Raw genomic sequence first — 121,896 nt, forward strand, 5'->3', positions numbered from 1 at the left:
GGAATCCTACAGCTTGCTGCAAGTCTTTGAAGTGGAACTGAGCAGGAGCCTCCGTAGGATTCAGACACTACAGCCCGATCTGCGGAAAAGATCTGCAACGTAATGATGCGCCTCTTCCTTTTCTCAGACCCAGTAAGGTGTGCACTGATGTTATTTACAGAATAACCAGCATTTTGGGTTATCTGGTTTGAAAGTGAAATAACTATGGGAAAACAGAGACTACTTTTCAGACAGTATCTCATCTCTGCCGGGAGCGGAAACTACCTTAAATGAATGAAAATGATGGAACTGTATTGAAATCTCCCTATTGTAAAATATTTATGCAATGAACTTAAAGGGAGCTTGGTTATGTTCTTGTAGCGGGCGGGGTTGATGGATGTAAGCACTGTCTTAAGTGTTTTCTAGCTTTAGGTACCTTTCATTTGGGTGGGAACTGATCTTAGAGTCACCAGGTTAATCTCTATACCTGGAAGAATAAAATGAATCAAGTGACTGCAAGTGAACTCTATTGCCTTGCACTTTTGAGTGGGCAAAGGACTAACTGAGGCAAATTACACCTCTTACTTTGCGGAAGTTCAATATAGGCTTTTTCTTTTATTTTAAAAAGTGTCAAAATATGATTGTTGCATCCAGACTCTGTTGCTCCATTTCTAGAAACACCTGAGCCTTTTTGTCCCAGAACTTAAGGATCAAGATTAGTAGAAAAGGTGGGTAGAATAATCTCAAACTTCAAAAAGGTATTTAGGGACACTAGTAGCCATTTCTAGAGCTGAAAGTTAATAATCTGTCTGTTTTGATAGTTATAAAATTATAATCTGATTAAGAGCAGGAAGGAGGAGAGAAAAGGGAGGGCAAAGGTTAATGAGGCTTTGTGGGGGTGAACTTAGATCACTCAATTATTACTCAAAAACCAATGTTTAATACATATGAAAGCACTTGTCAAAAGGAAGAAAGCAGTAATCAAATACATTTGCAAAACAATCAAAGGGCCACATTCCAGTCTGGAAGCTAGGCAAGTTTGCAGACCATGACAAAAAAAATTCCTTTAGGGATATTGGATCCACTTCTAGAAGGAAAAAAGCGTAGCTCAGTCTGTAGCAAATGTGTGCGCTCTGTTTCTTAGAGCGGTTGTAATGAAGATGTTGCCTGCTTTCCTTACTGAAAGCACTCTAATTACGCTCTAATGAACTTCCAGCTTGCATGGGAAGCTACTTTTACTCTAAAAATTTAAATTTAAACCATATAAAAATAACTTGGTCTGAAATTGCTTTTATTTAAATTTTTATCCAATTGTATAAGAAATTTTTGTTTTAGTAGGATTCAGGATGAACTAAGTAAATTTACTCCATGTAGCTGGAAAAATCTTAAGGTATTCCTGAAAATTAAAAAAGGTCACAGTTGAATGGGGTACAGTGTAAGCAATACTTATCTCTTGTGCCTTTAATCAATAAATAGTAAAGTATCTTTACAAAGAAGTGTTTTGGTTTTGTTTACTTTTTGTAAGAAAACCTTGTTTTATTTGAGAATGTAAGCTGATCTTTTAAATATCAAGAAAGGTTCACCCCTGAATCTTGATTTATTTTATTTTATTTTATTTTTCTTCACTCCCCCCCACCCCACCGGAGAGTGATGACAATTAGGTTTATTTACTGAGTGAATGATTAACCTGCTCTTATTGCAAGTACATCTTTATATAGTTTTAGTCTTTGTTCTAACATTGAAGACCCTCCTAAAGTGTGGCAGTATCACTTCACATACAGTGCATATCCTCTTCTGAAATGCTCGAGTCCTCTACTTTGTTGAGCAGAAAAAGCTTAGAGAGGTTTTGAATTCTGTGAGCCTGCTGTGCAGTGTTAGCTTTGCACCCATTTGCAATACAAAAGGCCATTTTACAAAAATCATACAGGGCTTACAAACTATAGACTAAACAGCACAGGTTAAACAGGTGAAACAAAGAGATCCTAGGTGTTTAAAATGAGCCATCTGTTGTGCTGAAGACTGCCTGCAATCCACCCACAATGTTTTAGTCCTGAAGGGAAAGACTTCCAGAACAACAAACAACACAGGCATGCAGAAGCTTTCTCTTGGGGGGGAAAAAAGGTGCAAGTTCAAGATAGTGCAGAAGCAATCTCTGGCAGTCCAATTAGTGCCTCCCTGTTGCTTATTATGCCTTTTGCTTCAAGTCCTTCTGGAAGGCAGGTAGCTAAATTAGCTGCTACTTCTATTGTTAAGATTTCTATGTAGCTGGTGGAACATGATTGGATATGATTCCTTATTTCCATAATTTGCATCTCAGCAAGATCCTGGCAAGCTGATATTTCCAAATTGTGAATGGAGGAGGAAAGGACGGTCTTGTGGATGAGCAAACACATTGGAAATCAAGATCTAGCTTCTATTCCCAGCTCTAATGGAATTTTTTTTGGTGAGCAGGTAGGTTAAATCCTACCATATCCTGGGTAGGATTGATGGTAAGTAGCTTTATTTTTTAAAAGGTGTGGTTAAAAGCTATTGGAAGATACGGAATCCCTGCTTTGCTGAAAATGGTTACTCTGCCACTGACGTGGTGTGAAGTTAACAAGTGCCTCAAGATTCCTGCAAGGAACCTGTTGAAAGTGAGAATTGTTTTAAGCAATAGCTGTAGCCTTTGAGGTATATTCAAAGGCCTTACATTAGTCTTGTGGGTATAATTGAGAATAATTTTTTCCCTACCCCACCCTTAGTAAAGTTTGTATTACCTGTCAGCTGTAGTAGCAGGAGCTACTAGATTTGATGAGTAAGACCCAAGCATGCTTTCCACTGTAGGGGTTATGAATTACAGTGTCATGGTTGTTTGGTTAGTTTATTCCATCTTAACGTAACCAAATTATTTGCCTTAAGGATTCATGTCCTTTTCATATCCTCTTGTATCCTAGTCTGAAATAACAAAATCATTTTAAATCTTCCAACTGCTAATTGTCGTAACAACTAGCTGCTATTAAAGAAATTTCAGAATGTAACATGATATAAGCCAACTTCAACAGGAATCCAAGAAAATGAAGTACATTCTACGTTCTTTGCGTTGTGCCCTGATGTCCCCAAACTTTGCTTTGGACAGATGAATGACAGGAAAGTATTCCAAAGAGCTCTTATTCCGTGCAATTTGGTTTTCAACTAGAGGCAGAAGAGCAGAAGCTGCTCTCTTCATTGGTTTGCAGTAAATGGTTTCAGAGTGAGAGGTCCATCTCAGGCAAGTGTGATTTTATTCGCGTCGCTTCACATTATCACTAGTTGTTTGAGTTGTGGTTCAAATTATATTCTACCCTCTCCTCAGCAAGGATTACTTGGGGCTTCAGAAGATGCGAAACATAGCAGTCTTTTTTTTTTTTTTTTTTTTTAATGGGAGCTTTAAGCAGAGTGAACTATACTACAGGTGACAACAGCAGGTGTAGATTCCTTTTGGAGAAGAGAGGGGATATTGGGCTATGTTAGTCATTCCATTAGCACTGGCTGGGTCAGGATGACTCTTGAATCATGGGGGCGAGGCTGTAGCTATGCAGACTTTATCTCTGCTATTTAGATCAGGGACACATCTGCTCTTGAAGACTCATTGCCTGGAGATGTTCGCTGAGGGGAGTGGTTCCAGCAGCTACGTTTTGTTGTGGGATAACAAAGATTGTCAGTGATATATTTACAGGATAGAGCCAGGTCTATTGTGATAGGTATCAAATGGCTTATTTAAAACAAGAGAGAAAATGGGCATTTCAGATTCAGTTCTGAGCAAAAAGAGCAACAGTTACAACTTAGAAAAAGAAAGTTCTCATGTGCTTCAGGGGTTCACTGTGCAAGCAGAACAGCACTATTCACCCTCTCTGAAACCCACGTTTTTGGAACATCCAAGGTTACTGCTGTGAGTAAGACAGTTTTAGAAATGTTTCGGAGAACTTTTTGATAGAGCTATTCTGTAGAAAAAGATTTTTTAACAAAACTTTTCTAATGCAGCTGCTTAGATGAGTGGTTCAGCTCTACAGGCAAAACCTTCAGAAGTTTGAGCTTGTAGTGACTGGAAGTAGCCTTTAAAGGAAATTGAAATATGCTGGGTCCCCAAACTGAAGTACTAGATGTGGATCTGGAACACTGTAATTCATTACAGACCTATAACTTTCTGATTCACTAACTTCAGAGAAAAGGGCAGAATGAAAAGATTCCAAGGACAGTACTTCAAATATGTCACGTCCTAAATTACATGTCTAGTGCAAGAGGCTCTCCCAGACTTATCTTTAAAAATGCTTGGAAAATAGTTGAAGAAAATAAATATTTTTAATGATAGGCTACCTTTCTTTCTTTTTTTTGGGGGGGAGTGGAGGGGACGCTAATGTTTGGTATGTTTACTTTTATACCAGAGATGTGCTTCCCCAAAGCAAACTGCTTCCCCGAAGCAAACTAACAGATTGCTTCTGTTGACCAACCATTTCTTGTCTGACAGGAAACCTTGATTAGGTGGAAGGAGTTCTCTCCCTTACTGCCTATATTTTCTCCATATTTGTTCTTCTCCTTGCTTTTAATCCCATTCCATTGTTTAAACTGCGCTGTAGTACTTTAAAAGCTGAAGCATTTCATCAGGAATCTACTATATATTTGTGGTGAGTAAAGTAATATCTGCATATTGGAAGCGTTTGTTTACAATGCAAGTGTGGCTGTTGATTAGTGTGTCATCTATATAAAAATCACTGAATCAAGAACAGGAAAAGACCTCTTAAAATCTAGATTTGATGTACTTGCACTCCCATCCCAGCAGACTTCCAGAAAGACTGGCAAGTGCAAGTGGGCCCCTGGTGACTGTAGGGCAGACGTAGCATTTGTCAACACGTAAAATTGCAAAGCCAAGTCCCAAGGTACTGAGTGTTTTGGGATCCATAAAGAAGAAAGAATCATTTAAATACAAATTGTTACCACAGTAAAATGCCCTCATTCAGAGATGAGTTATAATGTGTTTGTGTTATTCTTTACATCTCAAAAGTAATATTTAGAAATTGGATTGACACTTTCTGCTGGTATACAGCCACGCATACAGCAGAGAGGAAAGGAAAAACAGTCCCCCGCTCTGTACCACAAAGTACGGCATTGCTCAGTCCATTGCACTGAGCATTTTTAAGAGGCTCATTATAGTTTAACTTTCTGGAACAGGGTAGTTAAGCTGTTTGCTATTAATGCTAAGCCATTTAGTATCAGCATGTTTAATTCTAACTCCTGTTGCCAGAAGGAGCTGGAGAACCTTTCTAGGTCAGTGAGGTCACCTCTGGAATGCCAGCAAGTGGCGTTTCATGAATGAGAATTTTTTTTGGTCAAACATACTGATGTACTGTTGCCTCTGTTGGCCGCTCAGTGTGTCCCAGGACTAACCAGAGGTAATAGGCTGTATGCTTCATAGAGAAAACACTAAACCTAAGCAAAACAATTGTATGCATGTTTTGAGACCCAACAGCATTCCTGTACTCAGTTTCACAATCTGTAGTTGGCCTATTTCTGTTCAAAGTAGAGAAAGCTTAACTCCTTAGTGCATAAAGATGAGATTTCACCTAAACTAGAAGACATCAGACATTTGAGCATTCACCTCTTATGTTCTTATCCTTCGAAATGTGCTGAATTTTCCATGGACATATGGAAAGAAGTATGACTATAGAAAGAAGACATTTCGCATATTTTAAAAAGTTTCTTGAAAAGGTACTGTGGCTTTCTAGCTTCTCCAGTTTCAGCCACGAAGGGGTGACAGAATCTTACGTGGGAGTGAAAAATATTCAGTTTCTGAAACAAAGTGGTCACTTTTCGATTGTAAGGAAACAGAAATGTAGGTCTGTTATCTAAAGCAGTGAACATTAGCAATGAATGGTTTCCTCCAAGATGAGGCAGGTTGGTTAGTCTGTAGTTCTAGCATAGCTTGAACTTTAGCCCCGATCTGCCAAGGCATGAGGCTTTTTTTACTTACTGCTGTCCATCAGTAGTATTAAAGAAAACTAAGCTTTGCATAAAGAATTTTGCATGCTATCCATTTCTTACCAAGCTATTTTGTCAGGCTTGAAATTAATTGTGTGCTAAATCCCAGACAAAACGAAGGGTTGAACCACTAAGGCCATAAAAACAGCTTACATTTAATAGAGAAGATAAGACATAGCATTATGTATTCTGGAAGATAACTTTTTTTCTTTTTTTAATAAAAAATGCAAGCATATACTTTGAGGTGAGCAAAGAAAGGCCTGATAACAAGACAAAACGAAAGTTGGGAACTAAGGAACTAAGCAGACATGCTAAGCGAGATAGGGAAGTGAGGCCACAAGAATCAGACCTCCAAGCACACAGTAGATTACACCACCCAACTTCCAAGCCAGCTATCCAAGCATTTCAGTAAAGATAATTACAATAGGTCATTCAGTGAGACCTTTCCATTTTGTAGGACTGAAAAGTGTTTCACAAACTATTCACTCATGGACTTGTTAAATGAGAATTTTTATACAGAACGTGACCTAGAAATGGTCTGGGCTTCTGCAAAATGGGATCATTTTCATTAAATATGAGCTTCAGAGAGAAGCAGGGTCAGACTTGTATCTTTTTTTGCCTTTTTTTAACTTAAAAATGTTTATGTTAAACATATGTCAGGCCTAGGTTACCTACGAAACTCAGATTTGATTAAAAATTGGTTTCAGTTCTACTGTTTTCCCCATTAGAACATTCAGGTCCTAATTATAGTCATAGGGGAACTTGTGAAATGATAACATCACCAGAGAGAAGACACTGAATGCTGCACAGATAAAGGTTTTAAAGGGAGTGCTTAATTGGTTTTGATTTTTCTTGAATAAAAAAAAAAACCTGCCCATGCCTTACGAGCACTGGGGCATATCTTTAAAAGCTCAACAGTCTTTCCTTTTCCGTTATTGCAGACTTCAAAATGATTATGCTGAGAGGTTGGTCGGCAAAGGGAATTTTTGCTTCAATGATTATTGTGGTGGTGTAATATGCACAGTTCTTTCCTGCTGTTGAATCTGTAATATAAACAAGGCCAAGATTTTGAATATGCTTGGAAAGTAAAATCAAAATCAACCAGACTTGACATCCTGAACTGATGTACCTGATTTTCAAGCTGTGCTGATTTCCTGTCTCTGTAATCATGTTGACTGGAGAATATACATGTTTAGCGACTGTTGCTGAACAGAGCAGTGCTTGAAGAGATGCATTCCTATCTGTGATTAGCTTCTCTGAAACACTGAACAAAGTAATGTCAGGGGACAAATCATGGAGATTTGTCTCTTCTCTGCAGTATGATGCAATGGAAGTCGACGTCTCTTTTGCCAGCTAGTCAGTTAACACATTATGGTCATTAAGACTTTGTAACACAAAAATCCTGTCAGAGGCTGCAAACATGAATGACAAATGAACCAGTGATATGAATAGCCACTTCTGAGCCTTTGGGAGCTCATGTCTTCATTGTTATCATCACTGTTGCAATATTCCAAAATAATTCCCAGGAAATTCAATTCATTTGAACCTAGGAAGATGATGTGGCCAGCATCCTTATCTCCCTGTCACCTCCTTCATTTGAGAACACAGTGTGACCAATAAACCTGCAAGGAAGCAGAGGAATTTGCTGCAGACGTCCAGTGCAGGCCGGTGATGACAAAATGCATCCAACAAAAGCTGAAGGAACAGTCTGGCTCTCTCTGTTGCACTCACATTGTCTGTCATAGGTGGTCTCTAGGTTTTGTGGTGCAGCAATAGGATATTCCGTTTTCTTGGAATGATAATGATGAAGCCTAAACTCTTCTCTCCCTAAAAGCTGTCCCTAAAGATCAAGGCTGAAACAGATTAGTGGAGGAATTCAAAGCAGCTGGCTACCTTTCTCCTGTTCCTATTTTCTGGCTAAAGGATGGACTTCAGACTTCAGGGCTGCCAGGTTGGACTTAAATTCATATAAGAGATGGTTTAATTGAACTGTTTGATTAAAATATTGATTATTCAAACAAGTAACTTCAAGATGAAATTTAAACCTTATGAAAATCACAAATATTTTTGAGAAAATGAGAGCTGAATTTGGAGCAGACTTCATGCCACATGCAATATATAAAACCTACATCTCACTTTCCTAGCAAGGTTCTTGAGGCAAATTAAAGAATCAATTAGATGCCTTACAAAAGGAAATGAATGTCCAAGAAGAATGAACCATCTGACCTTTTCTTAATTTGAGAAACGTCTGTTATACTCTGAGGCATTTTTCTTTTAGCTGTTAACCCTACAGAAGGAACTGCAATATTATTTTTTTATTATATTTTCTTTGTTATGTCTTGTCTTTCATGTGACATGTAGTAAAATTTTCCGTTGTGTCATAAATTTACACTCCTTATGCTAAAACTACTTGCAGCTGAAGGTAAAGCTCACAATTAGAAAAATCACATTGAAAAGTTATCAGATACTATAAGGCAGTTTTAGTGGCATATTACAGCAAAAAATAGAATCTACCTTTCAAAAAATGAAAATTGTTTTTATGTTGTTGATGGAAAGACAAAAATATTTTTGTAACTACTTAAGAGCTGGTTGCTGAAAGTATCCGACATCCGTCTTTATCTAGCTACATCCCTGATGGAGAGCCCGAGAAGGCTGCATAGAAGACCAGCTATTCTGTAGCTGAGGAAGGAGCCCTGAGCGAAGGATTTGTTGCTTTGCAGAACTGCCAGAAGAAGCAGAATTATCTGAGAAAAGAGGGAGATCTCTTAGGAGACATTTGTTCTGTTAACAGCAGCTGCAAATGGGCGCCATAGAGGCATATCAAATATATGCCCTGGAGGGGTTTGTATTCTCAGTGAATCTGTAGAATTCTCCCAGAGACTGGATTTGGTTCTGGAGTTCCCAGCTCCGGCCGTAATTGCCTGGCACCTCTATCTGGCAAAGACAGCCTCAGTGGACAACTGGCCAGAGACCTATGTACTTAAAACCTTGGCATCTGCAACTAAGTGCCGTTGGCAATTCACACTGACACTCCATTTTCCTTAGTAAATAATGAGCTCAACATCTCTAAGCAGAGAGAGGCAATGTGCGCTCTCCGTCCAGACCCGTACTCTTCATTTTTGCTGAAGTGTAAGGCAGCATCAATAGCTGTCTCATGAAGGCAAACATCCAGCGTCCTGGGCCACATAGGGGGGAAAAAGATGCCAGACTCTCCCAATTCAAACACTGCATTCAGCCTGAAGGTGCATTTTTGAGCACGAAGCCCCCAGACGGTATTCCTTAGCATCAAGCCACAGAAAGAAGAGGCCAAAATGCCAAGATGTATGTCCTGGACTTGATAACGTAGAGGGAGATGGCGAAGAGCAAGCAGTGCTCCCTCCATCAGCTGTTCGTCTACCACCAGGGACAGGCCTCCGGGCGGCCAAGACTCGCTGTCTGAAAGTCCGATGCCTAGTGTAGGGTCATAATCCCCTAAAATCAACACAAAAGAAAGGACCCCCTCTACAAGGTGATTGATACTCTCTGAGATGGACACAGGGTGGGGTGGATCTCCTGGAGATGCTGCTCTCTCTCTGTGGAAGGGACAACGAGCTTCTGCTTGCGCTGGCTGAAGTCCGAGTGGCTGCCCCTCTGCGCCCTGACTTGGGCCCACTTTTCAGCCCTGTTCTTTCCTCCCACGTAAGAGCCTGGCTGGGTATATTTGAAGGTCAAGGCCCTGGGAGCAAAGCCAGCTCCAGCAGCACCCCAGAGCCCCCAGAAAGGACATCCTGTGCATGGCTAGGGAGCCTGAGGGAACAGGGAGACTCCTAATCCCAACATATCTGTAACTGGCTCCCTTGCTGCCGGGAAGGCAACTCCTGTCAAAGCCACCCTCTAAGTTTCTCTCATGTCTGCACTTATGTGGTCAGGGCAGGAGGCAGGTGGAGTAGGTCACCTTGAGGCATCCTTCATCCATGCCTGCAGTGACCCCTGTGCGCGCTGGCACTTGGGCCTGACAAAACTCCCTGGGTCAGGACCTGTCTCTGGATAAGAGTCCTGCCATGGGAAGAGACGCGCATCATTTTTCTGGGGGAATCCAAGTGAGGGAACCATATGCCTCCTGTCTCCTCTGGCACATACATAGACTTCCCCACCCTTCACTAGCAGGAAAGAGCCAGAAAACACAGTTGGGGGCGAGGGGACTTCTCAGACATAAACACCTCCCTCAGCCCTTGGGGCAGGTGCAGTTGTATCCTTTTTACAAGCTCTCCTCTCAAAGAACAAGCAAAAGCTATTTCTTGCCAAAATGATAATCTCTGAATAAGTAGAGGAGCTGTGCTGATAATAAACCCTTGATGCTGCAACCTGTCACACACGTGAAGCAGAGCACTAAAGTGAAATGGCATGCAGAAATAAGCACTGGAGCAGAATGAGTATTCAAGAACACTGCAAATGGGAACTGGGCATGTTTTTCTTATCATTAATTCAGAGCTGTCTGTAGCATGTTGATGCTCTCTGCATGCGGCGGGGCACACCAGGACACAGACCTCATCTTCACTGCAAAGTGAAGGAAAAGAGCCGTATCCCCCAAATGCACCTACCGGTCAGAGCAGGTCTCTCTCTTTTTGGAAAGCTCATCCTTCCTTGCTGCTCCAAGGTATCATGATCCAGATCCAGTGAAGAGCACACTATGCCCCCAAGTGGCAGGGCTCTTTCTGTTGCCTTTCAGAGAAAATGGATTGGAGGCTCAACAAGGCAGAAAGCATGTTGCAATTATAAAGCAAAAGCTCATATATTATGGTAAAATTTGTGGTTTACACTGGAAGGAAACATTTATAGTTCTGCTGCATTTCTTTCCAGAGAGTACTGGGCCATCCTAAGAGCCTCTTCATGTGGTTTCACAATCAGAAAACTGACACAGCTGAAGACTAATCTTTATTTTCAGCTGGATCGGGTCCCTGATCACAAGGCCACAGAAACACCAGTGTCAGCACTGGGGAAGCGCTGGTAAAGAGCAGGGCCGCCCTTTGCCGTGGCAGCCTGCTGGGAAACCACAGCCTTCGCTAGAGCTCGAGCCTGCAAACTTGCAGCGGCTGCTGCAGTACTTGGCTTCTCCATCCTGCGGAGCAAAGGTGTGCTGGTTTTGGCTTTTCTGACCTGAACCGGGATGATTCACCACTGAGCCGCTCCTGCATAAAGCTGAAGTAATGCAGCGTCGAATCCCGCCCTGTGTGCCCTCTATTTCTTTGTAACGTATAAATAATTGTAGAACCTAAAAATGTTTATAATTTTTCTATGCTTACAAAGAAACTAGGTTAGACAGTAAAAAGCACATTGCTTAGACTTTTTTCCCCTAAGGGGATGGGGAGGGTGAACTTTCTGTTTACAGACAATATGTAAAAAGCACTTTCATCCGAGAATTTATCTCATCCTTGTGCCGCATTGTTATTCAACACTAAATAACGTCCTGATGAGATCTCTTAACCTGCACCACAAGATTATGGTTTCAGTAGCATGCTGCTGTAGCCATCAGGTGCTAAAGATATAACCCAAGAAACGTTTGTAGGGAAATACCAATACATTGTATCAGAGCGAGTTTACCCCATTAATGTTAGGCACAGCGTTTCTCAGCATACTTTCGCTTGATACTCTTTCCATCGACCATGGTCAATAATCAGAGTGAATACAACAGCTTCTAGCTGTTACTGACTCCTGCCAACTCACTTAGAGGGGAGGGTGCGTGGGCAAAGGGTGAGAGTGGAGTTAATTTGGTTTTCATTACCAAATGAATTCTTTTTGCGTGAATTCTTTTTGTTTTTCCTTAAAAACACTCGCCCACCACCCACCCAGCGTGGAGCTGGACCAAGTGATCCTTCCAGAAACGGTGCAGGATCGGTCCCACTTGATGTAATTGCTCCTTAAAGCTCACGGCATTGTCAGTGGCTGCCTGCAAATGGAGGTATCACCTGCTTGTCAAGCTCAAGCATGGCAACTAGGCAGAAGAAAGTAGTCCCTTGGGGTTCTTAATATTTCAGAATTCCTAGAGTGCATGTACAGTAACATTAAAAAAGCCTAGTTCATTATGCTTTTGAGTAACCCTTTGGCAAAGAACTTTGCTTTCCCCAATCAGGAAGACTGGCAACGATGGCTGGACCAGTGTAATGCAACGAGGTTGGGCCAGCTGTGCGGGTCTATATTAGGCACACGGTCTAGTCTCTACGCAGGCTTCAGCTGGAGACCCAGATCCTCTGCCTCCATTTGCCACTCACTTATCCCCCAGCTTTGGCCAAATGTGTCGTCCCTTTGCGCACAATCGTGTGTAAAATTACAGCTGTGGCCTGGGAGTGCACGTCCGTGATGCACTGGAAGCCCCTGCATGAGATGTGTTCTAGACATGCTAAGTATTGCTTAGTAACACGCAGAAAATTTAGCAGTCCTACTCACCTGAGATCCAAAGTCAGTGTGAGAAATTGCCTTTAAAAGTACAGTGCTAGAGGGAAAGTACAATATAGCTAGCTTTTTCACTCTTTATAAACACAGTCATAGAGCAGCTTCAGCTGTCCTCATTGCAGCCGCTTGGAAGAATAAGGCATACTGGAAAACAAACCAAGACCACAAAACAACAAGTACTCTGACTGGCATGTTGCCTTTCACAGGAAAAGTGGCCGTTCCACAAAAGTAAACTAAACCCAGTCACCTCATTGTACAAATATCAAGCGGGTCGAGCACAGACAGTTAACTTGGGGACCCAGGGTGCAGGCCATGCTTGCAGCTGCCGTTAGCAGCACAGGAACAAGAAAAGCTGCTGAGCGTGAAAGCCCCCCTCTCGCCTGCTGCCAAAACACGGCCTCTGCACTCTGGGGCCTGGGGAGACCTGGAGAGGCAGGGGACAGGGGTATCGCAGGGCCGACAGGGCCAGGGCGCATCTGCATGGGGCTGTGGGGCAGCACAGTGCTACGCAGACTCAAGCATGCGGAGCCAGGAGCATCAGTGAACATAAAACAGCAGCACTTGTTTTCCCACTTGGGATTATACAAAACTGGTCAGTTCTGAGCCCAAAATGCTTTTCATATTGGAAATTAAATCCAAAGTGCCCTTTGGGTGTTAGTGATAACTTATATCTTTTTAAGAAGATCATGAAAACATTTGAATTTGTCTTAGGAGGAGGGCTTAAAACTACACAGTTTGGGATGTTGTGAATAATTTTCACCAGGATTCAGACGACCACCCAAGAGTTAATATGATTAAGATCATTTATTCTTTTTGTAAATCTATGAACGCTTTCAGATTCATCAAGTGCACTGCTTCTGTTCCTTTTATCCTGAAATCTGTACACCTATTAGAGCGTGCTGTATGTCATTTTGACAAAGTAAGTTTTCTGAGCCTTATCTGTATAAAAAATCCAAAATATTAGAAATGTCTTTATTCACATCAAAAGCATTTTTATTTTGCAAGTATTTTTGGTTGTCTCTCGCTTAGAACTCACTGCTAAATTATAACTGTTGAGGGGGAATCTAGTCCTGCCGTTCAGCCTCACCACAGGCAGATGCTGAGCTACCAGTATTTCCATTTCTGCACAGTGATGTCAGGCCTACAGTCTATAACTCGTGAATTCACACAAGTTCAAAATGCCTGAATCTTTCAGGCCAGGAGCTTTAGCCACCGCTTTCTCGTTAAGAAAGTCTGGGAGAGCCACAGCATCACATTTCTCCACATTGCTCTGCAACAGTTTGTCTGTGCGTCCTGCCCCACCTTAAATGCTGATGACCCAAGAGATAGCGGCCAAAGTCTCAGCAGGGATCCAGGAAGGAGCACAGAAATGCGGCAGCCCCTGACCCTTACTGAGGTACAACTTGGCCTGGGGAAATGCCGAATCTGGCGTGCGTCCTGGCTGCCAGGCACCATGGCAGAGGCACCAGGACGAGGAGCTGCGCAAGCTGCAGGGTGATGCTGGCACCAGAACAAGGGATACAAATGGACCACGAGTGAGAAGACAACATTTCACCACTAGAGCACTGCAGTTTGGGGATAGGTCCCTATTCAAAACTTGCAGAAATGGGAGAGACAAAAAATCCTGCCTATTTTTAAGCGGAAACTTGCTCAGACGATGGCAAAGATGAGCCAATGTGGCTGCTGGGACCTTGCATGAGAGAGACGGGCTGCAGCGGGCCGGGGCTCACTCGGCTGTGACACTGGCACATCTGCAGCGTGCCTGCACCCCAGTGTAACTGTGGCAGTGTTCGGCCCAGTAATTTGATTCCCACAGTTAACCAGGTGAGACAGTGGGACCTTGACAGCTGGCAAAAGCTGAGATAAAGGCGCTCGGACTGCTTTTCTTACTGCCAGAGCTTCAGTTCAGTGAACCATTTGGACTTGGGGTTTCGAGCTATCCTTGTCCTCGTGGGACTTGCAAGTGGTTGGGGCAAGAGGACAGGCTGGTTCTTGCCTGGGATCCCAAAGCCCGTGTAGATCCAAGACAGCCTGACGGCTCCGGCAGGCATGCCAGCATGTCTGCAGCATCAGTAGCGATGTAATCTTACAAGGTAATTACAGGGTTATTTTTACCCTCTAAAATAAAGTGCTACCTCATAATTAAAAATAAAGAGAATGGCAATTTTAATTATCAGGCTTTAATTAGGCTGACAGGTGTGTACACGGTGCTGTAAGGACTATTCTTACTCCCTACTCTCAGTCTCCACCCACGCCTCCCCATGAACCCTAACCACCTCGCTGCTGCTGCTGCAAGGACGGAGCGGTGTCTGCCCCAGCCTCCACTCCTCCGTTGTTCCAGCTGACGCTCCCCAGGAGCAGTGCCAGAGGGGTACCTTCCCCATTTCCCAAGTGGAGGTGCCAGGGCGCTGGGCTTGAAAGCAAAGCGTAATTAAAACCGAGAGAGCTGCTGAGTGACCCCGCCTGCCTGGTCTGACCAGGTTCACATGTCACCATCACCATTCACTCTCCTGGGGCTGTCCGCGCCACGCATCTGACATCTCTGATTCGCTTGCTCTCTCCACTTTGTTTTCCAAAGGACAGACTGTAAAGCGATTTTGCTTAGTGTCCACTACACGTGTTCATTGAAGGCCATGCCAAAGACATGTACCTGGCCCTTGGAGTGGAAAGTAATGATTTTTCAAATTCACTCTTCAGGCCTACAAGAGCTCTGCCCCAAGAAAGACCAGTCTCATGCTCGACACTGTGCTTTGAGAATCAAGTCAACCACTGAGCCTGGCACTTATTACCTGGCTCAGATTACGGAGTATCTGAATAATAAAGAGATGAAATCCTGCTCCCAATGAAGCCAAAGACAAACTCTCCCACTGAATTCAGGGGCAAGACTTTCATCTCTGAATAAACCTCACCAAATACCATGCAGGTCTGAGGAATAAGAGAGGAACCGCCCTTGAAAAGCCCTGGAAACAGCCCTCGAACTTTGATGCCTACTACAAACCAATCTGCAGGCTGGTGCCTGACACTCGATCTTCAGACACCTTAGCAGCTCATACATTGCAAATTTAACAAAAGAAGCCTAAATTATACTGTGTTTCATCTGTTCACATACTAATGGAAGATAATCATAGCCTGGTATCTCTTCATAATTAAAATATTGTAGCAAATACATTTCATTGTTCTTTCTAGTTTTCACCTAGCAGCCTTGCAACCTAGGGCTTCTAGGGAAGGACTAAATAGGGCACATATCAGGGACTGATTATGATTAGGCACCTACATACAGGTAGCTTCTGCTGCAGGTAGGAGGTCTTAAAAGTCTGAGTTCAAGAGTGCCAGTAAGTGTTGCTCACATTAAAACTTGAATAAAGTGAGCACAATATTGTGCTAAAAACTCCAGCCCTGGAACTAAAAAAAGCAAGCACCTCTGTGCTGCTAGTAAAAGAATGTTGAATAAATATCAGGTTATTCCTTTTCAGCTCTTTTTTTCTTTTTTTCACCTCTGATGCAAAGCAGCTTTGTTTGCTTTAGCATTTTGCAGTTGTTGGCCACTGCAGACCATCCTCTCCATGCAGATTCAGTCAATCTGGCCCTAACCTCAGCTTTCCCACAAAGAGGACAGGGAGTAAGCCAGCTCTCCTCTTTGACATCTCTTCTTCCCTGGGGACCAAGAGGTGTGAGAAATCTCTGCTGTCTCTTTTCAAGAGGAACAGAGAAAAGGCCTTGAGGATTGCTACTAGCACAATGATGCTTAGAGGACTCAGCACCAAGCAGAGCAGATAGATTCATGGCAATATAGAATAATTTAGGTCGGTAGGGACCTCTGGAGGTAATCTGGTCATCTGTCCTCACTCAAAGCAGGGGTAATTTTAAAGTAGACCAGGTTGCTCAGGGCCTTGTCCAGTCAAGTTCTGAATATCTCCTAGGATGGAGATGCCACCTCCCTGGGCAGCTTGTCCCAGTGCTTGACCAGCCTCACTGTGAGCAATTTTTCCCTTGTATCAAATCAGAACTTACCTTGCTGAAACATGTTCATTGCCTCTTCTCCTTTTGCCATGAATCTCTAAGAAGAGCCTGACTCCATCTTCTTGATATCCTCCCAGGAGGTAGTTGTAGGCAGCAGTAAGATATGCTCTTGGCCTTCTCTTCTCCAGGCTGAGTAACTCTGGCTCTCACAGCCTCTCCTTATATGCCTGTTCTTCAGCCCCATAATCATGTTTGTGGCCTCCCCTGGCCTCGCTCCTGTCCGTCCACCTCTCTCTTGCCCTGAAGTCCCAATACTGGGCACAGTTCTCCAGATGCAGCTTCACGAAGCCTGACGCTATCTTTCACATATAAGATCGCACCATTACTTTAAGGACTCTTTTGCAAGCTTTAGCAATTTCTTCCTCTTGCAAGGTAAGACTTTGCCCAAGCCTTGAAAGGTCCAAAAGGCTGACACACTGGGAAATAGCCTGCACAGCATGGATGCTAGTACCACCCTGAACTCAGGAAACATAGGTAGGGCTTGAGTGAAGAGCAACTGTTATCACTATCAGGAATGAACAGAATAGCCCAAAAAACTCTTGCCCTTGTGCAACCATCCAGCTATGCCTGCAGAGCTTTAACACATCCTTCAAGGGGGAGTGTGGGGGTGCCTGACTAAGCCTGGTTGTTAGCAGGACAGATTACAACGCAGCCCTGGGGAGAAGGAGAGACAAACGGCAACACGGTAATTAGTCAGTAACACAGCTCTGTATCTTCTCCATTGCACCCTGTCCACGCACGTAGACGCACGTATGCTCCTCTGTCCATATGTCCGCCTCTATAACCTACCTCCCCATTTCTTCCTTTGCAATCTGGCCCCAGAGGAGTCAGCAGCAGCACTAAAACCTGAAAGAGTCCCCCTGTCACGTTGGCAGTGTTTTTCAGCACACCTGCTGCTGTGCTCGAGGCTCGGGGTGTGAAGGACTAATGTCAGTAAGTGATCACAATACAGGAGGAAGATAACAGACTTCAGAGCACGCTGGGGAAGGCAGTAAAGAGGTGAAAATTGGGTTCTCAGAGGCATCTCAGTTTGAGCAGCCAACAGATTTGCCCATACTCCTTCATGAATCTATTGAGAAGTGTCTATCGGTCCTTATACTGACACAATCGGGTGCCATCCATCAGTAAATACAATCAATTTCAAATGAACAAAATGCACCAGAACTCCCTGTTGATTAACCCAGAGTCCCCTGTCCTTATTCTATTACAAAGCCAATCGGATGCCTTGGAACAAACAGGGCAATTCTGATTGCTGAGAACATGCTGAATATTCATGGTCTGAGGAGCAGCCCGTGGGTTTTACACTATTGCAAACCCTGAGTTCACAGAGGAGCCCAGAAAAGCAGCCCGCGCTCCGGCCAGCCCCTCTCTCGCCTTGCGAGGTCCCCACTGGGGGCTCCCACGTCTGCCTGCTCCCCGGCTGCACAAGGAGCAGCTGCCCTCGGAGGGAAGAGCCTTGCTGGCCCATCGCCTTGGGAAAGGCGAGTCTGAAGTCGCAAGAGCGCAGTGGCAGGGGAGCACGCTCGTCCCTCGCTCCGGCCCCGAGCTGGAGCTGCGACACCAGCCCCTCTGCTACAGGCGCTGGCAGGGCCCAGGCTGGTGGCACAGCCACAGCCTCTGGTGCCTGTTTGCAATAACACATTGAAAACAAACAGCCAGACCGCTGTGCAGGGAGTGAGGACTGCCAGACTGCACTCGCAGATGGCCCAAGGAAACAGCTCTCCTCACTTGGGAGCCCAGTGTCCCCTTCCAGGTGGCTCGTGTTTCCCTCACTCCTCTGATACCCTCTGGGCTTTCCTCTTCAGTCACAGGGCTTTAGAGTAGCGTGGGCTTTCGGTCTTCACCGCAAACCCTTTGCTACCAATAGCCACAGCAATCCCAGCTGTGGAAAGCTGTGCAATTTTCTGGAAAGCCTTGCCTCAGCTGTCTTCCTGATGCTTCACCCCCAGAAATAAAGGAGCCGGGCACAGGTGCTTCGGGGAGCAGGCAACCGCCCTGTCCCGGGCCAAGGGACGGAGCGGAGGGGAGGCACAGAGCCCGGCGCGGCTTCCCCTTCTCTGCGGAGGCACCTCACCGTTCGGGGACAACTGCATGGCTGCCCACACCTCATCGTGGAAGCTGAGGCAGCGGCCTTCAAACTAACCCTTTTCTATTTCAGAAGCAGGTTCCCTCCCCTGAATGTATGTTGTTTTTACATAAAGCTTTCCTGGCAAAACAAAGTATATGTAAACCATGCACATAAATAGCTATGCATGCTCACACCTCAGCATCGGGGGTCAAACAGATGCTCCAGGCTTGCCCATGTCCTGGTCCCTCAGGAGCACTGTGCCAGCGGCGGCCCGAGACGGGGAGCCGCCTGTGCGCCCGCTGCCCGGTGAGGGGCTGCGATGAGCACCGGCACCACGCTCCGTTTCTCGCTGGAGCCGGCCCTTTGCGGCTGGTCGGGAGCAGCAGCCACGGCACGGTCTGTCGGCAGGCAGAGGCGCCTGGGTCCTGCAGAGCTGCGTTTGCCACCAGGCTGCCACGGAGCCACGCTGAGATGGCCGAGAGCCAGGGAACAAAGAAATAAAGCAACGACATGCAAACTGCTGGGAACCAGGAGGCGCCGAGTTGAGGCACATCCCACGCTGCTCTTCCCTCCTCTGCTCCGCCGCCTCCCCCAGCCCACGGTGCGGGCAGGAGCACGGCGTAGCTTCTCCTCCACAGCCCGCAATGACAGGGCCCTCTCCTGTGTGCCCCGCTCAGCCTCCAGCCCCTCGTCCCTCCTTCTCCTCTCATCACCTCTGCCAGCCAGAGCCATCCGGCTCCCTGCGCTGCCTCCCAACCCCATCTCCTCCCCGCTCCCAATCCTCCCTGCCTCAGGACCCACCTCGTCCCAGCCCTCCAAACCCCATCCTCATCCAAACGTAACCCCCCTGCCCCGCTCTGATGCTCTAGCAACACGTTCACTACTTCTAAGGAGCTGGAAATGCCTTCGCCACTTGCGCCCGAGGCCGTGAATCAGGAGGACTTTGACTTGACACACTCTCCTCTCCGTTCCATGATTCAGGAAGCAGGATGGTATTATCTGAGCCAGCTTTCATCTCCCTTCTGGTTAATCAGTGCTAATTGATTGATCAGGGTTCACCCACTGCTAGGGAGGAGAGTGGCAGCGCAGCTCTGGCTACATAGAGCACATGTAATTTATCGGCTTTCAGAAAGTCATTAGCACCCTTTCTAAAATAGCAAGGCACGTTCCCCAGCATAACAAGAAATCAACATTTAACTGAGGTAGAGAGCAGCACCAAGCCTACAGGTTACTCTCAGACTTGTGCCAAGAGTGGGCCTAGTTTCACATTGCCAGAGCATCCCTCAGATTTGGTAGCCACATGCTGTCCCTTGAAATGGTCCATGTCACACAAGAGCCTCAAAGCCCCTTTCCTTGATCTTGTGCCATGCCAAGGCTCCTCGGTGCACCTGGATTTAGCATGTACCCTCTGAGATGGGCGGCAGCTTTGTCACTCGTCCTCCCCTAGGAGGGGTCGCATGCAGGGACCACAAGCACAAAAATGTGTATTTTTATCAGGGGCTGGAGGCAGACTTCAGGAAACCCCTCCTCAAAACACCTCAGTGTGAAGCACTTCCCATCATCCTAGAAAGCACAGCCCTGCGAGCCATGCGACATTTCACCACCTTGCACAGTTGTAGGGCTCAGGGGAAAACTCAGAGTTTTCCAGCTGCAAGGAGCTGTGTCCAGACGCCGCTGGCTCCACCGCACAAAGCTGTGCTAGAGGCTCACCCATCCCCTCAGAGGCCCCGGTCTTGGCAGGGGCAAGAGGTGAGAGAGACGGCAGCAATCAGCCACCAGGACCCCAGGTTAAACCTGCTCGCCCTGGGGGAGCACCCCAAACCCTCCTGATACATTTGCCTCCAGCAGCCCCCAACATTCACGGGGGCCAGAGCGCTTTTCGCTCCGGGGCAGCAGTGTGCACTGCCTTGGTGACAGGGGATCGGGGCAGCGCCTTCCACCGTCCCGTTTTGTCTGCGAGCAGAGGGGGCGAAGGGACAGAGCTGAGAGCCGGGTTGGGCCCCTGTGGCCCAGCGGCTTTGCCGCGGGTGCGTGCAGCAGCGGAGGAGCGCCGGGCGCGCAGCAGCAGGGCAGGGAGGACGGCCAGAGGCACCCACCTGCCTACCAGAGAAGGAAGTGGTGGTTTTCATTGGGGCAGAAGGGGAAATCCAGCAAGATTACTGCTTCGTCAGTGCCTGTGTGTCTGAGAGGGCCACATTTTCTTGGTAAAATGGGGCTCGTGTGTGCTGGGAAAGTTAAAAATTGAACTGGGGTTAATTAGGCATTTGCCAAGAGCTGGTAGAGGCATTATGGGCTTGAACTTGATGGTCCCCTGGCACCTTCACAGCTTGGAGATCCTGCTGCATTCGGGGGGCAGAGCTCTGCCTTTGCTCTTGCAGCTTCGGCACCTCCAGCCTGCAGCAATGCAGTAACAACCCGGCATGCAGCTGAGGGCCCCGAGAGGCAACCCCGGCTAGTGAGAAACACTATCGGGTGGCCACAGGTAGCTGTCCCACATAACCCCTGAAGGGCCCAGGCGCTCCACCGGCCGCAGAGGGAGCGCAGGGCAGCCCCGGCTCCTGCCTGAGGGGCTCCAGTGAGGCGGGATGGCCCCAGCCTCCGCGTCTCCCAGAGGCACTTGGCAGTCAGGGCGCAGCGACCAGCTGCCGTGCGGAAACAGGACCACGCTCCGCTCGCTTCTGCAGGATGGCATCTCCTGCCTCCGGCGTCAGGGCATTTTCCAGTCGCCTGCAGGAAGCGCTGGCCTGCAGCACACACCTCACCTCTGCGGCCCCTGGCCCTCCTGAACGCAAGCCTAGAGCACAGTGCGCACTGAAAATCCCTCCAACCTCCCAAAATAAAATGGTGCACGGCCCATGCCATGGCGCTCCAGGAGAGGGTGAGACGCTGAGGCAGGGGGGACTGCTCGGGTGGCCCCTGTAGCTCCACTGCCGCGCACCAAGGCACCGTGGCGGCACAAGGTGAGAACGAATCTCCTGGCTGGTAGGGGCAGGTTGATGCTTTATAATTCAATTATTCCCATCTGACTGGGAGCGATCTTAGACATCCATCCAAGGCTCCGCATGATTTTGAGGTGAGACCATCTGCAAGTGCCACCATTTTATACACTTTAACACAGGTAAAAGAGCCCTCACCCCAAACCCCCAGGCCACAAGAAGGAGCAATCCTCTTTGTTTTTTCACACAAAATAAACTATTTCTGTGGTCATCTAGATGGTACAAGATAACATACCACAAAAAAAAGTTGAGAGAGAGAGAACTTTCTTAAACGCCCTTTTAAGTCACATAGCCCAAATCCAACTTTCTACTCCACGTTGTTTTCGGGTAACAAGCTGCCCACAGGAGAGGCACAAGCACAATTATGGTGGGAAGAAAGAGGCTTGCAAGGGCAGCTCGAATTCAGTCTCTGTCAAATAAATGTAGATTAGACTCAGGCTAAAGTAGTAGTTGTACGGATGAAGTAAGAGAGGACTCTACGTTCACACAACACGAGCTCCAGCAAAAGCTGAGCTCATCCTGGAATGTTCAGTCAAGACTCAGAGAAGCAGAGACCAGCAGCAAATTTTGGACATGAATCAGATGTTCCCAAAAGCGTATGTGATTTTTGTGATCCTGGCATCTGGTTCAAGCTCACCGGTAATTTATAGTTCTGCTTTTCAAAAAAGAAGGCAGTATTTTCAGGCAGAGGGCTGAACTGGAACAGCTTCACACTCTACAGCAGGCTTTGTATGAAGCTGGGCACGTTTCCTATGACTTTGTGTTTCAGAAGGGCTGCCCTCACTCCTCATCTTCAGTGGGTGCCAACACTTTTGAATACACGTTGGTTCCCTCTTCACTTCTCTGTTCTTAAGAGTTTGAATGTGAAACTTTAGTTAGGACACATAAATTGTGCCAGAGCATATTGCTATGGCAAAGCCCATAAAACTGCAGGGAGTGTTAATTGCCCTATAAAGCTCTTGAGCCAACCTTCTGTAAACTGTGTGATAGGGGCATAATTCTCCATTCAGCTCTCTGGGAGAGTGCCCAGATTTCATTCCCTTCTATATTCTTACTGAATTCTAGAAAAATGTTTTGAATCCTTGCTTGTTTCTAGAGAAACTAAAAACTAGATAGGACTCTCTGGCTGGGATATCTGGGCTCTGTTGTACTGCGTGCCAAGCCCTCCAGCCTCAATATGATGTGCCGAGTATTAAGCATGTGAAGAATCCCACAGAAGTTAATATAATGAGTCCGCACCATCCTGCTCAGGCCACAAGTAACCCATGAAGGAGGAGCGATCAAGTAGCTAATACTGTCACCACTGGAGCTGGTTGTTGAAAGTAATGAAGTGGTGAGCCACGTACGGTCCAGGTGATCAATTCTCAGTTCATACAGCTCGTCTACAGAGGGGTTTTCACTGCAAACAGTTTACTCCAATGTGTGCCTCGTTCCTTTCTTATTTATCGGAATTTGTGAGGCATTTCAGGAACAAAAAAGGGCTTCCTATTAAAGCAAGGAAATGATGACAAAGAAAAAATACAGCTTGCCTAGCAAAACAGCTATCCTATTATCTCATCAACATGGCACAGACAGGAGAAATTATAAATAGCAGCAGCGGTAATGCCTGGGAGTTGCGACTTGGCACTGCTGCTTCTGGCCACTTCTTTCTGGCTCTAGCTCAAAGTGACGTAAACGGGTAGGATAGTAGCAGTTAGATGGAAAATACCCATTAAATTGCTGATCCCACGCATCTGCAGGGGCAGGACATGAGCTGCGCGCAGAGAACTTGATCTTAGTCAAAACAGCGGTGGAGAATAAGGCTCTTCTGTCAGCACACAGATCTTGGTGCAAATAGCTGAAAGACACAGGGGGAAGAGCTAGGAGATGTTTTTAATTGTTTATCCTGATACTTGAGATTAGAGCGTATAAAGCAACCTTGGCTACGATAATCCCTGTTCACAACAGGAAGAAAGGCTTTGTGACATTAGTACAATATTGGAATAAAGAAAGGCAGAAGGAGAGGTCCCAGCCTCTATGGGCTGGCTTGCACCCTGAAGTTGAACAGGCTGTATAATTTATTCACTTCTAACAGGAGGATTTGACTAAAAATGTAACCGTATTTTTGGAAAATAGCAAAGGAAATACCTCTGTGTTATCCTGTTGCTTGTACAGTTTTTAGGAGATGCTGCAGACATGTACCTAAGTGAGCATTTCATTGCATAAGCCTCGAGATATGGGACAGACACGGACTCCCAGATCCAACCTGGAATTTCAGAGTGGTTGCAGTGGGCTCCCATTCTCTTTTGGGCTTCCGACCAGCAGACGTCACTGAGGGCATGGGCGGTAGATCAAACCCAACCAATGGCTCAGCTGATGGACAGCGACTTGGGAGCGAAGGTAACATGATACATGGTACCTTGCTCAGGGTCAGGCCAAGCTCAGTTGATGGGTAGGAACTTGCTAACTTGATTGACCGCTTCAACTTCGCTGTCCCAACCCTAAGATCTATATTTAGCCAAGATCCCATTCCCCCCTCCACATCCAAGGAACCGCCTCCCACCCCACCTTATGTACAAGGCATGAGGACCTCATCTCTGAGGTCCCTGAGGTCCCTTGCTGATTGAGTGAGAAGCGCTGAGTGAATCTCTTCCAGCCCACTAAAGGCTTGTCCATACTCAGCTGTCATATTCCCCAGAAGGACCGTAACAGTATCCCTCAGCCTGCAGCAGGATGTGGGCATCTCAGCCCTGGCTGATCACCTGACACTCAAGAAAAGAAAGGGTAACTGGGCCAAAAATATAGGGTAGACCTTATTTCCAGTGGGTGTCCTTGCTGACCTTTTAGTTGGGACACTTGCTGGTGTTCAGTACAGAAATCATCCTTGTGTGCTAATATATGAGGCTCTCCACTAGGATGACTGGCATAATGAGCCAGTGTGTGCTCCATCCCCTCGATGGGAGATGGGATATTCTGCACCGAATATAAGACAGAGCTCGGCCTGTCTGACACCAGATCAGTCTGAGACCAATCTGCAGTTTGCCCTGACCTCTCTGCTCCAATTTTGTCTCTAGCACTAACTTCCTCAGTGACCGAGGAAAAGAAATCCTACAGAAACCTCTCCTCAATTTCACCACCTGCAAAATGTGGCTATCCACACTATCTACTGCCTAGAAATACCATGATGACAGCTAGGAAACATTTAAAAAACACGCTGTGACGCAGGAACTCTGCCCCAGAGGCTGCTTCCAGGTGCAGGGCTGGGGCACGGGGGGCCGGCCCGGGCTCTGAGAGACAGAGGTTCACATTGTGCAGCCAAGTGCCAGCCACAAACCTCAGTGCCGACAGAGCGTCGGGCAGCAGCTGAGAGGCTCTGCATAACCCCAGCGAACACTAGAGATCTGGCAGGAAGCCCAAGTAGAGACAATCCAATAATGAAAGCACATTAAAAAATAAAAAATAAATGCAACTCATAGAACAGGAAACTCTTGGGTGGGACTTTTTTCTGGCCATCTTCCAAAGGGGAAAAGGAGGGTGAAGAGAAGTGATTTGCAGATGCCTGCAGTGCACGCAGCCCAAGGAGAGGGAAGGGAGGGTTGCAGAGAGCCCCACTGCCATGAGCAGTGCTGGTGGTGAATGGAGTGAGGGGTTTTACTCACAGATGCACTTCTCCTCCCTAGCAAAACTCTCTCTGTGGCCCCCTGGCTGGTTTCAGAAGACTTTCTGCAGATTACCCAGAGGTGCTCAGAGATGGCCCAAATCTGCACCCTGCATCATGCGCCTGTAGACTGTTGTCTTAGGCAGGACTCCACTATGTATCTCTGGGACATCTCTCTTCCACGGTGGTTTGGTTTCCCCTTGGAGCACGTGGGGAACCCCATGGGGAAGGAATGCAGGGCACCTGACTGCTCTGACTTGTTCTGCTTAGGGCAGCTACAAACTATTTCCTTCAGGGAAGGGAGTTGCATAACCAGTTGCGTATTCCTACTTTCTGTGGTTTCTCACCATATAACCCTACTTTCTGATAAACTAAGTGATACATGCCAGGGCCCCATTTGCTCCCCAGCAGCTGCAATTCTCAGGTAAATGCTGGCTATGAAATTGCTGGCTTTATGGGGGCTCTGAGATAAAAACAAAGGTGCAAAGAAGATAGGCTGGAAAATCAGAGAAGGGCTGAGATGGCTGACAGGCCTGGGTGATTAGACATCTGGTACAAGTGATAAATCACTTTCCAAGATAAAGAAACATAGAAGAGAAAGCCTTTTATCAAGATGCTCCACTCCTACATAACCACTGCCTGATTACAATGACAGAAGGCTTTCTCTATCGCAGAAGTGAAGGTGGGGCAAATACGAAGAATTATATAGCGAATAAGGACAGCCAAAGCTAACTAGCACCAGCAGAACTTTTCTGTGGATTAGCCTGTGTTAGGACATTCATGCCTTACCGGGGTTGGTCCTTCTGGAGCAAAATAAAAGATTGTTTTCTCCCAGCAGATTTATATGGAAAGTGAGAATCAAGACTGTCTAGAAGACAGTTCTGCTCTTCTGCTCCACTTTCCCTTAGCCCAAGGGTAGTTGCAGGAGTAGAGGAATTCTCCTTAGTTTTTGTGGAGACTTTTGCAGAGATTTCCACCAAGATTTGGGGGGCTTTTTTTTTTTTTTGGATTCTACTCTGGCAATATCCTGGCTGTGCCTCTGTGGAGAAATTGAGCTGTCTTACGTCTGAGCTGCCCCACTAAGGATGGGAACGGGGAGTTGCTTTTATGCAAAATAGCTGAACCAGTGATAACGTGGTTTTGAAAATAAGTAATTTTGCTGCAGTGGCACTGCTTGCAAGAGACGAGGCTGTCATTATTCTCCTTTTCATCCCAGGAAGACTGTGCTGCTGTCACTCACGCTACAGAGCCATGCAGTACGGGGACTGCTACTTGTGTACTCCACAGAGTGGGTGTGTACTCCACCGGGCAACGCTGTTCGAAAAGGCAAGGAGGAGTTAGAGCCCTCCTAGTCCTCTCTGATAAGCTGTGCTAGTAACAACAACGTCTTCAGGCTTCGTACTTTGCTAGCACAATATTGAAGATGATTTTGGATAACTGCGTTCATTAGTTTTTGCAGATCGCTTGGGAATTTGTCAGCGCACTATACTGCCCACGAAGTATGCACCACAGCCAGGCAAAGATCACAAAAACAGCAGCAGCACAGCTAGAAGGGGCAGCTGAATGGAACATCTGCTTGTTCTTATAGGGAAAAACATACAGGGCACAACAGCACTAGCAGAAACCAGTCTATATGCATGCATCAGCCAGACGCACGTGGCTATCAAGGCCCCGTTCTTTGCTTTTGTAACTACAAATTCTGCCTATCCAAATGAAAGTGTTCGTTTCCAAGGACTCTTGTATTCAAGTCCTCTGAAGTACCTGAGCATTGCAGCTCTCGGCACTGAGGCATCTGACCTGGGAAAGATCTTCACACCTTCTAAGTGGCACAGACCTTGCTGAAAGCGGTGGAAGATGGCAGCAGTGAATTCCCATCGAGTAAGTAAGACCTCCGCTAGGGTAGCCATCTCCTGCGCCAGTTGGGTATTCCCTTTGCTGTTGCATTCTCAGCTCAGTATCCCATTTGGCAAAGACGCTGTGTCCCTCTGTATTTCTACACAAGAGGCTTGTGTAATCCTGAGGCCTGCCTGCCTGTTTCTCTGCCAGTATCCCCAGATAACCTCAATTAAATTTAGCAAAGGGGTAGATGCCTCAAGTGTACTGGATTTCCTACAAATCCAGTGAAAATTGGTGGCTGGGCAGAGAGGAGACAGACCAAAATCAATGGCCTCATCCAGGCAAAGAGAGGTAGAACGCATGGGATAGGAGTCTGGTTTGGTGGCAGTCCACGAGCCACTCAGCACACGTCCCAGCCAGCCCACCAGCACACAGGTAGTGCTGGGGTCTCTGGCCCAGTGATGGTATCAGTGGCAGTCAGATTTAGCAGGTTGGGCAGTTCAAGGGACTTTAGGAGCCCAGTTTTATTAGTTCTGCTGCTCAGAACAACATTTCCTAATTCTCTCAAAGAGGGGCACCTCACAGTGCCCAAAGGACAGTCCCTTTCAGTGTTCATATTTGACTTAAGTTCTTTGGATTGTTTTCATAATTACATTTTTAGTGGTTTTTCTTATTTTTTTATCTCATTTTTCTCCACTCACTCTGGGTTCAATTGCATCTGAACTGCTGCAGTTAAGAATCACTGGCTATTTAATGACTAACTTCATTTTAAGCAGCCACATTTTGCACAGCGTGTCCTTTGGATTTTGCCACATTCTAGATGGCTGCCAGCTGACTTTTGCCAGTTCAGTCACTTGTCTGTCACTCGTACAGATAAAGTAACTGTGGGTTTTGGGGGAAAGGGTGTATGAGTGCAGCAGGGTCCGTGATGGAAGAGTTTACCTCAGAGAAACTTAGGGTCTAAGGTCTTCCGTAGACCATGCACATCAAGCAAAGGGAATGCCATAGCTGTTTTTAAAGCCCTTGTTTTGAGTTAAAACTGTAGTGTTGGGCTAGATTTAATTCTCTTCTTGCTTCCTTTCTCCTGGCCCTGTTTCAGATCCATTAGAGACACAGCGATGACAGCTGCTGGTCCAGGCCTCCTGTGACAGCAAGGAACAGAGCCCACGCTGCACCCTGTCATCCCCACAAGCCCCCCAGTCCTGGCCAAGGTCGGACTGCTGCTGACTCACTTGCCTAGGTCAAATCAGTTGTGTCTGGCTATCACGCTACATTCACGCAAACAGGTAAGCAACAGGAAAGAAACCCTCACCAAGCACTCACTGCAAGGATCTCAAGCAAGTAGTGGGGACAAAATATTACCACAAAGGTTTGGCATTTCTCACTAAAATGGCCATAAGCTCAGTGGGTGCATGCAAGATAGTCTATGAGACAGGAGGCCGAGGCCCAGAGACTTCCTCATCATCCCCATTCATTAGTCACAATTCAAATTCAGAAGGAAGAAAATGAGAGAGGAGGAGGGTGAAGGGAACCACAGAGCTATTATCATGGCCTAAAGTGGCCCCTAGTGCTGAGAAAAATGGCAGCCCAGTAGGTATTCTATCAAGGATGTTGAGATGCAGATGCTGAGAGCTGGCTGAGCATTTCTACAAAGTAGAAAAGCCCTGAAACGTTCAGACGCCGCCGAGTCATGCACAAATTGCAGTCTGTCTGAGCTCCCTTCCCCGCTGTGCTCAGCAGCTCTATGGGCGACGTCTGCCAAGGACTCCAAACAGCCAGTGCTTTAGCTCAGCTCTTCTTCAGGGACAACCATGACTGAGGTGGCTCCAGTTCAACAAATACTTGAAAATAATAGTTTATTTGGGTCAGCTCCACAGTGTCCAAGGAAGACACTGAGTCTTCGTGTTTTCCTAGAAAGGATGGGGAATTTGTATAGCGTTATGTTGAGATGAATAGCTAATTTGTGATTCAACAGGTATTTTGTTATCTGCCCTTTGTGGCTGTCAGGTGACTGAACTAGTTTGACTCCTATACCAGGGGAAGCAGAGTCAGCAGGGGAAAAAAAAAAAAGCTACTGAGGAATCAAGGATACTTGACATACAGCACCCAGCAGGGTCAGAAGCCCACTGCTCTTGTGGTTATTACTATGCGTGGGAGAGGTCCTGGCTCCATTTCCAAGCCAGCTTCCTCCTTCCCCCTCTCATAGATTTTGCTTTTTGGCAGCTTTGTACAAAACCCAGGGAGAAAGGAGCTATTCTGGCAAGAGGCATGGAGGCAGTTTGGGGGGCTTCTGACAGGCTAAATCAGTGCTCTTGGAAACAAGACACAGAAATGAAGTGCGCCTTGTCTAACGCTTATAACGTGGCAGCAGTGGGAGCCTGGCCTCAAAGTGGGAGCCTCAGGCCTGCAAAGAGAGGTCTTTAGCCAGAGACCAACCATGTATTTTCCACCCCAGTTGGGCCCTGCTTTTTTGTCAGGATAAAGAGCACAGGAGCCAAAGAGGTTAGATTGTAAACCCTGCCTCAGGCACTTCTTCTGCCCTTTAGTTAAACTTCCCTTGTTTTGGAGAAGTGTCTGTTCTCCTTCCTCTAGCCACTCATCGATATTCTCCTCCTATCAGACCACTTCTCAGTCCCAGGGCCTGCAGTTTCTCTTGATGCACCATCTCTCTCTTCAGTCCTTTGGCCCATACTCGACCCTTTCACCTATCACCTTCCACTCTACCCACATTCAGGTAAAACAGTTTGACCAAACTAGTGCTAATTACTCCTCTACAACTGTGCTGCAAAGAACATAATTTCATAAGAGGCCATAAGGCTGATGATTAACATTTTATCAGCACTGCAACAGTCTCCCTTTGTCCCTGGGCCATGCACCATGCTGCTTATCTTCTGTCAGCCCTGACTCTATGAGTAGATTTAAGTCATCGAAGCATCTCAAACTAACTCATTTAAAAACAAAACAAAACACAAGAGGGAAGTAGTGAGGACTGCGTGAGAGACAAGGGGAGAGAGCAGCGAGGACAAGAAAAGAGCAGGAAAGAGGAATGGTCCTCCCCTCAGCAACAACAAGTTGCTTATCTGTTCAGCTACCAGTAGAACCAAAAATGGTCAGTCAGTGCCCTCTAAAGGTTGGCCCGGCAGGGCCTTGCTCCTCATGTATTCTCAGAGCACCCAGTATGGCCATGCGTGCTCTCAGCTGTAAACCAAAAGCACAGTGGGAGCCAAAGACACCTCAAAACGCACCTGAACTTGATAGTTCTTATGATACCTAACAATAGCTGTATCCTTCATCCCTAAAGCTCTTACAGGTAAGTCACCTGTGCAAGGAGAGGGTGGCAAACAAAACAGCCCCTTCTCATCAAGAGGCAGTGAAGTGGGAAAAGGTCCTGCTGTTCTTGCTGGCAGTTATTGATTGCCTGTAGGATCCCTCCGAAGCAACAGAAAAACTCTACTGTGATGCCAGTAACAGAGGAAGGAAAAACAGGGTCAGCTTTGGCTGGGAAGCCCATGTTGTGCTAAGGACCAAAGCGTGCTGGTTGAGTCCTTTAAAACCGGGAGCCAGGGTCTGATAATACAATAAATTTAGCTGTAATGTCCTAAAACTGGGTTAAAAGTGTGCCATGAGGCACTCACGGATGTAAACTCCTTCTTGCGGATCAAATTTGTTCAAAAAATTGTGATAGCTTAACTTCATACTGGCACTTTTTATGCTGAGTCTGTCATGTGTCTAGGCCAGGGTTTCTCAGCAGCATTCTGCCCAGTGCCATCAGCTTCCTTCAAATGCAAGGCCTTTACATCCTCTGTTTGCACTTTCTGGGTGCTTGCTGTATGCAGGTCTTCTCCAGCCTTGGGCCTCCCACCTCATGGCTGACTCCCACAGTAGGTGTTTGCCCAGGTCCTCCTGCCACCGCTATGACAGATTCAAATCACCCCCAAAAGCACAGGTGCAGCACAGAATTTGCTATGGCAGTGCAAGAAGGGAGCTTGGCGAGCAAACCTGCACAGTCCTGAGTGGGACGCAGCACCGCAGGGCAGGCACAGAGCAAGGTGAGGAGGCACCTGCAATTAGCTATGCCAGCACAAACTCAATAAGAGCTCATTCAAGTATGAGGAACCCTCATAATGAAGCCTCATAGGAAGGCCTTAGCACCACGAGCCACCTCATCAAACTGTGCGTGAGCAGCATCTCCATGCTCCCTGCACGCCTTCCTCACTAACACTGCCACCAAAGACCCACTCCTAGGGTAGCAACACCAGGCTGCAGCAGGCAGTGTGGTCATGAGCAGAGACACTAGTCCAGCACAGCCACCTTGGCAGCTACCCTGCCTTTCTCTGCCCTCTCCTAGGTTCACAGTGGCCTGCAAGTCATATGCAAGGTCAGTTTTGTCTTGCCTTTTGTCTTTCCTCTTTGGACTTTGCATTTTGTTTTCAATCAGCCCTTTCACTCTTCTTTGGCTCACCAGGTGAACTGAGATAATTAGGGGCTGCCGGGGCTTGCAGGGCCGCACTGGAGGAACTGCAGGCTGACATTTCAGGGCCAGCAGGGGGTCAGGCACTGGGTTAGAAGACGCCAGGCTAGTGATTCAAAGGCTGCAGGCCTAGGATAAAAATGGTTGAATGGCCTGGACTGAGACCTGTGAGAGAACTTCAGGGCAAAGCAGTATCCATGGAATAAGAAATACGGAAACATGTTGTGCATATGGATAGTCTCATGTTATAGTGAAAAACTATAAAGAACTTTACATAAAGAACTGAGCAAAGCATCGTTTGTGATTTGGCACTCCGTGTCCTCATGGCAAATGAGAGAACTGCAGCTGATGCAGTGAAGGTCCACGGTTTGTCGTCAGGCATCAGCCTCTCAGGCTACTACCATCAGCCCCACTGCAAAGGGAAGCTACACACAAAGACCCACAGCACAAAAGGACTGGCAGCCCATCACGCACATAGTGTGCATGTGGCAGAGCAATAGCAACACGCTCTGGAATAGCAAGTGGCAGACTCTGGCACAAAATTCACTGTCACATAAATGTGCTAATTCAGCAACGCCCATCTGAAACATGATACCTACTTGTGCCAGAACCCACTGCAGTCTGACCCACTTCCTGAGCCGGCACTGCAAGACCAGGATGCACAATTCCCAAAGCACACCAAAACCAAGTCTCTGCTAGGGGTGAAATAGCTGCCAAAAAAAAAAAAAAATCTGCACTTCCACTGTGAAGAACAAGGAACTTCAACAATTGGAACTTGAGTCAGACATTAGGAAAATCTTCTCCAGGCTAAGCAGAGTAAAGCACTGGAATAGACTGCCTCGGAGATTACCAAATTGCCATCCTTGGAGGATGTTTATGAACAGGCTTAAGAAATTTCGGTCAGAGGCAGATACAGTGATCTCGCGTGGGGAAAGGAGAATGGACTAGGACATCTATTAAGCTTCCCCGGTCCTACTTTTTTTGACTCTGTATCTTTAACAGATTACAAACTGTCATAACCTAGGGGGTTGTATAAAAACATGGTAATAAGTTTGTTCCCCCAAGGATGTAACACTTAACAGTTATTGTGAGGCACTTGGAGGACCCAGGAACAGCAGCAAAACACTCAAATGTCTTTGCTTAAGTTACTTGGTTGTTAAGGAGGAAATACTGTAGCTACTGGTGAAGGCATCACGAGTTAAGGAGTCAGGAAGAAGGCGTTAAACCTGGTTCTAGCTAAGCTAGTAAAGGATAAGTGGAGCTAGAAACACCGATCAGTTTTTCCTGATATCCTATTCCGGTGTTTTTTAAGTGAGGAAGGTGGAGTGTATCTAGTAGAGGAGGTCATGGGAACAGAACAGAGGATGTTGCTGAAAGGAGATGCCTGTTACAAGGCCAGGGATAGAGCAGCACTAAGATGGATATCAGGGAACGAAGGAGGAGTGAGAGACAAGAACCAGCAGGGATGCAGAGCAGCTGAGCCTGTCCTGCAGGTCACCCAGTGACACCTGGGCACATCCTCCTCCCGCTCATGCTGCCCCTCTCCTCCAAACAGAGCCTACTCAGCTTAGCTCCAGTCTAAGATCCAGTCCCAGATCCTGCTCTAGGACCTCTGCCTCTGTCCATCCGTCTTTCCAATCCTGAATATGTCTCCCAACACTTAACAGTTAAACAGTTCTCAGAGTGAGCAATGAGAGACAGTACATTCCTAAGGAGGTATGAGGGAGAACGTACTGCAGTATTGCTGACCAAACTCAGCAAGGTATATCCCCATTCCTTCAGCTGCGCTTTGTGTCGGTGGGGGAAAAAATCCCATTGCACAAACCTGTTACTTTGTTTGCTTCAGGTACATTATAACGTAATTAACCATTACCTGCCCCATGTCATGACTGCTCGAGAATGATGCTTCTTTCCCTGTACACTGCCAAAACGACTTATCCTTCAAAAGCTCAGTAAAGGAAACTGAAATACCGCTCCTCCTATAACTGAGAAATACACTTACTAAACAGCTCCTAAAATAGGGAAGCAAAATTGCCTTTGCCTGTAGCCCAAGAAGTTCCAAAATGTGCAGCTACGAGATCTTGAGAAGGTCTCTCCCCGCCCTGCTTTATGAACAAATTATTCAGAATGTTGGACTGGCACTGCTCAAAAAATATCTAGGACTGAAAAGTACATCTGGACTAAGTAGGCTACCAAAAGCAAAGAGCATTATCAACTAGGCACTTAGCTTAAAGAAATCGACACTCCCCTTTGAAAGGTACGGTTTTCCTTATCTTTTTGACACAGATCCTCAACCATTTAGCTTTCATAATGCAACTTTAGCATACGGCATTGCACTGCAGCTACATAGAAAAGGAAGAACCTGAAATGTGAAAGAGACCATGCAGCTTCTGATCTCAGCAACACACTATGCATATCTAAAAATTAAAACTTTCTTTTCTAAAGGAAGTATCAGCTATGCTATTAAAAAAAACTCAATAATAGCACTTTTCAGTTACAATTTAAAAATGCTTCCTGTGGCTAACTACAAGGCTGGATTGGTGTTGTTTCCAATAGTTTAGTGTAACCCATCATATCATCATCAGAAAGTCCTACTTCCTACGCAATGGAGAGGAAGTCTGTTGAAGTCTGAACACTTTTCAATAACTTCACTATTTCCACTATAGCCTAGAATTAAAAAAAAAAAATTGTAATTACAAATCAGAACACCGTGGCCACAAAGGAAAAGCTTGTATCTGCTTAGAGCCAGCAATTCTAACTCAGTTTTGCTGTAAGTTACAAAGGATCTTCATTTAAGTTTGGTAGGACTCTTTTACGAGTTTTTTGAACATATCTGTGTAGTTTAAAATAACTAATCAATTGCTGTTACTGAAAAATATTGCATAAACTTGAGTTATTTTCCCATTTAGTAGGTCTATTAATATTTAGCTGGAAGGAGGCAATGTAACCATCAGGTAAGCCTTATTATCTGGACTGTGAAATATTTCAAAGGTCTGTAATTAAGGAATTATCACCATTCATTCAATTCCTAGCTTACTTTGGCTTAGATTATTCAAACTGACAAAGCAAACACTGAATTATGTCTTCCAACTAAATCTCAAGTCTGTGGTGTAAAAAAAAAAAAAAGTTCCTGTTAAGAAGGCCAATTTCTAGGCCCAGTCGTGTAGGTTTAAACCTGAGTTTGTGCAATAAGCCCAAGTGATGACATGAGTGTACTACAGCAACTTTCATCAGCCATCACATAGAATTTGAAGGCAGTAGAGCTAATAGATGCCAGAAAGACCCAAAATCAACAGATCGGGTAACACTCAACATGAGCTCTTCTACCAGCTTTCCTTTCTCACCCTGAACCTCACTCAAGGCTCTGAACTCCCGTTCCAGATAGACAATTAGCAGAACTAAGCACATAAACATCTAAGTTCTTTATGGGATTTAATCTTAAGTGACTCACTAACAGAATTTGCCAGCAACACAATCTAGAGCTTAATTCAAATCTTGTGCCTCAACCACAAAACCATCCTTTCTTGTTGCCCTAAAACACTTAAGCCACATCTTAGCACCATCAATTAACTATACCTACCTCCTACTGTGCAGCTTTTCCCTTTCATAAATTAAACAAAATGTGAATTTCCAGATTAACATTTTGTGATAGAATTGGGGGAGAGAGGGGAGCAGCAAAACTTTTACTAACAGTCACATTCCTGCTTCAAGTCAAAGCAAGAGGAGAGTAATCTATGAGGACAAGACCAAAGGAAAGTATTACTTTACTTAAAGAAGAAATACTGGAAGTGTTTAATTAGAAAGCTGCAGTGCTTTTCAACAGCAGCTTGAGATTTGCAGTATATTCACCTAAGGTCAAAAATATTTTTTACTGCCCTAAAAACACTCAATGTTGCAAAACTTTGAAGTCATGTATTGCTTAGAGGCTAAGAGCAGGATCGCTGCATAGCCCATCTCTGCTGAACAAGACTTGTGCAATTTTTTTTTTTTGAAGGTTAGGCCAAAGTGAAATGCCCTGTTGTGCTCTGGGCATCCTCTTGCTAGTGGCCAAAGGGCTGACGACAGAAAGGGAGTGACCTGACCAACATGAAGGGGCAGGAATATGCCTAGGTGAGGAGGAACATGTAAGAACATGCATGTTGACATGCATGTCAACCACAGCAAAATGGGAAAGAAACAGCAGTATGAAAACAGGACAGCGTCGGGAAAGGATATGTGCTGAAGAACAGAACCCTTTAAGGAAGGGTGAGCAGAAACAGGACAGTATATCCTAGGGAGTATATTATAAACTAGTATTTACGAGGTTTTGATTTTTTTCATAGTAAAATCACAGTTCAAAGTTTAACAAATATAGCAAACCTTGCTAAGAGTGGAAGACGCTGTTGACTCCAGCTCTGCGTGTTACTCTTCTGACAAAAGTAACCATTGCTATAGCTGGGACAGCAGAAGAGGACATGCTCATTTGTCAGCTGCTTCAAAGCAAAGTCAGCCTCTTAGTTTAATATATTGGGGTGGAGGGAGGTTGACTGGACAGTGAGGTGGTTGAGAACTGGCTGGATGGCCGAGCTCAGAGGGTTGTGGTGAATGGCGCAGAGTCAAGTTGGAGGCCTGTAGCTGGTGGTGTCCCCCAGGGGTCACTCCTGGGTCCAGTCTTGTTCAACGTATTCATCAGTGACCTGGAGGAAGGGACAGAGTGCACCCTCAGCAAGTTTGCTGATGATACTAAACTGGGGGGAGAGGCTAACACACCAGAAGACTGTGCTGCCATTCAGAGGGACCTGGACAGGCTGGAGAGGAACCTCAGGAAGTTCAACAAAGGCAAGTGCAGGGTCCTGCACCTAGGCAGGAATAATCCCATGCACCAACCAGTACAGGCTGGGGGTTGACCTGCTGGAAAGCAGCTCTGCGGAAAAGGACCTGGGAGTGCTGGTGGACAACAAGTTAACCATGAGCCAGCAGTGTGGCCTTGTGGCCAAGAAGGCCAATGGTCTCCTGGGGTGCATTAGGCAGAGGGCTGCCAGCAGGTGGAGGGAGGTGATCCTGCCCCTCTCCTCAGCCCTGGGAAGGCCTCACCTGGAGTACTGTGTCTAATTCTGGGCTCCCCAAGTACAAGAGAGACATGGCACTCCTGCAGGAGAGTCCAGCGGAGGGCTACCAAGATGATTAGAGGGCTGGAGCACCTCTCCTATGAAGAAAGGCTGAGGAAGCTGGGCCTGTTCAGCCTGGAGAAGAGAAGACTGAGAGGCGATCTCATCAACGTGTACAAGTATCTGAAGGGGGAGTGTCAAGAGGATGAGGCCAGCCTCTTCTCCGTGGTGCCCAGTGACAGGACAAGAGGCAACGGGCACAAACTGAACCACAGGAAGTTTCACCTAAACCTGAGAAAAAACTTCTTCCCTGTGAGGGTGACAGAGCATTGGAACAGGTTGCCCAGAGAGGTAGTGGAGTCTCCTTCCCTGGAGATATTCAGAACCCGTCTGGATGTGATCCTGGGCAATATGCTCTAGAGGACCCTGCTTGAGCAGGGAGGTTGGACTAGATGATCTCCAGAGGTCCCTTCCAACCTAAACGATTCTGTGATTCTGTGAATTAAGATGTCATACTTTGCTGTGAAGCCGATGGGGAGATGCCAGTTCTTCTGTGGGTTTGCTGACCTCCAGCAAGAGGAAGTAAAATTGTAGCAGCTGCTGAATGCAAATGGCATCCTTTACATGTGACAGCAAAATTACAAAAGAACTCACTGCCACATCTCTGTTTGAGACTGAAGATGACAAATGTTGGTGAAAGAGAAATAAAACAAGATATCAAATTGTGGACCATACTTCCTCTTTCATTGAAACAATGTAAAAACAAATAGAAGAAAAACTGTATTAAACGTAAAGAGATCTCCAAGACTTCTGCAAATCTATTTGTGCTAATTTATTTAGAAAGAAAGAAAGAAGCATACTTTCTCAATTTGTTGTGAAAATCTGAAACCATATTTAATTAGTTAATGATATAGAATAGTATAGAATTCTTAGAGATTAAAAAAATACTTTATTTTTTCCAAAATGTTTTTTTAGGACTGGAGAAGCTAGCTAAGAATAAAACAGTACAACTGTCACAATTTTTCTGAAGTCTACAGTATGGCTTCTTCTCTCAAAAATTATTTCTTTATACGCCACAAGCCCTGACACTCATTTGACAAGCTTCTAACACATTATTGCTTTGTATCACCCCTCCCCACCAAATAGAGCAGCATAACGGCAGATGCCTTAGATATACATTAATATAAGAAAAAAAGGCTAAGCTTAAATATTCCCTGATACTACCCAATCTACAATCAAAATTTAAACATTTCAACACAAAATGCAGCAACCAAGTACATTTACATTACAGAACAACCAGAACAGACTCTAGATGCTGTTTGCATTAGAGCAGCTTTAACGGTCTTAACAACCCTTCTAATAGAGATGCAGCTTCAAAATGTTCTCTAGTGTTTTGTTGTTTCTTGAGAAAAAAAAATCGAAAAAGAGATATTTCTGGTTCACACAACTGCCACTGCTCCAGGCTGTGGAAGCTAATGAAAGGTATGTAAAGATTATGAATATTGAGGTAAGCATGTCAAATCTGTTATCTGAGGTTACCCCCCCCCCAAAAAAATCAAAATCAGCCAAAAAAAAAAAAAAAGAGTTCTTTAGTATGAAGCAGGGGATTCTACATCTGAAGGTAAAAGCTCTGACTTCTAAGATACGGCTACGGCCGGCTACGGCCGCTGCCAGAAAGCCGTCGGAAGGGCTGAGCCCCTTCGTTTCGGGGGATTACTTCGAAGAGCGGCGGGTTCCTCCGGCGCAGGGGCCGGGCAAGAGCCCCGGCAGGCCCCCACAGCCCTCCCAGCTACCCGCGGCTCCGGGAAGGAGCAGAGCCGCTCCCGCCCACCGAGCCGCCGCGCCGCGCCGCGCCGCGCCGTGCCCGGCCGAGGGCGGCCGCCGCTCGCCGTTACACCGCAGCCCGCGACGGCGCCAGCGCGGCCCGGCCCGGCTGGGCGGCAGCTCCCGCTCCCGGGGGCGCGGCGAGGCGCCCGCTCCGCCCCCCGCGCGCGACGCCTCAGCCGGCGGAGGGCGGGGAAAGCCAGGCCCCACGCAGCTCCCTTCCCCCACTCCGCTCACCCGCGGCGGAAGCAGCCTGAGGGCCCCCCCCCGCCCCTAGCGCATGCGCCCCCCGACGCCCGGGCCCATCCCTTTCCGGCCGGCACGCGACCTTCCCGGCCCCCGCCCTCCCGGCTCCCGCCCGCTTCCACCTTCAGGGCGGCGCGCGCCCGCTCCCCGCACGGCCTGCTCGAGACGCGCGCGGGGCGCTGCGCACGCGCACCGCCCCCCTCCCCAGCCGTTATCCGTTCCACGCGCACGCGCCCTTTGACCTGGCTGGCTCCCTGCTGCCCCACCCCCGCCTTGTACATGTGCTCTCACGTAGGCGCATGCGCCTTTGCGCGGAGCCCCCCGCCGTCGCCGGTGACGTCTGAAGGCGCATGCGTTCTAGCGTGCGGCTGTTTCCCCGGCGGCTGCGGCGCATGCGCCATTCCCTACGTCCCCCCGGCCGGGCGCCGGCGCCGCGCGTCTCTCCGCCTTCCCCTGTGGCGGCGCCTGCGCGCTGCGCGCTGTCGGTGCGTGGCGTGCAGTGCGGTGGGGGCGGGTGGGGGCGGGGCGGGTATATATAGTGCGCGGCCGGGGCGGCGGCCTCCCCCTTGTCCCCCGGCCGCCGTCGGTGCTGTGTGCGCAGTGCGTGTGCTCCGGACACCCGGACACGCCGGCCCGGCCCCGCCGCACCATTTATTACTAAAAATACTAAAAAAGCCAAAAAAAATCCAAAAATCCTAAAAAAACCTACAAAAAAAAATCCTCCCTTCTTCCCTTCCCGTCAACCTTCTGCAACCGGCCGGTTTGATATAAAATAACCCGGTGAAGCGAAGCCCCCGGACCCGGCGCAGCCGAGAGGAGACACTGAGCGAGCCTGACCCCCGCCGAGGCCAGCAACAGCCGAGACCTCCGCCAGGCCCCGGCACTGAGTGAGCCAGACCCCCCCCACCCGCCGCCGCCGCCGCGCATCCGCCTCCCGGAGCCGTTAAGTTTCGAATCCGCCTCCGAAGTGCCCCCTCCCCCCCTTGGGCGCCGCCACCGCCTCCCGCCGACCCCTTCCCTCACGGAACCCGGGGCCGCCGCGGCCTCCTCGCCTCGTCAGCGCCCCCCCCTTGCCCTCCCGCGCCGGGAGACGGCGGCAGGATGAACCCCAGCGCCCCCAGCTACCCCATGGCCTCCCTCTACGTGGGGGACCTGCACCCCGACGTCACGGAGGCCATGCTCTACGAGAAGTTCAGCCCCGCCGGGCCCATCCTCTCCATCCGCGTCTGCAGGGACATGATCACCCGCCGGTCGCTCGGCTACGCTTATGTCAACTTCCAGCAGCCCGCCGACGGTGAGTGGCCCGCCGGCCTGGGCCCGGGGCAGGGCCGCGGGCGGGCTGGGCCGCGCCGCGCCGGGCCGGGGGGGCGACGCGGGCGGGCGGGAGGGGAGGCCTTGGGCCGCTGCCTGCGGAGGAGCCGTGTCCCTCCCCCACCCCCCCGAGGGCTCCGCGCAACCACCCCGGCCCGGCGCCGTGCTGCGGCCGCGCGTCCATTTTCCCCGGCGCCCGGGCGCCTCGCCGCCCTGGCTCGGGGTGGGGCGGGCCGCCCCGCGCCCCCCGGGGCCGGCGCGGCGTTGCCGGGACACGGGCAAACTTGGTACCGTGCTCGGGGAAGTTTGCGGCGGAGCCGCCGCGGGGTGACATGCGGCCTGGGGCTGTCTTGCGCCTCGTGGCGGGGGGGCGGGGAGGCGCTTCCTCACTCCGCGGCCGGGAACCGAAAGCTCACGCGGAGCCCCAGCGACGGGCGAGGACGGGCCTGGCGGCTCGCTGCAAGCGTGGGGCCTGGCGGGCCGCTCCAGCCGGGCGGCTGCGGCGGCCACTGCCGCTCGGCAGCCCCCCGGGAGGCTCCCGGGGTCGCCGGCACCGAGGAGGGTGTGTGCGCAGGCGGCTTTTCCACAGGCTGGTACGTCCACGTGTGGCTAAATCCGGAATCTGAAATAAAGGATAGTTTGAAGAAAACATCACGGTCATTAGCACCTTTTAATAATTACGCGGAAGCCGGGTGTGTATGCATGATTAAGAGGCATGAGAAGGAAGTGGGACGTGCCGGGATCGTTTGGTAGTTTCATAGACGGTCCAGTCAAAGCACAGGCCAGAGCAGAATACGTCCAAATGCTAGGGCAGATTTGTCAAATGTGAGGAGGGGATGAAATTACTTCGGCCTCTTCTCCTTACTTTTTATGTAGTAAACTGATCCATTTGACTTTGAGGTAGAATCTCTGACGTTATGTTTGCATTTTTTTTAATAAAACTTTTATAAAACTTGCTTTGCATGTAAGGTTGCTGCTACTCTAAAGTTATATCAGCAAGGAAACTTCCTATGTAGTTCTGATCATCTCTTTGTGATAAACTTTGGCGAGTCAACTCGTTCATTTGGAGGGCATTCTTATAAAAGGACCAAACGTGAACAGTTTCAAGTTTTGTTGGAGTCTTTGATAAAAACAAAAATAATTTGTTCAGCAAGAACATATTTGATTTTAAGTATAGTTAAGTAAACAGCTTTCTACTCTAATGGTTTCATTTTTAGGAGTATGAAAGTGAGAGATTTGAATTATAAACTTTTCACGCAGTTGGGTTGACTGGCTTTCAAAATTAGCCTTAGTATATGGGTATTATCAGATAAGACTTATGGTGTACTGATGATACCTGTATGTATGTAGTAAAAGTTTCTATTTCATCTTTTTAGTAGGAAGGTAATTTCACCTGTTATCAGTTTTCTCACTTCAGAGAGCTTTTAATTTATGCAGCCATTGTTTAGTATGAGAGGATTTAAAAGCTTGTTTTAACATACTTTTGTCTACTTTCAATTGATTGAAAGCTTACGGTGCTCTCAAGAAAGGGGTTAGCACAGAACAGTTCCGTACTGTGGTGTGGTAACGTCAAGGCAGAAGTTGAAGGTGATTCAGGTGCTTCTCTCCCTTTAGTAAAGAAAGAAGTCTATAAGGGTTGGCCTTATTTTTGTGGTTGGTTAAGCTATGTGTTTAATCCTACCTTTTGTGCCTCAGTTTTGCAATTTGCCAAAATCTTAGAACAGTTGTAGCTTTTTCACCTTGTAAGCGCTCGCATTCAGAGGTTGGGAATATGCCTGCTACAGATTTGGAGCAATAGCGTTTGTATAAGCATTTTCAGACTGGGAATAGAAGATCCTATATTTTATTTTACACTTACTCCAGTTTTTCAGCTAAAAGTGTTTCTCATCCCTGTCAAACTTGCATCTGGCACCTATTTAGAAGCACTTGTTTAAAGTAGCAACAAAATAACTTAAATGACACTTTGTAATTAAATTTTTGCAATTTTTTAGAATTTGATATTATTGGAAAATACCTTAAAAGCATTTGCTTTTTTTTTTTTTTTTGAGATCATAATATCCATTTTATGAAAGCTTGAAATCAGAGCTGAGGATAAATGGTTATTCCTACAGTAACATTAGTTTTCCTTTAATTCCAAGCCACCTGCTTTTTCTTGGCTTATCCTAATTCTTAGCTACATCTCAGGCTGTGTTTATTAAACAGCTAGTAAGAACTAGCTAGGGTTTTGAAAAGGTCTTTGAAGGTGTGTTTGACATTACCAGCTGTCTGTGAGGTAGGGATCTCAAAGCCCTACCAAAATCTAATTAAACCTGATGACACACTTGTGAGGTATGCACGCACTCTATAGTTGTGACTTTTCTAGATTTGAGTCATTGTCCAGAGTAAAATCAAATCAATCTTGTTTAATCACTAAACTAGAAATACCTACGAGTAATCTAAAGCTGCAATTTTTTCTTCAGAATTTTAGAGTACTTCTGTTACCAACGATTTATTATTTCACAGCTATTCCTATGCATGTTTAGTAGAAATCTAGCATTAAGTGTTTATTCATTTTGATGTTGCTAAAGTTGACTGTCTAGCTTGTTCACGACTGAAATGGGAACTGGTGACTCATTCAATAAAAGCTTGAGCAGAATCAGCAAAAGTATAGCATGGGTAGGTGTGTCCATTTGGTAACAAGTTAACCACTGAATGGAATTGTCTCCTGCAAGCTAATACACAGCCTTTTATGAGGAAAAGTTGAACTATAATGAAACTAAGCCGATTTTACTAGTTATGAATAGTGAATAGGTACCAAGTTTCAGATGAAAAATATTCTAGTAACGTTTTAAAATACGTTATGGAGTGACAATGTGGTGTTGGTTAAGCAGAAATCTTTTGTTTCTTCTACTCCACAGAACAGATGAGGAAAGCAGTTGAGACTTCCCGTGCTCTCCTTGTCTTTATGGAGAAATTGCATCAGCCTAAGATACATGCTTACTGCTAATTCAGAGTGGCAATGTTTGTAAAGGCTAGTATGGTCCCACTTTGAATCAGACATTTGAGAAACGTGTCCCAGAACACACATTTTTCAGGAGTGTTGGGATTATTCTCGAAGCAATTAGCATGAATTAGAAAAGCCTCTTTTGTAGTAGCAGCAAGCCCTGTACTACTTCTGGAAATAATGAACTGTTTATTACTGGCACTTTTGCTGGTGTCGGCAGTAATAATTCTAATGACTTCCAGGGTAATACCAAAATTTTAGATGTTCCTACAGTAGCAAGTCAGATATCCACAGTTCATTTTGTTTGGCCATCAGCTTTTTGATAATTTAAGGTCTTCCCATACTTTCCATTTCTTATCATCAGTAACCCAGGCTCCAGCTTTGTATCAGTTGTTTGCTCCCTTCTGTCATGTAAATAGGGTAATAGTATCAATAGAATACCTTTTTCACTCGTAGGTTTCTTTTTTTTTTTTAAAGTAGGAAAATGACTGATAGATGTGTATGTGATTAACTTCTACAAATATCTTTCAAAGTATAGTATCTTCACATTCACTTGTAATCTGAAAACATGGCAAGAAAGGAGATAGTGTGATGTACCAGCTGGACGGATTCTGATAAAAAGTTTTCTTTGGCCATGATATCCGACAACATAGCTGAAAACAAAAGCAGAACTTAAAGAACAAAAACATACAATAAGCTTTTAGAGTGGGATTTGACAATTGTGGCTGGTTTTCAGCCTTCCTCCTAAGAAGGGCAATTAACTGACATGAGTACTGGTTTTAAACTAATACTAAACTGAATTTTGTTTTGCCCTTAATATGTTGCTGCTGCACCATTTAAATGATTGTAAATATTCTTTGTTGCGACCAGACAGAAAATAGTCATTTGCTTTCAGTATCAACTCTGCTCTATCCGTTAAAAAAAATCTTGTTACCTTTCTAGATGTTTGCAGCAGGAAAATGCATTGTTGAAATATATTCCAGTGTTTAAGGCTCATGGATTACAAAAAGCTATTCCATGGGAAAGATATGGCTGTTGGATGAGAACAATGTTCTGCTGTGAATTACATTTTAGAATGTTTAGTTCTTAATTTTTTTAACCGAATTCAGTCTTGTTAACATCACATTACATGCTGTATGCAGATTGCAATGAAATGGTTCAGTACCAATGGGTGAGACTTCATATCTTTTGGGGATGTTTTTCAATATTCTTCCAGTTATACGAAATATAAAAAATGAAAAGGAGCTATTATAGGAGCTCATAAGATATCTATCATAATTTCGAACCATTGCTATTTTTTGCTTAAATGGCTTGTTGACTTAAAACATCACAGGCATATCTTGTTGCTTGAAGGGACATATCATGAAAACTAAAGATGCCTTGGCACTTGCATATCTAAATATACTGAGGTCTTAAATTCAGGCTTTGAAAAGTTGATCATGGAGTTCTGCTGGAAAAACTACTCCATTGGAGTAACAAAACCTGAATTATATTACTTCATTTTACTGTTTTAGTGCTTGCTCTTTCTTGATCTTATATGTATTTCATGGTGTGCTTTTAATATATGTTTCAGTTTTTCAAAGTTAAGCAACTACTGGTTTTACTTTTTTACTTTCTTTGAACTTTTACTCACCTGGAAGTCCGTTATATATATATATTTTTTTTTTTTCCTTCCACTGAAGAATTGTAAGGACAGCTGCGTGAACCAGGCTTGTGCTGCACCTAGCAAAGCAATTTGGTCAATTTATGGGTATCTGTGGTTTAGGAGATGGTGTGTTCATGCTTGCAAAAGGCGTAGTATAGGCATAGGCATATATCTGTAAAAGCCTTTTTATTGATGTAATATGCATCTGCAGTGTGGTGGGGGGAGGGGAGGAAGGGGTCAACTGCTTTCTACAAATGTTAAAACCTTTCCTGGTGTGGAATAGGTCATAGTTGCCATCAGTTGATACATTGCTTCTCCTTTCGTCATAACAGCTTTTCACCGTGAGTAGACTTCCCTCTTTAAGGTTACTGGGATGCCTACTGCTTATCCAGCTGATTTGTACACCTTCCTTTTTGTTAAAGTGTGGATTTTGTTGAAGAATTTTTGTTTATTTTTACTTTTGCATACAGAAGAGCTTTTATATTGGAAGTTTGGTTTTGTATTTTGTTGGTGATACTGGACTTAAAATAGCTAAAAATTTTATGAAGAATTGTTGTGCTTCAGATACTATTTGTGCGCTCATTGAAATAACTTTAGCGTTTTCATTAATTTCATGAATTTTTTCCAGCTGAACGAGCTTTGGATACCATGAATTTTGATGTCATTAAAGGCAAACCAGTGCGCATCATGTGGTCTCAACGCGATCCATCTCTACGCAAAAGTGGCGTAGGAAACATCTTCATCAAAAACTTGGACAAATCAATTGATAACAAAGCTTTGTATGACACATTTTCTGCTTTTGGAAATATTCTGTCTTGTAAGGTTAGTGGAAAATTATTAGTGCATTTAATGTTTTAATATGAAAAATCTAATTAGACTGGAGCCATTTCATAGCTGTTACAACACAGTTTTTCTTGAATAGGTGGTATGTGATGAAAATGGATCCAAGGGTTATGGATTTGTACATTTTGAGACACAAGAAGCTGCAGAAAGAGCTATTGAAAAAATGAATGGTATGCTGCTTAATGACCGCAAAGTGTAAGTACATAAATACATAGTTGGGGATCAAGAGACTGAAATTCATTTTACAAACAAACACATACTTAAAGCTTATCCAGAAAAGACAAATTGTTCTGAACATTTCTAATTTTAAAGAGGATTTAGAATTTTAGTACTAGGAATACCATAAAGCTGTATTTTTATCTATTCTAAAGTCAGAAGAAATTCAAACAATGCTAATGGCCTGTGAGGAGTGGGGGGGGAATGGTGTATTAGTGATGTCCTGCAAGTCAATGTTGCAGTGAAAGTTTGGGGACTTCAGCTCAGGAGAAATGGGATCTTGGGGTCTTCCCTGGTTTTCTGATCTTACTGATCTGAGATAAAATACGATACATCAGGTGTTCTGAGCAATATTTCCTTCCTAAGAGTTACCTCGAGAGGTACGGTAGTGACCCATTTTTGGGGTGAAACTTAAAGCTGTAAAGTTACTGAATCTTGAATAGGGGTCGGATTACACTAAATGTTCTTGAATCAGTATCTTAAGCACGTATTTAGGGAGTGGGACTGTAAAAAAAACATAAATTGTGAGAAGTTTTATTTTAATGGTGTAACTCTTAATGGTGTAGCTCCAGAAAGGAAAAGGCTTCTCAACTGTGCCTGAGGGATCATTATGGTATCCTATGCAGTTGCGAAAGAACAATTCTATTAATCCTTGCAAGGGCTTGGAAAAGGGAAAACAGAAATCAGTATCAGCACTACCATCACGCATTAATTTTATATGCTCAGATGGATGGATCAAGCCATATCCAAGGAGAACATATCTTTTGAAACTTAAGTTTTCCTGCTTGATCTATGCTTGACTGGCATGACTGTGAATGTTCTCACTTGACTGTATCTTTGTACAGTCTTTTTAAAGTTGTAAAAAGGTCAGCATGTAATCATAATGTGGAAGCACAACGTTTATGTAAATTTCTGGAAAAACACTTAAGAGTTAACTTTGCTTGAGGTCCTATTCAAACCAGACATTTTGAAGTGTATTAAAGTACTTTGCTCACTATCAAAATCTGCTGCACGTATTACACTGTCATTCTTACTGTCCTTGGCTACTATAAATTGGGTTGCATCACTAAAATTTAAGAAAATGTTGAGTTTACTGCATACTTCTTTGTTAGATCTGCTAGAATTGGAGCTATAAAGTTAGACAGCCCAATAAAATTAGTGGGGAAAAGTCTACTGCAGTCAGAAATCATAGTGTTAGCCATGCAGCTTCTGTTCTGGAACGGGTCCTTGGATTGCAGTGTGTTGTGTTCAGCTGCTATTCCTTCTCTGACAGTATGAACTGACCTTCAGTGTTTCTAGCCAATTTGCGATGGTATTTGACTAAAGAGCAAGTTAAACTGTGTTGGGATGAGGGAGGGCAGAGGGAGATAAGTTAAATATCTCATGCTTACCATTGGAGAATGGTAACAGTTTTAAGGCTGCCAAGTTTTTGGTACGGCAGAGGGGCTATGCTGGGTATCTGGAATTTTCAATTTAGCTGCTCTACTTAGGACTCTTATCCATTGTATAGCTCCTGATGTCAAAGAGGCTGTGTTACGCTTTCAAGAACGAACCATCTTGCCAACGGCTTGAAAGCATATTTATGCTAGTAATTGCAATAAGCACACTGATATAAAAACGGATAGTGAAATTGTTTTTCTGATGGAGCTTTATCTTTGCTATTTTATCTGAAGAATTTCATGCCTATGATGATCAATGAGATCAAGAATGATGTCAAAGGATTAAAATAAAACTTTAAATCTTGACAGACTTGCTTTAATCTACACTGTTCTCCTGTAACTAGATTTGTTGGAAGGTTTAAATCCCGCAAGGAACGTGAGGCAGAGCTTGGAGCCAGAGCAAAAGAATTCACCAATGTTTACATCAAGAATTTTGGAGAAGACATGGATGATGAAAGACTTAAGGAACTCTTTGGCAAGTTTGGTAATGTCTTAAAGTTTAAGCTTATATAAACATCAGTAAAGTTCAGATTACTTCTCGTGTCTGTACAGTGCTTCATGTTATGAGGGATCCGGCAACTGTGTGAAGGTGATACAGAGAACGTTTACTTAAATGTTAGTACGTGGTTCCAATTTCACATTCAAAGATTTCAAAGTGTGGTAGTATTCACTGATGAATTTTAAATAGCCAGAATAGTACCTATGATCCACCCATCAGAATTGCTGCTGATAATCTGATAATAAGGCATCTGTTTAAATAATCTTTTTAATAGATTTTGCACATGTTTGAAGTTGCAGATTTTTTTTTAAGAAATGTTTTTTGTTTTTAATACAGATTGATTTAATATAGGTATTATTAATCCATTGCAAGAGATTTGACAAATAAGTTTCCTGTTGCTTTTTCACTGTTTTATAGCCTTATCTTTATTTGGAGCATCTCAGTTTTTTATCATTCAGTTGAATTTTCATTGTTGACTCCTTATGAAATTATAAGGAACTTTGTCATTGGCAAGCTACTAATTCTGTCCTGATCCTCAGTTATGCATGGGGGCAGAATTATGGTAGGTGTGTGTTCATGATGCAATAACGCATATAATATGTTACTGTTGAAATAAGAAATATCAAACTTCCTTAGTCCAGATACAGATTCTCATAAGGGCTTACAGGTCAGATCTGTTGCCTCATGGCTTTTATTTCTTGTATTTTTTCCCTCCACGCTTTTGCTGTTTTCTGCTGGGTATCATTTAGAGCAAAGATAGCCTTGTATATGATGTATTCTATAGCAGGTCTAATGCCTATGCCCTAAGTAGCATTCACAAGAAATTCCTTGTTCAGAAGCACTGGTGAAGTATCAGTGGATTGAACTGTGGTGAATTTTAACTGCTAGTATTTGTCTCAGTTGAGTTTGTGAATTGCAGTTTTTCAAAAGTTCAGAACTGCTAAGCTGGGGTGGACTTTCACGGGGATAGATGGTGGTAAAGCACAGTCATGACCTAGAGGTCTCCTGTCCGGTTTCAGTTATCCTGTTTCAAAGGATAGACGCGCTAATACTTTTTAAAAGTCAGTTTTTTTTTTTTTTTAATGGGGAAAAAAAAGTACATTAGAGTGAAATTCCTGCACCATTTTCATTGAAAATACAAAAGGAAAGAAATTTAGCATGGCACATTTCAGCCCAAATAGTTGATGTTCAGCACCACAGTGGGAAAATCAGCAATTTTGTATTAATGGGTGGTGTTTACTAGGTTCTATTACTGGTACTGGAGTATAAAGGCAATACACTCTGCATAAGCAGCATAAGTATTTACATTCTCTTTTCAGGTCCTGCCTTAAGTGTGAAAGTTATGACCGATGAGAGTGGAAAATCCAAAGGCTTTGGCTTCGTTAGTTTTGAAAGACATGAAGATGCCCAGAAAGTAAGCTTTCGGACTTCGTTTTAGGATGTTTGTAACTGTGACCTGAATAATAAGTTTCTTTTGAGTCCTTTGGAATCTTGAGAATTCATTAAGAATTTTTAATTGATCAAGGATATTGGGAAAACAAATCTGCTTAAATGACTTAGCATACTTTGTCATTTAAAAAGTTTTCTTATAAATGAGCAAATGTCATTTGGTTCAAGAAGCCTATTAAGTTAGGGTACTCTGAGACAGCTTGAATTAGTGTAGAAATGAGGAATCGTGAATAATTTAAGAACCTGTTGTGGTTGTGCCTGAAGGTCTCACAGAGATCTGGACTTCCTCATGCTGAGCGATATACAAGCATGGTAAATTATTACATCTCTACAAAACCCAGGTGAATAATTGAACGCAATTTGGTTGCACAAAGCATTTGTGCAAGTGCAAGGCAGGAAGAACTGTGTTTCCTGATTTCAACACTGCAAAGTCAGCAGGACAGCTATTAGTTTTAAGGAGTACATTTGGCAGAGCGGTAAGAAAATAATCAGAGCCCTGTGATGCTGCTTTTACTCTGAAGAGTAACTTTAGAGAAAGGGTCCTTTTAATTTGTATGTATGTCTGTAACATGCCAGTAAGCTAAACAAATTAATTCTTTGACGGTCAGTTTCTTTTATGTATCAGTTTACTGTGACAGCAGGAATGTAGTGTCAGGGAAAAAACTCAGTGCAGAAGAACGAATCAGCACAACAAATTTTGTTTTCTTTTCAAAAGGCATTTCCCTTATTTTTCAGTAGTGCAAGTATACAGGCAACAGATTGGAACAAATACTGTCTTATATCTAAAATATTCAGTCTTGCATCTATTCCTTGATGAATTGCTTCTCTTAAACACTGTGTTCCTGACTGCTCTTAAACAATATGAGAGGTTTCAATATTTCATAAAATGTCTATTTTCTAATGACTTACTGTGAAGGCATAGAATAAACTGGTGATCTCTGTTTTAAAACTAATAAATCTGTGCTAAAGTTTTCACATCTGAGCAGTTGTAATTCAAAACAGTGTAAAAGCAAAAGATCTTTTTTTTTTAACTCTAAGTGCTTTCTTAATGAAAGATGTTTTTAAAAAAAAGTCCACGTATGCAAGCTGTAACTTAACGCACAGTAAAGAAAATCTGTTAGATACTCCAACTTCAGATCTATCTTTTAAAAACAAAAGTCAGGTGTGTGAATTAGAGCTTTTCAACTTAATTTGCTTGCTTTTCTCTGCCTTTAGCAAGATAAGTAGGGCTGCACAGATGGTTCCTGATTGTGTGACTAGTTTCCCTGCTGCCCCCCAAACTTCCTACGAGAGAAGTTTTTTGTACCCCTTGTGACTTCTGTTTAGCCTGGACAGAAGCACGTTCAGAAGGCGTTGCCGTTTTATGTTAAGCAGGAAAGTTGTGGGGTCTTTGTTTCAGCAATTAGTATTTTAGATGGTGTGGTAGGCGGGTGTTCTTTTTAGAATCCTATGTAACTTTTTATATTTGAAGTGAATTTTTTTTGTTTCTGAAAAAACACTGAGAAACAAAACGCTGTTAACCTTTTGTTTCTTAATGAAGGCTGTAGATGAGATGAATGGAAAAGAGCTCAATGGGAAACAAATCTATGTTGGCCGGGCTCAGAAAAAGGTGGAAAGACAGACGGAGCTCAAGCGCAAGTTTGAACAAATGAAACAGGACAGGATCACCAGATACCAGGTTCGGTTTTAATTTGAGAGGGCAACTTTTTTTTTATGACGTTTTTAGATTCATGTGGGACATTTGCTTTCAAAATAACTAGACTCCTTTTTTAGGGTGTAAACCTTTACGTGAAAAATCTCGATGATGGGATTGATGATGAACGTCTTCGAAAAGAATTCTCTCCATTTGGCACAATCACTAGTGCAAAGGTAAAGTAAAAATTATGGGTTGCACTTGTCCTTTCTCTGAAGATGAGCAGTGAACCTTCCCCAAGGAAGAGTGATGTATTTCTTTGACTAACAATGGTAAAATGCAGAGATGTGACCCAGTCACTTACCACTGCTACTGTTGTTATATATGCATGGCCATTTACTTTCTTGATTTTTGTATGTTTTTGAAGTTCAACACATCACATAATCACCCTGTCTTAATGAATGGAGAGTACTGACATCAATATAAGAAAATCGCATCTTTTCAATGCAATGATGTGCTCACTGTTCCTTCACTGAGATTTTCATCTGTATTCACTAAACAATTAACTTTAAATTTTTATAAATTGATTCGGTAAAACAAACTTGTGATCTTGCTTGTAGTAAGCTGAAGAAAGAAGCTCATGCAAGTTAAACAGGGATAGATATAATGTTCTATTGTTTTAAAACTGAATTTTGTACTGACAGGTCATGATGGAAGGTGGCCGCAGCAAAGGATTTGGGTTTGTATGCTTTTCTTCACCAGAAGAAGCCACCAAAGCTGTCACAGAGATGAATGGTAGAATTGTGGCTACTAAACCATTATATGTAGCACTAGCCCAGCGTAAAGAGGAGCGCCAGGCTCATCTTACCAACCAGTATATGCAGAGAATGGCAAGTGTAAGAGCAGTTCCTAATCCTGTAATCAACCCCTACCAACCAGCACCTCCTTCAGGTTACTTCATGGCAGCTATCCCACAGGTATGTACAGAAGTAAATAACTGAATGCTTTGTACTGTGTATAAAATTTGTTTAGATTTAACAATAAATATAAATATTAACAAATATCCATAATGTCAGCATTCTGATTTCATAGCAGAAAGGTGATTGACTGTTTGACATGCCCTTTGCTGGTAACAGTTACATACCATTTTTACATTTGACAGACTCAAAACCGTGCTGCATACTATCCCACTAGTCAACTTGCTCAGCTCAGACCAAGTCCTCGCTGGACTGCTCAGGGTGCCAGACCTCATCGTAAGTCACTTTCCTTACCTTTTTCTAGTGCTCACTGTAAACTATAGCATTCGCCTTCAAACTTCTTAATGCATTTTCACTGAATTACAGCATCAGTATCCTGTGTCACGTTATACAGTATTCTGAACTCTTTTCAACATTCAGTGTCTCATGATGTAACTTCATACACTTTTTTTTTTTTTGTAAAAAGCGTTCCAAAACATGCCTGGTGCTATCCGCCCAGCAGCACCCAGACCACCATTTAGTACCATGAGACCAGCTTCTTCACAAGTTCCACGAGTCATGTCAACACAACGTGTTGGTGAGTTTCAGGTTTCATTTCTACAAACCTTGTAGGTATAAAACCTGCGGGGGGGGGGGGGGGGGAATGGCTAGTTCTGAATGATCTCTTAAAAACCTTTAGAAGTGTAATATCATATATGTTACTGCTTCCCTCCTTTATTGGCTCTTCCTAGATAGTAAGCTAGCACCAACTTGTAGTAGTTGCTTAAAATGTTGTCCCAATGAAGACTGAAGATCCAGACTCCTGCTGTGGTCTATCTCTAGCATGAGCCATTTCTTTTTCTTAGCATGCATTTTAATTATATTGTATGGTGGCTTCTGCCATTTCTAAACATCATTATGGCAATTGCAATAATAGGTTGTGTGTAAAACTATTGATTTGGTATTACAATTTTAGCTCTTAATATTTTGTCATAGAAAACAGTGAGCAAAGTATCATATGGACAGTGTCTGCACATCACTGAACCAGAATTCATTGTAGTGGAGTCTTAACTCTCCCAGAACATATTAGGCAATAGTATTTTTAGCTAGCTGCTTCCTGAAAATATCTTTTTTTAGGATGACTTACTGCTATAGCAGGCTTAGGAATCAAGCGTCCTTTGAGGTTAGAATGAAATTAAGTTACTGCTCAGCCAAAAGTGAGTATTTTCTTCTAGGTCTTTTTTGTATTCCATGTAAGAAAAGCAATTCATTAGTGAAGTGGCTGGAAAGTAACTCCTGGTAAACCTCTAGCTTTGATCTGATCAGTGGTGCGACAGCTGACAGTACTACTGTAAGATGACTTTATAATGCAATACCTAAATTAGTTATTCAGTTTTGGCTGCTTTAACTTCTGTACAGTGTACGCTAAATAAAAATTGAATTATTCACATACAGAATAATGTTATCTTTTTTTCAGCTAATACATCAACACAAACAATGGGTCCACGTCCTGCGGCAGCAGCTACTGCAGCTACTCCTGCTGTACGCACAGTACCACAGTACAAATATGCTGCAGGTGTTCGTAATCCTCAGCAGCATCTTAATACACAGCCACAGGTTGCTATGCAGCAGGTATGTATTTGATTTTGGGCATGCTTTTGCTGTATTTTTTTCGGGGGGGGGGGAGGAGAAGCTGGGGAGGGAATTGGGCTTACAGTTAAGAATTGTATTTATTTTTCTAGAATTCAGGCTGCACCAGAGTTGGACTTGGGCCTTAAAATATGTTTCAGGTTCACCTGGGACAGGATATGATCCTATGTTCACTTCCTATTTTCCAGTTGCTTGATACCTCAGTCTGAATTCTCCTTGTGTTCATTCCACAATGGAGTGGTTGATACTAATTTCCAGTATCACTCAGCATTTACCAGCGCTGTCTTATTAAATTCACCTAGCTGGAATTTCTTCTGTATTTCTGATGGTGTATGCATTGTTTATGCTGAGTTGTGGAATGCTGGGTATTTGAAGCAGTATCTAATTACGGACAAGAACTTAATTTTGAAATGGTGTTAAATTAATTTGCAGCCTGCTGTCCATGTGCAAGGTCAGGAACCCTTGACTGCTTCCATGTTGGCTTCTGCCCCCCCACAAGAACAAAAGCAGATGTTAGGTATGTATGTGGTATCTTGCTTTATGCCTTGTAGCAGAGGCTAAATGTTTTGGGGCCTGTGTTTTAAAAAAAAGACTTGTAAGGGACATTCAAAGCACTCTTGTATGAATCTTAAAATGTAGATTAAATGCCTTAGAATAAGCCTTAGACTAAGGAGGTATTTGCTGCCTTTTCTCCTTAAATCCCGGCTGCGTTTGCCAGATGAGATTTATCATTGTGGGTTAACTATTTTTTTTTTCTCTCCCCCTAGGTGAACGTCTATTTCCTCTTATTCAAAACATGCACCCTACTCTGGCGGGTAAGATCACTGGTATGTTGTTGGAGATTGACAACTCTGAACTCCTTCACATGCTCGAGTCTCCTGAGTCTCTTCGTTCGAAGGTGGGCGGATTTTTGCGTTATGCTAGTTTCATAAGCGGTTAAATCTCACTGGCTTAACAAGTGTTTATGCTGGCAGAGTGGAGTAGCAATGCAATGCAACAAAGCGGCCCAGGGCAAGGAGAAGTTAGAATATCCTCTTGCAGTGGGTGGCAGTGACTTACGCTAGCATAAACTGGGGCTATAACTGTTATGCTTTTCTTTTTAATGGTGCAAGTATTGTTTGTATGTGCAATTTAAACTGCTTCGTTAACTTAAGTATGCAGAAATAATTAAGTTTACCTTTGGGTTTTTTGTTTGCTTTGTTTATTTTGGTTTGTTTTTTACACTTACCAGGTTGATGAAGCTGTAGCCGTACTACAAGCCCACCAAGCTAAAGAGGCTGCTCAAAAGGCAGTTAATAATCCCACTGGGGTCCCAAGTGTTTAATAAGTAAGTTTTCTGGTTTTGTGTGGAATACAGTTTTATAGGTTGATTAGAGCAGTAGTCCTTAGTCTGTGGCCTATAAGCAACACACTTGATTGCGCTCTATCATTTGCAGCCACAAAAAGCAGCATTTATTGCCACAGTTGAGACAAGTTTTGTGCTCAGTACTGTTGTTCAGTTCTATAGCTCATAAATGCAAGTCTTCAGGAAAAATAGACGCTAAGACTGTATCTGCTGGAGGCTGTTAATAATTGAGATCCTCAGAGGAATTTAAGATTCAAATTTTGTTGAATAAAAGGCACCATACATTTAAATTAAACTTTGAAAATACTGGCAAGAATATTTCTAGAATTTGGGGTTAGCTTTTCAAGTTCTGGGCATACTTGCAAAGATGAGCAGTTCTGTCAAACGCAATCACTCAGGCTGTTGTTCAAGAGGAACATTAGCAAATTTTGGAAGAGAACTAACCTTAGAATGATCTTTACTCCAATCTTATTGTTCTGCAAATATGAAATAGCTTATTTACACTACAATTTGTTTAATTACTTTCCAAAATCTAAAATTATACAGTAATTGATTATCTTCTGAGGGTTTATATCTTGATTTTACACCTCAGGAAGAAGCGAAAGGGTGGTATCTTCAGTTTCAAAAGGGGAGAAAGTGTTGCAGAGTTTGGCATAATACGGGAGTCTGTTCCCCATTCGGTCCAGTTAGGCTTTGCCTGCATATAAACTTTTCTTATTAATGGCTATTAATTGACTAGCCCTACTTTTCATGTTTGATCACTTACAATTTTCCTTTGCCTTTTCACTTCTGCAACCCACCTTTTGGAGGCACAATTTACGTCATATTTTCTTCACTTTTTTCCCCCTCCTCCTCCTTTTTTCCCCCCACCGGTGACGTTTTCATACTGGAGATAAACAAGTACTGAATAGTTGTTTGTCTTAAACTAAACTGCTCAGACTTTGATAACGTAACTTCTTGTGTCCCATAATGCTTCCATACTTGGAATATGAAAATATTTACATTAAGTGTTAGTGTAGTAGTTGGATGGTTCTCTCAGTATGAGACTTGGTAGTCTGCCCTTAGAGTAGAGGTGACCTGCAATCAAATTAGTTACAGTAACAAATTATTGTGCTTCACCCTTGTCCAAGGCCACACTGTGCTGAGTATTGTATATAGTTCTAGACTCAGTTGTCTTTCAAAGTAAACTTAAGATACCTTCCTTCTATATCTGTAAAAAGTGAGATACACCTGTAATAGGCTGCTTGTAAAATTTTTGCATGGTGTGATTGGTACTGTGAAAGCCCGAAATGTTATGGAGCTTACAGTTAAAATAAGCATACTAGAAAACAGAACTGCTTTAATTTCAAAAACTAATAACATTATTTTTGTTTACAGAAAGATCCGGGACTACAATCTAGAACTTCGCTTCACCGAAGAAAAAAAAAAAAATCTAAACATGGAAAAACTATTAAATATTGAGAAAAACATTGCAAAATAAAAAATAAATAAAAAAAGGAAAGGAAACTTTGAAGCTTATGTACAGAGCAATGCCGGGACTAGCAAAACAAATGTTAGTCCTAGATTACTTATTGATTTAAAATTAAAAAAAAATAGTAAAATAAAAAATACAAATTAATGTTTTATAAACCCGGGGGAAAAGAATTTTCAGCACAGTACAAAAATTTAAAGCATTCCTTTCTTTAATTTTGTAATTCTTTACTGTGGAAAAGCTCAGAATATCACCACTGTTTTAGTTGACAGTGAGAATTGATAGCTGAGCAAAGAAACGTAATTTGGATTATAAAATTCTTGCTTTAATAAAAATTCCTTAAACACTGACTGACTTGTGATGGTTTTTCTTTTGTACAGTGTCCTTCAAGTAAGGTGGTTGTTCCATAATACCAAATTAAAATCCCGCCTTATAGTATGTTTTTGCAGTTTCTAGAGAAGATGAGCCTACACTGGGCCACCTGTTGCTGACAGTATAAACTTAGACATTAAAACAAATGAAAAGACAAGCTACATCCACATGTGGGTTTTAAATCCTTAATAACATACCTGATTGCCTGTCTCCATCTAATTATAAATATATTTATAATATATTATATTATAATATAATATACCTTGGGATGATCAGTAAGAAATACTCTGTTATAAAAGGCCTGTGTTGGAACTGTGTAACTTACCAGCACACAAGACCCCATCTGACTGCCAGCATAAGGAGAACTTGCTTGTTCTCAGAGGGTTGTCATAGAAGGAACAGTCACTTGCTGTTTCTTGGGAAGGCCAATTAAGCCTAAACATACAAAAAACTTCACTGTAGTTGGGGTAGAGACAAGAGTAGTATGGATACAGGTGAACGAGCAAGGAGACACCTGAAAATTCTCTGTCGCCTTCTTGTTGCCAAGTTACAAAATTAACAGTAAGGTTCACAGTGATCGTTAATTTGTGAACACACGGCTTCCTACAGCAAAAACAGTAAGGCTTCAGGTGGTGTAAAGCATTAAAAATCGAATGTATATGAAGCAGTCAAGCTAAAGCATATTGAGCTCTTGCTTTTTAGATAGTAAAAAATACTTTTGTTGGCAGGAGTGCTTAATCCTTTGAATTAGGTACTTCTGATGTTGTGCTCTCTAACGTGAGTGAACGGCTAATGTTAGCTATTTTTCGACTGATAAAGAGACCTATTGGTTTAACTAGTTCTTCTACGCTTTGATTGGTGAACAAATCCTTGTCAAAGGAACTTTGAAACAGCTCAGGTAGCTCTTTGGTAACTAAATTACTGAGTTATTCCTATAAAGGAGTACACTTAAGGTGCTTTAAATCAGCAGGTTTGAAAACTGAGGAAGTCATCTGAGATTTAATACTGTTCCTGATTACGTAATCTTCACTAAAAGATCTTTCCAGTAACTTCCAGCAGGTAATGTGTCACAAACCTCTGCATACAATGAGCTTATGCAAAGCTTGCTATTTCTTTACCAAATTTGTGAATGGTAAAATAATTCTAGCAGGTTTACCGGCCAGAGGAATCTGCTGCTTCCTGCAAAAGGTTGCTGCCTTGATTCTTTCCTTATGTCTGACCATCAAAGAAACAAACAAACAAACAAAAAAACCCTGAGGTGTGGCTTGGGGTGTTTTTCTTTGGTTTGGTTTTGTTTTTCTTTTTTCCTTTAAAATAAATAGTTCCTTAATCTAAATTGGGTGTTCAGTAACATAGTCTTCACTTGAGATTGGTTGACTTTCAGGTCAGGTTGTTTGTTATACATCAAAAAGGGCATCCAGGTGATTGTCAAAAGGTGGCAAAACTGAAAAGAGCCAACACTGGCCCATGAGCTGTGGTTAACTTGTTATAGGACCACAATGTGGTGAAGAGTTTTAGTGGGAGTAGAGGTGTTACAGACATAACAAGGCTCCCTAGAGAGACAGAATGTAACAGGAGCTTTCGCTGCAGTACAGACTTTCACTGTGTAAGCTGACACAGATACATTGAGCTTGTTCATCTGCAGATGGTTTATCGTATAGCTGGTGCCTTGGCTTTTTTTCCCTTCCTTTTTAAGGGAGCACTGCCTGCAGAACGAGGGGCATTTTCTACCTAGTCTAGCCCATAAGTAGCTCTGTATCTGCTGCTTACACAAAATTGACAAAGCAGGGGGGAAAGGAAGCAACAAGTTGCAATTTTGCAAAAAATAATCCACTTGATAGACAAGAATGGAGGGGCAAAGATCCACTAATCATAGATTTCTACAGAATCAAGAGATTAGTGAATTTTCTGGAAGATCGTCTGAAATCTGTATTCACAGGGGGAGAAGACAAGGGAAAAAATGTCAGCATTCTCTAGATATGTTCTCAGCCATAAAACCCTACAGTAAACTGAAGTTCCCAAAAATCAGTTCAAGATCTGGCCTTATTTCTCCCATCTCGCAAAGATCTTCAGACCAGATGCTGTCTGTTAAGTGAATTTGAGAATAGCATAGAGTGCGTGAGTTTGTCTGGCATAAAGAAATCCTCTGTTTAAAATCCCTCTCTGCTATGAAAGGGACAGGTTGAACCTGTACAATTGTTATGGTCAGTCCTGTCTGGATGGAGGCAGTCTGGATTAGAGCTTAAGTCCTGACTTCTCACTCTTGCTGAAGTGTATGATTGCAATTAAGAATTTTGAAATGGGACAGTAACTCCTACAAAGGAGGCAGTTGAAACAAGATCTGTATGTGGATCAGATAAGAAGTTGAAAGTATCATAATTGTATCTAATTGTCAATTATAGAAGCATTAAAGCTTTAGAGACACTTTTAAAGTCCTAAAAATCTTCAGTACCATAACAAAAATGTTGAAGAATTGGATGATGTTTAAAGGTGGACCTAGAGGCCTTACGATTGCAGGAGCTTCAGTGCCCTGGCAGGAAGCTAAGAGCCTACCTTACTTCTGCTTTATTTCCCTGGGTAAGAGGTAATGTGACTTCAGTGGCTCTGCCAGAACTAAACCAAACTGGTTTTTGTATTTTGTATGAATGCACGATGTTATTTAACCTGTTGCATACGGGGGGAACTGAAGAAGGAGGAAAACTGGAGCTCTCCAGCTTCATACATGATTTTGTTTGGTGGGTGTGTGAAGTACCTGCATCTGTACCAGCCTGAAATGCCAGCTAACTTCTGTGATAGAAGGAAATAGAGTGGGGGCAATTCTGCTGATGCTATCACAAAAACCTATGGAAACAAAATCCTGGTTTTCTTCCCACTCTAGATTACAGAATAATACTGCTCTGTATCCACCCAGACAGGTGGCATTTCTAACCTTGAATTGCCTCACAAGGGCCGTTATGGAGAACTCATGCAGATGGGGAGCACTCAGACGTCACTCGTGCAGTCAAGGTCTGGACACAATCCTGGGCAATGTGCTCCAGTTGACCCTGCTTGAGCAGGGGAGTTGGACTAGATGATCTCCAGAGGTCCCTTCCAACCTCAACCATTCTGTGATACTGTGATTCTGTGATACCACAGCTGCCTGTTTAATCAATGTCTTACATTGTTTTATATATATATAAATATTAGAGATAGCGAACTCGGTATCAGTGCCTCTATTAATATATATTCAGAAAACTAATATTAAAATTTTAACAATTCACTGCACAGAAAAGGCAGTTTCCTCAATAAAGGTAGGGTATTTTTCCCCCGTGTTAATAGCCAGCCTGACTGGCAGTCACTTCCTTCTGCTATGCACTCCCTTACAGCATGTGTCAGAGCTTACCTTGATCCTCTAGAGCCCTGTAACTACTCAAACCTAAGCTGATTTTGCTGAACGCTCTGGTATTTCATTCCTTCAGTCCTTTCCCATCTTCCGTTCTAACCACAGCAAATGCTTCAGAACTTAGCAGTAGCCTGCTCCTGAAATGAAGGGTGGTTTGAATAAATGAGTGGTGCCATATTTCACCATCAGCTTTCCAAAGCAGGATGTGTTTTTTATGTGCAATGAAATAACAGATTTGGTGCAGAGGTAACTTGGATTGCACATATTCTCTTTGCTGTTCTGCAGAAGTCCAGGAAATTTGCATTTTACTGGGTGCTGGGGGAAGAGGGAAGTGGGAAGTGGGAAGAGGAAGTCAAGATGTTCCTGAGTCAGGCAGTATCATTACAAGTATCTGCTTATACTGATCAGGTGTCTATCCTTCAGTAAATAATCATCTATCTCCTCCATCTTCAGTCTGTCCACCTAAAAGCACTTTTTTCTCAGGAGTCATCAACATATTTAATGGACAACTGTATTTGGAAGAGAGCCACTCACCATTTCAGATTATGATTCTTGGTAAAAAGATTTTCTGAATTCTGCATCTAATAGTTCTGTTTGGAATAACTGCAAGAAAACAAGATTTGTATTTATCCTGAACAAGGCCAGGACCTGGGGTGCAAAGGTCTGACACACTAAAGAGAGCCACAGTCACAGAATCACAGTATCACAGAATGGTTGAGGTTGGAAGGGACCTCTGGAGATCTGGTCCAACTCCCCTGCTCAAGCAGGGTCATCTAGAGCACCTTGCCCAGGATTGCATCCAGGTGGGTTTTGAATATCTCCAGGGAAGGAGACTCCACAACCTTGCTGGGCAACCTGTTCCAGGGCACGGTCACCCTCACAGGAAAGAAGTTTACCCTCACAGGAAAGAAGTTTTTCCTCATGTTCAGATGGAACTCCCTGTGGTTCAGTTTCTGCCCGATGCCTCTTGTCCTGTTGCTGGGCACCACGGAGAAGAGACTGGCCTCATCCTCTTGACACCCTCCCTTCAGATACTTGCAGACATTGACGAGATCGCCTCTGTCTTCTCTTCTCCAGACTGAACAGGCCCAGCTCTCTCAAGCTTTCCTCATAGGAGAGATGCTCCAGGAGCTCCATGTCTCTCTTGTATTGGGGAGCCCAGCACTGGACGCAGCACTCCAGGTGAGGCCTCAGCAGGGCTGAGTAGAGAGGGAGGATTACCTCCTTTGATCTGCTGGCCTCCCTCAATCTCTTGTCCTTCTTGGCAACACAATTCACATTCGCTTTTACTGGTACATGTTTTAGGCACGTGTCAAGGTTCTCCATCAGCAGCAGTTCTGCCCATGCTATTTGTGATTAAGTAAGGAGCTCTATTTCTACGACTAATCTTTCCACTGGAATTGACCCCCTAACATTAGCAATGTTTTCTCTCCCTGTTGCAGCAGCTTAAACCTTGATACTGCACGAGTGGCGTCTCAGTGCTCCCCATCTACATGAATTCTCCATAACGGGCCTTGTGAAGCAATTCGAGGTTAGAAATGCCACCTGTCTCAGTGGATACCAGAGGCTTGGATTTATTGGAATCAGAGACTACTTCCAAAAAGGTCCCTCTTCTCTCAGATATTTTTATGATGTAAGCGGGCACATTTGAGTGAAAGTGCCCTCTGTCTCCTTTGCCTCCTTCTCACTTTCCCTTTCCTTTTAATCAAGTACTGCTTTCCTTGCAGTCAAAGGGAAATGCCAGATCTTATGTCCCATTATATCAATTAGTCAGCCGTCTTAGCAATATTGTGGCAAATCATATGAAGAGCCCCATCACACCTTTGCAGTGGAAAGCCATGGGAGGGCTATAAACGCTGTCTGGGAAATGCTGCAAGCGTTCTCTTCCAGAGTTTCAAACTCTTACAGAGTCTAGGTGAGCATGCAGACCTAAAGACGATCTGTAACTCCAGTGCTAGCAGAGAAGGTGAGTCTATTAACAGATCCCCCCTATTCTCATGTGAAAAACTGAAACCTTGTGAAAATCCTCTTTTCTGAGACACACAGGTCCCGAACATACTGCACTGTCACACCTGTAAGTGCAAGGTCGGTTAACCCTGTCTCTTGCCACTGTTAGAGAGATTTGCAACCAAAGGTACCTCAGTTTCTGCTCTGGTGCTTTTCCAGAGGGGAACCGGATTCAGACAAATGAGAAGAGACCACCAAGCTAGAATGACAGCAGAAGTTGAAAATTCCAGCCCATGGGCTGGAGCAAAGATATTTCCCCTATACCTCACATTTTTCCATCAAACTCATTACATGGCTGCCTTGCCTTTCAGGTTGTAAGTGGAGATGTGCTCTTGCAAAGTGGCTTGGGATATGAATAAGGATGCAGGCAGGGGGCTTGCCCAGGAGGGGAAGGATAGCTCTTCCAGCACTCCCCAGGGTCTAGATACCTCATCTCCCAGGTACAACAGGGCAGCCGTAACACACAGAGCTGCAAAGTGGCTCTGTAAGAGGGTGGTTTCATGAGTGCTTCAGAAGTTGTCAGACTGGTTATAGGGAGCTGCACAGAGGAAGGAGCAAAATAAATCAAGTGATCAAACATGTTACACAATGATGCTTTCTTTACTCTTCTCCATTTTCTCCAACTCTCCCACAGTTAGCTCTGCTTCCTCAAAAGCGTGCACAAACCTTGCTCCAATGGGAAAGGTCTTTCCTCAGGTCATTTAACAAATCATGCCCTTCCAAAACAGATTTTTTTTCTCCACTTACAAAGAGCCTCTTGGTGAGGCCAAAGTACTGGATTTATACGAGGCACAAGTTTGCAGGAGAGGGATTCCAGCCGCACTGTTTTCATTTCGATTAACTCACTTCACGTCTGCAGAAGCACTGCTGGTGCGAGAGCACGAACACTTGCACAGCGATCCACCCCAAAACCTCCAGCTGTGGCAGCACCTTTTGGTCAACAGAATCAGAGATAAGCTAAAGAAAAGAAACAGAATATTTAAGAAATAGAGCAGGGGTAACTCGTCCTTATCCCAGTACGATTCCTTAACGCCTGGTAATCAGCCGTACAGCGAATTCCCAGGCCAGAGAGGGCCGGGATGACCCCTGTGCCCGGCATCGCCTCTGCCTCCTCTCCCCACGCGGCTGGGGACGTGGCTGCCGCAGCGACCACAGGGCACCATGCGGCTGTTTCCCCTTCCCCCTCGGCCTGCCTCGGCACCACGGCGGTGCTTTCACACCCCGCCGGCCGGCCGTGCCCGGCGGAGGCCGCGCTGTGCTCGGCGCCCGGTGACCGTTAGCTTCGCCCGCCATTTTACCGCCCGGCCCGGCCCGGCCCGGCCCGGCCCTCGCTCCCCGCCCGCCAACCGGCTACGCGGCCGCGGGGGCCGCCTCTCCCCGCCGCTCCTACTTCAGAGCCTTTTCGGGGGCATTTCAAACACAAGCGCCCGCCGGCACGCCCTGCCTCGCCTCACCCGAGCCGCCAGGCACCGCCCCGCCCCGCCGCGCGGCGCGGGCGGCAGCGGCTCCGAGCCGGGGGCGCTCCCACCTGCTGCGCCGCCGCCGCCGCCCTCAGCCCCAACCGGTCCCGTCCGGCCGCGCCATGAAGCTGCACTTCAGCATCACCGCCGCCGAGGAGCTGCGGGAGAGGCGCGGGGGCCGCTACGTGGTGGGCGCGGGGCGGGGAGGGGGGGGGCGGCGGCGGGGCCGGGGCCGGCGGTGGCGCTGACGGCGGTGTGCTTGCAGCTGTACTCCGTGTGCCTGGAGGGCTTCCTGCTCGGCAAGGCGCGCTACAGCCAGCTGCGCCGCTGGGACGCGCAGGTGAGGCGGCGCCTGGCCGTGCGCCACCGGGCCGGTGTGAGGGGCCGGGGCGGGACACGGCTGAGGAGCAGCTCGCCCTTCTGCGCTGAGGTGCGTTTTGAACAGGGGACGAGCGAGGGCCTCGGCCTCGCGCTCCCCGGGCGGCGCGGCGCTTGCCCAGCGTCCTCCAAGCCGCCGCAAACGCGGCAAAGCAGGGGGGTTGTTGGGAAGGGTACGCCGCGCAGGCTGAGGTGGAAATGCGGGTCGAACAGCAAGAGCCGTGAGCACCACGTGCCTGTTGTCACCAGCGGCAGGGGGAGAGGTGTCTGTCTTATTGAGTTCGTTAATGTCAGAAACCGGGGTTAGACAAGGTGCGCGGTGGTCAGTCCGGGTGAATTGTGCAACCAGTTGCAGTTTCTTGGACTCAGCTTTGGAAAAACAGGGGTTACTCAAGTGCTGGATTGCATAAACACGTACCTCTGCAGTGACCCTTCCCGTGCAGGCACGTCCTGTACAACCACAAAGCAGCTGCAGCACGGCCTTGTAGTAATCCAATCAGCGGTGGGCACCAGGGACCAAGACGTGGTCCCAGCTAGCTGAATCTGTCTCTTTGCGTCTCTCTCTCGTTTCTTGCCAGAGTTGCCTCTGTCCTTCTGCCTTCCGTTCCCCCTCTGGTTTTATTAGGAACGTAAAAGAGCATGTGATGTTGGGCTCCTCTGTGGAAGTGCGCTGACCAGCCACCGATCCTTTCACCAGCCCAATCTCTCTGGCCTTTGCCAGTCCTTGGCTCCAGTGAAACCTCTCCCAGTTCTCCCATCAGTCTGGCTCTAGGTCATCGTTCCTGCTAAGCAGCCTTCATTTGCCTTGACAGCCCTATCATAGGGTCCTGTGTGAACGTTTTTCTTGTGCCTGCCTCCGTGCTGCGCTCTCAGTTGCGGTGCTGGGATCATTCAACACCTGTTTTTCAGCCACGTAGCTCCTAATGGGAGCCAGTCGCTTGTACCCATCTCTGCTGGCTGCACGAGCAGTGGTAGTGGCACAGATGAAGAGGCGGTGGAGAATGGAAGGAGTTGGCAGCCAGCAATGGCTCCTGGAAGCAATGCTTGCTGAAGTGTGCTATTGCACCCCAGCTCTGCAATCCTTTTCCTTGTGGGAGCTCTGACAGTGATACTTTGCTTTGGTTAGTACAGCCTTTTGGACAAGGTACCTAAACTAATAAACCAGCTTACGTATTTGTATGCTTCTTTAATTCCTTCATTCCCACTGTTGGCAGCTGCATTGCTTCGTCTTGAGGCTTAGAAGAACACCACTGTCCCTTAATTGTCTTGCCTGTATTTATGTGAGGTTGCTTATCCATAATTATCATGTCCTGCTCTGCTTGTTTTACTTGAAATCCTCTGTTAAGCTAGAAAAATACACTCATACAGGAAGTCTTAAACTCCAGGATAACTTCACCTTCCTGACCAGATCATGCATAGCATTCACAAAACTTCACAGGTAAAATGATACTGTGATGGACATGAATTCAAAATAAGTTTTGCCTGTGGACAGATTTTTGCATGGTTATTCTTGACAGTACTTCTTGAAAGGTCTGTCTCTGGCCTCTGTGGGATCTGATGCTGGACCAGATGCGCCTCTGGTCTGCTGTAGCATGGCAATTTCTTGAGCACTGCACCCACCTCTAGAAGTTCCTCTCCTAAGATGAAATACAGAATCAGAATATATAGGTTTTTGTGTGTGGTACAGTGCCTTACCTGTCCCTTTTCTCTTGCTGTGCACTTTCTTGCTCCACCAGTCTTTATGCAGTGTGTGTAATTCCATCGTTCAGTGCTCCCATTCCTCACTGTCTCCAGGGCAGTTGTTCCTACAAGGTCTCTATGAAGGGAGCAGCTGTTCACAAATTAGTAGTAGGTTACGCAGTATAATGGAGCATGTGAGGCTTCAGATACACTGTCAGGGAGGAGGGGTGAATGGAAAGATACAGATATGCTAACTCTGAGCAGTGTGTTTCCTAACCCCTAGGTGCCTTACCTACAAATTAGGTTCACAGCCTTAAGCTAGGTATCTAAGACCTTGTAAATGGTGTGTAGGGAGGTCTGAGCAACCAAGAACAGTATCCTAAAAGAAACCTTGCTTAGAAGGTAGCTAGCCAGTCAGAAATGCTGAGGAGAGCAGTACATCTTGAGCTCGTCCCCTCTCAAGAGGATGGACACTCGGCTGCAGACTGCCAGAAGGTGCCTGTCTCAGTCTGGGGATTCACTCCCTCAGACTTGCTGTGAGAGTCAGGAATTTGTGTCAGCTGTAAGGGGTGCAGAAGTGCCTCTGCCCTCCCCCCCCTTTTTGGCCCTTACTTTAGGAGTTGGATCCACACTGTGGAAATTGCAGGTTTTGTTCCCTTCTCTGCCTGAACATTTAGGTATTAAATTTTAGCAGCAGCCAAGATAGCTGGAGGACCAGTCCCCCTTTGCTCAGATGGATACCATACCTGTCGGGCAGTATTCTTTATAGCACTTGCCAAACTGACTTTTGTAGCCATTCCTTGCAAATAACTGTGAACAGCTTCAGCAGGAGTGTTGATGGCAGGTGGACATGCATTTTAAGAATCTAAACTTTGGCCCTAGATTTATACAGCAGCACCTAGGCAGTGCTCTCACCTGTGTCCGCGTTCTCGTCTGGCTTCAGCCCTGCTTGGGACTGTGCGCTGACAGTAGCACCCCAATAGAGCTGCCTGTCTCTAATCTGCTTACTGGGTAGTAAAGGTCTTCTGCAAGAATATATGAGATAGAACTTCTTTCCTTGAAGAGAAAAGGTGAGGCTGTAGGCTGCTCAGGAAGTGGTTTGTGCACCCAAAAAATGGGTTTCTTCAGGATTTAACACTTGTTAAAGATACAGTCTCTCCATGTTTTCCAGCTTTGTGAAGTTGTGATATTTGCATCTGGCTTTTCAGCCTATTAGCTGTTTAGCTGCTCATCCCATCATTGTGCCATGCTTCACTCTCTAATCAAATATTATGATAGTGAACCTATATTCTGTTGTAGGATTGTGAAGAAAAGACTACTTCTTGCAAGTGTTGAAGTGTTCACTGGTTTATTTTTAGGCAGGGAGTAAGGGAGAGTCTTCTGTATGGTTAATAGTGAAATGTAACACTACTGGGTTCTGGTCATGATGACAGCCCCTGCTAAGTCAGTGAGGAGCATCTGTGATTGGTATGAACAGCTGTCGGGGAAATAAATCTAAATCTGTTAATCACACACACATGTGCATGCATACTGCAATTAATACAAAGGAATTAAGTGTAGAAAATATGTTTTAATTTCATCTAGCCAATCCTGTGCCAGGATAGTCTTGTACACTTGATTGCTTGGGCAGCCTCTACATACATACGTTTTCATTTTCACATGAAACTTGTTTTACAAGGATGCCTTGTATTTTTTTTCTTTTAATATTTATTCAGCTAACTGAAGAGGCAATGCCCAGAGCCCTGTTCATCCTGTATATGATCCACCCACACATAACAGCCTTATAGTTAGTTCTGCTTTGTTTTTTCCGGGTTAGTTTTCCAGGCAGTTTTGTCTCTCATGCTCCATCCAACCTAGGTATCTACATCTATGAGGGAGCATGGCCCTGGGTGAAAAAGCTTGTCTAGACAGTGCAGGCAGGACACGACACCAGAAGACAAACCTGTGATGTCAGCCTAGGTAGAAGACGTTTAAATCTGGTTGACTACTCCTTAAAACTGGTGAAGTCTCCTGCCAGGGAGGAGAATGTTTATTACAGACAGGTGAAGAAGAAAAAGTACCAACTACAGCATGTTTCTTCCCTCCCCTATTTGGAGGGGTTATTAGAGTTTAAAGAGTCAGAGTTTAAAGTTATCATATTTAGGGAAGCTGCTTTATCTGGGCCTCTAGCTCTTTTGGGAGGATATGTTGGAGGGAGACTGACATCTTCCACCAGGTTGGAGCCTGCTGCCTGGGCTCCCGGCTGCCATGGTGGGCCTGGCCGGTGGGACTGGCTCGGCCCCCCAGTGCATTGTGCTGAGGGCGGCTGCCCCCAGGGTCTGCCCAGAGGCCACTTGATGAGGTGGGGGGAAGAGGAAGGATCAACATCACTCCCTGGGGCAAGCCGAAACCCCGAAAGAAATGGTGTGAAGCAGATTTGGGTTGGGGGCCTATCTCTTGTGGTTGTGGCTTAGCAGGGGAGCACATGCAAGCAGTCAGCACCAGGCACTGCCGGGCATGGCGTGGTTGGTTTGCATTTAAAATGTAACCTGGTCTGTTGGGGTTGTCAAGTTTTGAATACTTGGCTGTTTCCAGTCTGCTAGTCTGAAATTTCATGCCAGTAGCTGCTAGTCCGATGGACTCTCAGCACTGTGTGCAAATATGCACTTAAAAAAAGTTTATGGGCATTTTTCTATATTCTTTCAGATGTGAAAAAGTCTGATAGGTTGAGAGACATTTCTTTTCTCTGTACCCAAAATCCTGAGAACAAATAGCTGCATTTCAAAGAAATTTTCCAAGTACTTGGCACTGAGGTGATTTTTTTTTTTTTTTTTTTTTAAGTAGGCCAGATTCTTGGCTTGTGTGAACCAGTGATAACAGATGGTGCAGCTTTGTATAGGTGAGGTACGGCCTGAGCGCAGAGGGAGGGGAGAGAGGGGCTTCCTTGTTGTGACTGTGGCTCTGGCTTTCCAACTTCTGGCATATGTTTTGCTCTCTCCTCAGTGTGCCTGTCTGTAGAGCAGAGATAATGTTTTTCAGTCCCTGGGGGAATATCACATATGCAAAGGATTTTGAGGATGAAAAGCACTCTATACTAGCTATTACTGTTAGCTGTGCATAAAACGAAAGCATGTAGTGTTATCTAGCTCTTTTGTGCTGTGTATCTTGGAGCAATTCATGCATATCTGATAATCAACAACTTGGAAATAGCAGCGTGTTGCCAATGTAGAGAAAGTGGAGCTGTGAGAGGGTGCCTTGCTCCTGCTTCTTTCTGACAGGCAGGAAAAGGTATTGCTAATTCTTGGGACAGCAGACTTTTATTCTGTTTTTTCTTCAAGCTTCAGCTGCTGGAAGCATGTGGAAGACTTAAGCAATAGGGGCCAGAGGAAAAAATGTTTTGTTTTTTTTTTTTTTTAACAGGATTTAGTGACGCTAATTGCTGAGTTGAATACTTGTGCTGTAAATGTAATTAGTAGCACTGTCTCGGCATACTGTAGGAATCTCATTTGGCTGCTCAGATGCCAGATTTTTTTAATTTAGATGAAGAAAGGTTTCCAGTTAAACTTACTGCATTTTGTTATGTTTAGTAATGCATATATTGGGAAGGTAAACGTAACTCATTATTGTCTTGAGGTGATTTTCCTGAACAAAGGATTAAAAATCTGAAATAGCATACTGACCTACAGTGTCAAAATGAAGTCCAGTAGAGTTTAGCACGGTTTGACTTTAAAGTAAATGGAAGCTAAATGGAAAGCATGCTTCATGCAAAACTTGCAAAGCCACAGATCAGAAAATGCAGTAACAGAGGCTTTTTACACTACTGCCCAAACCTCTCTTAGACCTGTCTTGTGTTATAGTAAGATAATGCAATTGTGGCTTTGTTACCCTTTCAGGTCTGCTTATAAATGAGGTAAGGTTTGTACAGGGAGGCTGTATTCTCATTTACCAGCTGAGGTACTCAGAGAAAAAAGTCAAGCTTTCAAGTAGTTTGTGTGTTCTCTGGTTATTTAATAATATTAAATTTTAAAATAATATTAGGTGATCTGGTAAAATATATTACCTCTGGCTAACAAAATAATAAAGCCTCTGAGGTAGCACAAATCAAAGGCAGAAGTCAGTGGTCCTCAAAAAGGAGGTTGTATCTATAGTTCTGTGGGTACAGATCAAAGAAACTCCTGAACGGACTGGCGGGGAGGAGAAGACATCTGTAACCGCATAGTGTTTGTCTATTATATGTATAAGACCTAGTTAATAAGGTTAATACAATGCTATTTTTCTGACTTGGAGTAGAAGCTCAGAAGAAACATCTCAGTGATGAGACTGTAAACCTAAGAAACCAACAAAAAGAGAGGCTGCTTATGTGGGATTCTCTTCTGGTGGCCCCCCAGGTGAAGGTAGTCGCTTTGCCCTCACTGGGGCCCCTGGGGCTGATAGGGAGGTATAGCGGAGGTGTCCCTGTGCCCTCCGTAGCACAGCACACCTCACCTTCAAAATGAGAGAGAGAGCATCAAAAGCTACCAGGAAACCATGAGCGCTTCTTCACTGACGTGAGCTTTCCTTTGGCTGTTCTTCAGCTGAGGCGGCTCTTCGGAAGCAAGGTGCCTGCTTTTCCTCCAAAGTTTTACCTGGCAATGACCGAGTCGATGGCTGACGAGAGACGGTCTCAGTTGGAGCAGTACCTTCAGAATGGTAAGCAGGCTCTTTGCTTTAGCAGCCTCATCAGCTTTCACACATGGCTCTTAAACCTTTGAGGATATGTCCACAATTGTTACTTTTGTAACAATTGTTGCTTGACCTTTTACCCTCTGTTTGAACAGGGGGGGTGGGGGGAGACACCTAATAGAGCTGGGGCTAAGTGTTCCAGCCCTGTCCTGTCTGTTGATTTACTGGCTCCAGAATGGCAGCGTATCATCTTTTTCTTATTATTCCTGAACTGGCTGCCCTTCTGCAGCTTACCCAGACTGTGGAGGTGTGGTTTCATATTAAACTCAAGCCAACTTGTCCTTCTGGTGGCAGCCCATAGTCTGGTCACTCTCTGCTCTTCTTGGATCAGTCAAGAGCTACCTTGCCCTGCTGCATCCCTGTGTCAGTTCTGGCAATTGTTGGGTGCGAAAACTCTCAGCTGCGGTGGGAAAAGTGGGAAGCAAAAGAGAAGCTGGTGCTTGGATTCCTAGAAGCATAATATGGAGCTGGGCTGTGAGGAAACCCCTTCCCTTCAAGGGTTTCCAGGCAGGCTTGTGAGAACTGTAACAAGATAAAAGAGTTTGCAGGAAAATAAAATCTCTGGAGTGCAGTGTGTTGTATAATAAACCAGGCCTGCATGGTCCCTAGAACACGTCTCACAAGATTCATATAAGCCAAAAAAAAAAAAGCTTTTTATTTTTAACTGCAAAAAGAGGTTAGGTGGTAGGGGAAGAGCTTCTAGAGTTTTTGTAGCCTCTGGCATCAGATACTTTGTGTCATGACTTACAAAACAGAAACCCAAGATTAGTTTTTAAACTCTTACTTAGCAGACATAAGTGTGTGTGTGTGTGTATATATATGTGTGTGTGTGTGTGAATATATATATTTTTTAAATAAGTTAGGTATTCGGCAGTTCCTTTTTGGAGTCACTGGCCATGAGTGATCATGGATCCACGTGGCCATTTACTTGAAAGTCTGACTGTGGTCTCCCTTTGGGAGAACAGCAAAACTATGTGTATCCTGCACTATTCATAACTTCACAGTGATTAAATGACAGTCTAGTAAGGATAACTGCAGAAACTAAAGGAGGAGTAGACTAGCGCTGACAGTTTAACCAAGTCATATTGTACATAAACATATATATATTTTTTTTAGCCGTGTTTTTACCTTTTAGCTAAGTTTAATTTCCTTCGTCTCCCTTTTCTTCTTGTTTTTCAGTTACTTTAGATTCAAATATTACCAAGAGTGATGTCTTCATAGGTTTTTTCCGAAAGCTACAGCAGGTAAGTTTTGAATGTTTCAGCCAAATAATTTGTAGCATGGAAGAGATTATTTCTCTTTTTTCTTTTCTTTTCTTTTTTTTTCCCCCCCCTCACCTCCTGAGTTCAAGGCTTCCTTTGCTGTCTTCCTTCCTTCTGTTCTTATAGTACCAGTCTTACTTGTAAAGTAGAGAATTCTGTTGACTCTCTATGAAGCCTAGGTGGTAATAATAGTATTGCTGTTTTGTCTATGTGCTAACTTGTTTCCCACATGGAAAGAACGGTTTGCTTTGTTTTTATATCCTGTGGCGTATCTGATGAATCTCTTGCCTCTAAACAGTTCCCAGAAGAGTCTTTGTGAGAGCTCAATGGAAGGATTACACACATTCTTGGATTTTGCAACTGTAAATGCTTTTTGGTTGTGTCAGTACTTTGGGCTGATAAGTATACTGATGACTGCTGTGAAAATGTCAGCTTCTCTTATCTTGTAACTGTAGTGATGGGTACAAGCTGGCATGTATTTGGGTTGTTTCAACCTGGATGACTTTCAAAATCCATTTTAATGTGTTCCATGACTTCTGTGAATTTTCTTTGATAGAGGTGGGGAGCTGCAATAAGAGAACAGGAAGAGAGGGGAAGAGAATAATCACCAAATTTTATGAGCATACATACTCTCTGCACCTACAAGGTTAGGATTATAGTAGCAAACGTAAAACCAGAAAACAGTCATGGCTCCCAAAGGACTTACAGGCGCACCGGCCTGGTTTTGCAGATGGATATAAGGTCTGCTCATGCTATCTACATGCAGAGTGGCTTCAACCAGACACCTACTGAGTCTATTAGCACAGCATGGAGTTGGAAGTAGTAGTGAGTGCTACTGAGAGCCAGGTTATTTATCTTCTGCTCAGTCCTGGGCTAATGGAGCTAGACTTTCTATGGGTCTGCAGCCTGGATAGCCCTCACTTGTGTCCAACCGCTCTGAAATGCGCTTATCTCCCCCTGCTGCTGTTTTGGGTCTTTTGGGGATGATATTGCTCTGGAGCAGGTGGGTGCAATGTGACTCCAGCAGCATTTTCAGGAAGGGGACACTGTTTTAGTCCCCTGGGAAGCAGCTGGCACGCTGTTAGTGCTGTTGTACCCTAGCTTGCGGGGAGTTGTTCCAGAGAGTGGAGAAGTTTTGAGGGACCATGTAACAGTTTTTTGTCTTGATTCTTCTTCACTGCCTATGTACAATTAAGGTGTATAAGGAGAGTTCAGGAAGGCTATAAAAATGGTATGAAGAAACATTCCTGACAAATTATAGAAAGGCTTTCCATATATACATCGTAAATAAAAAGTTACAGTTTGTATACAGTCTCTTTAATTCAGTCCTTAGCGAAGCACTCGAGTCAGTGAACAAAGTCCATTCTGACTAGGGATTTTTTTAGTGGGAACCGCTCTTCAGTTTGGATCCAATGCCTTTTGTGGCTCTTAAGATTGCTCCCAGCAATTACCACTGAGTCTTTAACTGGTCTTGATTAGGGTAGCAGTAGGCCTCTAAAGAAACTTAAATGCATCAGGAATGCCTGTAGCTTTCCTTCAAACGCTGCCAAGTGGCTTTTTTCTGTCAAAGTTCTGGCAGGAAATAAGTTTTCACAATGCGTATTTGCAGTGTTTAAAAATGTCCTTTAGCATGAAAATGTTGTGGATTTTTATAACATACCATCAGAAACAATGTCTTATTCAGGTTTCATTCTTTACTATAGGCACTTTTGAAGGAGGGATGGTTCCTAAAGGTGACTCTTGATAAGTACATGCATAGTACTTACCTGATTTGTGGTTATGTATATATGTGTATGCTCATTAAAGCATGAGATAACTGTGCTGCTAAAAGCAGTCAGTTCTTTTGGAGACTTCAAGGTAGGCACTGAATTATACTCAGATTAGCACATTCTTAAGACGTAAAACCAAACTTCTGTTTCACAGTAAAATAGATTTTCTTATACAATGTTTAAGTTCCTGCTTGGCAAAGACAGCAGTTCTCCAGCTTTTTTTGTTTACAATTTCAACTTACAATTGTTGTGCTTACATAAATTATTGCTTCATAATACAAATAGCAGTAGTGCTTCATGTGGTCTTTCATTATGGTAAAGAACAAACTCCTGAGATCAGGAGAATTTTATAGAAGACAGGATTACATCCTCTGTCATTAGCTGTGCACAAATGCCTTTAATTTATTCAGCTGTCAGTTACATCAATATTCATTTTGGCTATAATCTCACTTAACAAGCTGGCTTTGTTGTGCATGTTCCAGTATTTAATAGTATACTAAGTGACTTGTGAAATGTTTTATGGCAGAGTGACAAAACTTCTGTCACAGTTTTGAAAGACGAGATGTGAGTTCATGTTTAAATCACCCCTGTATAGTACCTTCCTTCTCCATTGTTGAACATGTGTAGGCATCACTTCGGTGTTTCATGCAACGTTCAGGAGTGAAACATAATTAGGGCATTGGTATTACTGCTACGTAACATTAAAAACAGGCATTCCCCTTAAACTTACTCTGTGTAATACCACAAAAGGAATGATTAATAAATGATTCAAGAGCAAGCTATCACTAAAATGATGACATAGTGTGCTCCCTTTCTGTCAATGAAGTGGACTAGCTTTAACTAGTCAGTCTTGGCTGTATTAGTCTTGAGCCATATTAGTCAGGGTGCTTGTACAGGCAACCTGCCAGCTGATGTGGGAGGAGTACAAGGAGTCCACAGCATATGCTGCCAGTGCTGATGAACAGGTGGTGGTCAAACGCTTCTGCTGCCACAGCTATTTACTGAGCATAGATCTGTCTGCAAGTCCAAGCTGGGCAGCTTTTATAGTAGTGTTTCAGTTTATTAATAGACTAAGAAGATGGGAAATCCATAGGTGAATGAGACTGAGAGACTAGTTTTAGTTTAAATTGTACTGTTAACTTCTTCCACCTTCACTTCCCTCTTTCATAATGAGAGGAAGTAGAGTTGTCCTCTTGGATAGCCTGCTAATGCCTGCAGATGCGCTTTTTTTTTTTTTTTTTTTTTCCCTTTGCTTGTCCTAAAAACAGCAGCATTTCAGCTTCTAGCTGGAGACTTGTGTATACATCACTGACTGAAATAGAAGGTACAAAGAAAAAAATTGAGCTGAGTTTAAGGCCTTCTTGGTCGTTGTCCTGCATTTTGCTTCCAAATGGAGTTGTGAAGGGTGTGCTGAGAGCAGGACCCTGGTGGGGAAGCACTGTGCGGGGACTGCGGTTTTACTGCAGCTGCCTGACGCCGTGTTGAAGATAACTCAGCCTTATCTGCACTCAGCCCTGCACCAACCTACTCTATCCTCTCTGCTCCCATCTGGCAGGGCAAACGTGTCAAATGGAGACAAGCTCATGGAGGCTAACCCTGCTTTCTAGGCCCCTGTTTTTGCTCATCACCACATTTCCCTGTTGCAGAAGTTGTTGCTGTTGGCTCCTTAGAGTAGGCCTGCCCTAGCTGTTTTCCCAGCAACCAGATCTCATGGGACGAGTTGTCAAGGAGCAGCGGGCTCTTGACACATGCAGAAGCAGTTTGGCACAATGGATGCCTTGCTCAAAAGAAGCATCATTGAAATATTTACCAACGCTACCATGCAGTCTACTTTAACAACTTGACCCATACCCCTCTGCCCCTCCAAATTGTGTGTCTCAGTCACCGAGCTGGAGAGATGGATGCAGTACCTATCTGCTATTCCAAGCCCTTGTGGCACGTGTCTTGGCTCTCGCAAGAGGTCATTGACAGGATGAGACCGTTGAAGCTGTGTTGTCTCCTGCCCCTTTGCCATCAGGAGAAAGGGCGTGTGAGCTGGTATATGTATCCCTATCAGTATTATTTTGATGCAGCTCATCAATACCTGTGAATGCAATTTAAATTCACTGCGAGTCTCTGTGTATTGGGCATCCGTGGAATAGTGTGTTGTATTTGGGATACAGCTGAGAGCAGGGCAGCCAGTTGTGATGCTTTTATGAATAAACTTATGAGATATCTTTCTTTGCGACAGCAGAACCTGGAGTGATCTGGAAGCTGACCCTTTCCACTCTGTTGCTGATAAACAGCAGTCTTTATCATGAGCGAAAGGATTCAGGTGTCGCTAAAAGAACAGATAGAAAGTTCCTGAGTACTTGAGCAAGCAGAGCCAAGTGGTGCCTGGTGACAGACGAACAGGATTCCTTTGTGGCCCTTTGTCAAAGGGCTGCCATGTAAGGCTGTTCTCCTTTTTAGGAACAAATATGAGGCCCAGGAGTGAACACCATGGAAAGAGCTGTGGTGTGTCTGTTGAGACTGTAGGTGAAGCGTAGCCCAGAAATTTGCAGGTGTTACTGGGAATCAAAGCTGTTCTGACCGCTAGCTGCACTGTCTCAGAACAGAGCCTGGAGCTCTGACCGTGTAGCGTAGGTTTCCCTGGGCCCTTGCACAACTTTTCGATCTTACCATTTGCACATACAGCAGAGGAATTTTGCACATGTAATGTATTCCCCTGTACTTGGTAGCATAACTCAAAAATATTTGATGTGTATGTATACAAATGGAAGTCAGGCTGACAGTCTCTGATTTCAGCGTGGCTCTAAAATGTTACTTCCTACCTAGCAAACCAGATTGGTGTTCTTATTTATGAACTTCTATTTCAAGAGTACAACTGGCCAGAAATCTGAATTTCATGTGGGAAGCTTCTGTACTTTCAAGCTTCTGTTGTGTGCTGGGGCAAGTTTTCTGGCATAGAAAGTTCTGAAGAATTTTAACTCAAAGGTGTCTGTTCTATTTTTGTTTCGATGCTGAGATGCAGTTCAGTCCCCTGACCCGCCGTTCTCTTCAAAGAAGTCGTAACTAGGAGCCTTCATTCTTGCCCTTTCTCTTTTTATGGACCATGCTTCCTAGATGAGCAACACATCCCTTGAGACACTGCAGAAGGTTTGGGTTAGTGTTGACTTCTTCTAAAACAAAGTGATTTTGTTTTTAGTTTCCTAAGGGAAAAAATGATTTTTTTTTTTTTCCTGTGGGGAAAATTACTATTTTTTGCAAAAAATGTTCTTTCTATCAGACCAAAAAATGAGAAATATACTGACCAGCTCTGTTTAACAACTTATTATTCTGTATTCTTATATTAATAACTGAGTTCTGCTTTCTGCTACTGGGGTAGGCAAGTGGGGAGGGGGCAACAGTTCTATTGTTCTCTCTAATTTCAAGAGATTTTAGCACAGGTAGCAGATACAGCATTAATGGAAGATTCAAATAACTAATCTGAAGGAAGGCAAGAAAGTATCTAATTCTATGACATGTTCCTTGGGTTTCAGGATAAAAATGTAACAAATGTAAAGAGTACTACTGGACATGTATAGTTGCCAGAACATATTATATTTTTTAAAATGATGGTGCCTGGGCTTTGTGTAGATAAGGCAATAACTGTGCTGCTTTTTTCAAAACTAAAATAGCAGTTTGGGAAAAGCTACTGGTACTTTCAATCTCAATGCTGCAAATTTCTTTCAAAAATATTGTGTGTCCGTTTTGGAAACGGCTGTAACTGCCATATGCCCTCACTGAATGGATTGTCACTAACATTGCTAAACACTCTTCCTCTTGTATTTGAACTGAACTTACTCTGGATGGTCTTATATTGTTTTAAGAACATGTATTTAGTTGTCTTTCTTCACTTAGCATCATCTTCTCCTGCCTTATGGACTGCTCTCTTTCCTCTTTCTGTATGCAAGCGTTTTTTTTTTTTTTTTTTTTTTTTAAAGTCTCAACAGTACTTATTTGGTTTTAGACCTTTATCAGCTAATTTATAACACTGAATAATGTATTGAATTCCTGTTATGGACTTTTTTTTACCTTCTGTGATAAAAGTATATGATGAAGAGGGGAAAAAAATCCCTAAACCTAACAATGTAAGATAACTTTTAAATTTTATTTTTGCTCTGCCATAGCCATATTAAGAAAATATTTATGAAAGGTTAGAGATAATGAAGTAGGGAATTTGTCCTCAAGATCATGAAATGAATCTTTGTCTGTAGTTCAGTATAGTCAAATAAGTGAAATTAAAGCAGTTTAAATTAAACTGTGGAAACCACTAGCCTAAGTAGTAGAGTGGTACTTAATACAGTAGTTCTAGTTGGGACTGAGTTTTCTTTTCTCTGATGCATTCTTTCTTGTAGATCCTCAAATTTATCAGCCTACTAATGCATTATGTGGTGTCCTGGCAGAACTCAAAAACAGCTTGGAAGCAGCTAAAAGTTTGGTGCATGCTTTTTCTCGTGGACTGTGGAGTGGTGATGTGGCAATAGGGGCAGGGTGCAGCGAGGAGCGACTGCCTCTCGCTGAGGGGCAGAAGCGTAAGGTGACAAGAAGTGACATCAGCCACCCTTGTGCCTTGGACCCTGGGAACCACAGGGGATGAAGTGGCCTGTACTGAGCCCAAGAGAGCTGTGGGAGCAGTGGTGAGGATCTCACAGAAGTAGGTGCTTAGTCCTCTGTGCCCCTTGCCCGGGGAGCACTCAGAAGTGAGGTGAGAATAGCCTCAGACGGTTGTTGGGAGCAGCTGCATCACACCACAGGTCCCTGCTCTGCCTGGCCCCAGACAGTATTAAATTGCTCCTCTGCTACGTGCCCCTGAAGGAAAGAGGTTGGTACTCCGTTACGCCAGCATCGTTATGTATTGACCTGTGTGCTCTTAACTGAGAGCCAGTAATGAGTTGCATGTCTCCATCTCGTTCTGATGTTCGCATCACAAGCTTGGGTGTTTCACATACATTTCTATCATATGCAAAATGATGTTTCACGCCTGAAATATGTGCACCAAAGGCATCTGAGAAAGTATCTGCTTCTTTCCATTTGAGGAAAGGAGTAGATGATTTATCAGTTAAGTACAGGAAATGACCCCAATGTAAAAGAGAGATGTTTGTATCTCCACAGAAGCAAAGCAATGCTTATTTTAATTAAGAGTAATGACCAGACCTATCTCCTAGATAAGAAGAAAATTAATTTTGGGATAAAGATTAAATCTATGTGGCTCCCCAGGGAAATGGCTAACGCAGTCCCCTGAGAAGAGGTTCTCTCTAATCCGTGCAACCAGATGTGTAGGCATGCAGCTAGGTGGAATACTAGGTGTCAGGAAAATCTGCAAAAAATCCCTTTAAGAAAGGCTGCAGTGTAAGCAGTGTGTGTGTGTGTTTTTTTTTTTTTAAACACCATGTGTTTTTTGCAACCTCTTGTTCGTGTGTTCCTAATGTTTAGGTGTTGTAGAAGGAAACACACTTTATTTGCATTTGATCTTCCTTTGAAATCACTCTTAACTTAGCCAGGTTACCTGGGTTTTTCCAACTCAAAAGTGTAGTGAATCTATGAACTGAATTAATTGGAATTGTACATCCTGGCATGTTCTCCAGAGCACCCAAAGGGGCTAATGGTCATGCAGCATAAATGCCAGCCCCCCTGCTCCTGCTGGCGTTGTAGCAGTCAGAGGAGACAGAGGCCCCTGGCTGCCCAGGCACCCAAAAACCCTGCGGCAAGATACCAAGCATACTTGAAACCGAAGGGCTCCCAGGGAGTTTTCCATACTCTCCATCAGGCCAGCAAAGGTGGATACAAGAAATTAAGATTTAATGTTGCATGCAGCATGTGAAATCACAGTATTTCCTTCCACTTTGATTCTCAAGGGGACTACCTCTCCTTACTTAATAAAAAATGTTAGAAGGACCATTGCCATCTTCTGATACAGGGCAGTCAGCAGGAAGAGGCTTCTGCCATCTCATACAGATGCATCTTTAAGGGAATTCAAAAGCTAGTATCCCTCCTCTAGCAACAAGCACATTGGCTTCTCTTGCATAGCAAGATATGGAGCTTTCTGAGTATGAGCTAAGGAAAATCTTTTAGGCAAACATTCATTCTTCCTGTGTGCTATTTCACTGTTAGAAATGTGTGCCTTCTAACGTGTGTCTATCATCAGCTTACAGCCAATGGATCTGGCTTCTGTACTTCTATTTTCTACATTGCAAATCACCCCTTTGTTTTGCCTAGTCGTAATAACGTTCTCTAAAGTCTCTAATTGTCAGGCTTGTTTTCTCATGACCTAAATGCTTCTGGGTTTCTTCACTGAACCGCCTCTCATTTTGCAGTATTTTTCTTGAACCTCGGATGCTAGCACTGGATGATATTCCAGTAGCAGTTGTTCTGCTGTAAGTATTAAGATAACACAGCCTCATTGTTCTGTCCTGAGACTTCCCTATTTATACATTCAGGGATATGTGTGTATGTGCATGTGTGTTGTTTTGGTTTTTTTGGGGGGGGAGGGGGAAAGATTGTGCCTTTTGAATGTTCACATTAATTTGTTCATCCACCTACCTCTTTTTGGAGTCACTGCTTCCTAGCATAGTAACTGTGTTGTTCCTGCATACACTGAAACAGTAGGTAGCTCATGCTCAGCCTAAAATCCAAGTGATACTCCTTTAAGTCTGCAGTATCTTCACAATTGCTGTTCTGTATGTTTTTTTTTGTCATCTGCAAGCTTTAACTGTAGTGGCTTTTAATTGCTCATTTTACTGGGATAAACAGGGAATGAGTATCTTCAGAAGGGCTCCAGTGATATGGGAAGCAATAAAAGTGTTCTTTTTCTACCTAACAGGATACATTTAAGATCAAAACCCAGAGAGCATCTTTGGATGTTTACCTTGCTGATGGCAGCAGTATTAGACTTGATATCCAGACATCAGACACTGCAGAAAGAATATTAGAGGTAATGGGTTTCTAAACAGGAATTCTGTTGAAATTGCCTATTTGCAAGAAGTGGGCAAAAATGGAGATCCTTTTAGTTAAGGAAGGGCAAAGCCTCCTATTTGAAGGAAACACGGTATCTTCTCTGTTTCTTGAGGGTTTTGGGGGGGGGGGGCATTGAGAGGATTGCTGCTTTTGCACATGAGTTTATTTGTTTTTATGTTTGTTTATAATTTTATTTTTTCCTAATGGCATACACTCTGTGCGACTATGGCTTTTTGACTGTCTAGTTCAGATTTTCTTTGTTTATGACAAAATCAGAAAATACCTATTTTTCCTTTTGGGGACATAGTCTCAAAATAAACAAACAAAACCCCTTTGTTTTAGTGCAGTTTAGGTGAAGTTACTTTAATACTGTAGCCAAAAATGTTGACCTAGTCTTGGCTTAATAAGCTGGTGCACTGTTGTTAAAACTCATTGTGTGACTGATATATCTTGTTTTTCTGCGTGCTTCTCCTTTACCTGTTCTGTGTGCCCTGATGTTTAGAGTAAAACCATGGGACTTCCTGTGCAGTACTCGCACAGTTTGAGCACTGTGGCTCTGGGGTGTCTGTAACTGCTGTTGTAATACATATAGTAAACAATTACTAGTTAAATTTTGAAACCACTAGCAACCAAATGTGGTTTACGCAACTGACTGGCTTCCATTTGAAACTGTCAACTGATTCTTTCTCCATCTCTGTGAAGGAAGAGCAGCAGTGGCTGTGTGTGTGTGCACACAGGGCAAGGCTGAAGCCTCTTTCTTGGTTGCTCTCCTTTCCTAATCTTAGCAGCAATAACAAGCAAGCAGGTACCTTCCAGGTCGGTACTCATAGTCTTCACGGCAATCTGAAATTCCTGCTCACCGTACAGAAAGCTATATAGTGTATTTGTGTTGTACCTTTGCAATCTAAATCTGGGGGTAGTTCTCAGCTGGCCGTAGGTACAAGAATGAGTACTCGCTCTCCTCCGTCAAGCTACGTGTGTTACTCCGTTTGCAGACCCTTCCTCCCCGCCCCCCAAACATGTGTCACAGTTACCGTGGCTTGGATAACACAGGGTAACCTGCCGCTCTGTGAAGGCGGCTTTGTTCTGCCATTGAGTTTGCACCACCTGAGGCAATGCTGGGACTGGTATTTCCAGGGGAAGGTAAGTCTCAGAGCTGACCTTAGACCCTACAACAGGAGGGGTGAGAGGCTGGATGTGATATGCTGAAGGAGAAAAGGGTGTGGGGGTGGCAGGGAGGTAGGAATTCTGATTTGAGGAGAAGGAAGTAAATGCTACTAGGGTGAAAGAAGGAAAGGTTTTAAATAGATTTGCTTGGAGCCCTTGAGGAAGGGAAGGATTTGCTAATATACTTTGGAAAAAATATTAATAATTTGGGCCTCACCCATTACTTTTACTTGGGATGTGCATTGTCTAAGGCCAGCATTGGTTCTTCTAGTATTAGTTCTGCAGTGCATCAAGGTCATCTCCAAGCCGGAGGCTGGCATTGTCTGTTGCTTTATCGCATTCATAGGTTTTTAAAGTTTCCATGCCCTTCAAAGAAATGACTACAGATTTGAAATACTGCAGACCCAGTTGATGGTCTGATGGTCTTGAAGATGAGATAGGACATTCAGGAGTTATTTAGCTTTCCTCATTGCAGATGTGCTGCCACTTTCATTGTTCTTTTGCAGTGCAGGTAGACTTAGCAACTGTCATTTTCTAGCATCCTGGTGTTCAGGCCAACATAAAACAGGCTGTGCCTTGAGCCAAGAAATAAAATAAGTCAAAATCTTACTGAATCTGATTTCTGTGCTTGACATTCCTGGGAAATGCCATCTGGTGCACATAGTATTATGCTACTAACATTTTAGTACCTATAACATTTTGAAGCTTGATAGCTAATTAGAAAGTAATTTGCAGGGATTTCTTAGCACAGAGGCATACAACAAGAAAGACGGTGCTGTTAATTCCTTTTTTTTGTCTTTGTTTGGCCTTCTAAAACTTTCTTCGCGTTGTACTTGGTGTTTGAGGCACTTGAGTGTGAGGCAAGTGCTTTTTATGCTCTGCTGCCCTCTCAGGTAACAGTCCTCCTACTGACAAGTAGGAGGAAAACCTTACAGATATGTTTCTTAATTTTAACTTGAAGCAATTCTTCTCAACCTATATTTAGCTCAATGTCTGCTTTTTCCATGCACAAAAACATGCCTGTGTTTTAGACCAGCTGATATAGCTGGAAAAAAGCCCTTCTCCCTATGAACTTAGTTGTGTGTTCTGTGGAGATGAGTGAATTTACAATGCTTTCACTATGATACTGACCTGGAAATGTTTAAGGGTTGGCACCTTATGGAAGGATTCTGCAAACCAGTACTTCCATGTTATGTTCAGAGGAGGGGGGGGGAAAAAAAAAAAAGACCATCTTCTGTGACCAAAGCATGACTCTTCTGTCAAGTTGTGCGGCCTGCCTGATGAATTTCGACAGGGATGTTTTCAGGGATGGAGGCTTTTCTTGTGGCTGCCACACAGATTTCCTGAGCTAGCTAAGGGCATTATGATCACTGCAGAATTTGAGAATGCTCTGATGCCCCTATCCTCTTTTAGGTTGTGGCTGCTTTAACTTGCACTTTGATTTTTGGGACTGGAAACAAAATAAGACAGTTGTTGCAATCCAGTCCAGCTGTTCCATGCTCACCTCTGCCTGTTTTCTGTCCCCGCTATCCTGTTGTGCAGGATAGTCTGCTGTGTCCTGCAGATCACTTTTGTATTCTCTGTTGATGCTATTTCTACACTCTTTCAAAAAATATGTAAATGGGCTACAGGAAGCTTTAAAAAAGTCCAAATGTCAAACTGGGTAAGATTTTCTTCCTTATGCACTGGCAATAATGAAAACTCAACAAGAGTTCAAATCAGCTCTTGACAGAAACACTCACACAGAATAGTAGAGCCCTGCAAGCAAGACTGGAGCTTTCAGTAAAGGGGCAGGCCTCATAGATACTTTCTAGAAATGCAGCAGAACTCTTTCAGCTTGGAAGATGCACAAGTATATATTTCTACAGGATTTGTTTTATGCTGGTAAGCAATATTATTAGCTGAGGGCACAAAAGTACTTACTGTACAAGGGGATTTGAAGATTCAATAAGACTGGGGGTTACATGGCAGATGCCTTGCATTGTAGCATTCGTAAATGCATGGCAAAGTAGAGAATGTTTTCTATTTTATTACTTTTCTATGTTCCTTTGAAACTTATGAAACTCCTCACAAACCCAAATGCTGCAATATGGGAATGGTTACATTTGTTTTTAAATGGGCAGTTACGCAGGACATAAGGCAATGGTTTAGAAAATAACTAAGTTGCATTAATAGCTATTGAACATGCCTCTTCCTTATTCTTGCTAATGGGTAGCTGACTTTGTTTTTAAAGGTTACATCATACAAGATGGGGCTATCAAGAGAATTAATAGGATATTTCAGCCTATTTTTTATTCAAGATCACAGTGATGGAGCTCTCTCTGGTAAGCTATACGAAGTGCTTAATTTAGTCCTCCCTTGGATTTCTGTAGGCAGTGGTGATTGAATCTGGGATCTCTGAACAGAGTGTGCGTGAGCCTGCTTAGGCTGAAAAACCCATCCTGTTGATTAAACCCCCTCAAGTCATTCCCCTCTGTGGCTCACCTGCTCCTCGCTGGGGAAAGGTGGTGGTGGGAGCAACATTTGGCACAGATTGGTGTGGTGCAGGGATGAGACTTTCATGTGAGGATATAATGTCTCTGCCAGTTTACAAGACATAGAGCAACTGTTGCATATGGGAACTGTTGAGTGGATCTTCTGTGCAGGCATTTAATCAGATGGCTATACCTATAAAAATAATTTTTAATTCTACAAATCTCATGCTGAGTTTAACAATGGGGCAGGAAACTCTTTGGTTAAGTTTATAAACAGTGTCTGTGGCTTGCTTTCCTTTATGTCTTGACATGTTTCCTTTCTTAAGTCATAAAAACTTAGAAGCTTAACCACAATGATGCCGCTGAGCAACCCGTAAATCCAGAGTACGAGTCTCTTTAGAGTCATAAAACGTGAAGGGGCTTTTTTGTGCTCAGTGGTTTTACTGATGTTCTGTTTCCGATATGGACAAGTGTGTGGATGAGGCTGGACCGAGGCCCGGGATTAAGAGAGGCTAGGGCCAGATCTCTCTCCTACGGGGAAGTGAATACCAGCTTTGCCATTGATTTGAGTGAAGCTGGGCATCACAGCTTCTCCGTGTGACCTTGACCAGTCACTTAGCTTTTTTCAGTTCTCCTCATTGGCATAAAGATGCTGATGGTCATCATCTGAACCTTTTCAATATGAAGAGGTACGGAAGGTCCAGTAGTAAACTCTAACTTTCTCAGTGGGATAGAAACCTTACAGTTTGTATTCCTCTTATTTGTCACTTCTCCCTTTCTTTCCCTCTCTCTGACTATGAAAGGTGCTGCTGAGTGCACAGAATCCCTGGCTGTTACTGTGTCAGAAACGTATCTGGGTGTAACATATTTTATATGCTATTTTATGACAGTCATAGATGAATTTCTTTGCTTTGTATTGCAATATAATTGGATACACAGGAGAACTGAATAAATTTTCAATTTATTACATTCTTATGTATCTTTTGATACTCCTCACAAACACATCAAGTCAAAATGTTACCCACAGTCCACTGCCAAGAAATATTGGAAGTGCTCACATGTTTAAAATAAAGCACATGAGTCTTCTGCTGAATTGGGGTATTGGCTCAGAAATTAATATTTACAGGGTTGGGCCTGTGGACATGTATATTTAAAAAAAAAAAAAAAAAAAAAACCCAGGCGAGTAATCGCCTCTGAAAAGTCACATGCTTTTCTTACTGCATATTTGTTTTTTGTCTAGTGTTTTGTTCAAGAAAGGTACCAATATTGGAAGTTTGCATCCACACTTCTTTTAAATGCAGAAACATCTATCCTACTAAGCTGTGTTTTGAGAGAAGGATATTCTATAAGAGCACACCCTAAAGGAGTAGAGATATTCTGTAAATAAAAGAGCTGCTTAAGTTTAGATTCACAGAGAAGTGAGGAAGATAACCTGTCACCTTACTTTACCCAAGAATTTGTTTGGTGAAGTTTTTCTTCTCCAAAAGCACACTGCTAATCAGCACTCTAATCCGTCACTAACTGAAATATGAGAGTAGCTGGCCTATTTCACTAGTTTTCACAAAATATTTCATTTTTTTTCTTTTCCCAGTGGTGAAAAAAGTGGCAGAATTTGAACTTCCTTACGTGAGTCTTCAGAGCATGAAAGAGTTGCACTGTAAGCTTGGGATCAGAAAGTGGTGAGCAAGAAGCTTAAGGGACTAGTAAGATGCATGACAATTGCTATAAACAAATTCAAGGGACTTCTTTCTTTGACAAACTTAGATACAAAGCCTTCAGTCTCAGCAACTTGACTGTTGTTCTTTGAGGCCAATTTGTTACTGGAGTTGACTGGTTTCTGTGGCCCTGCATATTATTTAATGTTATCATTGTAGTGTTTCTGAAGTGTTCTTCACTGCAGTGAGCTCTTTATTCTCTCACTTCCAACATCTCTAGAGAGAGGTGTTTTGTGCATGCTTGACTTAAATTTTTATATCTGCATAATGTAGTGACCACAAATGGGAATATATATTTTAAAATACAGTTGCAGTGATATAAAAGAAAACTTCGGGTTCTGAGTTAAAAGACGCAATTCATTTCGGGCAGAAATGGATTACTTTTAATCTAAGGTTTTCATTTCTGTATATTAATGCGCAAAATACTTGTGGCTGTAGCTTGGGAACTTCTTTTGGTGAGTGGGCTGGCTTAAGCAGCAAAGCCTTGTTCCCCTTTCCTTTGCTCCAGCTCCTCCTCAGTTGTGTTGATAGAACTATGTGGCAGGTATAGTGAACTGAGCTGGGGAGCTCATCTAGACTAAAAATAACCCGTTGGCTTTTGTGTGTGTCTGTGTTTTTGCTGGCCTATTTTGGCCTACCTCAGTCCCCCAGTCCTGTTGTGCAGCAAACGGTTGGCCTGTGGGTGAGGGCAAACCCTGGTGTCAAAGTCCTGCTTGTCAAATGGTGCCCTGGGAGTGCAGTTATGCAGCATAGCTGAGCCAGTCCCATGGCTTATTGGTGTGGTTGTGGTCCTGGTCTACTCTTACCCCCAGTGAAACAGATAGAAGTGAATAGATTCCTGTACACTTCTTGATTTGAACTGGCTGCATCAGATGAGTGCTGCGCAAGGGCTGTGGTTGGAGAAGGGGAAGGGCAGAACCATGCCTTTCAGTGGTGGCAAGTAAGGTTGCTTGGCTTGAAGCTACAGATGCCTGTTTGTTTGTAACTTCTCTGGTTTAAATCTGGGCTAGAGCTTAGCATCTGCAAAGTTGTCTCAGTTTCCCTGTATGTGCCCTTATAAACTGGAAAATATAGGAGCCTAATGACACCGTTGTTTTGGTCCTACTGGGATAACCTATGACAGAGTAATTGTCTGAGTAGAAACCCTTCAATCCCACACTGCTTCAAAAACACAAATGCAGGTGGGAAATGGCAGTCTGGGAGGAGTTCATGTGCTGCAGGAGGCAGCCTGTACCATGTGAGAAGCACAACCAGATCAACTATGGAGCCCACGCTGCTGTGTTCAGTGTCACGTAGACTCACTCAAGCTAGCTGTTGCATCATGGCACTCGGATAACTGAATATTCAACCTCCTTTGCTGCTGCACTGATCTTGATCTTGCAGCAGTTATACTGTAGTTGGTAGGAGAGCTAGCTGGCTCAAGGCCAGGTCTTGCACGTCAGCACTATGGCCAGGCCATGGCAGTAGGTGCCCTGATAGGCCTATCAACTTCTGTGTAGATAAGTCTTGAATTGTTTGGGCAAAAATATAAAAACAGGAAAATTATAGTTTCAAATTGTAACTGCTGGGTATGGTACTACCAAAGTCAAAGTGGAGAGGTTAATATGACTGTAGTTTATTTCCATCCTGTTACAATGTATAAGGAATGACCATAGTGCACATTTCAAGGGTAAAACTGAAGTAAGGGGGTATTGCTGGGTGGTGCTTCCATGGTATTTGGCTGATGTGTCAAAGGGCCATATTTAGATCTTCATATTTTACTACTTTTTTTCCCCTGGCAGGTATATGGATCCTTCTCTTGATACATTGCTGATGAACTGTAGAGCTTCAGTGAATTTGCTATATATGCAGGTAAAACTGAAAGATCTTCAGGATTTTAAAAGTTAACCTTCCCATGTTAACTTTTTATTTTATACAAGTTATTGAGATGTTTGGTGTGGGTTACGTTAGTATTAAACATGGTCATAAATGTTTTCTGTTTAACGCTGCCTTGTTGCACTTTTCTAAATGATGGGTATGGCTACTGTTGAACACTTGTGGAGGGCGGGAGCAAACTCATGCCTTAGAGACACTAACTCTTGTTTTGTGCATGGGAATTGCATAGAAGGCGCATATTTAGAAATCTGTCCATTTTCTCTTCATATCTCTGTAGGTACTCTTAATGATGACAGCATTTGAATTCTAAACTCTAGATGTGTTGGGTTGTACTAGCTTTGGAAACTATTAATTCAGGAGGGAAGAACAAAGCAGAATGAACCTGTGCCAAATCCAAGACCTTCCTTATTTGAAAAAATAGTTGGTGGTGTGGGAAAAAGCAAATAAACTTTTACTGACTTTTTTTTTAATATTTTCAAAACTTCACTTAAGGCAATCCAGGAAATAGAGAGGAATTGGGTTAAACCAACAGAGGAGGAGATGCAGGAGCTTGGATTTCTACAAAAGACTGCAAACAAAGTGAAGGTAAAATGGTATTTTAAAACAATACAAACAGATTGAGAAGTGAATTTTGAAGCAACGGCGCTTGAGGCTTTTACTGTCTAAAAATAGAGCATGGTTTTGTAGACTGGGGCGGGCCGGAAACCCAGGTCTCCCACTTGCTGGTCAGATGCTAATTATTGAGCTACCAGGTAGAAGAGGAGGCTCCTATTTCTGCTAGCATTTTAAAACATCCCAACAGAATGACTTGGATACCTAATACTGGGATTCACAGTCAAACTTCTTGCTAGTCTTCTCTCTTTGCCAAGCTCAGGCACTAAGGTTTGGCATTCTCTTTAGGAAGTAAGATGGGAGTTCAGGCTTCTGGGACTTCTGTCCTCAGTATTTCCTACTGGTTAGTTTTATCTCTTCCTCTCATCATGGCTCATATGGATCTTCTCTGACAGATACATCTTGCCATATCCAGCGCAAAAAAATCAAGTTTCTAAATCAGGACTGTGAACTTTATTCCCTGAGTTGAGCACTCAGATTTTTGTGGTGGATCTGTGTTCTCCCAGAAGAAAGTGGATTAGGAATCTGAAAGACTTGCTTTATAACCCATTTTTTCAAATCGCTAGCCCTCACCTGTCGTTACAGCAAATCATTTTAGTTCTGTCTTTCTGATGCAGTTCCTGGAACTGGTTCGAGAAATGCAGTTCTATGGATACATACGACTTGATCCTTGCCTTTGTGACTACCCAGAAGTAGGTTGCTCAGCTGACATCTATGTGGGCAGTAATGAGATTAACTGCTGCATAAAATTGCCTACTAACCAAACCAAAGAGGTCAGCTTTAAGATCAGCAATTTGAGATGTTGGCAGGTCGCTTTTCTCGTAAGTACTTCCCTGACTTTGTATGTGAATTTGCTTTTTCTGTATGAAAACTGAGATTGTCAGGGAATGGCAGGTCTTGGGGTGTTCTGTTTTAATCTCTCCTGTCCATGCCGCTGGCCCCCCTCAGCACCCCAAGCCTGTTCTGGAGCGGATTCCCGTAGTAACCTTTAGAGCAATAGAAAATCTAGCCTTTCTCTGCTGTGTTTGCTCCTTTCTCTGACATTTTGTCTGTCTTCACCTGCTCCTCTCCCTTGGTGTGGAAGGTGGAGTTAGCAGAGCATTTTGTGTGGGAGCAAAAGAACTGCTTTAGCCAGTTTTATGCTTGCAAGGACTCCCTCATCCTCCCTCCCACCTGCTCCCCCCCAGGAAAACTAATCTGGTACAGATCTTCAACTGTTTTATTTATATAATATATAAAACGAACCTGATTGACTAATTCATGTTAAAGGCTAAGCACCCTAATGCTGTTCATAGCTGTTTCTTGGTTTCTTGTGCTTTTCAGGGTCCTGAAAAGGATGGTGAAGAAGAAACTCTGGAGCTCAGATTTGAGTACAGGGATTCAGATACATGGCAGTGGATAACTTTTTACACAAAACAGGTTCGTTCTTAATCGTGTTAGAAAAGGATCAGAGTGAAATGTAATCTTATAGTCGTAGAGATTGGAATTTGTTCTTCAGAAGTGATTAGTCCATCTCTTGTATCAGAGTGTAGCTGCTGTGTTTACAGCAGGTTGGCCTAGAGACAGGATATCTGAGGAAGAGCATTTAAGTTTCTAGTATGAGGAATGATTTCCCGGCAGAAGAAATGCTTAGTACTCAGCAGCAAGCCTGGCATGCAGCGTGGAGGTGCCATTCACTTACTGGGCTCAGTGAGTATCCCAAATCATTAATCAGTCAAACTCGCTTAAGGCCCAAGGCTTTTATCTTTCACAAGAAAGCCTGTTGTTCAAATATATGCTGTGTAAACATGGGTTAATGGAGGTTGTGAATATGTGCCTTGATAACAAGTATTGTCTTTACATGTAAATAGTACTTAGATAGGATTTTATAGGGTGCTCTTCCTCCCACTGTTTTCAAGTAGCTCTTTCAAGATAAAGGTATCCAGGAATTGAAGTCATCCATCTGTGGTTATGCTGCCTAGCAGATAATCTAGGCCCTGCCATATCCAAAGGAGCTCCAGCCTCAGTTGAGTTACTGAGCCTATATGTAAAAAACAAAAAACCACCCCACCAGCAGCACTGTCCCCCCCCCCGCAAACACAAAGCCAGTTCTTCAAATTGCTTCTTTCGCCTCTGAGTCCCACACAACAGAAGATAGGATTTTCCAAGTAAAATCAAAATGCTTAATTTTTCACACACAACTTCTGAATTCCAGTGTCATGATGCAGTTCACACAACTCTATAGTGTTAGTTTCTTGCCACACTTAAGTTTTGTGAGAACATGAGCCATCCACATTGACATCGTCAGTGAAAGCAGGAAGCTTTCTAGTTTCTTTGCTGTTGGCAAGGCAGAAAACTAAAATTACTTAACAGATTTCACAGGATAATTAATAGTGAACGTTGTGCTAGATGTGGACTACTGATTAGGAGGAGATAAAGGCTGGAAATGCACTGCTGTATAGAAGAAGCAAGGATTTGAGCTAGTGTGGTGGGACTGTAAGCATGTTAAGCGCAGAGTAAAATTAACTGAATTAGGAAAGTAATAGCTCAGTAGTGAGGGACTGTAATTTTCTGGTGGGGGAGGAGTGGAAGAGTTCAGTATATGTTGGAATTGGAATGTTCATCCTTTTTAGGCCTTTCTGCTGAGTAGCTGCTTGAAGAAAATCATATCAGAACAGATGATGAAGGCAAGCAAAGAAGGCCAAGAAACGGTGAGCATGACTGTATGTAGGTGCCTGAATAGCTGTTTAAACAGCAAGCAGCAGCTTTGTTTCCTTTTTTTTTTTTTTTTCTTTCCCCCAAATGTCCTTGGTAAAGTCCTATTGATGAAAAAGACCTTGCATGTTCCAACATCTCAGTACAGAATTACTTGACTAGAAAGTACATCTTTGCTCAGTTTTATGGGAAGTAGTATTTATTCTGAATGTTAAAGATGGTTTCTCATCATAATTTTAATAATGTTTTCCATTCTCCCTCTTGGACTTTAATTTTTGCTGCATATGATAAAAGACACTTACGGAATAATCTTTATGTTCGACTGTAGCCTGTTTGTATCCCTATCTGGCTTTCACTTTTTCATCACTTCACTTGCTTGTGCCCCATCTGCTGTAGCACCGGACCAATTCAAGATCTGTGACATTCCTACTGTGAGACTTCCTGGTTTTAAATAGAAGAGTTAATAATCTGATTTGTAGCTAAAATACTTCTGTTGTCTTTTGTGTTGGCCTTTAAGGATGAGAATATGTTCAGGCTTGTTATTTAAAAAATATATATATATCCTAGTATTAATGTGCCTATGACATCTAAAGACTTTGGCTGTTATGGCAAAACAATCCGAAGAGGGGGAAGGAGAAGGGAAGGGACGGGTGTGCTTCTAGAACCACGCTCATTACAGTGAGCAGGGAGACAATGAACAACATCTAATTTCATAGCTCTAGACTATAAGCAGTTAAAAATAGTTGCATGGACACAGACCAATTTGAATTTTGGAAAGATTCAGTCTCTTACCTCCTAAGTTTATTTGTAACGGACGTGCAGTAAACCTTTAATTGTGAAGACTGAATATTCAGTATTTAAGTATTCAGCTGTTGATATTATTGGGGTAAGTTTGACTATGACAGAATTGTAAAAGAAAGTCAAATATGCCAGTTCATTTCCTGTGCTCTTTCTAGTGGGTTTCATTGAAAGCTGATTCATTTGCCCAGCATATTTTTTTTGAATGCCTGAGGGTGTGTCAAGCTTATTTTAAGTTAAATCTTTCAATCCACTTAGGAGGTCAAGATGCCTGAAGCCACAAAAACTAGTAATAAGCCCAGCATCCAGCAGAAACAGGTTAGTAAGTGAGAAAAGTTCTCCGAAATGTGAATGTATGGTGTTTACTTATTAGTGCTGTTTAGTTCTATCTCTGTTTTTTTCTAACAGGGAAACTCCTAATAAATTTAGTGGAAATTCCTTTGTGTAGGAAGTGGAGCTAAACTTGAATTTACGAAGGAGAGAGAGAGCAAGAAACATGGCTTAATAAAAGTATTTGTTTTGTGTTTAGTGACAACTTGTTTCATTTTACTTACTTTTTAAAAACATTTTTGAATTAAATTCTTGATGAAATTCACAGAAGGCCAAAATGTATGCATAGATCATGTACATGCAGCTGTTGCTATAGTTTATGGACCTGTACTTGGATTCACACTGGGATTGTTTGTGTTCATCTTTACCTTTTTTGGGAGTTATCCATTTGGGAAATTGGTCATGTTACCTATCTATATGTGCACGTTCCTATCATGCAACTTGAAATTACAGCTGTTATAATGACTGTAATCAGCATCCATAGCAAATGCTTCCTAAATAAGCCAATGTTTAAAAATAAATGTTAATTTTCAAGTCATTTGTTGAACATGAGGTAATAAATAAAGTGAAAAGGCATAACATAAAACAAATTAATATAAAATCTTCTGTCAGAGTGTATGATTGGCCAAAGGGAACCATTTCTAAAAGAGAAACCTGAGATCTAATCTGAATTCAGGAAAAAAGTAGATATTGATACAGCTTTAGAAAGAATCTTAAACAGCACCAAACCAATCACGAACTATTCTTTCACGAGCAAATGGATTAGATTGTGTGGTGGGTTTTCTAGCTTCTTTCTTTAAAGTGCTCCTGTACTCACTCACTAGGTTATAGGTTCTTCAGTATTTGCAAATAATTTGCACACGATAATAAAGGAGATGGTATTTCCTGAATGGATTTGTTGTGCCTCTGAAGACTGAGAAAGGATGTGGTTCACTGGCATACAACTTTAGATGCTGGTGGTGAAGTAGTGACTAAGTCGTATGGCACTCTGGGTTTGAGGCAATTCTTCTGATTTAAACACATTTTAAAATACTTTATTAGAAGCAAGATGCACTGTGAATGCTCCCTCTGAATTTTTGTGAGGAGAGCAGCTTTGGTTAGGATAACATTCCTCTGCTAGTCAGCTGTGTCTTCCTGAAGTGCTGTCCAGCTGTTGAGATCAAGCTCGGTGAAACAAAACTAGAGCTGGTGACTAAAAGGTAATGTTTTTATTAAAGAAAGTCAAGGTATGCTGCTGCTTTAAGCAGTAATAGTAGGGCATGCTATCCCTCATGTTATGTAGCAAGTTCAACAGTGGTTTAGGTCTTCATGCACAAAGCTGTTATTAGACAGCTAATTAAAACAAAATCTTCAACCATACTTAATAGAACTTCTAAACCTTCTGTGATCATAATACACAACATCTAGTTTAAGTCTTACCTTTTGTGTTCTTCTTTGTCTCTTTGCAAGATGCTTGAAAACTGATGCACTAAAAGTGTATCTTTGCATATTCATACTTGAAAAGTGGTTCAGTTGGGTCATTATAACTTGGCAATTAGTATCCCCAAGAGTCTCACATCTTTCATCTGGCCTGATTTGGCTGAAAGTTTATCTGACTGCTCTCCAAAGATTCTCAAAACTTCTGCCAGATACTTTCTGCTGACTCATGAGAAGAAAAATTTAATCTTGGTTTTGGAATACTGTAGTTGCATACTGCGTTACTATTAGATCAGCATGACAGCTTGTAAATTCTTGTCTGAATACATAATCCAGTGCAGCAATAAGATTTAGTAGGAAAATCGAGAACAATCTGCTGAATTGAAATAAAAATGATTTAACTAGTATGCAGTCTATGCAGACAGTGAGGCTATGCTATGGAATGTGCCTGCATCTAGACAATTTTACTGTTTGAGTACTTTAGAAATACTGAGAAAAGAAGTATGAAGTAACTAACACTAGGAACCAGGCATTAGGAAACGGCAACCAAATTTTGCCTATCCTGATTATTGCAGCGTGGTTGCCATAGCTTTATGATAGACCCTCTTAGTAGGGTGTTTTAGGACACTTATTTTATATATATATATCTGAAGATACCATGCTATAAGAAGTAGAATAAAAATTTGTGCCAGAAGTCTCCTAGAACAACAGTAAACTGCTGCAGATACGTGCAACGTGAGGGTCTGGTTAGCCTGCTTGCGGCTTTTAAATAAAAAAAAAAAAAAAAAAAAAACCCACTAGGTTACATGGTGTTGGGATGTTTCAGATGGTACGTGGTAGGCTTTAGGAAAGGCACGATATTCTTAACTGAAAGTTTAGTTCAGTGACAGTTTTTTGAGGAAGACAGAACTTGATGCATTTATTTAGAATGACTGTATAAACTCTTAATTTATGTAGGTGTCATTTATGCAGGTATTATACATCCTTAACCATACCCATCTTTATCTATGTCCATTTAATTCAGAAGGCCTGGTACCTAGTTAAAGTACCTGCACATATGTGCTTGTAACCACTGTAGTGCCAGCAAACATTGATGTTAGCACTTTTGGAACGGCCTTTCAATCTACTCCCCATTTAGTATGTTGCAATACACCTTAAGAGCAGAAACTGTCTTCTCCAGCAAACAAATTCTGTCCTTTCCCAAGTGCTAACATAAAAAGATCATCCACTGCACCTAAGCTAGAAAATCTGACATGATAATTGTTTATGTTTAAATTTAACTATTGAAATGCATATACCCTTTTAACTATTCTTGTTTCTCTGCAGGTAGTTTCTTCCAGTTTTATACCTAGGAGAAGATTTTTTGTTCAGCCAAATGAAGAGGATTGTGTATTTGAGAAAATAAGAGAAGAGGACCTGTGACAATTTATTTTAGATGCTGTATTTTGAGATGAATTGTCTGCAAATAAGAAACTTTTTGAAATCTTGAATCATAAGAAAAGTACCTTCAATGCAATTCCTTGCCTTTGCAGTGGTCTTTATTTATAGAGCTTATAACTCCAGTGAACAGTTCTTTGAGTTAGCACGTGCTTTGAACATGGAAGATGTCTCTCTCCAGGCCTGTGGGCTTTTTCAAACTGAAAGTGTTGAGGCAGAAAGGGGAGGGTTAACTAGGAAAAAGTTTTAAGATATTAGAGGAAAAAGTACTTTGCATAAAATATCAGTATAGACTGTTTCTATGAGCATCCATGTAATTAATGTGATGGCTGAGTAGGCTATGGCCACCTCTGCAATTGTCTGGAAAAGGCACTTATTTTGTAGGATCATACCCTTTGCTAGGATCCGTCATTCCTTTCCTTAAGCAGAACAGACTATTGCAGTGCCCTTATCGTGCTCTGAGATGCCATCAGTGCTGAGGCAAAAGCTGCCGTGCTTTGGAGAATGGCGATTGCCTAGCACAGCAGTGGGGAGGGGGAATCAGTTAAATGTATTTATTATGCATCAGAAGTTGAGCTGTTTTACGCACATGGCACTGGTGTTCAATGGGTACCTGATCTAGAGGAAGTCAGACTGAACGTTAACCATGTCATTAAGTTGTTTGCTACTCAAGGAGCCTGAAGGGCATAAACCACAATAGTCCCTCTCGGGCCTGGATTTTTTGATTCTTTTTACCGTGCTCGCTTTGAAAGGCAGAATCAGGTGAGTGAACAGGGAAGGGAACTGAAAAGCAAAAATTGCCAAGTTCTGGTATTTTGGGGAAAATCAAGTAACTTCAGCCCCAGTTTGTTGACGTTTCTCCACTTACATATTCATAGAAACTTTGGGAGGAAAGATCTCTCCCAGTAGAGAGGAATTGCACTCCTGCCCGCATTTTTTTAAGCTTGCTATTGCTGTGCCGTAAACGGATGGGTAACGCACATGTTAGTGCTGGAAGTAAAACTCCCCCGAGAGGCGCAGTTCCGATCACCTTCTTCAGAGCTTCCTTTATTTAACAAAAGAGCCAACTGTTAAAACCTTGCAAAGCTGTTTTTTGTTTTGTTCCCCTTCTTCCCTCCCTTCCCCCCCCCCCCGCTCATATAACTCAGAAGCGTTAACTCGCTGAGACAGACTTTTCCCCTCAGCCTTTGGCCCCTGCTGCTCTCGCTTCCCGCCCGCCCGCCGCCCCGCCCCCGCCCCCGCCCCCGCCCCTGCCGGCGCAGCCGCGGCCCCCCCGCTGCTGACGCACGGCGCTCTCGGCCCGGCCGGCGCAGCCCCCGCCCCTCGGGGCGCCCGCAGCGCCTCAGGCCCGCCTCTGCTGTGGGAAGGGCGGGGCGGGGCGCGGCGTGGGCGGCCTCCGCCCAGCAGGGGGCGCCCGCGGCCTCTCCGGCGCGCCGGGGCCTCCCCCCCGCCCCCGCTGCTACCAATCGCTGTCCGACCCCGCGCGCCCTCGCCGAGCCGCCGTGACGGAGGGGCAGGTACCGCGGGGCGGCTGTGGCGCCGTCCGCCGGTCTCTCCGGGAGGGCGAGGAGTCTTGTCGGTCGGCCGGTCCGCGAGCGGGAGGGCGTCGCCGGGCCTGGAGGGGGAGGGGGAGGAGGAAGGGGGGGGGGAGCGCGGCCGTAACGGCAGAAACCGCCCGCCGGGGCGCACAGGGGAGCCGCGGGGCCGGCGGCCCTGGCGGGGCTGGAGGCGGAGCGGCGGGAGGCCGGAGGGGGCGGCCGGGCCCCGGGGGCGGGCGGTGGCGGCGACGCGGAGGCCGGGTGCTCCCCGCACGCGAGGCTGAAGACGCGCCGCGAAATTAGTGCCGCTTGGGTGGGGATTTATTTTATTTATTTATTTAACGGGCTGTCAGGTGTGTGTGGGGGAGGGGGGGCGGTAATACCTGGTCAGGGAGAGAACGGCAGATGGAGTGCCGCGTCTGTCGAGGGAGAGGAGGGAAACAGTGATGTGAGCAGCTGCCTTCGTGCCGAGATGTTGATCTGCTGGCGAGCCCTGTGGTGCGCCGGCCTTCGGAAGTGTTTCTCTGGAGGAAAAAAAGGAGCTGTGGAAATAAAGGAAGCTAAAAAGTAACATATTTTTGCCAGAAGTGGTTTGGTGTTAGCTGACGTCATGGTTAGCTTTGATACAATAGTTACTCTTTTTAAGGGAAATGAAGTAGTTGATTTTTTGTTTTTTGCGTTGTTGGTTTTTTTAAGATAGAGGTAAAGCTTTCAGTCAGGTGCTGCAAGGGAAATTGTTACTGTGCTGACGAGGTAGGGCTCATTACCAGAATAATAGAGTGGGTGAGGAAGTAACTAGAGACAAATTATGGTGAGTAATTAGAGAAGAAAACCCTCAAATCTGAGTAGGAGAGGAGGCTATAAAATCACTTCTTAGAAGGTCCATCTTAGGACCAGTCTTATTTCATGTTGAATAAAGATCTTAGCGTAGAAATTAAAAGTTTACTCTTTAAATTCAGTGATGACACAGAGTTGGGAGACATTGGCAATATAGAAGACACTTACAGTACTACACAAAGAACTGGATGATCTTGAGAACTAGAGAATGAAATGGGTAAAATGCGATAGTCATTGAAAGCTTCTGCAGTTGCAAACTAGGAAGCACCTAATATACGAATGAAATTCTTACCAGTTTAAAGCAACACAAAAACAAAGTATGTAGACGTGTTAGCTGGTTACAGGATAATGTTATTGTGCCAAACATGAGTGCAGGCCTATGATGTTCCAGAAGAAGATGTTACTATTATTCTTGAATAAAACTGTAGAATACTTCATACTATGTTAATCATCCTCAAATAAAAAGATGAGCTTAAAGTGGAACAGATGCAGGAAAGTTTGCCTAGGATGAGCAGGGAAATGGGGTCTCTATCTTGAAAAAAGTGTTTGGCTTAATTAGTTCTGCAGAGTAAAGGCCTTTTTTACTTTCAGTTGAACCTTCAAGGTAAACACCATGAAACAAATAAGTTGAGCTCAAGGGCAGTGTTGATATATGAATAATTTAACACATATTTTAGGAGTAGTATCGCATGAAAATTTCTAACCATCAGAGCACTAATGTTCAGAACAGTCTTCCCAAAGGTCAAGGAGGAGCAAGAAACCAACAGATTTTAAAATGGACTGTGACTACTTTAGCTTGCTGCAGTAGGGGACTGAGCTTAATATTACCTGTAGCTCTTAGATCTGTTTTTATTTTTTGTTTTGTTTGTAAAATAGTTATAAGACCAGTTAGTTCATTAGCAGGAACTTGTTAAATGTGTTCTTGGGAGAAAATTATTTATGGTGCTATTTGCAGTCTGAATAATAGAATCGGTGACAATCAGAAAATGATACTGACTCTTTCCTTGAGTTGAAAAGAAGGTATTGGAGAGTAAGCTGAAATGAATTAAAAACTGAAGCAAGGTGCTTGCATCTGTTGTCCTGCTCTTTTCCAGAGGGATTGTACCTGTGGGAGGGGATTACAGAATTCTATTCTGATCTGCACTTAATGATAGGTTTCCTCTCAGCAATTTTTGGCGAGTTGCCTCACCAGCAAGAGCTAGAGATTGCAAGTGGTGTCTTAAGTTGACTGTGATCCATATTCACCTCCCCCAGTTTATATTCTTGTGGAGTTAATTTCTGGGTGCACATGGCCTTGAAGTCCTTGTCTGGAGCCGAGGATCTGAGATACTTAATAATCCAAGGAGTAAACTACTAACAGCGCTGTCTGGGGTTTAAGCATCTTGGAATTTTGAGAGCTATTTTCTCTTTTCTTTTGATCTGGTGGTTGGTTGGTTGCCTCCTGCATGATCGCAGTTGTTCGCCATATGCTCCAGTTTCAGATGGGACAGTTAATATCCATGTAAAATATTTTCTGGGGTGTTCTTATGTATTATGTGAAATATGCGATAGGCAATGCATGCAGCTTTCTGTAGAGACCGTTCATAACGTGCTGTAAAGGTAGATGACAGACTGATAGACTTGCCTTGAGTGCGCATTCCTGTTAAACCAAGCTTCTCTCCTTGGTGTTTATTGAGATTTCTCTGTCACCTAAATAAGAGCACAGATATTCAAATGTTTGGGTTTGTTTTGTTTTACTGTGCTATTTAAAAGTGATATTCTCTAAGTATGTGGAGAAAAATGTTATTCTGCTCTCATGCGGTACCTCATTGAAGCCATATCTATACTATAGAACTTAAGCAATTGAAATTTTGTTGGTAGAGTTTTCAAATGGTGGCAGAGCATACGTTACTAGAATTTTTTCTGACAGTGCTGTTCTGGAAAAGTGATGTTGATAAATAAACCAAGGCCAAAATCTGAGTGGGAACAGAGCTGCATAAACACCAATTTTGCCACTCAGCAAACTTCTCACATCCTAGTAACACAGCTACATCAGCAGGATTTTATAACATAGACCTAAATGAATAAATCTTTTACTCTACGTTGAGTGGGTTACGTTCTCCGACACGCATAAGCCCTCTTATGCTGTCAGATCGGCGTAATGGGTGGGGACAGAGAAGGGGCAGCAGCACGTTCCAGGGAAGGCTTCCGGTGTGTGGTTTCTTGTCAGTGGTGTAAAATGCTTGTCTTTCCTCTTCACACTGGCATAGTTTCTTTGCACAGAGAGGTAGGCATATGCCTGTCCTTGTTGTGCATTAAAGTATGTCAGGGACTGGTTCTGCTATGCCTAAGTGTGGATTCATTTTTAGGTGTTTGCTGTCAGGCTAGTCAGTTTTTACTAAGGATTAGCAAGTAAGCTTGTAGATGCAGATGATCAGATTTATAATTTTATTTTTTATATTTTCATATTTGGGTTTTAAGCAAACATTAAAAAAATGTTCCCTACCTGAGGCTTTTGATTCTGAAATCAGCAGCTGAGTGTGCAGTGACAGCCAGAAAACCAGGAAAATGGTGAGTGTCCTCAGGGAGAGTATTGAGAAGAAGGGAGAGGGCCTCATTTTGCTGCTCTGCCTTGGTGCACCCACATCTGGAGTAGCGTGTGCTCTTCCGGTCTCTGCATCTGAAGAAGGGCATAGTGGGTTAGAGAGGGGCAACGGAAAGGGTCAAGGGGATCAGCTGCCTTACGAGGAAAGGCTAGAAAGCTGGGATTGTTCAGATGAGAGGGAGGAAGGCTGAGGTGGAGACATGGTCAAGATTTATGAACTCTTGAAGGTGCTGGATAAGGTGAGATGTCCTCACGCAGTCTTGCAGTACTACAACAGGGGTCGCTTGAGGGGCCTGGTAGGAGAGTGGTTTCAAATGGACCTAGGGAAGGACTTCTTTACACGGCAGGGGTGGCGGGGCAGTTGGTTCTGCAGCTTGATGCCCCAAGTAGTTGTGGAGGCGGGCACGCCAGCGTTGGCAGGTTCAGAAAGGGACTAGACAGACTCATGGGCAAGAAGTCTGTGAGGGGCTGCTGAAGGGCCTGGGCATGGAGGTACCTAGCGTACCAGGTGCGGATGCTGTGGAGGCAGAGGGGAACGGGCTGCAGAACACAGCCAGGCTCATGCGCTCTCCCAAAGTAGCATCTCTGACTGCCAATGCTGAAAGCAGCAGGCAGATCATTGATCTGACCCTGGTGAGGGAAGAGCATTTTTTAGCTTTTTTTTTTTCTTTTCTTCTTCTTTTTTTTTTTTTTTTTTTTTGAACTGATGATCAGCCTTTTCAGTGGAGGACTATTACTAGACAAGTTCTGCAGGGCTCTGTTCTGGATCCTGCACTGTTAGCATTTCCATAAGCAGCTTAGAAAAGCTGGTAAGTAGCAAGGTGATAAAGTTTGCTGATGACACAGTTATTTAAGGTAGTAAAGAAGAGGGCCAACTGAAAAATTGCAGAACCACCCTGAAGACAGAGTATAACTGAACAATATAATGGCAGCTGAAGTTCTGTGTAGGTGCCTGTTAGAGAAGGAAATAGTAACTGATTTAGCTTCAGGACTGTTGGAGAAGGACATTGTAGGCGATTTAGCTTCAGCTTCGCCTAAGTCTGACTCTTGCTTAGCATAAGTGCCTGAAGTAGATGAAGCCTGCAGGCCTCAAGGCTGAACTGTCAGTGAACTGCAGAAACATTGCTAATGATGTGACATTGCCAAAGATGTAACTGCAAAACCAATTAAAACTAGCTAACAAAGATACAAAACTAGCTAATGAGGATAAAACATAGAATGCAGGAGACAAGATTGGATACACCTGGGTTGTGGTTGACCTTTGAGAAGATAAGAGACTGTGAGAAACAAGGACATGGCAACCAGCTTGGGATGTAGGCCAGGACCTGTCAGAGGGAAAGAGACACCAGCCAGAGGGAGAGAGACCACGACTCAGTAAAAAAAAAGACTGGAGGAGACCTTCACTGGCAGGCAGGAAAATAAACCGTAAAGGGTATAATTACCCTAGAATTTATTTGTTTGGGGTCCCTCTCCAGAGGCACCTAGCTTGAGCTGTTACTATGCTGTACTGTCATTTAAATAAATAAATAATTTGCTGTTATACGTGCATGAGATGCTGCTCCTCAGAAACCTAGGGTCAAACTGTTTTCATAACAGTGCATGAAGTGATTCAGACAGGGTAAAAAGAAATCTAATTGCACATGTAAAATCATAGTTTCAACTCGTGAGCAGTGTTTTGGAGTTGCAATAGATGGTTCCATGAAAATGTAACCACAATGCTCAGGAGTAGTCAAAAAGATAAATAATATTATTAGTAAACAAATACAGAACAAAACACAGAATGTTGTCATGCCACTGTTTTAGTCCAGTGGTTTGCCTCAAATACTGTATGCAGTTCTGTTCCCTCCTCTTCCATCTCAGAAAGCATGTGGTAAAAATGAGTGAGACTCAGAGAAGGACAACAAGAATGATCAAAGATATGGAACCCCATCTGTATAAGGAATGACCAAGAAAGCTAGGAATCTTCCCTCTGGAAAAGACTGAGGGGGGTATGAAAAAGGCCTGCAGAATCCTGCGTGGCATGAAAAGAGTGGTTAGGGGTCTCCCTTTCAGTATAAGAACTAGGGATTATCAAGTGAGGCTAGCAAGACCTTGATTCAGCAAAATGAAAGGATGTGGTTCCTCATAAGTAATTGAATTCAAGAACTTGCCAGAGGATGTTGTGCATATTAAAGGTCTGCATGAGTTGGAGAGGATAGTGAAGAGGTTCATAGGGGAGATCCACTGAGGGATTCTGAATATATAGGAACCACATCCATCTGAGGGAGGAGGATGGTGATTGGAAAAAGCAGCATCACAGAATGGTTGAGGTTGGAAGGGACCTCTGGAGATCATCTAGTCCAACCCCCCTGCTCAAGCAGGGTCACCTAGAGCAGGTCGCCCAAGATTGTGTCCAGATGGCTTTGGAATATCTCCGAGGAAGGAGACTCCACAACCTCTCTGGGGCAACCTGTTGCAGTGCTCAGTCACCCTCACAGGAAAGAAGTTTTTCCTCATGTTCAGACAGAACTTGGATCTCAGCTCCCTGAGCTCTGCCTTCCAGCCAGTTCTCAATCCACCTCACTGTCCACTCATCTAGCCTGCACTTCCTGATCTTACTTGTGAGCATGTTAGAGGAGACAGTGTCAAAAGCCTTGCTGAAGTCAAGGTAGACAACATCCACTGCTCTGCCTTCATCTACCCAGCCGGTCATTCCATCATAGAAGGCTATTAGGTTGGTTAAGCATGATTTTCCTTTGGTGCATCCATGCTGACTACTCCTGGTCATCTTATCCTTCACATGCTTGGAGATGGCCTCCAGGATGAGCTATTCCACCAACTTTCCAGGGACTGAAATGAGGCACACTGGCCTGTAGTTCCCTGGGTCCTCCTTCTTGCCCTTTTTGAAGACTGGAGTGACATTAGCTTTCTTCCAGTCGCAGGCACCTCTCCTGTTCTCCATGTCCTTTCAAAAATGATTGAGTGTGGCCTAGCAAGGAGATCTGCCACCTCCCTCAATGCTTGTGGGTGCCCTGGTTTCACGTCTTTCCAACCATCTTCCTTTACGCTGTTGATCAGTTCCAGCCTCTGTGAGGGTCAGGAGTCTAAACAGCGCATCCCTTGCTTCTCCATACACACGTGCACATATGCACACAGTATGTGTGTGTGCATGCATGTAAAACACGCAAAATATATATTAAAATACATTATAAAAATGTATACAATAATGTATTGGCAAAAATCTTGCCAACCCCCTTTCACTTAAAGTATAAATGATTTAACTAGTGAGAGCAAATGCCAAACGTGAGTCATTAGAAGACTTTTTAAAAGGAAGAACAGTACTATTAAAATTAGTAATCTTGTTTTCCCTTGTACATGATTTTGGTATTTAACTGAACTCAAGAGACTAATAATAAGTAATCACATCTCTCTGTTGTATAATTTTTGTTAGTTATTATGAAGAATTTGGAAAGCGATTAGAGATGATTTGAGAATGGAACGATGCTATTTAAATACGCTAATAAATTAATTGTTGGCAGCTGAGAACTTGATTCTGTATTAAAAGCGTATAGCAAGAGCAACAGCATTTAAAGCACAGGACTGTCAAAAAGCCTTTGCCAAGTTAAAAACTTACGTGTCTGATTGCAGAGTTAATATTAGCAAATTCTTCAGTGCTGAAAAGACTGGATTGTTCATGTGTGCAGTTTTGGACAGAATTTTCTGTCTGTGAATGTGGTGTAACCAGATGGAAGAGCTATTTTCTTGAACCTTCTTAATTTGCTGAGCCTTAAGGGTGAAGTTAGCAAGATATCCAGGTTTTTGTTGCTACTCTTCAAAAGCTAGTACTGGGGGAAGCTGTGAAGTTCTTGCAGGTATTTGCCACAAAAGTAATAAGCTGCAGAGAAGGGCACTGAAAATAGATACAAGCATGAGGTGTTTCTGAAGAGAAGAAACGTAGAGTAAGAGGGTGCCTATTCAGATGGTCTCCAGAGCTTCTGCAAAGAAGAAAAGGCAAGACTTCTTCAAGCTTCCAACACAGAGGAGGTGCAGCTTTAGATTAATTTCCTTCTAGGCAGCGATGAAATGCAAAATGTGCCATCCTGTTAGAAAACCCAGCTCCTTTAGTAGTATCTGGTTTGGCCCCCCTAATAGAGCCCTCTTGTTTGCCTTTCTGGTTTATTGCTGACTAGTGGGTATCTGGAAACTTCTGAGCTTTGAGTATCGGATCACAAAGCATATCATAACACTTGGCACTAATTAGCTGCTTTTAATTTTTAATAGTAATTAACTATTTCTCTCTCTTTTCCTTTCTGCCCATGTTGAGAGGGAATAACAACCGCATTCTGGGGTTGTTGGGGCAGGTATATGATGCTCGCTTTTAGTGCAGTCAATTTTGCAGCTTTCATGATTTAAAAAAAAAATGTATAAACTCAGAAAAACAAAACTTGTTTTCTCAGTTTTAATAAAACTTGTATCTTACTGAAGTCGAATGCAGTCTGGTAGCAGTCAGTGGTCTAAGATGTGGAAGAGATGAGTCTTTGCTCCTAAATCACCAAAGTTTTCCTAGACTGCTGATATACCCCCTTCAGTCCCCTAGGAGGCAGTGTTGGGCAGATGCTGGTAGTACTACAGGTTTGCCTACCTGGAGAAAATTGTTGAGCCTAGCATGGTGAAGTAACTATTTCTAAAAAATAGCATCAATATATATTAATTAGAAATGTGACCTAAAGAGTTGTACCGCTTCATCCATGTCACATGTCCACCGTGACACAATAAAAATATTTACAATTGTGCTTGGTAGAGACTTAGAACATCTAGAAGTAGTGAATATTTTGGTTAGCTTTGATAAATTGGTTGCATGATTTACTGTGTAAAAAATGAAAATTCTGAGCAGAAATAGCTATATCCTGCTGATATGGTAAGAGTTGTGTATCTCACAGTGTTAGTTGTCTTATATTTGGTAACATACACTAATAATCCTGATGAACAAGCAGAGCAACATATTGTTTATATTTCAAAGGCAAAGTGGGACAATCAGTTATATATAAACATTGTACAAATGTAGGAGAGTGCTGCTCTTTAAACTTACCTGCATCTGTTTGCTAGCCATTGAACTGGATTTAAAGTTGCGTGCATTTGAAGGTCAGGTATGACTGGGAGGTTCGACTTAAAAAGATGTAAGCTAATATATTCGTGGTAAGAAATAAAATAAGAGAATATGGACTGTATGTTAATTGCAGTTTTGTGACAGGCTTATGGTTCTTAATCTGCTTTATTTCTGGATTCAAGCTAACTAAGCTCTGACTTCTGATGACTGTTGCAGAGAGGCAGAAAGTTTCTCCATATTAGTAAACTTGGCATCCTGAGGCTACTAGTTGTCTGTGTTAAGAATTTTTTTTTTTTTTAAGAAACAGATAAAAATGCTCACTTTTTTTTTTAAAGGAATACCTTTATCCTCTGAAATATCTTCAGAACTCCTGCCGCATACCAAAGTCCTCGTTTCACTGGTGTAGGATGAGCACTTAAACAAGATTGCTATCTACACAACAAGGGAATAGCAGTTTGGATTTCAGAATTCTTTTTTATCAAGGTATCTAAAAAAAATGTTATTTTCGGGTCTCACATCATTTCCTTCCCAGGGAAATAGAAAACACTACAAAAACTAGAAAAAAGTAATCTGAATGGGTCCAGGGTTGTACGTCACACTGTTTACTTCAGTGGAACAGGAAACTGTCAGGCCACATGGTGGCACTATTCATCTATATATAGATAGATATTCAGTTTGCCGGCAGCAAACTTAAACACAAACACTTCAGTAGGAACGGAGCTAATTCTCTTTAGTCTGCTTAAAAAACCCCGAACTTCAGTGACCTGTAAGACTTTCTTGACCAACATACACTCTTACCCTTCATGTTCCCAGCAAAAGCAAAGAAGGAATTTGAATAAACATTTCTGAAGAGCTTGGCAATTATGAAAAATATGTATAATTCAGTAGCTTTCTATAAAAGGAGATGTAGTCAACCTGATAATGATTAGGGAAGTAGTGAAGTGAGCCTCAGGACCTTGCTTCAGTTACTTTACTGGTTTACATGAGGTAGTTGTTGGAAATTAAAGTTATAGATAATCTGAAGAAACTGTTTATAACTGCTGTAAGTTACCTTTCTTCCTGAATACTTATTCTGTAAAAGATAAAAAATGGACAAGATTCAGAAATATTTAAATGCACATTTGATAAAGTTAAGTGCACTGAAATAACGCAACCCAATTCCCTATCAGGGCAGTAAGCATAAAACGTTTGTGAATCTGCTTGCCAATAAAGTTCTATTAAAAGTAAAATTAAATCCTGTATGAGGGCAAATTTGGCAACCCCATTCAACCTACCTCTTTCTTCTCCTTCCCTTATTTTGTGTACAGACATACACAGTGGATTTACTATATTGTTTGGGGAAGGACCGTGGGTTGGCATTGAAGTTCTTGGTTTTAATCTGTAACATTGACTTACTGTACAATGCTGTACAAAGTGCTCTGTTTCTCAGTGCCGTTGTCTACTCATCTGTACAAGCTGATCAATAATTATTGCAATTTTTTCATAAAGCATTTTGCAGTCTATAAATGCAAAGCAGTAGATATATGTAGTGCACCAAAGTTTCTACTTACAGGATGGTGCTGACATCAAGAGAATATACCTGTATATCTTGCGTGTTCATTTTTAATACTGCTGAAGGAAATAGAGATGATCATAAGCAGATGGTGTAAGTAGTGTTGTTTTTGTGTTACCACCTACCCACATCTCGTTCCAGAGACATGAAAGGAGAGGTAGATCATAAGAACCTACTGTGATTCCTTGCCCCCAGGGTCTGTTGGAAAAAATAGCTAAAGTTAGGAAGAGAAAATGCTACAAAACTTTGCTGTGTCTAAAACGTGTCATACTATATTGAATCTGAGGTGCTGCTTGTTATAGCCAATCCATTATCACTGGAGAAATAAATCTCTGTGTCAGTTGGAGGGAGTAGATAAAGGTTTTTATTAGAAGATAAAGAGCTCTCAGTGGAACTAGATGTAGATAATAGTAGTCTTCCCCCCCCCCCAAAAAAAAAAAAAAAAAAGTCAACTGATCATATAATTTTCAGAATAAATATAACATTCAGTTAAAGGTCTTCTCTAACTTTCACAGAAAAACAAATGTACATGAAAGCTTACCAATGAATTTCTTTCTCTGTGTAGGAAGGGAGAGAGAGTATTTGTTGCGTGTTCGTTTCTATATCTGATCAGTGTTCAGAAGATACACAAGCAAGGCAATTATTTTTCCTCTTACGATTAAATTACATTTTTTTCTTAATTTTATCTTGTGCATCCAAAGAGAGCTTATTATCACATAGGTTTTTTTTAAGAGTGCGTTCCTGTTCATGCAAGAAAGCTTGCCTCCAGAGATCGTGGCCTTACAGCTTAACTAAAATACTTAGCTGAAATATATTTTTTTTTCATTCCTTTAAAAATCGAATAAGAACAACTGTGCAAGCCACTGCCAGTGAAGTACTCTAAGAGTGTATTACAGAAAGGAGAACCTGTTTGCACTGAAGGAGTTGGCAAGCGCGGATTTTATATGTAGAGCATGTTGTGTGTTTGCTGTGGGGGGGAGCTGCTTTTTGTAGGTTTGTTTTTTTTAGTTTCTGTTTCTTGTTAGTCACAATTTTTCACGTGATAGTCTTACTGATGTTTAAGATGTCGCTGTCAGAAGTGTGTATTAATATTGAGAAATCTGAACTTCTGTGTGATCTAATATCATTCAGTTGTTTTGGGCTGTTTCTTTAAAATAGTGACAATTACTTTAATTTTGGGGGGATGAAGTGAGTGTTCTTGTAAATATTGTAGTCTTGCAAGACTGGTAAATTCAGCAGCAGTGTTTGGGTGATTAATTACAACTCGTAAAGCTTAATGTTTTTGTGGTGAATATGAGAGAAGCTGGTCGAGTTAGTGATTCTGTCTCATAAACAATTTAGCCGTTAATTTCTTTCTCTGGAGCTGTTTGGTAGCTATTTAACTGAACGAGAAGTACATAGAGGAAAGCGTACACTTACTGTAAAATAAAACTGTCCAAAATTAGTGCGAGTTCAGGAGTAGTTTAAGATTTGAAAGAACTTCTGTTTAGCTCTGTGCTTTGAATTATTTAGGATAGCTCCTACCTTCTGCTCCTGCTGTTTTCAGTGTGTTACATAACAGACGAACACTTGACGTTGAGTTACAGTTCTACACCGTACAACAGTAGACAACAGACTTCTCATAAATAATTCTTACATAATCACTTAATAAAGCGTACCTTTTGAAAACGGAATATGCTGTTAGATTTTCCTCTTTCTATACTAATTCACATATATCATTCAAGATGTGGCTTACAATATAACTTCTGAAAATAATAGTAAAAGCATAGTATAATCAGGCTATATCCGTGTTGTATTAACTTAGGAAAAATGTATTCTAATATTATTCCTTTCTAATGGGGTTTCTTTTTGCTTGGGAGGACATCTTTCAATTTGTTTTTTCCCAAAAGCAATTTCCCGTCACAGTGCCAAATTATTAAAACTGTGTTTTGCGAAAGTATAATTCAAAAGATGCATTTTCAGTAGATAGTGACACATTTTTAGAAGCAGTCATTTACTGAATCAAATTAGATGATTTACTTATATTAACCGCAGTAGTAGTAATTTACAGGCGTATTCAGAATGTTAATTTTACAGTACCTTTTTGCCTTGATACTGACTACTGTAAGTCTGTTTATGCTGATTTGTATCTCTGACATTAGTGTTTAATGGTAGCTATCCGAATTTTTAGTTAGATATAGGGTTGCTATGTGAATTACCTTTCAGCAGCCCTTGAAAGGGAATGGCTAATGCTTCCCATTTTTTTTTTCCTAATTCACTTAATAAATTGCCAGTCGTTACAGCAATAACCATTTTGACACATAATGTGGATAAAAATATGTATCTCGTTTATTTGAAAATATCTAGTTAACTGTTTTAGTTTTTTGAGTTTTTGTTAGACAGGAAATTTGTCTAAATTGGATTAAATTTGAGGGAAGAATGTATTATTTGGGGACTGGTGTATTAAAGATTGTGTATTTCACCTTGGTATGCAGCTCATATCTGGCATAGGTTAGATAGCCCGTATGTAAAATGGAATTGTGTTTGTAGAAAACTCTTTTTAATTACAAAAATAAATCAAACCAGATGGTACAGTGTTTTGTTTGTTTGTTTTGTTTGTGCGAATGGGAAAATGCATTTGTTTTGTCCACAATCCTCAAGTACTGGCAAGAAGGATTTGTTTTGTTGTTCTGATTCTTTCTTACTGTGAAATACTAAGGTTTCACTTCAGTTTTCTACACGTCAGTCATCAATTCTTAAAAGATTCTCGTGATAATAAATTCTGAATTAGAAATACTTCCAGTTATACTTTCTGATAACTGTTAACCTTTATGCTTCCTCTCATGTGCAGTGAGGGTTTTTTCTGATGTTAGTTAATATTTCATTAGAATTGTATGTGAAGTGACAGAGAATTCTGTAAGGTTTTACCAGACACACATCTGGTATGAAAATATAAACATAAGCTTACATTTAACAGAGCATGTCATTCTGTTTTACAAATAGCATACTTCTCTTCGAGTGCGGTATTCTGTTGGTGATTTATGTTAAGCCTTGTTTTTTTTTTAAACAGGTTTAAGCACTCAAATATTATCTTATAAGCGAACCATGATCTCTTTATCAAGTATGAGTAGGATTTTGTGCTGTTGATATGCTTGATAATTGGAGGTTTGAAAATGATTTACGATCATACTTTAGGAAGATTTCGTGCAGAATGTAAAGTTCCTGATCACATCCCACAGAAATGGGGCCTGCTATTTTCTAAGCAAAGACTGTACTAACAGAGTTGAAGAAGCATTCTCGTGTCATTTATGATCTGGGTGGGAAATGGGCAAGAAAATTGAAATTGCTGTCAACTGGGAATCCTAGCTTTGCAACAGCCAGAGTTTTGTAATGTGTTCGTTGGAAATAACCAGTTAAGTACTTTGTTCTTTCTTTCTATGTCTGGATGTAAGAAAGCTGTTAGTGCCCTCAATGGCAGAAGTCTTGCATGAAATGTTTTATGGCTCATCAGTGAACTGGCCTTCTGCTGTTGGAGGTGATTGTGAAACACATTGCTTGAAACAGTGATGTACCATCACATGCGAAAAATCATACTTGCAGCCTCACGGAGTGGTCTCTACTTAAAATCATTTGTTATACAGATACCAGGACATACAAGTTATTCTGATCTCTCTTTCTTCTGCGTCTAATAGAGAAAAATATTTGTGTATTCCCGCACTGGCAAACTAGACAGTGTTGATACACGCAGCAGAACTTGTACAGATAGGAAATCCAAACTAGTGAAGCTTAGATATAATTTGTTAATCTGAACAGCCCAAAGTGGTACAGCTCTTAATCAGACTAGTGTGTAATCATTCTGAAATGACGTCTGTAGGTGCTTTCATCTTTAATCTAAAACATGGGAGAAGAGCTATAAAATATAAATGTCACAAACTCTCAAAAACAGGAGAGGTTTAAATCGTATTCTCTGGCTGCTGGCCATGTTTCCGTTCCCCCAGCTGCATGAGTGCACTGGTGTGGAAGGATACCTTATATAGATGACAAAATACAAATGTGTGTATGGCAGTCTTATAAAAGCTTCAAGTAGTTAACCAGAACGCTGTTACATGACGAGTCTGAAACACTGAATCTTCAAGATCTATCAGTTCATCTCTGTGCCGGCTGGTAAAAACCCGGTCACATGAAAGATTGTTTCAAGTGAAATTTCAGTTCAGTTTCCATTCAAAGCTTATCTAGTAAAATCACTTTTCCTTCCTGTCACTTGAACTATTGTGTCTATATTGAGATTTCTTCTATGGATTCTTACTGCTTAATATGATTTTTTTTTTTTTGCCTCCTCTCTAAGGCAATGCAAAGCTTTGCTATCCAGCCTCCTCAGTGTTTTAATTTCTTCTTACAATCACCTTGTGCGTGTTTTGTCAGCCTTTTGCATAGTCGTCATCTTTTTTTTCCCCATATTGTTTTCAAGTCATCTTTTCTGCCTCTCATAGGTACACAGTGTTATGAAGCATTCCCTTGTTATTTGAAAATATTCTTCTATAAAACGTAAATCATGTTTCATGAAACATTCATTGTCAAAATATGCATGATGAAGCAAGTTTTATCATCTTCTTACAGGACCTAATACAGAAAAGGACTTAATCCTTTATTTAATATTAAACCAGATAAACTGCATTTGTACTTCTCTGTACTGGGGTTCTAGTGGACAGGTTGAACCCACAATTGTCCTCGCTTCTCACTTGATTTTAGCGTTGTCCTCCTTGTACCCGTCACCAGTTTTCGCTTTCTGGTGAGCCATTTTACATAGTACATTCAGCTTTCCCCTGGTCCCTTTCTCTTTTCTTGCTTGTTCAGAAGTTTGTGCATCTATGGTGCTATAAAAATGAGTGTTGAAAAATGTATTCTTTTGCAGAATAAAGGAGTTAGTGTTCCTACTAATCAAGCTTTCTTGTGCATCAAAGTTCAAGTTGTAGATGGAGGAAATCCCACTGGAGCAGCTGTTAATACTTAGTAGGAACTGCAGCTAGTGTTACTGTATCTGTTAAGTGAATTGTCTATAGTCCCTGGTTTATGGAAAGTGGTTCTTTCTCCTCCTTTCCTACGCTTCTAATAGAAAATGTTTTGCCATTTAATATCAAAACTACTCATGTGAAAGTTACTCAGCTGTCTTGTGGCATAGATGTAAGGCAGTTTTCTGAAATAACAAGGCTTTTCTGCTGTTTCAGGGGGTGTGATTGAGACTTAAGAGGAGATCTTTATTATCAGAAGAAAATGCAGCACGTGAAATTAGTATGTAGGACAGGAATATTTCAGAGTTTGTTTACAAGCTAGTTGGCATTCTTGTTTGGGAACCTCAACAGTCTGCAAAATATTTGCATTGCGTTTATTTGCCTGGTTTCACCATCATTTCTTCACACTTTTACTTGCAGGTCTGTAAGCTACTCCAAAGAGCATCAGAACAATGTCCTACGTTTTTGTAAACGACTCTTCGCAGACAAATGTGCCGCTGCTGCAGGCTTGCATTGATGGAGATTTTAACTATTCCAAAAGACTGTTAGAAAGTGGTTTTGACCCAAATATTCGTGATAGTCGGGGCCGAACTGGCCTTCATCTGGCAGCAGCTAGAGGAAACGTAGACATCTGTCAGCTCTTGCATAAATTTGGTGCTGACCTACTAGCCACTGATTACCAAGGTAACACAGCCCTTCACCTGTGTGGGCATGTGGATACCATCCAGTTCCTTGTTTCTAATGGACTTAAAATTGATATTTGGTAAGTCACTTTCTTTTTTATTTACAGCACAGATTTTATAATATATTAGTGTTCTATCCCCAGAGCATTGTGTATACAAATTGGTTGCTGCTGAAATACTATATTTAGTGCAGTTCAACTTTTAAAGATATCACTTAATAAAAAGACAAAATGAAAAGGCCGGAAAACAATAAAAGGCCGGAAAACAATAAAAGGCCTCTCTTGCTGGTCATGTGCAGCAAACAAAGCAAATAAAAATAGCAGTTGCTGGTCTGGTCTGGGCTGCTTTATTTAATCCTGCCCTCTGATGACATTGCTATCCTGGTTTGGCCAGATATCCATATGTGAGTTGTTAGCACCAAAGAAGAAAATCACATTGTCTACTTTAAAATAATTTTCTTTACCATATTTCTAATGTTTTAATTGTTCTTCTGCATAAGACAAAATACAGGATATGTGCATCAGTTTATACCCATACTACTTGGGTGACAGCGATTCTTTTCAGTGCTCTTCTCCTTCCTCAAAATCTGTGACTCAGTCCTCCTTTTAGTTATTGTATGTTCTTTCCTTCTGGCTTCTAGCAGCTGTCACATGACAGCGCTCAGATGCAAGCTTTCAAGCTGTAAAATAACTAGCTGTTACAATGCATCAACTACATTATTTTGTTTGTTGAACTTTCTGCACGTTCCCAGCAGGTGAAAAATATCAGTAGTAAGTTCAAATCCTTCAAGTCATCTGTCCCTTGCTCATGCTTTCAGCTCAGCAAAACTAGTTATTGGCAGACCATATTCTTTATGGGTTGTTCTGGGTTTGTTTTGTTTTGTTTTGTTTTTAACTTACCTTGACCAACTTCTTGGTGAAAGTCCCTAGTCTGAAGGTAGCTCTGGTACTAGTCATTAGTATTTTAATAGTACCGGAGGGACCATCTGTATTTTATTTCTTTTTTGCCTAGTGTCCTAACACCCATGTGGAAAAGGGAACTACAGGGAACCAGCTTGAACAATTACTTCTTGAAATCAAGCTTACTCTCAAGCATTGCCATAAATTTACTGTTTGTTTATTGTTATAACACCCAAAGATTCCACTTGGATTAGCGTACTAAGAACTTTGACTTTATTTGAAGAAAAAATAGAGTTGTGTTGTTTTAAAATGAAATATACTGATTTTTTTTTCTGTAGTCAGTTATGCTATACCTTTCATAGGTAGGCGTTGCCTGCTGTCTTATATGGCAGAAAATAGTTCTGAGGACAATTCTACACTGTATGTTATGCTGAGTTGTCTTGTTATAAAATTTCTATTTTGAGAGTTTCTTTTTTCTCATGCCTTTTTGTCGGGTTATTTTAGCAATCACCAAGGTGCAACACCGCTTGTTCTTGCAAAACGAAGAGGTGTAAATAAAGATGTGATTAGACTGCTGGAGTCTTTGGAGGAGCAGGAGGTGAAAGGATTTAACAGAGGAGCCCACTCTAAGCTGGAAACAATGCAAACTGCTGAAAGTGAAAGGTATTTTCAAAACAGAATTACCAGGAGGAATAATGATATATATGTGAAGTATGTCTTTACTAGTAAATGCTTATTGTTTTCAGACTTTTTACGATTTGACTTGCTTGTTTGTTGCTCTCAGAACACATACCAAGTGGCCTGGTGTTACCAGGCCAAATCAAAATCACATATTAGAATTTGGAAAAATATCTTTAAACTGACCAAATACAAGGAAAAAAGAACTTTTTCTATTGAGGTTGTCATTTTGTTATGGAAGCACTTTTAGTAATTACTTACTTTTCCATTGCAGTCTCCAAAAAAAAGATGCTCTACAACTTGCCATGTAGCCAAAGGAAAAATGGGAAAAGTGGCAATATCAAAGACTAACCTAACATTCTTTTGATAAGATGATGATAGATAGCAGACTTTTCATCCATCTGAAACTGAGTAAAATATTTGATACGGTGTCATACATGACGTTTCTATTGGAAGTGGTCTTGGAAGAAATTGAGAATAAAATAAGAATTGTATAGTGGCTAAAGAGCTAGTTAAAGGAGAATTGATGATTTCAGGAAAATTGCTGACAATTTCAGGGAAAGTATTGGGTTAGAGGGAAGTTACTGATGAATTCCTGAAGATCTGATCCTCATACTGTGCTTATCTAAAGTTTCCATAAATGATATTGGCACAGAAAGAGGTAATGTGCTAATGAAAGAAGTAAGGTGTTAATGATAATAAGAAGTGAGATATAGGCAACCTGGAGGAAATTTGGAGTGTCATAGACAAAAATAGTGGATGACTAGGAAGAGGAAAATGTAGTAATGGATTGTGATTCAGTAGCACAAAATTAAACTTTATTTACTTAAAGCAATATGCCATAAAATGGAAATTCTTCAGTGGAAAATGATGGGTGCAGGAGAAAAGGCGTGGTATATTATTCAATTACAGGAGGTGATGCCACCCTGGAAAAGGCAATGAAATCCTAGAATGTACAAGGTAAGATATTTCCACTACGTATGGAAAACTGTTAGTGCCATTGTAAAAAGCAACGGTAACTCCTTATGCGTAATACGTTATATAGTGCTGTTTACCCCCATTCAGAGAAGCTGCATTTATCCTTTAGTAAGGGTGGAGAAAAATTACTTGGGTGATTAAGAAACAGAGCATCTCCCTTGTAAAAAAAAATAAAAAAAAAAAAAAAAAAAAAAAAAGGTGAGTATAGCTTGTTTTAGCCTGGCAGAGTGAAGGTTGAAAGGTATGTGCTTGCTGTCTGGAAACACTGGTTTTGAACAATGTAAAATAGATGTTTAAGACAAAAGATGAGTCTAGCACAAGAGCCAGAGGATGCAGATAAACCACAAATAAATTTTGATTGAAAATTGAGGATGATTTTCTACAGTGAGGTTCCAAGAGAGCTTTCTCATAGGATTTGAGGCAAGAAACCTTGCAAGTTTTGAAGGAGACTAATTCTCTTCTGAAAACCACTGAATTGCGAGTAAACATGACAAAGCGTGAGACGGAGATTAATAGCATAAGACAGATTTTCCAGTACTATTTTTTTAAAATATATTTTGCAAACCAGGATGTTACATTTTTTGAAATACTTGCTCTCATACTGAATCTATCCAAACACTGAATTTTTTATATATTCTAATAATGATGATGACAACTGACTGCTGGACCATTATATCACTAAAGGCAGGGAGTCTTGTCACATAATTTTGGTCCACTTTGTATCAAAATGTACTCAGCCTTCATTGTAAAGGATAATTAAATTGTCTAGATGATATTGGTATCTAAAAATTGAAACCAATGAAATTACAGAAATCATGCAAATAAATACTGCCAGTGAGCAGACTGCAAGTTCTTCCTTACACATCAGGTAAACCCTCCCCCACCCCAACTCATTTAAGCCCTGAAATATAAAGTTAGATATTATTCCCCAAATTACATTGGTATTAATTATTAGAGCTTATGCATGTTATCTTTCTGAATCTTCCTAAATCTTACTAAAAATTGCTTGTGACACAGAAATCCATTTAGGCTGTTTTTGTTTTAACATTTGAAACAAAAGCTCAGCCCTATTTAAATCACAATTTTTGATTTGACAGTGTCTCTTTAATGAACATAGCTTCCTTTCTGTTATTTGACCTTCAAAAATGTTACTTTGTTTGGTTTGGCAAGGAAGCTTGCAACTCTCCTTGGGGAGAGGTAGGGGCCTATAAACAGTACACTCCCCAGCTTGTTTGTGAACATGTTTAAAATGTCTGAAATACGTTATTTTTAAAATAACATATAATAGATGCTGACAGCAGCAAAAGCAAGTTTGCTGTCTGCTTTGTAAATGAATAATGTCTTTGTAACAGCTGACTTTTCAGACCTTCACGGTTTCACTCCTCCCTCTTTGCGTTTTTTGTCATTTTAGAGACACTTCGAGTGTCCTCTCCTCCCCCCCGCCCCGTTCTCTGCCATTATGTATGAACATGAACTTCACTCTTGAACCAACAGTTTTCGGCTTCCTACTACATACAGTTGCTGCTAACCTGGGAGCAATGGCCAAAACTAGGTTTCCAAGTGAAATTTCTTCTCTTGCTTTGCACTCCTCCCTCCCAGTGAGGAGTGGCACTGTGCTATCAGGAGGCAAAACTCTATTTTGGCACAGATGATCTTTTTATCTACACCACCCAGCGTGACCTGTGACTGCCCAGAAGTGCACACCCAAATGTGAACTTTCATGTTTGGCTAGGAAAAAAAAAAATAGAACATCTGTGCTATATGGCACCACCTCTTCTGTAATGTGTATTGCTGCATTGCCGTTTCTTCATAAGGAGAAAAACGTCTTGAATAACATTGCTTTTTATTTGGTTGTAGTATAAAATATCAAAAATATTTTCTGCGTACTCTTTTCTATTTAATGAGCATGCGTCTGATCTTTTCATTTAAATTGCATTGCCCCTTTGTTTAACCTCTCTGTGGTTATGTATTAATTAGTTAGTACTTAATGAGTGAGTAGTTCTGTTCTACACCAATAGCTGTCTTCTGTAAAACTCTTTGTTTTTCTTGGGAAATCGTAATAAGCAAGGAAGATGACTATCTCTTGCAGCTACGCGCAAGCTAATACAGCTTTACAGCAAAGTAAATATTTAAAAAGCAAAAAAAGACAAGCTGTTTAATAAGCAGTTTCTGAAATTTTCTGCACATGACACTGTGATACTGCAGTAAGCTATGGGAGTTTACTCTAATTATTCTCCAGTGGCTGTATTTCCTATGAAGAAAAAATACCAGATAAACAGTGTGAAGTTTTTCTGCAAAGCTTTTCCACTGTGTAATCCTAGAAGAGAGATTCACAAATGAGACTTTTTTCTAATAACAATGTTTTGTCAATTTATTATTGTCACTAAGAACAATAGCATTTATACAGCTGGTTTTAACTAGGAAATTACTTTTCCCTGAAATGTCTTGTCTTATTACTGGTGTAAGAGATACCTAGAGAATATAGTAACTAAAAGCAATTAGAAGAGAGGAAAAAATTGTTTTTACTCGGCTTACCCTATGCTTTTACATCTCCGTACGTAGTCAGCTTCTCCATTTCCTTTCCACGCTTTTCAGAGCCTGATCGTGTAAACACTTTTATATGTAATTACACTCAAGTGGGAAGTAGTGTACAGTACAGTAGGGCTGTACAGATGACTAAAATTGTACATAAGTGTTTATGAAATCCAGTGATGAGAAAATGTTCCTATTGTTTATGATATTTGTCATACAGTAACAAAGAAACAATTTTATATTGTACAGCAATTGTGAAACCAACAAAATTGGGAGCTTAATATAGGAAGCCGTGCAGTATTTGAAACGACTTACATTTTTTTTCTCAAGATGATTCATTGTCAAGATGACTATGATGACATTCTCATTTCATATTTCTCTCTCATTAAAAAGAGTTCAAGTCCCTAATTTATAGTCTTAACAGTTTGAGGGGACCTGATGGATTGGTAGTAGAAAGTTAAAACGTGAAAGCAGTTGCTGAGTGCTGTGTGGCAGAGCACATAGCAATGCTAACTTATCTTCTGGATCAGAAAGTTTCAGAACTTCATTTTTTTTCAAAATTTATTGTTTTCTCTGACATTTTTATGCTGGAGAAGAGGCCTTGTAACGAAGAAATGCAGGAGAGTAAGGAAGATCACCAGATAGTTCAGAATCTAAATTATATTGGTTATAGTTTCTGTTGTATGCAGCAGAGTTTACATTTAAATTATAATTTGCTGTTTGTTTTAGTAACGACAGCTGTGCCCCTTAAAGTTTTAGCTTATGCTCCCTTAAATTTATGAAGCCTTTCTTAGTAGGAATTCTGAGGCCTGACTTTTGAAGGCTTTGAAGTTGCAAGCCTGCAAAATTTGTACGATCGCACGGGTACAAATATCGCTCTCATCACACAACTTAATAAATATCTTTTCAAATAACTCAAGTTTAGAGTTAGGAATCTGCTTGATCTGTCTTGTCTTGATTTAGCAAAGGCAGTACTGTAAAATCTCCAAGGGGGTTTAGATTTTAATTTAGAATGTTTCAGTTGCTCTTTGTAGGATTACTGTCATACTTAAAAGTGCTTTCTTTTGCTCTGATGTATTTTAATTTTAATCCTTCATAGTGCGATGGAAAGCCATTCCCTCCTTAATCCAAACCTACAGCAAGGTGAAGGAGTTCTTTCCAGTTTCCGCACAACGTGGCAAGAGTTTGTGGAAGACCTGGGCTTCTGGAGGGTGCTGCTCCTGATTATTGTCATTGCTCTTCTGTCCCTTGGAATAGCATACTATGTTAGTGGAGTGCTTCCTTTTGTAGAAAATCAGCCTGAACTGGTGCACTGAAGCAAATGTGAAGAAGTGCTCTGTGCATTTCTGTGTTCTAATCTTATTTTGAGCTTCTTGGAATTATTTTCGTGGTGCAGGCAGTGGCAGCTGTATATACTGTTTGCCTTTTGTACGTAATATTAACCCTTTTGAAAGAGGGATTAGTTAATTGCAACTAAAACACTAAATTCTAAAGCATTCCTGAGCCAACTCTGGCTTACCTTGACTTGTAACAAGATATGTAGATACATGTCTCTATTGCTAAATTATTATGATTAGAAAAGGTCTTGCATAACAAATATTGAATTCTTGAACATGAAACATGTATCCTAATACAAGACCAAATTATTTTATTTTCCATATGAAAAGAAGTAACTCTATTATTGCATTTTTTTCTGCTTCAATTGAAAAATATTATTTTAAAAGTCCTTCTTGAGTAATCAGAATAATAGTATACCCTTATACAGTAATAAGCTGTAACTGCATGGTTCTTTTAGTTCCTTCCCACAGTTTCACATCTCTTAGTTTATAAAAGGAATGAGAAATATTTCAAACCTTACTACATCTTTAATGTGTAGATCACTCCTTCAGGTTAACATAGTGTTTCTTCCTCAAATTAATTTGATGTTTGTGTAATATCTGCCTGAAGCAAATTGTATAAATCAAAGCTGTTTGTACTGCTTTGGAAGCAAAGTTGTTTCAGCTTTAAAATATGCCTTTTTGTTGAAATTTTACTAAACAAACCTTTCTTTGTAAGGGTGGATAAAAAGTGATTTAGATGTTCTGCTCTGTATGTAACAGTTCTGTAATACCTTGTCTTTGTGAAATATTACGTCATGAAGGATAAGAATTTTTTTCTTCCGCAGAGACCAGACTGAACTATATGTTTGTATCATTCTCACATTTGTGGAGAGGGCTTAATTGGATAGAATTCCTTTATAGAATTATTTTCCATTTCAGTTGTTTTCAGATGGCACTTACAGGATTGTGAGGTATCTTCTGAGTACACAAAATACAAGTATTTGAAATGTTAATGTTCAGGAATATTGTATGACATGATATCCAGTCCCATTCTGTACTTCAGCTGTGAAGACTTTTGTTTATTTGTTAATAATCTAAGGATATGAATCTGTAATACTGTTTTAATGAAGTCTATGAAGATATTATGTAATAAGTAGTAGGCTTTCAAAGAAAGCAGATTCTCTCCTTCCATGGTGGTTAGATATCTGACTCCCTTAATTGCCCTTGAAAATCCCAAACGAAATGAACTCTGCAAACCTAATAAATTTTTTTTTTTTTAACTTAATGGCTCCTAAACTGCTGCTATATGAAATTAAACATTTGTAAAATTATGAATTACAGTAAGTAGTGATAGAAGTGATTATACCTCTGTTCTGCTACCATATAGATTTTTTTTTCTTGTTTGAGTGAAGAGGATTGTTGCCTTTGTTTTCAGAGTATGACATGGGCTTCATTAACTTGGGCTCCATTCTAAATTGCATCTGAATAATTCTTGACCTCATTTCTTTAGCTGGAGACTAATGAAACAATAGTTTTCTAGCAGCCACAATGCCACAAAAAGGAAAGACTCTTAAACAATGAGGGAAAAAAAGCCTACTTGTGGATATTTCTATTGTTATACATCTAATTATGAATAGAGAAATATAAGCTTATAGGATACCTAAACTGCATTTACTTTTCCAGGTAAGTACATTTCTCTTGATAATGCTCTGTATCTTAAATAATCAAGTTTTCCTTCAGTATGTATTCTCTGCATAATCTGTAATTGTATTCTCAGTATGAGTGAATGCCAAAAATAAATAAATATAGTAAATATGTTTTCTCTTTTTTATTACATTACTGCAGTGGTGGTGGTACTTCCCAATTTTAGTGTGGGGTGTTTTTGTTTTGCATTGGTAATGAATATTTCAGAGGTGGGGAATTTCCCTCCCTGAGAAATGGAAACCACGCTAAAGGGCTGTATAAGGTTTTAGAGCACAGTTACTTTAGATTTGCCTGTTTTTATTTTCAGTGTAATTTTTAGTTAGGTGTTTTCTTTCTGTTGTGTAAGATACTAGGTTTTCAAACTGTGATCTAAAGGCCCCTCAAGATCGAAGACTACTGAAAAGGGGTTACGAAAGATAATTAAAAAAGGGAACTTGAGTCTTAAATATCCTTTCCTACTTTGCCATAGATGGGTATGCACAAACACTTTTGGAACTATGCATTGAAAAATGTTTGAAAAATCATGCGTTTGTTCTATATTAATATACATCATTTTTAAACCCAAATAAATCCAAATTACTGCTTCAGCCTCATTGTGTAATGGCTGCTACTTGCTGAAATAAGGACATAGAGAAACACCTGACTAAAAGAGATGTTCTGCTTATATGTCTGTTATTGAAAAAGGACAGCTGTACCTTTCAATATGTCCATAAACATTACGAGCTCCCATCTCAAAGGCTGGTTCTCAAGGATGAATATACATCCTGTTTAGTAGGATTCAAGGAATACCCCCTATCTTTCTTACAGGGACATAAAGCGAACTTTAATCTGCTTTCTCTTGAAGTTATTGTCATAGGGAGTTTCAGGATTTCAACATTATCACATAGATCAGCTTGTATCGTCTGTATTTCAATAAAATTTCTTTATGATTGCAATAGTGTCTAATTTTGCTAGGCACTCTTCAGATCCATATATAATAAATTCTTGTCTCAAGCTGTTCTCAGACTAATGGGATAAAATGGAAGAGGGAGGTGAGAGAGAAAACAGTCCTGGAGAGATGAAATGATTTTTCCAGTGTCATAACACAATTTGGTGAATGAGAGTGTAAGATAAGCCAGGGTGTGAAACTGAAGCACATAAGTGACTCTACAGTGGCTGACTCTCTGCTCACATTTATTCCATGGCAAGATCACACCTATCTTATCTCGTAGTAACTTGTTCATGTACCATATCATTTTTATCTTCAAGGGCTTTTCTTTTCACGCATGTCGGTATTCTGCTTTGTAGAAGGGGATGATCAGTTATGTAACTGTCTTGGGTAGGTATTGCTTTCAGTCAGCACAGTATAGCACGTATTTCATTACTAGACATGATCCAGCAGTCTGACTTGTATCACCATGAAAGGCTCCTATGAGAGAAGGAACGTGGTTTCATTTTAAAGTACTGAATCAGAAGATCTAGGTTTGTTTCTGGGTCTGCAGCTACTCTGGAGTTTGATTTTTGCATGAGCCAGCTAATCCTTCTCTGGCTGTTTGGTCATTACAGAAATGTGAATTAAGTAATTTATTCAGCAATTCAATGGCATCATTTTAAAGTAGTACTAAAAATATGGCTTATGAGTGGAAAACCATCCTACAAGCTCAAAAAAATATGAATAGTGTTTTCTCTTGTCATACTCAAAATCTTTCACAAGTTTAGCATATATTTACAGTTAACATTCATTTTAACATTCACCTTGAAATTAAGCACTGTTAAGCATTGTGACTGCGACTGGATTTGTTTGGGAGCAATTGCCTTGTGTTACTTAAAGTTGACTTTTAACAGAATTGATCTCTTCCTCAGTTGACATAAAGGATAACTTGTTTCTGAAGCCACTTGTTTCTCAAGTTGTTCCGGTTTTTGAAGCCACTTGTTTCTCAAGTTGTTCCAGTTTTTGAAGCCAGCTCCTTGTTAAATTATCCCTTGATTCGTATTCGAATTGAATTAT

General features: G+C 42.6%; 3 protein-coding genes and 1 long non-coding RNA gene across 16 annotated transcripts; 3 read left to right on the top strand and 1 right to left on the bottom strand.

Moving 5' to 3' along the window:
- The first annotated feature begins 38,926 nt into the window (after positions 1-38,926).
- PABPC1 (poly(A) binding protein cytoplasmic 1) lies at positions 38,927-56,374 on the top strand. 2 transcript variants are annotated; one of them, XM_068932911.1, is made up of 15 exons: positions 38,927-39,878; positions 45,152-45,345; positions 45,446-45,561; positions 47,366-47,496; positions 48,840-48,934; positions 50,510-50,647; positions 50,743-50,838; positions 51,307-51,579; positions 51,765-51,855; positions 52,046-52,156; positions 53,036-53,190; positions 53,641-53,725; positions 53,976-54,106; positions 54,440-54,535; positions 55,931-56,374. In XM_068932911.1, exons 1-14 carry the CDS (start codon positions 39,686-39,688, stop codon positions 54,530-54,532), a joined length of 1,902 nt encoding a protein of 633 aa, XP_068789012.1. In that variant the 5' UTR covers positions 38,927-39,685; the 3' UTR covers positions 54,533-54,535; positions 55,931-56,374. The 2 variants fall into 2 exon arrangements, with proteins under 2 accessions (XP_068789012.1, XP_068789011.1); XM_068932910.1 differs by having other exon boundaries at positions 38,949-39,878; positions 47,366-47,505.
- Positions 56,375-62,366: 5,992 nt separating this feature from the next.
- On the bottom strand, positions 62,367-63,573 carry LOC138066063 (uncharacterized). Its single transcript, XR_011139262.1, has 2 exons — positions 63,314-63,573; positions 62,367-62,742 (listed from the first exon to the last, which is right to left on the bottom strand). It is a non-coding gene; the product is annotated as an uncharacterized lncRNA (long non-coding RNA).
- SNX31 (sorting nexin 31) lies at positions 63,190-95,653 on the top strand. 7 transcript variants are annotated; one of them, XM_068932915.1, is made up of 14 exons: positions 63,190-63,433; positions 63,511-63,585; positions 69,857-69,971; positions 71,184-71,248; positions 79,880-79,990; positions 83,414-83,504; positions 85,246-85,333; positions 87,151-87,220; positions 87,737-87,829; positions 88,474-88,677; positions 89,180-89,275; positions 90,469-90,546; positions 91,607-91,666; positions 94,421-95,653. In XM_068932915.1, exons 1-14 carry the CDS (start codon positions 63,368-63,370, stop codon positions 94,514-94,516), a joined length of 1,308 nt encoding a protein of 435 aa, XP_068789016.1. In that variant the 5' UTR covers positions 63,190-63,367; the 3' UTR covers positions 94,517-95,653. The 7 variants fall into 7 exon arrangements, with proteins under 7 accessions (XP_068789016.1, XP_068789019.1, XP_068789017.1 ...); XM_068932916.1 differs by having other exon boundaries at positions 63,261-63,433; positions 94,425-94,608; XM_068932912.1 differs by having other exon boundaries at positions 63,294-63,433; positions 63,511-63,675; positions 94,421-94,613.
- Positions 95,654-95,908: 255 nt separating this feature from the next.
- On the top strand, positions 95,909-120,022 carry ANKRD46 (ankyrin repeat domain 46). Of its 6 annotated transcripts, none has more exons than XM_068932921.1 (5): positions 95,912-96,048; positions 104,912-105,059; positions 111,537-111,879; positions 113,203-113,361; positions 117,986-120,022. In XM_068932921.1, the coding sequence occupies exons 3-5, from the start codon at positions 111,569-111,571 to the stop codon at positions 118,200-118,202; spliced, it is 687 nt and encodes a 228-aa protein (XP_068789022.1). In that variant the 5' UTR covers positions 95,912-96,048; positions 104,912-105,059; positions 111,537-111,568; the 3' UTR covers positions 118,203-120,022. The 6 variants fall into 6 exon arrangements, with proteins under 6 accessions (XP_068789021.1, XP_068789022.1, XP_068789024.1 ...); XM_068932922.1 differs by lacking the exon at positions 95,912-96,048 and adding an exon at positions 96,052-96,118; XM_068932920.1 differs by lacking the exon at positions 104,912-105,059 and having other exon boundaries at positions 95,909-96,048.
- Positions 120,023-121,896: the final 1,874 nt, after the last annotated feature.

This window comes from Struthio camelus, chromosome 2 (assembly GCF_040807025.1).
Source record: "Struthio camelus isolate bStrCam1 chromosome 2, bStrCam1.hap1, whole genome shotgun sequence".
NCBI lineage: Eukaryota > Metazoa > Chordata > Aves > Struthioniformes > Struthionidae > Struthio > Struthio camelus.

Coding starts and splice junctions, on each gene's coding strand:
- ANKRD46 (XM_068932920.1), top strand. CDS start 111,569: ATGTCCTACGTTTTTGTAAACGACTCTTCGCAGACAAATGTGCCGCTG. Junction 111,880..113,202: donor GGACTTAAAATTGATATTTG/GTAAGTCACTTT, acceptor GGGTTATTTTAG/CAATCACCAAGGTGCAACAC. Junction 113,362..117,985: donor CAAACTGCTGAAAGTGAAAG/GTATTTTCAAAA, acceptor AATCCTTCATAG/TGCGATGGAAAGCCATTCCC.
- SNX31 (XM_068932912.1), top strand. CDS start 63,368: ATGAAGCTGCACTTCAGCATCACCGCCGCCGAGGAGCTGCGGGAGAGG. Junction 69,972..71,183: donor GGAGCAGTACCTTCAGAATG/GTAAGCAGGCTC, acceptor CTTGTTTTTCAG/TTACTTTAGATTCAAATATT. Junction 85,334..87,150: donor AAGCTTGGGATCAGAAAGTG/GTGAGCAAGAAG, acceptor TTCCCCTGGCAG/GTATATGGATCCTTCTCTTG.
- PABPC1 (XM_068932910.1), top strand. CDS start 39,686: ATGAACCCCAGCGCCCCCAGCTACCCCATGGCCTCCCTCTACGTGGGG. Junction 47,506..48,839: donor GGAACTCTTTGGCAAGTTTG/GTAATGTCTTAA, acceptor TTCTCTTTTCAG/GTCCTGCCTTAAGTGTGAAA. Junction 51,580..51,764: donor TCATGGCAGCTATCCCACAG/GTATGTACAGAA, acceptor TACATTTGACAG/ACTCAAAACCGTGCTGCATA.